Below are 144,179 nucleotides of genomic sequence, written 5' to 3' on the forward strand. Positions count from 1 at the left end.
GATCAATGCGAAAACTTAGACCAATAAACAACCTTCAAGAAAAAATAATACCAATATTTCTCCGCTGCAATACCTTAAACACACGTACTTCCACCCCTTCGTTCATTTTAAACCTTACTCCCTTCCTTAATCACACCCCATTCTGAAATTACTACTACTCGCATTCACAAAGTTTACAATTCACTTTCTTTCAGAACGTAAACCTTATCCAAATATATTTTATAAGAAACGAATGTAATCTTAGCTCTCGTTTCGTTTTTTGGTTTGGTAAAGTGATCTCTTTCAATTTTCTGTCCACAGACTCGAGATTTGACACAAGCGGTAATTACATTTGGAAAAATATTTTAATCTGTTTTCGGACAGAAATTTGGTTGTCAAAAGGTCCAAGTTAAACGATTTGACCTTTACAAATTCTACCAAACTTCTCCGCAAATTAGGGGCCTACATACTTGCCATTATAGATGAGGGTTACTTGGACATGGATCAAATTTATTTATCTAAAGTCCAAAACAAATGTTAAGAGGTAAAAATTGGGGTTAAAGGTGAAAAACATTTAACCTCTGTGATCTCTACCAAATTAGTCAGTCATTTTTTGGTCTATACATCTGAAATTTTATATAAAGTGTATTCATACATATTGCAAACTTTTTAATCGAATTTTGGCCGAAAATTTTGCTGCCAAGAGGACAGACTAAAAAGATTTCACCTTTACAGTCTCTAGCAAACCATTCAGCCAATTTTAGGTCAAAGCATTTGAAATTTTACAAAAAAGGTATTCAGACATGCAGCAAGCTTTTTAATAAGTTTTTCGGCGAACGCTTGGCTGCCAATAGATGAAAGTTGAAAGAGTTGACTTTTGCAGACTCTACAAAACTCCTCCGCCAACGTCTGGCTAAACACTTGAAATTTTATATGTAGGTTCCCTAAGTCAAACTTTTTAATATATATACATATGCATATAACGTTATAAACAGTATAAAGGGCCCACGCAAAGCCGAGCTTAACTGCTAGTATATATATATATATATATATATATATATATATATATATATATATATATATATATATATATGGTTATCTATATATATTTTAATATAATTATTCACTGACACGTGTTTCGTCGTCTACGACTCATGAGAGAGACTGACTCTAGCTTTGATTCGAAATTGGTAGCCCACGGAAATGAGCCTAAACCCCTTACCCGCGCGACCATCTCGCCCGACTGTCTGGATGTATCGCGATTTATTTAGATGTTTTTTTGTTTTTGTTTTAGCGGTACGTTTTGAATTAATTCAAATATTTACGAAAGTGGATTTTTACCTAAATGCGAGTTGGAAATAATTTTCTCTTTAACCAACTTGGTAACCCCACAATATGAGGAGCGGCATACAATTTTTTTTTTTATAAATATAATTATTTACTGACACGTGTTTCGTCGTCTACGACTTATCAGAATGGCTGAATCTAGCAAGATTCGAAATCGGGAGCCCGTGGTAATGAGCCTAAACCCCTTACCCGCGGGTGCATCTCGCTCGACTGTCTGGATGTATCGCGATTTATTCAGATGTTTTTTGTTTTTGTTTTTGCGATACGTTTTGAATTCAAATATTTACGAAAGTGGAATTTTACCTAGATTATGTGCGTATGTGTTTTAAGCTGTACTGTGGGTGGCCACGAATGATGTAACAGATATCTTCACTGACTATGAAATCGGCTGAGCTGTCTTCAAACCCAGTAATATCTATTTCATTTACTGACAACATTAAACGACTGGGAAAATATGGACACGCCTCTTTGCTCTTACTACAATAGCAACTTATTTTGGAGGAATCATTGAAAACTAGTATCTTGTTTCGGCATTAACCCATTTTATGCATGAAATCCAATTAATTGGACTTACTCGCTAGGAGATACATACATCAGTCACAGCTTTCTAAACTAATTAAGATTCAGTTTTCAAATTTTCAGATAGTTTGCACAGATTTTTATAAATTAAATCTCTTAGTATTTCGTAAACGGAAAATTGATTTGGTTATTTAGCTGTGTTCAATGTACACAACTAAGGTCCATATATTTTAGAGACATTGCCATAGTTTTCTCGAAGCATTATCTATTAGACGATACTATTTTTCTAAAAAATATGCGTTCCAAATACACTATAACCCTTTTTCAGATGACACAGTTGTAACATTTTTTGAGAAACCTACAATATGTCTGAAACGTCGTATATTAAAAATGGAGATGTGCCATGCATATCTGAAGCGTAAACATTATTTTTACTTTTATTAATAGCTAGCGGGGGGTACCTGGCTTGCCCGGGTGTTTATAGGCGTGTGTGTTAAAAAAAACGTGTGTGTTAAAAAAAAACCGTTAAAAGGAAAAAAAAAAGTTTTAGTGGGATTGAACCCCGAAGCTTCGACCCGAAGGTTGAAACGAAAGGGGGAAAAAAGCCAACCACCAAACCATCTCGACCACGAGGGCAGATGAATTGTGAAGTGTGTAAATAAAGTGTAAACAAATCCAAGATGTTTGATTGCCAAGTGGCCGCTTTTACGAAGACGTGGTAGTTTTTAGTCGCGTGCAAGCGACTCTATAAGTCACTCCGTCAGTCCGTCGGTCGGTCGGTCGGCCTGTCGGTCGCTCGGTCTGTCGGTCTGCCCGTAACACTTTTGTGCTTGGCCTTTTTGGTTAAGATCAAAGGTCTGTTGTTAATACATGCTGTTCTTAGCTTTTTAAGTTTTCTTGGCCTTCGGGACAAGATCACAGTGTAGCATCTGTTCCGGCAGATGCTGCAAGCTATGACTAGCTAGGACTAGCTATGACTAGCAAAGACCAGATGTGGGGGCAACCCCACATGCCTGACCTTTAACCAGCTCCCATTTCCCACCTCTTGGGAGCTGGTCCCCTTTTCCCCTTCCCCCTCCCTTCACCCCTCACATTAAAAATCGGCCTTGTGCCTAATTTGCTCGGTGGGGGAGCAAATAAATACCATCTGTTCCGGCAGATACTACTAGCTAGGACTAGTTATGACTAGCAAAGACCAGATGTGGGGGCAACCCCACATGCCTGACCATTAACCAGCTCCCATTTCCCACCTCTCGGGAGCTGGTCCCCTTTTTCCCTTCCCCCTCCCTTCACTCCTCACATTAAAAATCGGCCTTGTGCCTAATTTGCTCGGTGGGGGAGCAAATAAATACCATCTGTTCCGGCAGATGCTGCAAGCTATGACTAGCTAGGGCTAGCTATGACTAGCAAAGACAAGATGTGGGGGCAACCCCACATGCCTGACCTTTAATCAGCTCCCATTTCCCACCTCTCGGCAGCTGATCCCCCCTTTCCCTTCCCCCTCCCTTCACTCCTCACATTAAAAATTGGCCTTGTGCCTAATTTGCTCGGTGGGGGAGCAAATAAATACCATCTGTTCCGGCAGATACTGCAAGCAAAGACCAGATGTGGGGGCAACCCCACATACCTGACCTTTAACCAGCTCCAATTTCCGACCTCTCGGGAGCTGGTCCCCCTTTTTCCTCCCCCCTCCCCTTCACTCCTCACATTAAAAATTGGCCTTGTGCCTAATTTGCTCGGTGGGGGAGCAAATAAATACCATCTGTTCCGGCAGATACTGCAAGCTATGACTAGCTATGACTAGCAAAGACAAGATGTGGGGGCAACCCCACATGCCTGACCATTAACCAGCTCCCATTTCCCACCTCTCGGGAGCTGGTCCCCTTTTTCCCTTCCCCCTCCCTTCACTCCTCACATTAAAAATCGGCCTTGTGCCTAATTTGCTCGGTGGGGGAGCAAATAAACACCATCTGTTCCGGCAGATGCTGCAAGCTATGACTGGCTGTGACTAGCAGGGACCAGATGTGGGGGCGGCCCCACATGCCTGACCTTTAACCAGATCCCATTTCCCACCTCTCGGGAGCTGGTCCCCTTTTCCCCTTCCCCCTCCCTTCACTCCTCACATTAAAAATCGGCCTTGTGCCTAATTTGCTCGGTGGGGGAGCAAATAAATACCATCTGTTCCGGCAGATGCTGCAAGCTATGACTAGCTATGACTAGCAAAGGCCAGATGTGGGGGCAACCCCACATGCCTGACCATTAACCAGCTCCCATTTCCCACCTCTCGGGAGCTGGTCCCCTTTTTCCCTTCCCCCTCCCTTCACTCCTCACATTAAAAATCGGCCTTGTGCTTAATTTGCTCGGTGGGGGAGCAAATAAATACCATCTGTTCCGGCAGATGCTGCGAGCTATTACTAGCTATGACTAGCAAAGACCAGATGTGGGGGCAACCCCACATGCCTGACCTTTAACCAGCTCTCATTTCCCACCTCTCGAGAGCTGGTCCCCTTTTTCCCTTCCCCCTCCCTTCACTCCTCACATTAAAAATCGGCCTTGTGCCTAATTTGCTCGGTGGGGGGAACAAATAAATACCATCTGTTCTTCAGATGCTATTCTATTTCTTGTTCGCTTTAGGTGGAGGAGAAATCCTTCACGACCGAGACAATTTTTATTTTTGTACCTTTTCTCCACGTTAAAAAACGACCCTGGTGTCTAACTCTGGGGAGGCATAGTAAATAGGTTCAAAGTGTAGTATCTGTTTCGGCAGATACTGCAAGCAAAGACCATATGTGGGGGAAACCCCACATATAAGACCTTGATCAATGTAGGGGCAACCCTTCATACCAATTGTCACTATCAAGCTCCCCTACTCCCCGGGGAGTTGGCCCCTATTTCCCCTTCACTCCTCACATTAAAAATCGGCCTTGTGCCTAATTTGCTCGGTGGGGGAGCAAATAAACACAACCCTTCATACCAATTGTTACTACCCTACTCCCTAGAGAGCTGGTCCCCATTTCCCCTTCACTCCTCACATTGAAAATCGGCCTCATTCCTAATTTGCTCGGTGGGGGAGCATACCCTTTCCTTGACCTTTTAGCTAAGATCAAAGTGTAGTATCTGTTCTTACTACATGCCGTACCTGTTGTGATATAAAGTGGGGGATCACTTTTCTGCATTAATTTAATGTAAAATGATCCTCAACTTTACAACCAGTCAGTCTCAAAGCCATTCAAGTCATTCTTCCGATCCTTTAAGTTGTTTTTGAAGGATTTATTATTTTTTAAGCACTAAAGTCATTCTTAAGTTCATTCAATTCATCCTTAAGTTCATTCAATTCATTCTTAAGTTCATTAAAGTCATTCTACATCTTTACTTTTTATTTATTTAAGTCATTTCAGACCATTTTTCGGTTATTTTAGTTTATCTTTAAAAATTTCATGTCAATCCTACATTCACGCATTCATTCAGTACACGAGGGCACGCGACTAATCGCTATCGGCCTTGTTTTGTTTAATGCGGGGCAGTGTTTTGGTGTTTGTTTACTTTGTTTCAATGCGGGGCACTTTTGGCTTCCCCTAGATGATGGGATCGAACCCAGCCCCCTACTTTAAGGGGATAAAAACTGCTCTCTTTTGGACGTTCCCGGCGATCCGGCCGCGAACGATGCTTAGCTTCGAATCAGCTTCGCTTTTATTATACGGAGAAGCTGAAGTCATAATTTCAACGTTTCAAATACTGAATGAAATGTAGGATTTACTACTTTATGAAATGGTGTAGCTAATATCCGACGTGAGTTCTGTTAGTGGTCAATTTTTGTATGAAAAAAAATGACATTAATGTGGATGTTTCCACTACCCCCGTCCTGGCATAGAAAAGAAACTCTATTTATGCCCTCCCCCTGGCAATTGCAAGAACTGTGCAAAACAAATAAAAGAAAGGGTAGGCTGGTGGTGGTGGCGGGAGAAATGAAGGTACTCCTGCATAATTACATTAAATGATTATTTGGGTATATAAATATAACGTTGAATGATTTATTAAATATGTAAATATTAAGTATTTGTTTTAATATATAAATATAACGTTAAATGGGTTTTTGTAAATGTGGCAATGAAACTCTCAGAAATTCCAAATATAAAAATAAATAATGAATAATTAAGTAATCATAAGATAAGAAGTCACCCCTCCGTCTTAGTATCACCCTATAAATTACTTTAAACATAACAGAAGGAAAAATAAAACAAATCATATATGAAATGGAGTAAGCGTTTACACATTAGAAGAACGCTCGCGGCTGAGACCGATGATTGCCGGTATCGCCCGATCCATGCGTGACTGGAAATCGCGGGAAGTCGGGTCATATTCAAAGCAATAAAAAAAGGAAAAAAAGTCCGGATGCATATAAAATTCTATTTACCTGAATGCTGGTTACTAAGTGTTTATCAATGAGGCTATGGTGGAAAAGAAAATATCGTGACATTAAAACAGTTGGGTACGAAAGCAAGACGTAGACTGTGTGAGTTAGAATCTTTTGTATAACCCGGAATCGAAGGTAGGTTAGTTCGTTTCGTTTGACACAATGTTAAAAAAGGAGGAAAATGACCTAAGTAACCCTTCGAAGCGCTAAGAAAAGAAAACAAATAAAAATAAAATAAAACAAATGGCATAAGTAAACTTTAGAGTAGCCGCAATGTTCCGTTTCACCCGACGGGAAAAGGCCAGTCCCATTTTTTTTTAAGTAACTACGAACTCAAACCGGTGTTTCTTCCTAATGTCCCTTGTGAACGTATCCGCACCGGTGATAAGTGGTCGCGGGAGGAGTATGAATGTAATAGAGACAAAGGATTTTACCACTTCCATTGATTCTTACAGGTTTTGGAAGTGAACTCTCCACATAAAAAGTACAGGAATGTACGGTTATCGAGGAAGTGTAAGGCTAATAAGCCTATAGCACACCTCAGAAAATGTGCTGTAGTTTTTGCACATTACATTTGCATGAAATGTCTTGGTTTTAATCCTATTAAGGTCAAACTCAGAGGGGAAAATGACTTCATTTTATTTATATAGATAGATAGAAGATACAAGAAGAGAAGATAGTGATTTGGTATCTGTCTAAAACTGAGCTATACTATTTCTTTCTTTCATTGGCAGTGCAGTTTCAAAAAAATATGGTTAATTTCAGTGCTGAATTAATGTGGTAGTATACTATATATTTTGCTCCTCTGAAGTCCTCCTCTCATAAATCATTTGTAAGCGGCAGTGTAGCACACACACACACACACACACACACATATATATATACATACAAAGCCTGCTGTTTATAAATAAACAAGCAACTCAAGCACTGTAAAAGCAATGGGCGAGTGTCTATTTAAATTAACATTTGATGGGGTCATTTGCGAGCACCGATGCAATAGGCAGGAGGTTAGAACTGCCGACTATCAACGAGATGGATATTGGTTACATCTCTGGCTAGGGAAATCTGCCGGTAAAGCCGCGCTAATGAGCTATGATACAGCGAAACAATACTGTGTGTGGGTTACTCTTTCTCCGCTCTCTCTCTCTCTCTCTCTCTCTCTCTCTATATATATATATATATATATATATATAGAGAGAGAGAGAGATATATATATATATATAGATATATATATAGAGAGAGAGAGGGAGAGAGAGGAAGAGAGAGAGAGAGAGTAACACACATATGATTGTCTTGTGTGCGGGGCGTTTGTTCAGTTGGTAGAGTGCTTGCCTCGCATGCAAGAGGCTTGGGTTTCGAATCCTGATTTTTAATATGTCAATGGATGAGGCCAATTGAGGACGAAACTCGTATCTTGGACTTCCGGGTTGTTGACTGTCATGGATCGTTTGAACTGCGACGTTGTTTGGCTATGGAAATAATTATAGTAATATGTATATATATAGAATGTCATATATATTAGAGAAAATATTCAAACTTAATAACAATATTTTTTAAAGTAATAACATGATTAAATAAAAAAATAAAATTCAATCTTTTTCTATCAGCACCTTATGCGATTTGGCCTTTGAGAGCATATTTTTTCTCCCAACGTTTTTAGTCACTTCCTCACGGAAAGATCCACATAAAGGTTTTTTTAAATTCATGAAGGTGCTATAAAATTTGTAATCTCGAATATCGAACGACTCATGGATCTGCATCAATAGAAAGTTCCGCTGCGTCATATGCCAACAACAAAATATATGGTACAAAATCACAGTTTGTGATATTCTTTTGTCTTTATTGTTGATCAAGGATCAATTATAATATATGTTATAATCCACGCTATTGTCTAAATTAGAAAATTGGTAAACCTTAAAAAAATAGGAAATATTATTTATAAATCATGCAAATATTATTTTGGGATTTAGTTAAGTCGTAGCATGGCAACGTAAAGAGTAGGTCTGAAGTTATGTGCATTAAAAGGGTTATGCGTACATTTGACGAATTTCAGGAATTGTACAAAATTCTGTGAAGTCAACATCTACAGCTTTATATGACTATGTCGCTGGTCAGCTAATTTATTCTTCCGTTGGGTTTTAATGCTTATTTAAGAAAATATTATTTTTAACTAGCAGTTCAGCCCAGCATTGCTCGAGCCCTATGTACTGTTCATAACTTTATGTGCACATATATATATATATATATATATATATATATATATATATATATATTAAAATGTTTGACTCATATCCAGGTAACTTACATCTAAAATGTCAAGTGTTTGGTTCCAAAATTGGTGGAGGAGTTTAGTAGAGACTGTAAAGGTGAACTCTTTCAACTTTGACCTCTAAGCAGCCAAATTTTCACTCAAAAACTGAGCAAAATGCTTGCTGCATGTCTTAATACCCTTTATGTAAAATTTCAAATATTTAGACCAAATATTGGCTTAGAGGTAAAATTTCTTTCAACTTTGACCTCAGTTTTCATCCCTTAAGATGCATTGTTGCGGGTCCAAATTAAGTTAAAAAAACATAACCAGTGTCCAAGGAACCTAGATCTAAATTTTCACGTGTTTATACTCAATATGTGCGGAGAAGTTTGATAGGGTTTTCAAAGGTCACATCGTTGAACATTGACCCCTTGACAGCCAAATTTCTGGCCGAAAACCGATTTAAAATCTTTCCCAAATCTCAATACCTTTATTTCAAATCTCGAATCCGTAGACTTATAATTTATGAAGTAATTTTTTATAGGAAATGTACACACAGACAGACACACGCAGCCAATTTCACTTTTATAGGTATATAGATTGCAGGAAGCATCCTTACTGGGGAATACCGAAGAGGATTCTCACGTATTTTCTATGGAAAAACCATGTTTATCTTAGTGCTTTATATTTTTGAAGGAATACGCTAAACATTGTGTGTATTTCCCCTATTTCCCCGGCAACGAAATAAATACCCTCTTAGTGTTTATAACGTATATCTTTTGTAGTAGTGACCCGCGTGTCGAATCGTGTTCGCTTTCAATCGATTCCCAGAAATACACAGGACGTTTTTTCAATGGCGGATTTCTTCGTTTGACAAACACAGTAATTCGAAAAGTGAAAACATCCGATAGAGAAACTAAAAATATGTATATGAAGAAAGAGACAACCATTGACCGATATTCTGATTAGCTATGTCATTTTACATTTTAACCCGTCTCACTCTCATTTATTGATTTCGGTTGAACTCTGATATCTGCGTCTACTCGTTCTAGAAAGGTGAATACAATACAATTGTAGGGAAATAATGTCTGACTTTATACTTCTGTACATTCGCCGAGACAACCTTGTGACTTTCGGCTGTCAATAATTTCTAGTCTGTTTAACTATTATTATCTGTATGCTCGATTAGAAACCTTCATTTTCCTACTGCAAATTAATAACACCGTTTATCACCTGAATTGGGTGGGCAACATTAATTTTTAAAACCAAAACACATATATTTGTGAAATATAATCGTCAACGTTGTTTACAAATGAGGCTAATAGTAGTTGTATAAGTTTAATTATATGATAGCAACAGAAAAGACTTAAGCATGTTTAAAAAGCATAAAAGTTGTAATGCAAATTTGAATGAATTATTAAAATTCCCAAAGTAAAATGTATATGCCATAAACAGACAAGGCAAAGCAGATATTGTCTTTAAAGAGAGAATAATAAGACAAACCATGATTCTGCATCTCGATTTAATGTAATTTTAACCAATATTACCATTTTCCGTGACATACCGTTAGAGTTTCATGGTATACTATGTTCGAATAAGGAGATAGGTATTTCAGAAACAAGCCTACACAATTTTCGATCTGGAAATAAGCATACAAAGAAATATTTTCAGGAAACCTTAATTTTGAAATACTTTCCAGAAGCGGTGCTGTTATTATTTGGGATATTTAGCTAGAAAAAATATTGTTATAATACAACGTTTGTAAAAACTTTTATTGCTCATATTATATAATGTACATATAGCACACTTTTAGGAGAATTTTTCTAAAAACTATTGTTTCTCTTATTCTGAACATCTTGCTAGAGAGGTTATTGTTCTTATAAAGAAATTGAAAGAATCATCATCGTTAATATAAAATATTGCGTGCATTATGGCTCGTATACATGTTTTGCATTTATTTATATTGCTAAAATATATACTGAATAATCAGATTGAAGTATTTGGATGTTTTGTAGATACAGAGATGAACATACAAATATGCACACTCACGTTTATATAGATTTATTTATACAAATATGTTGATTACATGTGCAGACATAGTTCGGTAAAACAATACTTAAAAGACGATTCACTTTCTTACTCTAACCACAGTAAGATCGGCTAAAGTATTAACAAAAGGATTTAGCCAAAACATGTCTGCACATATGTATTCAAAATATGTATATAAATAAAATCTATAAATAATAGAGCTGGGATTAGTTATTAGAACTAATACGTAACCATATTAAATTTAGATAATTTAACGTGTATGAAAAACAAACAAAAAAAACAAACTTTAAAAGATTACACAGGCGGCAAATTTTTAATTTTCATTAACTGCAGATTTGGCAACTATCGGCTATTTTCACTTAAGCTTGGTTAGGTATTTTATCATGTAGTTTAAGCAATACTTACATGTCATACAGAGCGTGATATACACAGGGCTCTTTCAGTCTTTGATAGACTATGGATACTCAGGAAAGAGGTTCCTGCTAGCGAAATGTTTGTGGCAGGGGGGGGGGGCGCAATCCCCAACCACACCTCTCCTGAGTCGACATTGTAAAATTCCAGTGGAAAATGAAGAGTATGTTCAGGATGGCTGTAAACAAATGTCGAGATAAGCCGAGAGCACATACAGCGCCTAGAATTCACAAATGGCCACCCATTTAGTATCAACCAGGCTCAACATTGCTTAACTGCGGTGATCTAATTAGAACCACGATTATGCAGAACGCGATATATATATATATATATATATATATATATATATATATATATATATATATTAGGCCATATTTTGGCAATAAGTGATCTATTGCATGTGGCTCATCAGCGTGTGCACCAGACGTTACATATCATCTAAGAACATAATCTAATTAGGTTAAATCGCACGAACAAGGTGTCCAGTTTACAGGTCCCTTTTGTGAAATGATTCATTCATCAACTGTCTCTCTCAGTAAATTGATCAACATACTAATGAATCAGCTGTGCTTTTGTGAACGAAATTGATTCGTTATTTTATCGAATTTATTTTTTTGTGTGTTTTAAAAGATTATTATCAATACGAATAAAATCTTGGTCTTTATAATGTAGCAAGATGTTATATTTTTATTCATATATATATATATGTGAGTGTGTGTTTGGGTGTCTGTGTGTGTGTGTGTGCGTGCGCGTGTGTGAGTGTATACATAAATAAACATCATTTATTCATCTTACTAATAATATTTTAAAAACAAAAAAGTTTGTATTATTACATCTCAATTTCGCTCACAAAAGAATACCTGAAATTGTATGGCAATCACTTAAAAGCAGACATTCTAAATAAAAATAAATACATAAAAATGCAACAAATGGAAATCTAAAAAAGATAACTTACATTACGCCCATCTATTGTTTCTTTGCATATGTGCTATTGTTCCTATTTGCTAGTCTCCCCACGAGGGCAGAATTAGACACAAGGACTGTTATTAATATGAGGAAAGTCCGCCTACTCAATAAAGGGCACTCTAGATATGAAAAAAAGCAAAAATTGAAACAGATTTTCCTCTACTGACCAAGGAGAGAAAAGGTGAAACGTAGCACCAGAATAAATACTATACCATGTTCTTGGCCTAAAGACCAATTCTCTATTGTTATATGTTCAAATAGTTTAGTATACGTTAAAAATATAGATTTTATGCAAAACACAAACGCACACAAACCCCCCCACACACATATATATATATATATATATATATATATATATATATATATTTGTTAAAGTGAAAATGTCTGTGTATGTGTGTGTCTGTCTCTCTGTCTGTGTAAATTTCCCTACAAAATAACTCTGTCAATTTTCGGTTTACAGACTCGATATTTGCTATCCAGCGTATTGAGATTAAGGAAAATCTTTTTGCTCGGTTTTCGGACAGAATTTTGGCTGTTAAGGGGTCAAAGTTCAACAATTTAGCCCTTGAGAACTCTACCAAACTCCACCGCCAATTTTGGGTCTAAACACTTGAAATTTTAGATATAGGTTGTTCAAACATGTATTAAACGTTATAATTCCATTTGAACTCAAAACAATAAATACTAGTGGGTTGAAATTGGTGTCCAAAATTAAAAAAAAAAAAATTTGACCTCTGCGGTTTCTATCAAATTACTCAGCGAAATTTTTGGCTAAACATTTGTAATTTTACATAAAGTCTATTCAGTAGTAGGCCAAGCTTTTTACTCGGTTTTAGCCGAAAATTTGGCTGTCAAGGGATCAAAGTTCAAAAGATTTTACATTAAACTATTAAGCTAATTTTGGGTCTAAACATTTGAAATTTTACATAAAGGGTATTCAGACATGCAGCAAGCTTTTTAATCAGCTTTAGAGCGAATGTTCCGCTGCCAAGAGGTAAAGGATTAAAGGGTCGACCTTTGCCGATGCTACTAAACCACTCCGCTTGTTTTGGAACTAAACATTTCAAATTTTAGATGTATGTGAATTGGACATGGATCAACCATTTTAACTACATTCGAGCCCAAAACATTAAATGTTAAGGGGTCAAAATTGGGGTAAAAGTTTTAAAAAAATTGATCTCTGCGGTTCTTCCAAACTGTTCTATATAACAGTTTAGGAGGCCTATTATATAGAAAGGGATTAGCGTACATATGCACACTTTTAATATATACGTATGCACATAAAGTTATGAACAGTACATAGGGCCCAAGCAAAGTCGGGCTGAACTGCTAGTATATATAAACGTGAAAATGTATGTGTGGGTGTGTGTGTGCGTGTGTGTGTGTGTGTGTGTGCGTCTGTGTACCTACCACATAACTCTGTCAGTTTTCGATCTACAGACTCCAGATTTTACATAAGGAGTATTGAGATTTGGAAACATCTTTCTAATGGGTTTTCAGCTGTCAAGGGGTCAAAATTCAACAATTTGACCTTTGAAAACTCTACCAAACTCTTCCGTCAATTTTGGGTTTAAACACTTGATATTTGAAATGTAGGTTACTCGGACATGGATCAAAATGTTAAATTTGTTTGAGCTCCAACAAATAAATGTTAAGGTGTCATAGTGAGGTCAAAATTTAAAACAATATTTATCTCTGCGGTCTCTACCAAATAACTCAGCCAATTTCTGATCGAAATATTTGCATTTTACATAAATTGTATTCAGACAGATGGCAAGCTTTTTAATCGGTTTGTGGCCGAGAATTTATCTGCCAAGTTGTCAAAGTTCAAAGATTTGACTTTTGCCGTGTCTCGCAAACTATTCAGCCAGTTTGAGAGCTAAGCATCTAAAACTTATCCATAAATGACATTCAAACATGCGCCAAGCATTTAATCAGTTTTGGGGCGAAAATTTGGCTGCCAAAAAGTCAAAGTTGCAAGAGTTGCCCTTTGCAGATTCTATTAAATTCATCCGTTAATTTTGGGTCTACAGGCTTGGAATTTTAGATGTAGGTAACTTGGGCATGGTTAAAACTTCGTATTTTGATTTGAGGACAAAATAATAAATGTTAAGAGGTAAAACTTGGGGACAAAATTTTGCAATAATGACCTCTACCCTCTCTACAAAATTACATAAATGTTGGTCTAAACATTTGAAATCTTACATAAAGTGTATTCCTACGTAGGCCATATTACGAACAGTACATAGGGCCCGAACAAATCCGGATTGAACTGCTAGTATATATATATATATATATATATATATATATATATATATATATATATATATATATATATATACTAGCAGACAGATGCAACATACCTAAGGATATAATGAGGATTACCGAACGTTCCATACTTCCAACCATTTTATTGTTATATAAATCGATGAAATCGTCCTTTATTTCAATCAAATCGGCTGATGATCATTACTACTTATACTGTTGCGTTGTGTGTGTATATGAATATGTCCCAAAACGATGTACACATTGAATAGTTTGATTTTTTATTTTATCTGTATATTCATGTACGTGTCAATGCGTGTATTCACATACGTCGTATCATTTAGTTGATCGTCTAGCGTGTATATTTTATGCAACAGTTCTAACAGGAAACGATTGCCGTGGACGTATAAAAACTGTTGTAAACAAAGAGTTCTTTTTAACATGTGTAAATAACACACCACATAACTGCATTATATACGAAAATTTATTTTCATGATTCCGGCCGGCATTTTCAAAGATTACAACGTCTTTACATTTTGGCTACCTGAGGAAACGCCTTTCGCTGCGTCATGGGTGCCATAAGCTAGAATTGAAAAAATACAAACATCTAACCTCATTTTTTAGACTCTGAACCACGCTATTTCTTTTTTAATAGATAGAATCGCCCAACCCTTCAATACAAGATTCAAGCAAGCAAGGTCTAGAGATTTTATAATTATATAATATAACTATATATAAATTATACTCATATAAATGTACACATGTGCATATATATATATATATATATATATATATATTAAATTCAATTATACAAATAGCTACATATATGCATACATAGTTCTGTACCTTTCCGTTTCTGAGAAATCACGTCATCAGGCCAAGATATCGCTTGAAAAGTACGCTCAAGATACAACCAGAATTAGGTTAGGATTAAATACGTTTAAGAGATTATATTCAACGAGGAAGTACAGGGTTATAATGACCAACTTATATATACACCTGAGTGTAATGATTTTAAAAGTAAAAACTTTTGTTGTTAAAACATATAATGAGTACATATCAAAATATCCTATAGAAATTTATATAAAACGATTGACTAAAATAATAGAACCCAACATACACACACACACACACACACACACTTTGAGCGTATTTTTCTAGCGGTATCCTTGGCCTAATGACGTGATTGTCTTAAACGGGAATTTACAGAAACATGTATGCACATGTGTAGCCGTTTGTTTGTATAATTGAATTTAATATAATATGCTCCGTTAACTCATTGATTACACTTTTAGTAGAAACATGTTGTTTCACTGTATGTACTTTTAAGAAACGAAATCAAACTACAACTATATATATATATATATGTATATATATATATATATGTATATATATATATATATACAGGGTGACGCCCCCCCCCAAAAAAAATAAAAAAACAAAAGCTAAATGGAGGCCATCTAGAACATATGCTGTAGAACGGAGAAAAAAGGGCAAAGACCCTAGTGTTTTGATGTGATGTTTTGAAAATAATAAAATAGTTGTGACCAAAGTTTCATTTCATTCTGAGAAAACACTGTAAAACTGGGCCGAATTAGTGTTGGGCTCGTTTTTTTTTTGGGGGGGACAGCCTGTATATATATATATATATATATATATATATATATATATATATACAGGCTATCCCAAAAGAAGCTGAGTGATTTTAAATTTGGTTAACTTCCTCAATATTTAAGATATGCTTCCCAATTTTCATATATGGATAGATGAGCCTCTCCGTGATATTTTGTGATATAGTAAGATATCATAGTCTACTTATTCTAATTTTATTCATACAACTTAATCTAGGGTATGTTTTATTACAAGGTCTAATTTTATCTGCTCATCTCTGACGATTCTCATCACTTCTTGCCGATCGGGGGCTACCATATTTAGGGATATCACGTACAGGCCCTTGATCATGAAGTCGAGCCACCATGGCTTTTATTGCATTGGAGAATTTTTTGTGTTGAAGTTTCGTCGAAATTCTCTATGAGTTTCTGATATTGACTCATTCAACCGAAAATACGTCTCTCTGATAAATATCTGCTCCTCGTTGGTGTAACGACTCATAATGACCTAGGAAGGGTTACTCTAGATGATCTAAATTAATTGTTTTTAAATATAAAAATTAAGAAAGTTATGAATTTTTGGTAACCATCAGCTTCTTTTGGGACATCCTGTATATTCAAATATATACATATACACATATATATATATATATATATATATATATATATATATATATCTGTATATATTTGTATATATATATATATATAACTACTTAATTTACTCACATAAAATTGATATACGAAAGTATAGATTTATGCGTAAACTTTAAGTATTTACTTCAAAAGTGCTCAATACGTTGGTAGAGCTAGTTAGTAAGTTATAAAATGTATATGGCGATTAAGCTACACTGAATTTTCCGCGTTTCATCCAGTCTAGGATGCTTCAGCCTTCAGGCTTATGCTTATGGCGCGACTTATACATTTTATAACTTACTATATATATATATATATATATATATATATATATATATATATATATATATATATGTTTTGTGATGAATGAAAACAAAAACAACTCCTCAGACAATATTTTTATAATTTTACAAGAGAAATAAAACCAGTTATGTTTAATTTCTTTATTTCTTTTCAAAGCTTTGGTCGGAAATGAAGTAATTATTGCATTATTATCTGAATCTAGCACCCCGTAAAAATATCGCCGCTGGTCTTGCGTACTCAGACAAAAACATAATGGCCAATAATTAAACATTGGCAAAGTGTGAGATACATAAGCAAACTGAAATTGGGAAATAAATAGAAAGAAAGTGCAACTGGCTAGGAGATAGCAGAACAGGGAAAAAAGCATGAAACAACCTGCAAAGGAGAGAGAAAAGAAAGAGAGAGAGAGAAAGAGAGAGAGAGAGAGTGGTTGAAGAGGAAGAACATGAGAAATAAACAAAACAATGATAGTGCCATTGCATATAATGAAAAACGGAGGGCGATCGAAAGCACTTTTAAGTTGACAAGAATAAAAAAAAGAAATGCAAGAAGAAAGATTTTAAATAAATAAAATTAATTAGACAAAATTACTAGGCTAATCAAGAACATGATGTACAGTACCTTTTCGTTTTTCATCGTACAATTGTTTTTATTCTTATATGATGACATGTATTCTTCACGTTTCCTTTTTGAAAATAATATTGATGAGAAAATTCACTGTTAAAATTAGACCAAATGAAACATATATTCTAAATTCAATTGAACTCATTAGTAAAATAAACCGAAACTAACAGTATTAACTGTAAAATGACGACAGAGATAGAAAACATGCGTGTGCCAAGGTTGAATCCAGTTAATCCTACCGGAACAATTAAGGATGTTGGGTCACTATGTACATGATGCCTTTATAGAGAAAAACAAAACAAAGCAAAAATCAAAAGCATATTAACTGAAAAGATACCGGGGAAACTATGCAGACAATAACTTTCTTATTCATTGAAAATGACGTTTAACAACTTTATCAAATTAAACTATCAACTTTAAAGCTCAAAATGTAAGCATAAATTGAGTTCTTAACAACGCAATGTAATACTTAGTTATTAAGAAAAGGATACCCAGATTAAAAGGTATTAAGAAAGCAAAGAATAGCAGAAAAGGTTATCTAAGACAAATCTTTATACAGTTTTATATAGTTAGGAAGTGTTCGACTGAGCTCCAATCTATCGCCAGCCCCGGCCAATCTTTCAAAAAAACCACTCGTTTAGCCTAAATCACTATCAACAAATACCCCCACTCTTCATCAGTGTCTAAACTTACACATGGATTCCATAAACTAAGCTTCTTTCCAAGCACTATATCTCTGTGGAACTCTGTTCCAGTGGTCTGCTATTCTGCTGACTACAATATTATCGTCTTCAAGTCCAACGTAAATAAGTTCTTATTGAACAGTCTTCATAAACAATCTGATTATATCAAATTTCACTCACAAACAATTACAACGCTACAATACATACATATAATCATTTATCCTCCCGTGACCTTGATATGTGGTAAACTTAGCTTCTTTCCAAACACTATATCTCTGTGGAACTCTGTTCCGGTGGTCTGCTATTCTGCTGACTACAATATTGTCGTCTTCAAGTCGAACGTAAATAAGTTCTTATTGAACCGTCTTCATAAACAAACTGATTATATCAAATTTCGCCCACAAACAATTACAACGCTACTGTCCCAATCGCTATAATGCATACATATTATCCTTTATCTTACGGCGACCTTCATATTTGGTAAACCCTTCGTAAAATAAGGAAATGCTTGTCTATTTGTCTTTCTGCATTTGATGTTTTCTGTATGTAATTTTTACCTAACATCTAAACCAACTATATATCCCCAAACTATTTAAAACACCGAGGCATTGGCACTAACAGCATGGTCATCGTTACATTCATCTTTGCAAATTGTAACACTGGACCTTCTTTTTCTAGAAAGTTTAGCATGGGTAGATTTTTGAATAATTGTTATCAAACTCCTTGGGTTGTCAAATTTTCCCACATTTTATTATGGAACATATGGCGCCCATAATGGCGCGACTTAACAGAGTGTTCATCTCTTGAAATGTACATTAAGCCATGTATCTTTATAGCTTCTTATAAAGATACATTGATTTGTAACATGTTTAATTCATCTTTCGTTATGGCAACCTGTTTAATTCATGTTTTATTAATGAATTTTATTTGCTGTTTCCGGATTTGCAAACTAACAGGATATATAGCATCCGTAGTAAAATAATAAACTAAACTTAAGTAAAATGTACATTTTATTATAAAAATGACAAGCATTTATTCCCCACAAAACCATTGAATACAATAAAATGAACAATTTATGAATATTAGCATGACAGAACAGGTGAACTATTTTTTAATGATATGTTTTAATCAATCACCTAAGGTATTTGGTGTACAACAATCTCTACTGTATACTGGATACAAATGTTCGAAATAATAAGAAAAAAACACGCGGTACATCTTATGGACCATTCATCATAAGATGAGTTAGTTGCAGTGAATTTTGATAAAGGTAAATTTAATGAATTAAAGGCTAACTCTGTAAAACAGTCTCGTCGTAAAGATTAAGCGAGAAACTTGTGACAGGCAATGTGGACAAGAGGTCAAACGTCTTACAAAAACATGGTCCAATTATTTAAGGATATAATTACGCCATGTTATTAAGCGAGAGAAACGGAGTTTTAATTTCAATCTTGCTATGGAAGTAGTGCGGATAGGAAACAGGTCAATAATGTAGAACAATATACGGCGAATACCATTTCGATGTCTGTCCATCTGCACGCTTCTATTTCCCGTTATAATACAAAGTTAGGATATAAATTATCTTAGTTATTTACTAACTATCTCCTCACGTATATTATCTTCAATAAAACCTTGAAGAAATCAGCGAACGTTTTTATTTTGTCTTTTCTGTGTGGAAGTTTTATTTGTCTTGTTAAAAATGTAACACAATCCACAACAACATGACGACGCAGCGCCACATGAAACGTTGCGGTTATGAAAACAAGCGATAAAGAAGAAAATAAAATAATAACTTGTAAACACCCGAACGTACGTATAAAAACTGTATTTCTCTCTGCTCTATTGATCGCTCAGAGGTAAAAAAAAAAAAACATTAAATACTGACGACAACGTCATTTTTCTCACCTGATTATAAATACTGATATGAATGAGTTCAGGTGCAATCATTGACAGAGTAAGTGTCTCCTTTGAAATACTGTAACGATATAAATTCCATGTAAATGTTGTCAATAAGAATGTGTCCGTTTATTTAATGCATAAGATTTATTTCTGAGAAGATTCGCTGATTGTCAAATTTTGAGAATATTGTTATATCTTTCATAAAAAAACAACTTCTGGCACCGTAAAATATTACAAGTTTAGGTTATTTTCCTGCGTTGATTAACGACTGTGAAACATTTTTGTCGGGTCAGTATTGACCACGATTTATTTTAAACTATCGCTGAAAAACAACGTATATTATTGAAACATAAAATGAATGTTGCGCCGTTTTTAAAAGATTTGATTATTGAATTCCTGTTTCTAGATGTGATACGCTGATAGATATTTGTGTTGTATTCTCAGACAACTAGGATGATGATATGTAATTTGATATTTTATATGCAGACTGTGAATAAAGTGTGTTCTTAAAAACGTATAATTTTATGTATATAGAAACAATCTGTATAAAATATTGTTACATTGCTGTACGTGTTAGTAAGTTTCTAATCAATAATTTCCAAACAGAAAATAAACTGAACTGAATTGGCTTCTATTAGATTTTCATGAACACAATTGCGTGTGCCAACAAACCTACTTCATTGGAAGATTTAAAAAAAACAAAAAACAACTAATATGATTTCAGCTATAAATCAGTTGTCAAGTGTTTTTCGTAAAGCGGAAAATCGTATTATCATTAGTATTTCAAATAATGCAGTAAAAATTCAATAACGTCTTTAAACAAATTTATTTACTTAGTTCTAATTCTTGTTACAGATTATTTCTATCACATATACAAATAAAGTTATACCTTTTTTAAAGTGCGCATGGACTTTATGGACACCCTGTATTTTCCTCGACAAAAGTTTAAGAGAAATAGGTCACGAATCTGCATCCCTGACACCAGCTGCTCGTCATTAAGTATAAGAAATAAATCCTAGTAAAGACTTCGGTTTCAAAACATTAAACAAAAAAAAAACTGCACACGGCTGTACTTTCAGAGTATAAAACGCGCGCGAACATTTTTGTATTGAGGACAGAAATTCCAGTTTCTGTCGTTAATCGGTTACAACGATATGCCACTGATACTACTTCCACACAGAGCTATACACGAGGGTGACTGTCAAAAAGTTCAACTCTTTAGACGATATATGTGGAACTAGATCTTGTACAATTTACATGTTTAATCAAATTACTTCAACTCCTTTATAAAATCTACAAGTACCGACCCATTGAATATTTACATAATTGCACCATAAGATACGGATATGAGGATTCACTAACATTAAATGCCGACCGTTTTTGCAGGAAGAAGTCATTATTTATCAGGACTCAATGGTTACACGAGAACTAGGGTTAATGAGTGCCGATTAAAGTCTAAGATAGAACGGTGATGATTGGTGATGGTAGAACTTGGGTGAGGTTTTCTGATTAAAAGCTTAGACGTATAAGCATACACGTTGATGTGCAGAAATTAGAAGCTCACAGTATTAACACTGACATCCCTCAAGGTTCCACTCTCCCTCTCACCTTCTTTCTGATCTCCATCAATGAACTAAAAAATCAAATCATTCGTGGATATTTATGCAGACGATGCCACAATCTATGGCAACAATTCAAAGGTGATCGATGGCCAATATTTTTTAATTCTCTCTCTTCTGATCATGAGAACGTGATGCAATGGGGAAAAAGGTGTTTGGTTAATTTTAATGCATAGAAAGATATTCTTTTTTTATTGTAATCGCTCTGACACCAATCACGCCACACTTGAAATGGATAGTCCGCATCTTGGTGAAGCCCCATATCCTGACTAATATCTGGGACTGGCTTTCACTCTTGATCTGAAATGGGACACATGCATCAAATGTGTTGCCAAGATGGAAAATGCAATCCTTTCTCTGTATACGAGCCATATACGCCATGAAATGGGGTACTGTTACCACATCTGGGTTGCTCGGCGTGCCCTATCAAGCGTTGGTAGAGTTCAAAACCGTCTTCAAAACCTAGTATGCCCATTTCTCTTCCTTGTTACCTCGTTCCCACAGAAAAGTGCTTACAAATCTTTCTCTGTTCTATTGTTATGTACATAGTAAGTGATCGACTGAACTCTGATTAGTTGTCCTCCCTTGCTAAAGCTTCACAAAAATACTCGATTAGTTACAACCACTAAATACGATTCCCCCCACTCTCTATCTGTGCCTAACTCTAACCGCAGATTCCACGAACAAAGCTTCTTTCTCAGAACTGCCCGCCTGTGGAACACTGTTCTGTTGGCCTGCTTCCCAATGGAATACAACACCGTGGCCTTCAAATCCATTGCACAAAATTCTTTTTATCGGTGCTCATAAATGACGTAATGTAGTCCTATTTACACCATTAACGATTACTATAATACTACCTTATAGGCATTAACTCTTATCGTCAAGTGGCTTTTAAGCCTTAATAAGTGGTAAATCCTAAATAAAGAAAAGGATCACGGCATAATAAGAACTTATTTATATAAGATTTGAAAACGACCATATTACAAGCAGGGAGAAGCTGCAACCTAGTACTGTTTTCCACATACTGACAGTTCAAGAAAATAAATTTAATCATGGACATTTCGTTTAGTTTTAGTCACTGTTAGAGAGTAAGGAACATTATTGCACATTTGTTGTAGCTAGTCGTTAATTTGTTGCAAATGTTTTGTAGGGAAGGAGAACATAGCTTCAAGCTCACTCGAGCATTTGCCAGTAATATAACACTAGAACAGAGATAAAATTTTCTATTCCGATTATTGAAAATATCTTAGTAATAAGCTATATATTTTAAAAATTTCTGGATGACATTAAAAACCATGTAATATGTGAATACAAATGCAAGATATAATGTCATAGGGCGATGTATACTTTATAGTTTTGTTTTGCATTGAAAAAGTATTCTTTATAATTTTATCGTTAAAACTAGAGCAGAAACATTTTGTTCTAAACAAAAGCAAACGAAAATAGCATAAAAAATGTTTTTAGCATCAAAACGGAAATCATATTACTGACGACTTAGGTTGTTTTTTACTGCGGCGTTTATCCCTCTTCATATTTATCACGGATTTAAGCAACTTACACAGGAGGCACAGAAGACTGGTTAGTCTGTACTGAGATTAGGCGGATCGACCTCTAGTATTTTAGATAATAGGTACACTGGGGAAGGTTTTCACGGTATCGCGATACAGTTCTTATTAAAATAAAATTTTAACAGCTTTCCAATAATAGGGAAGTTATAATTGCAGCTTTTTTAGTCCTATGATTGGAATGATGTTAACGTCAGTAGCTTTGCTGGAATATCGGTTCTTGATAAGTCTGAGAATATCTCTACCAGATTCATGGATATTGATTAGAGTATTATCAATCTCGTTAATGAATTCAGAGGGTAGTCGGCTCTGGTCACAGAGGGGTTAGTTATATACAAAGTGTTTTCGATGAGTGTGGCTTTGTCAGTTGCTGAGGATAACACTTCATTAATGATGGTTGTGATAGAGGAAACGCGTCTGTTTATGACCGTGTTAGTTATTTGCCACAACTCATCGAACCCTGACTTTTGCTCAGCAACTTTAGACTAGATGGACTGGGCAAATGATGATCTTGCGCTTTTTATAACTCTTTTCTAGTAGTTGCTGGCTTTACTTTCAGAATATAATCTTGTGCAAAATATCACTTCATGTTTCGTGGCAGTTTATTATAACTCAGATTTCAGCACCCTGTCGAGAAGACATCATATTCGAGGAGAGGTGAGATAAAATATCTGAACTCAATTATATTTTTATAGTGCATGTACGTCGGCGAACCGAACACATGTTTTTATAAATTGTTCCTCACACTGTTTTATGTGTATGAAACTGTTTTAATAAATTAATTTTGAATTGCACTTATTTAACATATAATATAGAAATCAATTAATGCTGCAATATTTTAAGTTATACATTTATTATATTTTTTACTAGAAAACCTTTTCTTTTCCAGTTTATACAACTAGTTTTTTACTTTTTCATGTTTAAGCTTAACCATTATTTTTCATGCTCGCATTTTTTATTGTAACACACACACACACACACACACACACACACACATATATATATATATATATATATATATATATATATATTCCGTATTATTCGTTTAAGGGATATTATGGTTAGTACAATTGGTATATTTTGAAACTTATGTATAATCACAGCAAGCTGGATAATTACACTGTTTGCAACTAAATAATAAATTCTTCAAAATAAAGCGAGAATTTTTGTTCTATTGAAATTTGGAAGAATACTCCAGTTTTATTAATAAAATGAATACCTTTTTATTTACAGGTAAATTTGATAAAGATGACATCTTTATAAATGTCATGATAATATACCTCTTACGCCACAACATTGGATCTTTCGAGAATTATTAATAATCGTGGAAATAAAAAACCTCGCTATATACAATCCAAATGTTTTCTCATGCAGCTCCTTACTTCTGTACTTTTTGTCAATGCGTACATAATAATTCCATTGTTGTCTAATTTCCTTTTAATCCTGTATTTTTATACATGAAAAATAAACTTAATAAATAATAAACACTGTCTGTGTCCATCAAGCCCAACGTAGCTGAACAGTGACTTGGTTCCAATCAGTTTTGGCAAATAGCAAACAGAATCCTGACCAGAAGCTTGTGATCTATTCAAACTATCATCATGAACCTGAGGTAATCTTGTCAGCATCAGACAAAGCATAACTCTTTGCCAAGAACTTTGCAGCTAATTCTACATTTTACTATAAAGGCCGTCAACCCCCAGTATTTCTTCGTATATCTAAAAACACGCTATGTGACATACAAACCTCTATTTCAGTAAAGCAACTGGCCCTGACGGCATTCCAATTATAGTACTCAAAAAGTTTTAACCAGAACTAGCGCCCATATTTACAAGTAATTTAAGCGTTGTCTTAAGGAGAAATGCGTTCAAACACCAGGAAAATCTCATCAGTATGCCCTGCATTTAAGAATTTAGTATAGGCCAATGTCTCCTGTGCCTCATGAGAAAGTTGCTGAGATCTGTGTGAAATAGAGAAGTAATCATCCACCTCAGATAAAAATAACCTTCATAGTGACATGCAATATTGTTTCCGTTCTGCTAGATCTACAGTAGACGTGCTTACAGCTTTATCCCATAGGATTAGCGAATCTATCGACGGGGGTTTCCTCTCTAGAGCAATTACTCTTGACATATCAAAGGCCTTCGATAAGGTATGTCATAAAAGTCTATTTCACCACATCCCCAGTTATGGTATGGTTGAAAATGTTTTCTCAATCATGAAATCATTTCTCTCTGGTAGGTTCTTAAGAGTAGTGGTTGATGGGCAGAAATCAGAAGCTCTAAGTATTAATGCTGGAGTCCCTCAGAGGTCCATCCTGAGCCAAACTTTCTTCCTGACCTACATAAATGATCTTCCAAATCACATCCTTACATCATTCGTAAACATTTATGCTGACGACCCTACCATCTATTGAAGTACGTCTAAGACCGTAAACGACCCAGCTCTCTCTGATTCTCTCTCCTCTGATCTTGAGCACGTGGTACAATGGGGAAAGAGGTGGCTAGTCACTTTTAATGCATCTAACACCAAGCTTTTATATTTACATCATTAACGTTCTGATGCACATCTGGCATCAGTTGAAATGACTGGCTCTCGTCTTGGGGAGGCTTCATGTTTTGACAAGTTACTAGGCTTGACCTGTACTCCCGATCTGAAATGGAACACATATATCAAATCCATTTCCAAGGTCGCTGGAAAAATGGTGAGATCATTCTACCGCTCCACGAGAGATGACTCACTCCTTATGCAATTCTCTACCTATATAAAAGCCATATACGGCCAATGTAGGAGTACTGTTGCCATATCTGGGCTGGATCTGCTAGAAACAGCTAATCCTGCCTTGACATAGTTCAAAGTAGACTTCGTAGATTAGTGAAGGATGCCCTTTTTTCTTCCATGCAACCTTTTTCCCACAGAAGAGACGTTGCAAGTCTGCTTTATCCTTATTTTTATGGCAAATGATCATCTGAGCTTCAATCTATGCCCCCCCTTCAAACTTTCACGAAATCACTTTTCTTGCCAGAACTACTATCAATAATTTCCAACACTCTTTATATGTGCCTAAACCTAAATGTAGATTCCATGAACAAAGCTTCTTTCTTAGAACTGCGCGTTTGTGGAATTCTCTTCTGTTGGTCTGCTTTCCAGCTGACTACAATCCGATTATCTTCAAGTCCAACGTAAACAAGTTCTTGATGAACTGTCCCCCTAAGTAATCCAACTCACAAAAATTCCACTACTTATGTTTACTACGCTATAATCACATCGACTAATATATACCCATGAGCACTTATCCTTGACTGGTATCCGGACCTTGATAAGTGGTGATTACTTTGTAAAAACAAAGTTAACACTTCCTAAAAAGAAAAAAAACGTTCAGTAGATTTAACAAAGCACTGTGTAAACGAATAGGTTAGCCTATGATTTCTCTATCAAAACTAAAGTCACATATAAACAAATGAAGAACATAGTCAAAAAGTTAACTTAAGACAAAGGGAGTTTAATTGCATGTTTGAAAACATTATTTAGTAACGTTTATTTTCAACACATTAGAAAAAATAAATAAGAGTATGAAAAAAGTGTATTAAATGAGGAAAACAATTTTTTCTGTGAGTTTCGGTGTAAACATTTTTTTCAAAGTAGACTATTATTTTCTTTTAGGTTTCTTTATTTTATTTATCTGGTGGTATTTACCCCAAGGGTTCAGGCTCCCGTAGAGAATGGAAACGGATACGTCCAGTGTTATAGCCATTCGTTGTCAAGCTATGTAAGTCGCAGACGGAAATGAATATTAAAAAGGCTAAGAATAAAAATCTAGAATAAGGAAACAAATATTAAGTAAAAAAAAAGAAGAGAAAAAAGCGGAAAGCAAATATTTTTGTGCATGGTTTCTGTGCGAATTCAAAATTTGTCAACGATGCAAGATATGATTTGCATAAAACAACACAGAACGGAAACGCGTAAATGCGATAATGCTGACTGCGAGTACTGTGCAGTTTATAAACGCGGTTTTCTATACACTCACTAATTAAATTATTTTCTCATATGCATATATATATATATATATATATATATATATATATATATATATATATATATATGGAGAGAGAGAGAAAGTGTGAGAGTGAGATAGAGACCCACACACATATATTTTTTTACGTAGGCATAACCACTTATCAAGGCCAAGAGGCCACTCGAGGATAAGGATTAAAGAGTGTACAGTAGAAATTGGACAATATAGTAACCGTTAGTAATGGGAATTCGGTAAATTTGTTAACTTATATGGAACGGGTCATCAAAAACTTGTTTACGTTAGACTTGAAGACAACCATATTGTAGTCAGCTGGAAAGCAGAAAAACGGAAGACAATTCCATAGGCATGCAGTTATAAGAAAGAAGCTTTGCTCATGGAATCTACGTGTAGGTTTAGTCACAGATACCTGGCTATTACATAGATAGAGAATTGCATCAGCAGTGAGCTATCTATCGGATCAATAGAAGGATCCAACCATTTTTCCAGCGGCCTTGGCAACGGATTTAATGTATGTGTTCCATTTAAGATCGGGAGTAAAGGTCAAGCCCAGAAGCTTGTCAAAACATGAGGTCTCCCCAAGACGAGAGTCATTCATTTCAATTAATGCCATGTGGGGATCAGAGCGTTGATGATGTAAAGATTAAAGCTTGGTTTTAGATGCATTAAAAGTAACAAGCCGCCTCTTTCCCCATTGTACCACTTGCTCAAGGTCAGGGGAGAGAGAATCAGAGAGAGCTGGGTCGTTTACGGTCTTAGATGTGCTAGCATAGATAGTAGTGTCATCAGCATAGATGTCTACGACTGATGTAAGGATGTGATTTAGAAGATCATTAATATAGATCAGGAAGAGAGTTGGACGCAACATGGACCCCTGAGGGACTCCAGCATTAATACTAAGAGCCTCTGATTTTTGCCTATCAACCCCTCCTCTTATGAACGTAGCAAAGAGAAATGATTTCATAATTGAGAAGACATTTCCAGCTATACCGGAGCTGGAGATCTTGTGTAGTAAACCTTTATGCCATATTCTATCAAATACCTTTGATATGTCAAGAGTGATTGCCCTAGAAAGGTAGCCTCCGTCGAGAGATTCGCTAATCCTATGAGATATAACTGTAAGCACATATGCTGTAGATCTAGCAGGACGGAAACCATATTGTGCGTCACTAAGAAAGTTATTTTTGCTAAGATAGTTGATTACTTCTCTATTTAACACAGATTCTAGCAACGTACTCATGACGCACAGGGAACTCATTGGTCTGTACTGTGAGTGAGATGAGCGATCACCTGAATTCTTAAATACAGGACATACCGATGATATTTTCTAGGGTGACAGGAAGCAATTCTCCTTAAGACAACGTTTAAACAGTTTTGTAAGGATGGACGCAAGTTCTGGTTGAAGTCTTTTGAGTATTATAATTGGAATACTGTCAGGGCCGGTTGCTTTACTGGAATCACGTGCAGATATTTGTATATCACATAGCATGTTTTCTGATACAGGAGGAAATCTTGGAGGCTGGTAGCCTTGGTCGCAAAAGTTAGAATTAGCTGCAAAGTTCTTGACAAAGAGTTTGGCTTTGTCTGATGCTGACGAGATTACCTCAGATCAATTTATGAGAGTTGGGATAGAGCACACGCTTCTGTTCAGGATTCTGTTTGCTATTTGCCAAAACTGATGGGAATCAAGCCGTTGCTCAGCTACTTTGGACATAACAGATTGAGCATACAAGTCTCTTGTATTCTTTATTACTTTTTTACAATAGTTGCTGGCAGTGCTGAACGCGGCTTTTCTCAATACAGCTACTACGTTGGAAGCAATGGAAAGAAGTGATTTTTATGCGCAATGGCAGCAGCACTTCCGGAGAGAACCACGGCTGGCTGTTAGGTTTTTGCTGGAATATTTTCCAGGGTATGAAACGGTCTATACCTACAATTAACCATTCTGTCAGGTCTTATACTATAGAGGACACATCCTTTATAAACATGGAACGCAGATGTAGATCTGATATAAATGTGCGGAAGCTATCCCAGTCAGCCATAGAGTATCGATATACTGAACGATGGACAGGTACATCTGGGGACTTATTACATTTCATTTTTATCCGAACTGGTACAACTGAGGGGTCGGAAGATACAAGTGGAGACAGAACAGAAGTTGAACACGGTTCAGCGCAAGTAGTGGGAAAGACGTCTAGGATACTTGTATACTGGCTGTCAGTATCAGGAACACTGGTGCGTTCTTTAACAATCTGAGTGAGGTCATAGGCAATGGAGAAATCATGACAGAACCTCCGGTCTTGTTTGAGTGAGTTAACTGTACCACATTGTGAACATTGAAGTTTCCACAGACATGAATATCGGCTAAAGGATAAGCAGATAGGGCGTGGTTAATTTTCTCAGATATGCTTTTACAAATAGTAACTCCGCTGTTGTGGGGACGATAGAGAGCAAATATAAATGCAGTAGTTTGAGCTTGTGCAACCCGGAAGCACATTATAGGATAAGTTATGATCTTCTCTGGAGATGTCCCTACCACATGTAAAGCCATCTTTTATATAGGCATATATTCCATGCCCATGGCGATCTTCGGGTTCAGATTTGGAAGTTAAATTGGAGTATCCTTTAATTACGAACTCATCAAGGGAAATTTATTAGAAATAATATTTCTGGTTTAGTCTCCTGTAATTGGGTTTCAACCTCTGGAAGTTAGAACGTAGACCCCCGATGTTAGAGAAGAGACCTGGTAGTGGGGGTCTACGTTATAAGTTGGAGATCCGGGTTTAATCGTGGGTTTTTATTGAGACTTTTCATGATGGTGTTTTTGGTTTGTGGACTAGATCGACAGACATGCCTGAAGCAGAACAGAAAGAGAGAAATAGAGATGAAGAAACTTTTTTGTAGCACATGAAAAGGTAAAGCCATAATAATTACCCACTAATATGGCATCGAGAGGCCCCACCAGAAGCTACAGCATGGTCCAGAATCTATTCACCAAATAGCAATACAGCAGCCCCAGTACTTTGCACCTGCTGATAGGACAGCCTCCTTAGTGGTTAATCTAAGGTTCGGGTCCGTGACTATCAGGCGGCTAACGTCAGCTCAGATAAAACGTTTACCTCCAGCACTCTTACTAGTGACATGACTACAAAGATAGACATGGAAACAGAACATTTCCGACATACCTGCCGGCTGTTCACGCAAAATACTGCCAACCTAGAAAACAATTTTTTCTATCCCTTTGTCAGAAAAATCACTCATGAAAAATGAGGACTGAGGGACAAATAAACAGGAGCGAGAGTAAGGGGAGCTGCCAATAACGCATCCACAACGCGTTTTCTATTCTCCATTTAAAAAAATTAAGTATTGTACTTAATAAAAGTCCATTTGGTGTGTTTAAGAGGGGGTTAGGTGAAGGATTCTCCTCTCACCAACTGAAAATGAAAACAATTGCAATCTCTCCCTCTCTCTCTCTCTCTCTCTCTCTCTCTCTCTCTCTCTCTCTCTTCTCTCTCTATATATATATATATATATATATGAATATAAAAATATATTTTTAAATACGAGGGTCGTTTAAAAATTAAATACTCCTTTTAACTCAATATGTTTAAGAGATACGAAGACAGAATTAATACCATTAAAACAAGGAACCTTTTGAGCACTATAAATAAAATTTTCCTACACAATCCCCAGTACTTCCAATGCGCTTTCGTCTGCGATGGACGATGGCTGTGCATGGGATCACAGAGCACGCTTAGTCATACAAAAGTCGTTCTAAAACTCAAAGCCTTTTATCTTTAATCTCACTATGTTGAAAAGCTACATAAACGGAATAGTATCATCAAAACTCGACCTTTTGTGTGTAGGAATGCAGCTTTCTACATGGTACAAACCATTCTTACTGCAGAGATTTAATGAGACATCTTGCTTATGACACACGTCCATGATAGGGGTTGCTTTCTAAGAGTGTCACACCATCAATTCCTGCAGCAGCGATAAAACCCTCGCTGGATGTATGCATAAGTTCAGTTATCAATAGTTATCAATAATTTCTAACCTGAAGATTCCCTACACGACGAAATGTTGTAAATTATGTACAGTTTAATTGCCATGTTTTCATATATACTAAAAACAGATAGATTAAATATATTTTCTTAAAATAGTGCATGTAGACGCATGTGAATATATATATTATATATATATATATATATATATATATATATATATATATATATATATACTAGCAGTTGCTCGGGCCCTATATATTGTTCATAAGGTTATGTGACAAAAGTGTGAATATGTAAAGTAATGCCTTTCTGTAGAGTAGTCTTCCTTAACTACTGTAGAGAAAAGACAGGCAGGCGTTTTCACTTTTCTAGATATATACATAGATAGATTGAATCCAATATACAGTAATGATTTAAAAAGTATAAGAAAAGCCCCATGCCCCACCACCGAGAATCGAGTATAAAACGTTCAGCTCACGATTTATTTTGCCTCTGCTGTCAATGAGTCGGCTATGAAAACATCCTTACTGCAAGGCTAAAAATTAAAATATGAACCAATAGCTACTACTTTATGCATTCGTAATGCCGGCGTTCGACTTTCCCTGGCAAATGTATTTCTTTTTAATTTTCACAGTTTGCACTGATTTTTAAACAAAAATATAGCGTATTCATAAATATATATGGAAATAATTTTTGATTTACTCTAACCTTTTTACGGAAATATTATGCAAGTATAAATCATGTAGAATATCTGCATGAATATAATTCCACGTAAGAGTTAACTAAAGCTGATCATCCCATTAGAAAACCGAAACAACTAATAGGGAATTAATTAAAATGAATGTTTAAAAGAATATGCAAATTAGCTAGCTCTTTTGCTAGCGAATGCCTGGGTCAATGTAGGGGCAACCCTTCATACCAATTGTTAATATCCAGCTCCCCTACTCCCCGGGGAGTTGGTCCCCATTTCCCCTTTCACTCCTCAGATTAAAAATCGGCCTTGTGCCTAATTTGCTCGGTGGGGGAGCAAATAAATACCTGTTGTTCTTGCTTTCGGGCCGGGATCAAAGTGTAGTATCTGTTCTGCAGATAATTTGTACCAATCAATGGAGGTGAAACCATCTATACTGGAACAATTATTATTTTTGCTCCCAATCAGAGTGTTCCTTTCCCCTTTTTTCGGGGAGCTGGTTTAATCCCACTTTAAAAACGACATCGTGTCACATTTTGCTTCAGTGGGAAAGCAAATAAATACTAATAGAAAAGAGGGGGTTTAATATGAATATAAATACGCATAAAAGAAAAACTAATTTATATATATATATATATATATATATATATATAGATAGAGAGAGAGAGAGAGAGAGAGAGAGAGAGGGAGAGAGAGATGAAATTCTCAAAAGCACTGTATAACTGGTTGCGGTAAATAGTAGTCCTCGCCAGCGAAAATCTTTGTTATTATTATTATTATTATTATTATTATTATTATTATTATTATTATTTAAAACATTTTGTGTCCTGCTCTTTCGCGCGAGGACTATCCTTATATATATATATATATATATATATATATATATATATATATATATATATATATATATATATATTAGTCCTCGCTCGAAGGAGCAGTATGCAACATTTTTTAATAATAATAATAATAATAATAATAATAATAATAATAATAATAATAATAATAATAATAATAGAATAACAATAACAATAACAAAGACTTTCGCTTGCGAGGACTACTATTTACCGTAACCAGTTATACAGTGCTTTTCAAATGTTCATCTCTATGTTTCTCGTTATATACTGAATATTTGTTAATAACACTATGAAATATGTTTCTTATTAAATTTTAAAGATTTTATATTCTGAAAGAAGTTTTACAAATTTTAATCTAAAAATGTTATTTTATTGTTTTTTTAATAAAAATTCAGAGTTTCTCATTATTTAGTCCTGTATTACAAAGAGGGAGTTGCAAAAGATGAGTTGTGATGTTAGGATAAATATAAGCTGAAACAGAGAGAATATTCAGACCTGTAATAATACAAAGAGGGGGTTGCAAAATGAGTTGCGGTGTGAGGAGAAATACAAACTGAAACAGAGAGAATATTGAGACCTATAATAATACAAAGAGGGGATTGCAAAAATGAGTTGTGGTGTGATGAGAAATACAAACTGAAATAGAGAGAAGGCGAGTTTTAAAATATAATCTTAAAAAGATAAGATGCAAGTTAGAAAAGCATTACATCAAAGGCATTTATACATTTTACAAAGTAAGGTATAAAAATTTAATTTAAATTGAATCAAAAAGTTGCCTTGGATTTATTTTATGTAATGTACATTTTGTTTAAAAACATTATCTTTCATCTAGCAATTAATGATATAGTTATAAAATTTTCAATGATTTCTTTTAAAAGTGCAACAGAATGTACATTACATAAAATAAATCCAAAATAATTTTTTGATTAAATTTAAATTAAATTTTTATACTGTACTATTTTTAAAAGTACACTTTGAAGATAAATAAATTTAAAATTGAATCTTGTACCTTTATTTTTAAAACCTATAGTAAAAAAAAAATGTTTTATTATTTTCATGCCTTGGATGAAATGCTTTTCTAACTTGTATATATAGTTATGTATATATAATAGGACAACAAGAGTATGAAATGAGGACACAAAACTATATATTGGTAGATATAGAATGTATAATTTATTTACCAATGGCATACAGGAAAAATTTGGGGGCTAGAGGGGACTCTTTATGCCAGGACATTTCGAAGCCTAATGCTTTTCATCAGAAGAGTAGAGAAGGTCCTAGGTTGCATCGGGAAGATGCGGCGTCTAGCGTAAGGTTCATTAGGAACGAGAACATTTGCCGTCTAGGTAGCACCTATCAAAATGACCCACTCCATAGAAAATAGACTCCTCACAAAATCGTTAAAATACATTACCACGCAGCAATAATACACCCCCTATTCAACCATAATACATATACACCTTAATCTCAATACAATGTTAAAGACCATATATAATCTTATATAACATACTATATATAACAAGCTTCTCCTTATTTATTTAGAATTCAATAAAGGTTCCCCTAACTTTCTCTAATTCATCTTAATCTTTTTCGTCCCGATTGAACCTTACGCTAGACGTCGCATCTTCCCCATGCTACCTAACACCCTCTCTACTCTTCTGATGAGAACCATTAGGCTTCGAAATGTCCTGGCATAAAGAGTCCCTTCTATCCCCCAAATTTTGCCTGTATTCCATTATTCAATAAATGATCCATTCTATATCTATCAATATATAGTTTTGTGTCTGCATTTCATACTCTTGTTGTCCCATTGTATAAGCTCCAATAATTATTGTGTAGATTGGCATTATCCGGATAAGTCTCCTTTTGTGGAATTGAACTTTCTCTATTCCTTTTACATTAAGCTATTAATATATATATATATATATATATATATATATATATATATGTAAATTATCAAAACAGTGTTTTACATGGTAAACAACTGATGATCCCTAAAAAGTTAGGACTGTTGCGAATTAAAGACAGCAGGTTTATTCAGCGATTGCGGAAGTATAAATGACTTACTAATAAATAACTTTCTTACGAAGGAATAAAAGTTTTAAAACAATTAAAACCTACCCGCACAGCATCGTCCAATAGCATAAAGGTACGAAGCCTTGGCTGTCGTTTGGGCTGTCTGGTTTCGATCCTAGCTTGAGGTAATTGTTTGTCTAGTCGCGCCGATGAGCTGTGATACGGCTTAACAGTACTGTGTGTTAATGACTATATATATATATATATATATATATATATATATATATATATATATTCAGAGCGTACTTAATCTATTCATTAAGAAATGGGTGATCAGAGTAGAGTCCTGGGCCAGAAGAAACTGAACTGTTGTAATGCCAACACAAGGCACATGCATTTTTTCCACGTTGTACTCTCTAGTCCAAGAGAAGTGTCTGTGCCTATATCCGTCTATATCTGTCTATGTCCTTACGGTTATAAAGCAGTTAGAAGTCCTTTCGATTAGAGCAAAAATATCCGGGAAGTTTTCTGAAAGAAAAGATTCTAGAATTGTTCTAAAATCAGGTATATTTCTGAATGCGAACCTCAAGTAAGGAAATAATAGATTATGTTTGAGTAGATATCTAGTTTGGTCGTGTTCATTATTTATGGCGTCATTTAATTTAATTGATTCAGTTTAGAAGTTGAGCATAACGAGTGGGACCAAATATGCACATAAGTGGATATGGCATTAAAAACATTCCTTATATTATGCAAATGATCATAGAGCAGCCGTTCTAGCGCTACCTAAGAGTAAGGATATCTGTACTGCCAGTCGAAAAGAGCAGCTAGAAAAAGTCAAACATGCACCCTAAACCAGTCAGACAAAGGCAACTCGGCCGAGCGAAGAAAATAAGTTGCATGCAAGAATCTATTATTTGTTAATTTTCTGAGAGAAAGAAATTAGAAAAGGAAAAACCAGCGTTTATTGTCTCAATCAGGAAAATATGCAAAGCAATAGATGCTTATGGTTAGTCCTGAATAGAGTAATCTTCACATGGCTTATAGATAGTATGGAAGCCTAATGATAGGCAGTGCATAACCACTCTTTACGCAATTTAGGTTTACAAAGCGGATACTTTGTTCGAGTCAGCAGACATAGGAAGGTCGTTGATCAAGTAAAAAAAAAAATCCAGTGCTTCGTATGAAGTCATTAGCACAAGAACCTGACAAGAACTACGAGTTCATAAAACCAAATGTGATAACCAAGTGCGTCTAAACCAAGTATGTATGTGCATTCACATGAGTGGATTAAATTAACAGTATCTACTTAAAAAAATCGTTTATTATTTTACCAAGAAATGAACATAAAATAGGAGATAGGTTCCTCTACCATACTAATAAGAAATGGTCTCCTATGCATCAAGTAGGGCAAACTAATCTGTTTGTAGTTGTAATAGATTACATGAATAAAATATGATACAAAATACCTAAATTAATACAAAACGAAAGAAATAGTGAGATAGGTTTACACATAGATTTATACGAAATAGTTAGATAATAATTTTGGAGTCCCAATACTACCAGGCATATATAATGCAAAAGAAAAATCAACCTAACAAAATAGAAATGAAGAGAAAGCTAGGATAACACAACTTGGATAACATTGGCCTCAATATCGTAACATATAGAACTTAGTCAATAATACATGAGAATACGTTCCACTTAATCAAAGAAAAAGTACACAGCGTCTGTGTCGTCGATACATAGATGATATTTATACTAAAATATAAATGATGAGAAATCTGTTCAGTTCAATAAATTCTGAAAAGACGGCGTAGATGTCTAGCAATGTCTAAGTTTGAAATGTGTCTAATTCTAAATCTATTGTATTCGCATGTCATTAGTGATCATTAGAACTTGGTCAGAGTGGGCTGTCATGTCTTGCATTATTCAAACCGGAAAGGATGATTGGCAACGGTGTCAATTCTCCATGATAAGTACCAGCTGTGCATCGAGGACACAGACGGTGTTCAAATGTTACAATTTAAATTCTGAGACGTCAGACCAGCGTGGCAGAATACATCACGTCAAATATTTAAAAATATTTACGGTGAAGCGCTTTATCTAGTGTCGCTAATTCTAATATTTCGGAATTCAAATTCACTTTTCTCAGGAAATTGCGCCTGTTTATTCTTTTGTGGCGACGTCATTTACACTTCGACGTTAAGCCTAAATATGCTTAACCTCATTTCTGCGCAGAGCTTTCTGCGCAAACACTCAGCCGAATTAATAAAAACAAATAAGCACATTTCTCTGATTTTACAAATATGCTGTTTTCAACATGCCTTGAATCTTATAAAATGTCAGATATCCCTCAAGAATACAATTGAGTCGAACTATATAACATATTTACGATTGATGTCGCTTCAGCTCCTCTGGTAGACTTCGGGCTGGAGCCATTTCAACTCACTCAATTATAGACTATTAAATATGTCCGCATATTAAACGCTTTTAATGAAATATAATTTGTATAGACAAGTGGCGAAATTTTCATTGCGGTTTTTAAGTCGATGTAGTTCACGGCCCTTAAATTGGAGACTGCTTTCTGTGATATCTCAGCCTGATATTATACCTGCTATACTCTGTAAGAAATATCCATTGTACTATCACCTGTAATCTTGAAACGATAACAAATGCCTTGCTAAATATTACTCTCGTGATAGCTGGAAATGTTCTTTATCTAACACCAGTGTACAAGAATTCCGGTAAAATAAATGTTCCGCTCGACGTCTCAGACGACAAATATCGAAAAATTAGCTAGCAATATTAACTCCATTCACCGTCATCTGGGCAGTTTTCTACAAGGAGGGGTCGTTTTTTTTTTGTTTTTTTTTTTGCGTCGTCAATTTTGCAAGTCATTGTATTGGTTGAATTGTCTTCGTTTAATTCCAAGGTTGCGAACTTCTGGTCGCGTCATGGAGACAGTAAGAAGTCAGACTTTCTTTCACTTTCTTTTCTGCCTTCGCGTCACAGGTCTGAGCATGTTTACTACAGGGTGACCCCCCCCCAAAAAAAACAGGACATTCAATTGTTTTTCTGAGCATTTTACAGTCAACGGAGAAAAAAAGGCCAAATACCCTAGTGTTTTGATGAGGTGTTTTTTTATATAATAAACTAGTTATGACCAAAGTGTCATTTCATTCGGAAAAACACTAAGAAACGGGGCCTAATTAGAGTTGGGGCCCGTTTGTTTGGGTCACCCTGTATCATTCTTTTAACCACCTCTCTCCACCCTAGCTGCCTACAGTCTTTTCATTCCCTCCTCCTGCTACTACCATTTTTAACACCCCTCTCTCTCTCCGCATGGGCTGCCGACTATTGTTCTGTCCCCCCACGACCACTATTTTTAACACCTTTCTCAACCTGGGGTTCCTTACTACACCACGTACACACACCCGAACAACGCCGGGTAACCCCGCTACTACCAATTTTTCACTCCTCTCTCCATCTTGTCTGTTGTTTTGATTCACCCTCACTACTACCACGTTTTTTTAAACACCTCTCTCCACCCAGACTTCCTGATGTTATTTTAACACCCCCTTCCACACACACCTCTTTACACCCGGAAAACGTCGGGTGCCCCGCTAGTCTATAATATAAAGGAAAAACATTTGTGTGTTTATGTGTGTTTATATGTCTGCCGAAAACTTTCGACAAACGGTTCGGACAGGACAAAACCAGTATCATTTTGAGGATTGATCTTTCCGACGATAAATATAAAAAAATTGCACTAAAACATTAATCTCTTCACCCTCAACTGACCAGTTTTCTACAAGAAGCGTCGCTTTTTTCACACATATTTTCGTAACTAATCCACTGTTATCGATTGACTAGCCTTAATTTTGACGTTCGCCACTTCTAGTTTTGCGTCACGTTTTCTTTTTCATGTGCTTTTCCGTCTTCGCGGTACGGGTTCGAGCCTGCCTTCCTACTACCACTTTTCTTTTTGCTGAACCAATAACCTTAAGCAGACCTTCAAACACTCGGGCAACGTCATTCACCCAGGCTAGTTATAAATATAAAGTACATTCGTTAAGTGACACACTGTTGAACGAGCGAGATCGGAAACGCACCACTGTACAACTCATACTCTTTACCAATCACAGTTATGACAACAGGACGATTGCCATCAACCTCAAAATGCATCGCTTGATTGCCACGTATAACACGGGCGTGCTAGGATAATGAAAACAGAGTTTTCGGCTACAGTTATGGTCTTTAGTGTGCTTTCAAGTGAGAGACACATTATGCCACCTCTCATCTTCGAAGTCGGTTGGAAAGTCAACACTAATGTGTACCAGGATGTGTTGAAGAGTGTCATGATCCCCTCGTGCATTTAGGCAGGCCGTTGGCAGACTCTGGGTGTGGCAGCAGGACTTGATGCAGGCCCACAAGTCTAAAGATATCCAGGCCTGGTTTCAGAAAAGTGCTACGACTTTGTACCCTTCTTTCACTGGCCCTCTCCTCGTCTGAACTGGACCCGCTGGACTAATTAATTTGGTCATACGGCGAAAATATTATCACCATGGTCCCCACAACACTGAAACCGCCATTCGCCGAGTATTCGCTTAACTTTTGTGCGAAATGTATTCTCTCAGTTTCGGAACCGTATCGAGGCGGTGATTGAAGCCAAAGGCGGCTACATTGAATAGATACCAGTTCTACTAGATAATCAATTTACCCGAGTTAATTTTTTCAATAACAGTTTTAATATATAACCGAAGTGTTGTTTTCTTTAGGGCAACAACTTTATCATTCAGCCCTGTATTATTTCTCTGAATTTTTTTTTATGTCGAACGGACTCTGTATGAATTTTAAAAATATATTCTTTTCTCCAGTTAATTTTGTCATTTGTTTCTGCAACATGGAAGTGTTGCCTTATTCTCATGTGGTGGTTTTCAATTTCATGTTTTACCTCTATTTCAGCTTCTGTGTGGATGGTTAGTGGTTGTAGTTTAGGTGGCTTAGGTTTGGTATCTAGGGTTTGCAGTTCCCTGTATATTCTTTGCTTTCCTCTTGATCCCAATTACATCAACTTTTATTTAATATAGTTTATTTTATGTTTTATTCCTAGTTCTCCTAAAACCACTGGTATTTTATTGACTTTCTTTATATTCTTTATTCTTTTCAGTTCAGGGGCATCTTCCGTTTATTATTATACGTATTTTTCAGTAGTAGTAGCAGCAGTAGTATTAGTAGTAGTAGTAGTAGTGTTAGATTTAATATGATTACAAAGTTAAATTTTACATGCAATTTATTTTCTTTAAATGTTTTTAATTTACATTTGATTTTTACTTTTACTTTAACATAGTTTTTTCTTCCTCTTCACTTTCTTCTATTGTTCTCAATATAGCACTTGCTTCTAGGATGTTTTTATATTTTTCCGTCTTTCAGTTCTTACAATTAGTCTTTTTTATTTAAATGTATTCTTTTAAACGTTTATTTTTTCATTCTTCCTTTCATGTTATTAAAAAAAAATGTTCCAGATACACCGCCGCACTAAACTGGTCAACAAAACTGATATTGGATACTTATTCCGCGTCCGTTTCACTGGCGTTATTTGAACGACACTTGTTAATTGTGTCTGTGGCGCCATATTGGATGTTATCGTCTTACCCGCATATGCATTACACAGGAATTATCGAACTTGCAGGTTGTTAGGTAATACCATAGCATAGCGAATTACACTGTTCACTGCCTTCTCTATGTGCCATGAAGCAGGGCGGTTCATCTCTGCTGGTTTTGTGTCTCATCAACTGAATTATCAAGGTAGCTACTTCACATTGATCTTCGCTAACTTGAAACCTGATCTACGCAGACAAATAATATATTTGTATCCCTAATCCCTCGAGCTACCTTCGATAAAAGAAGACTGAAACATTTTATTTATTAAGAAATGTACATGAGTGTTTATAAGCAATCACTACATTGTTGCCAAACGAAAAAATGAAAACCCGAAGACGTACACATGCGCGCATGTATACACACACACACACACACACACACACATATATATATATATATATATATATATATATATATATATATATAGAGAGAGAGAGAGAGAGAGAGAGGATGGACTCTCCCGTCGATTTCGACGTATGAGCTTTGACCACAACAACTACGTTGCTCGGAAATCCAAACAGATGTTTTGTTTCATAGTGGTGAGGGCTTTGTGTAGGATCAACCACGCTTTTTTGGTACAGATGACACATACGATGACAGATATAGATTACAAATAACACAACCATGTTGACACACTGGTTCTCACCAGATCACCAAAGTAAAGCAACGTTAAGCCTGACCAGTACCAGACCGATGATCATTTGGAAAGAATAAGCGCTGTGTGTACCGCGCCGGCTCGTAGAAATTACCAGGTTGGCATCTGGGAGGCGTATTAATTCACTGGGAGAGATGAACCTCCAGTCTTCGTTAAGGCATGCATATAGGAGAAGGAAAATCTGATGTCAAAACATAATCTGTCTTGTGACACACACACACACACACACACATACACACACATATATATATATATATATATATATATATATATACTAGCAGAGTGACTCGACGTTGCACGCTATTGAATGGTGATCAACAAATGTTTCACACTGCGGTATTGTTATTGTTATCGAAATCGTTGAAATCACCCATTTTTCAATCAAATCGATTCATTGCCTGCTCTAGTTGCGGACCCATTGCGGTGTACTGGAGGGAATCTCCACTTACTCCTCGCAGTGACTTATTTTACAATATATCGTAATGTATATTGCATTGTATTGAACTTACTGCTGATTCAAAAAATATTTTATATATATTGGCTTGAATTAAAGTTTAAAATTCAAACGTTAAGTATAATACTTCAATAATAATCTTAAAAAAGACATTCATTTAAAACTCACCACTGTCATATCCTTGAAGTTACTGCTAATTTTATTTGGCTGACTTTACTGGGTGTGTGGGGATAATGGTTGTAATTGAAGTTTAAAATTCCAAAGTCATATATTATGCTTTAATTGTATGTTAAGCAGAAATTTTCATCTTAGACGCACACTTATCATATCAAAGATTATACTGTTGATTTTGGCTTTCGGCTTGTGCGGTAAAAAATAAAACCTTAAATGCACTTGTAATGTTAATCTTCTGCGTAAGGTATTAACTTTGAGCAAAATCACCTATTCATTTTTTCATTGGAGTATTAAGATTATCGATTATCGATACTCACCGAAGACATTTTAGCACAAAATATAATAGTAGATATTATATATATATATATATATATATATATATATATATATATATATATATATGTGTGTGTATAATGTCTTAAAGAATATGGATACATGTTTTATAAAGTGGTTTATGAGTTATAAGACGATAAACATATAGGGCCACTACTATAAACCTAGAACTAACTTATATATATATATATATATATATATATATACATATATATATATATATATATATATATATATATATATATATATATATATGGTATTGTTGTTTTTTCAAGCGATAAATACGGTTAATATTGGCTCCGCCTCGAAGCGCATTTTTCTTTCTTTTTATTATTTACTTAGAAAGTCGCCCTTTAATTTGTTTGGACGTATATAGCATTTTTATTTATGTATTGTTTTTAAAACACTAATCTACGCACACGCGTGTTTCGAGGTAATTACCTCACGTCAGCGTAGTTCAACTGATTCTAGGGATCGGACGTCAGACCATGTTTATATATATATTTATATATATATATATATATATATATATATATATATATATATATATATATATATATATATATGAATTTATGTGTCAGTTCAATTAAGAAAAAATCAAATTTTGAAGATATTGTTGAAATGGAAAGTTTTTTTAATCACATTTCGCCGAATTAATATTAAAAGAATAAATAAACAGCATTTATTCTAAAAATAAGTATTTGAAGAGTAATTACAATCAAATATAATCTTAAAGTTTTAAACTCTAATTAGAATTTTTATTTTTCATAGATTTTAAAAACAGTACAAAATTCTATGATATTTTACACAATTATTATCAGAATTTTCAATTTGTAAAACTAACAATTTTACATTTAATTTTTTGTTTTCTGATAGTAGATACATATTTCTGTAAATAATTATTGTCTTGCATGTTTTTGTGGTTAAGTGGTTCACGACGCGAAGTGTGTGCAATTTGAACCAGTTCTTTCCACAAAAACATCTTTATCAAACGTACAGTTTACCTTGTATCTCATTTGTTTAAAGGAAAGTTAATAAACTAAAATAACTCCTTAATAATTGTATAAAAATTGTCTAAGAAACTGATGCTATTTTGTGATTTTATAAACGCCACCCCGATGTGTTAAAAAGTAAAAACAAATAATAATATCTGACAAAAAAAAATGGAAATGCGCTTTTCTTTTTCTTACGATATAGTGGTGATATACACACACAGAGTGACACTGATATTTGCGGAATGTGTCGAACTTTGTGTTTTTAATATTTTGCATGTTATAAACTACATCGCAGCAACCACTAAAGCGAGAGACGACGACACGACAGAAGAAAAAAACAAAAAAATACACAGTAACAACGTCAGACGAGGCGATGTTGTCGAGCAGGCAAGCATTCGTGGTATCACAATTAAATAATAATCATTTGAAAATACCATACCGCCTTTTGATCAAATTCAGTGTTGTCCCTTGATTACAGTGAACGACGATCTCCGGATCTAATTCGAGTTTATGGCGAAACATATATTTTAGTACGCCAAATATTGAGATTAATTCTTCCGAAATCAAATAAATTTTCCTAAAAAATGATTCTACTATCCCTTCGATAAAAACGTTGTAGAAAACTTCTTTTTTCATTTTATTTAAACTGCATTTCATTAGTAAAAACTGTAAACCAATAACGTTTATAAAGGGATATTCATTTATTGGTTTAACATATATATATATATATATATATATATATATATATATATATATATATATATATATATATATATACTAGCAGAAGTACCCGTCGTTGACTGGGTTCAAAAACAGCTTACAGAAAATGGACTGTGATTGATGAAAGTATGATAGGTTATAAAATCGAGGGGGTTGTAAAGAGACAGGTTTTGATACTCAAAAATTTACCCTAAGCGAAATATGATGAAAGTAAAAATCATTTTCGCAAAAGTATATTTTTTTATATCAACTTTGTTTCCATTCGTAGCCAAGAGTTACCAGCAAAATGATGTTTCCTTACAAAGAGAAAATGTTATATATATAATAATATAAATATACAAGAAATAAATGTTACCATAGTCAATAAAAGTAACTTTTATGGTAGAAAAGTTCATTGTTTGTATTTTTAAGTAGTTTGTAAAAAAAATTCTGTGCATTGATAATTCTGTGTTAACAATTTAAGAGAGTTTCGTCAACGTAAAGAATATTTATAAGCATATATTAATGTTTTCCGTTATTTTTTGCTTGAAGAATATTCGATTATGGCATGTGTAGTTTATATAAACATTCATTTAAGTAGTTATCGCCCTAAATTTCGTTTTAATTTCCGCTCGCTGAAATTATTACAAGTAAAGAGCATTAAAATCTATTTCAAAACAAAACAACAGGAACTGAACTTTTATTGACTATGGTAACATTTATTTCTTGTATATTTATTTTTTCGGGTAATCATTTCTTGACTTTTCTGCTAAACACTCTTACTAAATAATATCGACGAAATATCGAAAAACTATTTTTCGATATTTCGTCGATATTAAAAAAAAAAGTTTTGAAAAATAATGACGCTTTACTTACTATAGTAAAATAATCCGAAACAGCAAAATGGGATATTAAAAAAGTAAACACTTAATTACTTTAGTTTTTTAAAGTAAAAATCGATATAAATATGAATAAGAAGAAAATTGCGCCCTTTTCAAGCAGAACAGCTTCGTTTCAGTTTTACAGTATTGAACGGTGTAGTATTGCGTCGTCGGATTCAGGGTTGTACTATTGTAATGTAAAAAACACGCAGAAAGGGCTGTAATCAACTGAATTCTTTCTAGTACACTGACAAAAAATAAAAGGTTAAACAGATATATAAATGAAAATAAAATGGTTATGTCAATGTTTTTAAAAAGACACGTAATCACGTGAGCAAGATTGTTTTCCTTCTTTTGACACCATAACAATTAACGTTCTTATTTTTTCATTATTTATCTATTTTCAAAAGAGTGCCACGTGCAAGTGGAGAAGGAATAAACGGAGTTAAACAAAATTGTGTCGAGAATTGTCTAAAATTCAGGCTTTTTTTTGGCTTTCACTTTAATAAGAACGTGAATTTATGTGGTGAATTTATTCGACACAATATGATTCAACTCAAAATAAATAAAAGCTAACGTGAATTAAGATTAAAGTTAAGGTGTTATTGTCGACCCTAATCCCTTTTAAAAAACCTTGTTAAACTTTGTGACATATTTACATGCTATGGAGGTCTGGCGAGAACGAACCTCCAATAATGTTATGATACTATATTTCTTCAAACTGAAACATAGTTATCAAAGTATACTTACGCAAATAGATATGAAAAGTCTTTATTCAAGTGTGTACTATATTTCCATGGAGTACAGGCGCGAACACAGACCCCACAATTTTATTATACCATCCCTATTTCAGTTAAAACATACTTATCAAAGTATTCTGATGTACATCTATATCAAAACCCTTGTAAACGTTTTTTATTTTCATTTGTTATTTCCATACTTTGGGGGGCAGGCGCGAACGCAGACCCCACAATTTTTATGAACCACCGTTCTGCCAGATCAAACATACCCATTCGTGATCCTCGATACATCTTCTATCATTATATGTAATCAGTTTTTTTTTAAATAGTCAACCATATAGGAGCCTATTCGTGACCACACACACACACACACACACACACACACACACCACGGACTTTCAGCTTTATATATATATATATATATATATATATATACGAAACTAGAAGAAAACTCTTTCAATCTAGCAGTATATAACTATGATAAATTAATTCATTCAAATTTTGTCGTTTTCATGTAAAATTATTTAGCCAGCAATTATTTAAATGTAAACAAATGGTAATATGTATCATTTTTATATAAAGAAACATAAAAAATTCGTTATAATTATTTGAAGAATATAATAGTTAACAATGGCGATTGTTTGTTACTGAAGAAGGAGAAGAAAAGTCAATGTATTCTTAATATTCTTAACCTTGAGAGTTATTTCCTATTTCAATAGAAAAATTAACGAGTGGATACCATCGGCATTTCCTAGTGTCTTAGGGTAAAGAAAATTACTTAAGTTACAGAAAACGTTAAATAAAGTATTATTCTATTTGTGTTGCAGACCGGTTAGGTTCCGGAAGAAAAACACAACTGTATTTGGTTGAAAGCAAAATACATTAAAAACAAACATCAACACAAGGAGGGGTTACACGTCAGTCTGACTGCCAAAAAGCATGATTTATGAATAACACCAAGCTGTGTATTCTGCATGTCTTTATAGTAAAAGGAAGAGTTTATTGTAATTAATAGAATTCTAAAAACGGGCATAATCAATGTACATCGTTAATACGATTAGTCTGAGTACGAACTTAGAAATTATATTTATTAGGTTGACGAGAATCTTCTTGCGAATTTTCAATTTTGATTTTAAATGATTGACTTTCAAATAAGTTTTCACTATAAAACGTTTACTTTATATATGGTTTAAAAAGCATTGTTCGTCCTATATAATCGTTTTAAGTACAATCGTATAAAAACAATTATGTTTTCCTTTCAGAACGTTGAATATAAGATGAAACAAAAGCAAATTCGCACAATTTTTCTTCTTTCACTTCAAGCTAGGCCGAAATGCTTTTGAAACAACTTGCGAAATCAACGAATTATTTGATACAGGAACCACTACAGAACGCACAGTACAGTGGTGGTTCAAGAAGGTTTGTGGTGGCGACAAGAATCCTGAAGACGATGAGCGTAGTAGTCGACCATCGAATGTTGACAACAGCTAATTAAGAGCCTTAGTTTAAGCCAATCCACGCACAACTGTTCGAGAAATTGTTTCTGAATAAGACGTATTGTATATGACGATTTCAAACTAACTGAGAGAGATTGGAAAGACAACTTGATAAATTGAACCACACCTAAAAGGAACGGCATTATGAAGTGTCATCTTCTCTTCTTTTACACAAGGACGACCCATTTCTCAACCGAGCTGTGACTTCTTAACGACAACTAGTGATGCTCACCGCAGTGGTTAGACGTCACTGAAGTTCCACGACACTTCCCGAAATAAGCGTTGAAAAGAAGCTCGTGCTAACTGTTTGGTCAACCAGTCTTATCCATTACAGTTTTTGAATGCAGGCGAAACCATTACGGCGGAGAAACTTCGACAACAACATCCAGCATTAGTCAACAAAAGCCCAATTCTTATCCACGACAATGCCGGACTTAACGTTGCTAATCCGACCTTGCAGTAGTTGAACGAATTATGCTACGAAGCTCTGCCTCATCCACCATACTCTCCCGATTTCTCACCTACCGATTACCACTTTTTCAAGCATCTTGACAACTTACTTCATGGGAAATACTTCGAAAAATAAGGCGACCTCAAAAACACTTTCAACGACTTTATCGCCACTGATAACTCATAGCATGGGAAATACTTCCAAAAATTAATGTTAGTAAATGTGATGTAGTTTAATTCAGATGTGCATTTGTTTCCTTATCAACTAATGAGGTGGAACACAGAAACAAATGCAAAGATACACAAGCACACACACACACACACATATATATATATATATATATATATATATATATATATAGAGAGAGAGAGAGAGAGAGAGAGAGAGAGTGAGAGAGAGAAGGAAAAAAACAAGTTATGTGTTTATCAACGTTTCGTATTTATTGCGAGACTTCTCTGGATGAATCAAATTAAGAAAACAAAACACCAGTACAAATCTTTGAAAATATTTTTTTTTGATGTAATGATATTTATGACCTTGTTCCACTTAAAAAAATCGTTGGAAATTAAAAAGAAAGGGCGCAGCGTTGTGAAAGAGCATAAGTTTTTATATAACGTCATATAGCCGTTAATATATTTTACAAGATATGATACAATTCATATTCTTTTTGAAACAAATATGTCCGTTGTAATTCCAATGTGGACGTGTAACTGAAATGAAATGCGCGTATTTTTTTATGTAATTTATTGACTGGTTGTAATAATTAATACATATAATCAGTCGATAAATTACATAACAAAAATGCACTCATTTCATTTCAGTTACACCTCCATATTTGAATTATAACGGGCATTTTGGCTCTAAAAATATTAATTGCGTCATATCTTTTCAAATATATTAACGGCTGTATGACGTTATAATAAACCTTACTCTCTTTCACAACGCCATCCCCCCGTTTTGAATTTTCAACGATTTTGATGCTAATGTAGCAACTTGTCTTAACAATATTTCAGTTATAATGCTAAGAAGTCTGCAATCGAAACTAGCACCCATTCTTGTAAAGTATTTAATTAATGCCTAAAGGAGTATTGCTTCCAACACACCGGAAACTCTCAGTAGTCTGCACAGTTTTTTTACATAATGAAGATCGATTTTCTGCATCTCACTACAGATCAATTAGCGTTCTATGTGCCATGAGTGAGTTGATTAAAAACGTGCTAAATAAAGAAGTTTTTAACCACATCGACAAAGAAACCACACAATTACACCCGATATTGTTTCTGTGCTACAAGATCTGCAGCTCATGTATTGACTGTAATTTCATATAGAACCAATGAATCTACCGGAGATAGCTTCCTCTCTAGAGCAATAGCTCTCGGCGTATACAAGGCATTTTTCAAAGTTTGGAATAATGATCTACTTCACATAAGATATCTGGAAAAAAATTTTCAACCATCGAATCATTCCTCTTTGATAAGTTTATACAAGCCGTAGTCGATGAGCGGAAGTCCGAAACTCAAAGTATAAACGCTAGTGTGTCTCAGCTCTCTTCGTTAGCTTTACTAATGTTTTCCACAATTCCATTCTAAGTGTATTCATTCACATATACGCAGGAGATACGCAGACAACACTGCCAGAATGCCAACATTTTTAAGACCAAGATTTCTTTAAGTCTCTTTCCTCCAAACTTGAACACGTGGTTTACAGAGAAAAATAATGGTTGCTTAATTTTAATACTTACAAAATCATGCTTCTATCTTTTAACTACCAACGATCTCATCCAACTTGGCTACAACTGATATAAATTGCTCTACGCTCCAAGAAACATCCTGCTTCGACAAGCTTCTAGGACTGGCCTTCTTCTGTGACCTAAAATGAGAGACATACATAAAAACTGATGATAACGTCACCGGAAACATTATCGCGTCATTCTACCGGCCCAGAAGGTAGCTCACTCCAAACGCTATCCTCTACCTGCACAAGAGCGAAATACTTCCTTAAATTGAGTACTGTTACCACAGCGCAAAACCGGTTTCGAAAACAGTAGGCGATATTCTTTACTCTTCTCGAAACCCTTTTATCCACTTCGAGGCTGTGTCTGCTCTACCGTTATTTTCATGGCAAGTGCTCGTCTGAACTTTAATATATGGTTCCCCAGCGAAACTTTCGCAAATATCACTTGTCAAGCTACAACCACTATTAACATTATCTCCCACTCGCTCTATTTTCCGAAATCTAAACACACATTCCATGAACAGAGTTTATTTCCTAGAACAGCCAGCATGTGGAACTCTATTACACTGGCCGTTTCCAAGCTGACTACAATGTAGTTGACATCAATTCCATCGTAAACAAATTCTTGCTGTACCGCCTTCTTTAATAATCAAATAATATCTAATTTCCACCAAAAGCGATCGCTAATCTGTCGTTTCCGTGACTATATAGCAGTCATTAAACTATATACCCGAATGGCCTCAGTAAGTGGTGATTTCTTTGTAGAAAAAAGCGTTATTACTCATGACTCCATGTATATTATGTTCTCCTACACTGCTTATTTACAATGGTTAATTTCGCTAACGTGATACATTTAATACTAGACATTTTTTTTGTCAACGTCTATAGGAATAATTCTTTGTTTTGTGGAGATCTAGGAAACCATGGACATATTGATCACTGTATTTTAATACAATGATTTGTCGTATATAGCGCCGCTATCTTTGGCGTAGTATTCACATTCTTTATACTAAACGGATAGACACGTACTATCAATTACCGTAAGTATTCATAAAAACAGAATGAAAATAGAATGGTTATTTTCGGTCGCTTTATGTCGAGATTATGAACCGTCTTCTTTGACTGGTTAGTGATCAATTTTCTAAAGCAAAGAACATGAGCGAATCTCTGGAAAATTATTAATCATAGACATTTTTCGAGTGTCACGTTCACTCAAGATTTATTTCAGATTTTCCGAATTTGACCTGACGTCTATAAGATATGAATAGTTTTATATTGCAAAGCATTGGTGTTGAATTCGAAGCGTGAAAGGAAAATACTTATCTTTGGCGAACGTCAGAGAACGAAGCCAGAGATTATCTATTATATAAATAACCAATCAAGCCTCCTTCCTCTTACTTTGTCTTTTAGATATAAGCTACAAAAGTGTTGACTAAACTGTATCAACATTAGTATGGAGAACGCTTTAAAGAAGTAGCATATTAACAATGTTTTTTTATGATCGTTGTTGTTGCCGTTATTATTATTATTATTATTATTATTATTATTATTATTATTATTATTATTATTATTATTATTTACTCACTAGGAGTAATCACACAAGTCATCATCAAATACTGCTTTTCAGGAATAACATGGTGTTCCCTAGAGTCTGAGTGACAACAAGTCTCCCCAGATTTCCACTCTCTTCCTCTTTCGATAACCTTTGCGCAAAATTTGCGTTATCGTAACAGCCGCTTATAATTTATTATTATTATTATTATTATTATTATTATTATTATTATTATTATTATTATTAAAAATCGATGGGAATATTCACCCAGATCATCATCAGAGATTACCTACTGGCAAACCCGACGGTGTGCCCTGGAGTATGGGTGACAAAAAGTATACCAAAATTTCTAAGACTTTTAACGTTTTTCGATAATGTTTGCAAATAAATTTTCGTTATCACAATAGCCGTTTTCTATTGACTTTTCACTGGAAATAAACATCGGTCTTCAATGAAATTTAGAAATTCATTTGAAATTTGAGTGTCAATAAGTTTCCATATGCTCTATTCCCCTTTCACAGTGATCCAATGGGGATCTGCGTAGTGCTTTCTCCTTGCTCTTTCCATGATCCTTGATTATAAAAATGTTGTGATGCCAGTTAATGCCCAAACTACATAACTTTTTTCTTAGTTCTAATACCACTACTAATAAAATCATATTAAATTATATATATATATATATATATATATATATATATATATATATATATATATATATATTCCCTAACTCTTTTCAATTGAAAATATCTGCTGTAAAATTAAACATATTAAAAGTGTAACGCCATGTAAGTATTATATTATTACTAATACTACGCATGAATTGACTATTTGGGACGCTTGACATTCGCCTAAGTTTAGAATTGATTTCAGTATGATTCAGAAAACTTTGTACCTCATCAGTCGGTTTTCACGCAATTCAGAAAGACTTAAAAAATTAAAGACCCACAAAATTTAACTCATTTACACAAAGATAACATTTCATGAAATTAAAAAAAAAATTAACAAGAATATCAGGGGGCGTAAGTGTGAGCGGCATATTGCGCTAATTGTAGTAAAATTTATTTAATGAACATAAAATAGTTGTCGCGAGTGATGCTTTGCATGTTTAAGGAATTAATTGGAAATTGTCCATGCTTTTTGCTAATACACGCACAAGCATACGCATATATGTACACTTATATAATCTGTTGTGGGGGAATAACCCTCCAAATGGACTGGTCTATCCATTATATAAACCATAGACCTTTTGATCCCATGTGTGGATTAAACACCAGAGCGACCTGCGCCTGCTCGGTGACGTTTACTACTCTTTTCAGGTGTAACCTTTTTACGTTGTTGTTCAAATAATACATTGTTTAAACTCTATTCCGTTGTTCTGTTTTCTTTGTGGCTTATTGCACGTCATAACACTGGCGACATAGGATTCGAACTACGTACTCACGTTTAAAAACAGTGTTCTAAAAAACTAAACACTGACGATATTAGATTCAGGGAACATACTAAAATCAAAACCAGTAACGACATTGAAAAAAATACTCGCGTTGAAACAGTATTCTAAAAATACTAACGACGTCGCATTCAAATGTTATCAAGCTTAAGGAAGTGTCTAACATTACATATGCAACTGAAAGGTTCACGGTAACTAAAAAAAATACGCAGATCATTACGAAAAAAAAAGAGTTGAAAAGAAAAACGTTCTTCACGACTTTCAAAGATAGCACTGTACTTTTGCAAAAAGAAAAAGGTTCGTCGCGACTTAGAAAGGTAAATTTTTATACTTTTGGAAAAAGAATTCGTCACTAGTAGTTTTCGCTGCTAAAATCGGGCGTTATTATTTTTTCTCTGGAGAAAAATATACACTTGATTTCTTTTCTTTAGACAATGAACTTTTTATATATTTATGTTTTTTTCTTTTTGTTTTATTGTCTGGAGGACGAAATAAGAAAGAATAAAACGGTTTTGTAAAATTTAGCGTACGTTTTGTAATTGCTAATGCTGACAAAGAAAAATGGACAAATTAAAAGTAGCGTTAGAACATTTGACCAAGTTGCATATCGATGCCGCAAAGCGTCAGTCACAATCCGGAAAACACTGGACTGACCGTCAAATACGATTCGAGGAACAGCGAATGAATTGCAAAAACAGTTAGCGGAATGTCAAATAAGAACCAAGGAACAACAAAATGAAGTTCAAAAACAGTTAGCCGAAAGTCGATTAGAAGTTCAAAAACAGTTAACCGAACGTCAATTACGAACGGAGGAATTGCTTACAGAAATGGTTAAGAATAATGCGAACGCGGAAAGCAATTCGGCATTTTCTCAGATACAATATGAACCGCGATAGACAATTTTAAATACGAGGAAGAGGAAAAATCGTTCGCAGCGTATTTTCGGCGTTATGAAGATTTTTTAATATGGACTGCAGCAACTGGTCTGATCAAAAGAAAACCAGACTTCTACTACGAAAATTGGAAACGGCTGAGCATGAAGAATTCGTGGATTACATCTTGCCTCGGAAAACAGCAGATTTATCTTACAGTGACACAATAAATTTGTTAACAGAACTTTTCTCGCCCAAAACGTCTCTTTTGCATAAGCGTTGGAGATGTTTAAATGTCGTAAAAGTCGATAGTAACGATTTTCCCACCTACGCAGCTGTAGTGAACAAACATTTTGATGACTTTAAGTTGTCTGAACTAACAGCAGACAATTTTAAATGTCTTGTGTTTGCGCAAGGGTAAACCTCTGGTAAAAATGCGGAAATCAGGCGCAGAGTCGTTACTAAATTAGAAAATGAACTGAACTTAACACTTCAAAAATTGACTGAGGATTGTCAAAAAGTAGAAATTATAAAATAAAGATGCAAGAAATATCGAAGCAGGCATCGCGAATATAAAAAAGTAACTAAGAAAAAACCGTCGAAATGGCACACAGACACTAACCACCGAAACTCAGAAAAACTAAAAGCACCGAACACTGGTTTCTGATGTGGTGGCCTACATTGAGTAAGAGATTACCCATTTTTCACAAAAAAAGTGCAATTTATGCAATAAGATCGGTCATAAAAGTTCGAACTGTAGGAAAATTCAGAATAGAAGCCGTGCACGTCAAACCAGAACTAAAGACGTCGTAGATGAAAATCTACGCAAATATGTAACGGTTACCATTTTCGGCTATTAAATTCCAGTTAGACAGTGGATCGGATCTTTCAATAATAAATCTCCAACCGTGAAGAATATTAAGAAAGCCGACTATGTTAAAAACTAACAGAACGGCGACGGCCGTTAATGGTACAAAAAATCATTTTGAAGGTGAATTAATTACAAACGTCACTTTACGGGTGAAAAAAAAACTAAAATTGTATGTGCTAAAAGATAGTGAGAACCTGTTCGGTTCTGACAGCATGGAGGAGTTTCGTCTCTGGGATCTTCCTATATCCACATTCTACAAGAAAATAGATACCTGCCCAGCAGAAATGGAAAAACTTATAACTTGTTTTAAAAAATAATTCACAAACGTATTTACTCCTGGCCTGGGGAGATTTACAAAAATGGCCGCAGATTTTAAGTTGAAACCTGGCACACAACCGGTGTTTCAAAAGAAACGTAATGTCCCGTTCGCTTCCCTGAACAAAATAAATCAGGAACTAGACAGATCAGAAAGAATCAGTATACTGACTAAAATTGAATATATTAAGTGGGTTGCTCTGGCAGTTTACGTAAAGAAAAGGTCCAGGGAAATTCGCGTTTGCGCCGACTTCGCGACCGGACTCAAAGGGTTCTCATAAGATTTTCACTACCCATTACCTAGTCCAGAAGAAGTGTTCACGAAATTAAATGGCGGCAAGTTTTTTTCTAAGATCGTCCTAAGCGACACTTACCTACAGATTCCGGTAAACGACACAAGCGCTAACCTCCTCTGTATTAACACTCATCGTGGTTTGTATGGATACGAAAGACTCGCGTTTGGTATCAATATGGCACCCACAATATTCCAGCAAGTAATGGATACTATGCTGTCCCGCTTGAACACCGCAATCGCATATCTTTATGATGTTATCATAGCGAGCAAAAGCAGGGAGGAACATGAAAAACATATTAGACAAGTATTCAGTCGATTACAAGATTATGGATTTAAGATCAAAGCAGATAAATGCGAGTTCTTTTTACCAACAATTAAATACCTGGGTCAAATAATCGATTACGATGGCAGACGCCCAGACACAGATAGGGCGACCGCTATTTGAAAAATGTCGGCACTTATAAACATAACTCAATGGCAGAGTTTTTTAGTTTTGGCAAATCAATTCCAGGGGTTCATCCCAAATATGCACAAATTGCGCGCACCACTTTATGAATTGCTAAAAAAGGATAAGGCTTGGGATTGGACAGAAGATTGCCAGACATCATTCCAAGAAATAAAAATAATCCTGACTTTAAAACTATTCCTAGCGCATTTCAACCCGCAATTGGACATAATAGTAGCTAGCGACGCTAGTCAATATGGTGTCGGGGCGTGCATGCTACATAGAATGATTTCGCATCACGGACTCTCTCGCCAGCGGAAAAGAATTATTCTCAGATCGAGAAAGAGGCTCTAGGAATTATATTTGAAGTTTCAAAATTCTACCAGTTCTTGTACGGAAGACATTTTTTTCTACAAATCGATCATAAGCCGTTGATATCCATTTTTGGATAAAAAACATTCAGACATTCACTGCGAACCGACCATTAAGATGTTGAACTATTCTGCTTAACGATAATATTACAATTCAATTTCTCCCCTCAAAACAACTAGCCCATGTAGACGGTCTATCGAGACTGATTCCTGCCAAAATGGAACCTCTTGAAGATTCAGTAATCGTGGCACTATGTAATAATAGTGATGTAAAAACCATAATAAACAATATTATCCGCGAACTGCCGGTCACACTTCAGGAAATTAAGTCATAATCCCTAAATGAGAATTTCATTCAAACCACGAAGCAGAAATAAGCACTGGGTGACACCAGTTCAGACATTTGTGGTTGCAACGAAATACTGTTATACGGTGAAAGGGTTGTCATCCCTCAAACCCTTCAAAAAAGAGTTTTCAGGGATTTTCACATGGGGCATTCAAAAATCAACAGAATGAAAAATTTTATTTTATTGGCCAGCTACAGACCAAGCTATTACCGACATGGTGAACAGATGCAAAGGCTGGCTGCAAAAGCACCAGCGATAACATATAAACTTTGGCCTAAGGCTGAACAACCATGGTCGAGGATTCACATCGATTATGCGGGGCCTGTGGAGGATTTTTACTACCTGATAGTTATTGAGTCTTACCCTAATTGGCCAGAGGTACTAAGATGCAAAAAACCGACCACGGCAACAACGACACATTTTTTATTGGAATTGTTTGCTCGGTTTGGGGTTGTAGACTGTCTGGTTAGCGACAACGCTACACAGTTCACCTCGACAGAGTTCAGAGATTTCTGCGAGACGTATCAAGTCAAGCATATTACGACACCCAAGTACCACGCCAGAAGCAACGGCCAGGCCGAACGCTTCGTCGATACGCTTAAAAAAAAGGCGTCCGGTACGCCGACAGAAAAGGCCCTTCAGCAATTTCTCCAGGTTTACTGAATCACGAGAAATAAAACCAGATGCGGGATTCCCAGCAGAAATCATGTTTGGACGGAAAATAAAATTCGTATTTGATAAACTGCTACCCAAACACATAGTACACAACTGAACCTCTACAATGCCAACGAAACGGTTTAACAGCGGAGATAACGTGTATTTTAGACATTTTAGAAATAACGTTTCTTTTTCGGAACAGGGCACAATCTTACGAAGAATCAGCCATGTTACATACATCATTCAGGGCCCAAAGTTCCAAAATAATAGGCACCTGAACCAAATCAGGAAACGCTTCTACGATGATCAAGAAGAACCACTGCAGGACGGCAGTGAGGTGATTGAAACTGTGTATGACTGTTTTGACATAGACCCTCTAAAAGGGATGTCAGAACAGATACACTCCGGCAGAAAAGGAAGCGCACAGACCCCTTGGTGGTCTGCCCCAAAAGGAAGAAATAATGATTTTCACAACCGCGGAAATCAGCTTGGGAGGTGGGTGTTGTGGGGGGGTCACCCTCCAAATGGACTGTTCTATCCATTATATAAACCATAAACCTTTGGATCCCAGGTGTGGATTAAACACGAGAGCGAGCCTCGTCTGCTCGGTGACGATTACTACTCTTTTAAATTTTAACCTTTTTATGTTGTTATTCTAGTAATACATTGTTTAAACTCCGTTGTTCTGTTTTCTTTGTGGCTTATTGCAAGCCATAACATAATCAGAAAATAAACATACAATATAATAAGTATATGTATAGATATATTTCTTTGTCACATAAATAAGGAAAAACATCATATAAATATAGTTTATAGAAGTTCTTAATACAATCTCATTTCGAAGCCTAATTCTTCTCCTAAGAAGCGGAAGAATATGCCTCTGTTACAGATAATTATATTTACGACATCTAACATATAATGCATTCATTTTGAAGTAGAAAAATTAAATAGAATCAAGATTAATGATAAAAATAGCAAACAAAAGGTACGTTAAAATATTTAAAATATAAAATGCAAGGGAATAATAATATAATTGGGATGTTGAAGATCAGAGGGGCAATGGCTGAGAGATTAAATAGTAGGAATAATATATGATGCATGCAGGGGGATGAAAAAGATACAGAAAGTACAAATAATAGTGAAAAGAGGGTGGGAATATTACGCACAATAACATGATAACACCTGTTTATATCATTTTTTTATAATTAAATCGATAAATAAATATATTTATACTTACACTTATTATATTTTGTTTTGGTTTTATAGTTATGTTTTGCCCTCAATTGTTGAGCCTCATATACGCCGATAATTAACTCTGTAAAGAATTTACATGGTTCTTTTTTCCTTATATATATATATATATATATATATATATCCATATATATATATACATATGTGTGTGTATTGTGTGTGTTGTATAATATATATATATATATATATATATACATATATATATTGCTTGCAAGCGGAATTATTACAGAGTCATAGGTTATTACTACCAAGTTCCATTTGGTTTTCGCCACCAGACAGTCAGTCCAATTGTTGCTTATCAGCTATACACTCAACTGCTCATCCTTCTTTGCGAGCGTTAGAACGTTAGTCAAAAACACCTATTCATCGCTTTCTTTCCTTCTCTCATACTCTCTTTCTCTCATTCTCTAAACATAAAACAGCTTAGTCAAGACACAGAGACAGACACGCTAGCAAATAAAATACGGCTGTAAATTGACTAATTTAAAAGAGGGGAAAAGGTGCATTTTAACAGGAAAGTACAAGCTACGAGGTGAAAAAAGTTTCTCAAGAAATATACCACGTACGGCAAGCCTACTTTACAGCCACATAAAACCCCACACCTTATCCAGTTAAGCAGTCATGAGAATCAACGCATATCAACTCGCATGGCGTGCGCATAAATTATCCTCGTGGACATGACTAAAAAGAAGCTACTGTAACATATTGTGTGGTAACTTTGAATGGGCATTATGAGACATGTTTCTTTCAGTTTAGATATATCAATGCGTTACGAATTTATCATAATGTAAATTAATGTTCGTATTTGAACGAAATAAATTGGAATTAAATCTATTTGAATTTGAAGCGTGTGCTCAAAGGACAAATGAAAGGAGTGTAACAAATTGATGACTCGCCACCTCGAAATTGAGAATAATTTTTCATGAGAAGAACCAATACAAAAATAGAACGCGAGAGATAGAAAGAGAAAGAGGATAGGGAAATTCATGTAAAATACAAAAAAAAAAAAAAAACGAAAAGAGGAGAGAGGAACAAAGGACTAAAGGATCGAATAATACCCAAATTATAATTCTATCTTTCAATAATTTGGAATACCGTATGACTTGATGTGTTTCTTTATCTTTTGTTTATTCTTTGCTTAACATTAGTAAGTATTTTTTAAAACTCAAACCTAATCTGCAGTCACCCCATTTAGGATAATACATCAAATTTTATTTATACTATTTATGCTCGATGTGCTTCTGATGGCGTTTATTTCACCTCTTATGACGTCATAATTTTATTTAACCAGTCATCCCATTTTTGTCCTAATAAGTTTATTCCCATCGAAATTTCTAAAAAAAAAAGAATCCTTTGAAGTAATAATATTCCTTACATATAAATCTATGTTTTTTATGCACTTTGATTGTTTTGGCATGCATCGCTTGGTTATTGAGTTAGGAAAAGCTGATCTCAAACTAGACAACACACCATTAATATCGTAATATCATGGATATACATTTTTTCACATCTTGTGAGTAACACAGGGTAGAGGCAACAATAAGCAGATGTAAAGTTTCTCTTCAAGGGGGTATCGCCTCGATCAGCGCATCTCCCAGCTCGTTAGGATGCACAGACACACACACAACAAAAATCCTGGAAACATCAACCTGAAAGAACAGTTGGAAATGACTTATATACCATACATTACGACCATGTAATCCCTACAACCAACTACCTTGAAAATACTGCTGTGAAACCTGACATAGTTATATGGTGTAAGTCAGAGAGGGTTGCAACCTTGGTTGAAGTGAGTGTCCCTAATGATGGAGGTTTGAACAGAGCTGAAAGGGGGAAACAAGCTAAATATCAAGGTTGCATGTATGATATGAAAAAAACTTGCATCTTAGAGAGATATCAATCATTTCAGTTATTATCGGTGCTACAGGGCTTGTGAAGAAGAACCCGAAGACCGACCTTACTAATATTCCTGGTGAACTAAGTGCAAAAGAGATCCAGACGATTGCACTTAAGGGGGCAACGAGGATAACTAAAACAGCTCTCGGTGTGTTTCAATAAAAAACAGGGCAATATTGGCAGCTGGTTTGGTTGCTGGTTTGCAGCGTTGCAATCTTCAAAGACAGAAAATTAAAAACAAAACAAACAAACAAATATTGTGTGTGTGTGTGTGTGTGTGTAATTAGCTAACTATGAAAACATATTTATGCCAATTCACTACACAGATACTCCTTATTTCTTCTTTATGGCGAATCGTCCAGTTTAAATGTATGAAATTTTATATTACATAATATCTTATTTACGAGGATTTAGTTAAAAAAAATAATGCGTCATATGTTTTCCATCCTAATTGAGCAAAGGGGATTGCAAATTGCATGGTTATTATGCCTGACTTGAAAGTTTCATCTCTCTGTTGCAGATGTTGATGGTGGAAAACTCTAGGAAAACGCCCTCTGTCATGGGCGGGCGTCAAAAAGAGTGATACTTCATTGAGTTCCTCCTCACAAAAATAATAACCCCATCACCATTCATCGGCGCATGGTGAATGTTTAAAAAGGCGATGCAGTTGATGTCAGTACAAATAGGTAATAGATTTGTCGCTCTTTGAATGGCGACAGATATATGAGTGACAAAGCGCGCTCCGGACGCTCATCTACAACAACACCTTTCCATCGATGGCTAAATGAGCATTGAACATGTTGGTGACTACGCAGAAACATACATTCTCGAGCACAAAAGCTAACTCGTTTTAATTGATAACTTGATAACTCTTTAGCTTTTTATATGAACCAGGAAATAGGATCTGTTACTTTTGTAACGACTCTTATATATACACGAGGTGTAAAGTTCAGTTGGCTATCCAATACAATTTGTCAAAGAAATTCAATATTGGATGTTTGGTGAAGTAAATTGAATAGACCACTCGAAGGGTTTTTTGCGCTTTTAATATCTGTCCTGGTTTTCAAGTGTCATTTAATTTAATGCATGCTATCTTGCGTTTAGCACAATTGCCTATCCAGAATGACAGTTTGAACAAGATAATTAACGATACACGATAAAAGATATACTGGGATTAACGAATAGGATTGGTTATGATTAGATTGCAACATGTCGGATTATGCATTTTCACAATTATCTGTGCCGAATTAAATAGAATCCACTTAGGATAAACACTTTTTGAGTAAGCGTTATTAGACAACAGCTTGCAGTAAAATTTAACTGTTAGATGAAAAAGATTTTCTATTTAGAGTGCATTTTATAAAAGAAGTAATTCTTTTCCTTGCTTGATCGTTCTTGTCTCATACAAATTTTTGAGAGTACAGTTATGGTCCGTGACATACCCAATAAAAAGTCAATCTCAGATTAATATGTGTTACAGACCTGTCTTTACGTAAGATTTGAAAGCTACCATGCCGTGTTTAGCGCAGTACTGGGAAAGAACTTTCTTCGTGGAATCTGCGTTTACATTTAGGCACAGATAGAGAGTGTGAAAATCATATAAAGTGGTTTTAGCTATTCGTGTGTTTTTTTTTGTGAAAATTAGGCAAATGCGACCATAAATTGGAGTTCAGATCTACACCTACCCTGAAAATAGTAGAGACAGGCTATTGACGCTTCGACTGTGGAAAAGAGATTGAAGGGAAGAAAAAAAGCTCATCACCCACTTGATTTCAAAGCCGGTTTTGAATTCTATGAATCCAGCATAGGGCGTGCCAAGCAGCTCCTATCCAGATGAAAAAGTACTCTATTGTAGCGCGCACCTGGTTCTTATACAGATAGAGGATTGCATCGGCTCTGCTATACTTACTGGAGCGGTAAAGTGATCCAACCATCTTTCCAGCAATTTTGGCAACCGATTCGATGTATTCCATTTCAGATCAAGAGTGAAAGCCAGTTCCAAAAGCTTGTTAAGACATGGGGCTTCCCCAAGACTAATACTTTGATTTCAATCATGGCGTGTTGAGGATCAGAGCGATTATGATAAAAGGAGAGAAGCTTAGTTCCCGATGCATTAAAATTAACCAATCGCCCTTTTCACCCTTGCACCACGTTTTCAAGATCAGAAGTGAGAGAATCAGAAATTCTCATTGCTGGCCTTTGAAGTATCGCCATATATTGTCGTGTTGTCTGTATAAATGTCTACAAATGACGCATGAATGTAATGAAGAATGTAATTTGAGAGATCATTGATGAACATCAGAAACAGGGTTTGGCGCCAGCTTTAATACAGGGAATTTCTGATTTCTGCCCATCAACAACTACTTTTATAAGCCTAGATGAAAGGATTGTGTATAACTGAGAGAAGATTCCCAACTATTCCATAGTTGGCAATTTTGTGCAGTAGACCTGTATGCAACACACTATCAAAAGCATTTGATATGTCAATAGCTATTGCCCCAATTACAAATCCTTCGTCGAGCGATTCAATAATCCTGTGTAATGTAACAGTAAGTACATCTGCTGAAGATCTCATAGAACAGAAACAATAATGCATGTCACTGAGCAGGTTATGTTTGCCAAGGTGGTTGACCTGACGCACAGAAGACTGATTGTCTGTACTGGGAGGGAGATGACTAGTCAATGGAATTATTTAATACAGAGCAAAATGATGAAATGTTCCAAGGTTTTGGCAAGCATTTCTCTTTAAGGCAACATCATAAGATAATATTGAGACGTAGGCTGCTGTAACACAGAATGCGTTTATCTTTTATTTTATTCAATATATCTTTATTCAGTATTTTGGACATTTCCATTTCCGGCAAACGATTATCTTTCTATATTTTTGTCTACACTTTTTCTCCTAATCTCAAAATCAACCAACTCTTGTTTCCCATCTCAATTTGACTTTTTAACATTTTTTTGCCGAAAACATTCTTTATTCTTCCTGATTCTCAAGTTTATTTCTCGCGTTACTATAGAAAACAAGCGCTATAAAAATATAGAATCCAATTAATTTTTTCAAAACAAATGTACTCATTCAAAGACATAAAACCGCCGAAGAAATATATTCTTGAAATAAATAATAATAATAAACACGTGGAAATTCTATATTTTTGTCGCATTTCTCATATAATATTGTCGTGTTAAAAAATGATTTCCTTTTTACGGACGTCCTACCTGACGCAGACTCCACAATAATATCATACTATGTTTGTTAAAACAAAATCATTTTTATATATGTATGTAATGGTTAATTTTGTAGACTATATCTTGTTAAAAAGAGTCTATTTTCCAAACGTTTATATTACTTTCGATTTTATGGATGTACGGTGCGTATGAAAGTCTGGTGTTATTCTCTAATCATGTTAGGATAGAACAGATACTACACTTTTGTTCTAGTCTGAATCTCAATAATTTTACTTTAGTTGGAGTTTCCTGTTCGATAAAACACCTATATTTTACGAAATAGAAAAAAATTAATCTATTTTATAGTTAGCGTTAAAGCGACCACAACGTTTTGAAAAGTGGCGAAGGGTAATATCGGACGATGAAACATGTATGTGTTTTTAGCTTATTATTATGTAGATAAATTCGATATTTGTAAGAACTAGAAAAATAATCAACTAATTTAATGCATAATATTGTTATTTTCAAATTATGTATTGTTGAATATTAAAGTTTTGTCGTTACGAATGGCGAGAATTACATGTTCTTGTTGTTTATTCTTCTGAATAAGAACGCAATTTAAAAGTCAATTATGAAATTTTCCTTTCTTATAAAATCACTACAAGCATTGATTCCTTAAGATGCAGCTTTTAAAATACCATCTTGTTTACATATCCTATAATGTAATACTAGAATTCCCCCCAGGAGTGGAAGATTCAATGTCTCGTGCGTTCGACACCTAAAAATACAATTGTAAATTATTGAGGACTTCTACACAGTCATGACTAAAAGAGAATAATATGCTACGCCCATAGATTAAATAACATCTTCTCTTTGGAATATCATGCAGATTCTTTAGTCCAATAGAAATATTTTCAAGTTCAACAAAGATACTCCTAAAGAAAGTCTAAGGTTACATCGACAGAAAGATAAACAGAAGATGAGAACGGTAGTCTTAAAAATACAAATAATACAAATAAGCAACCATCATCTCCAAAATTCAGGGACGTAGATGATTCAATGGTTATCCATAGCAATATGGAAAAACGTAAATGTATACCTTGCTGATATTAAATCTGATTAACAAAAACTGCTCAGCCATTTAAAGAGAACACATAACATGTAAACAGTGTAGCTATGACCTCTCATTAATTATTGTTATGAATTATAAAAATCAGAAAAGTAAAATTGATTACAAGAAATTTACGAAATTGTTACGTCATATCCCCTCTTTGAATGAAATATACAAGAAATAATGTTAGTGCGATGAGGTCTTTTCCTTTGGCATTGAAGACCCCAGAAATCCTATACGTTAGAAATTAAAATATGTAATTTAAATACTCTGCTAAAAAAGAAATAAAATTAGGCTGAGTTGCAAAACATATAAATGTGATTTATTTTTCTCCGCTGCGAAAAAAACTGAAAGTCGGTAAAAATGAAGATAATAAAGCTATAATATAAATAGAATAATATGTAAAAGCTGATCCCTACTGCCCAAGTAGACGGCTTTGTTATCATTTAATTAATTATATATCGATATATCTGTTTAAACCATTCTGGATGCAGATTTATAAGCCTTACTAATTCCGTTCTGCATCCTTACAAATTGGAAGCGGATGTTTTGTTTGTGAGAACATCATTAGAAAATTGATGTTCGGGTCCAACGGGCCCATTCTATACGACAGATTTTTTTTGTAAAAAGCCCCCCGCCTTCTTGATTTAAATCCTTAATTACGGCTTAGGCACTCTATGGTAATCCTCTAGACTAGCTCAATGTTGCTAACTTCGAGTGATCTATCGCTGAGCAGTTTTTCAATGTGATTATATCGTTGTCATCATTATTTTGTTTATATTGTCTTATGCGAATTAGCTGACCAACAACACCTGTATATATTTTCCTGACAGAAAAAAAACACATTTAAGACATTGGACATTTGCAGTCTATTCAAGAGATAAAGTCATTTTCCTTTTTATTGTGATATTTTTTCTTGAATATTATATCACGATGGACGAATACACATTAAAATTATTCACAAAGTTTACTAATTATCGTAGTATTTTAATCCGAATATTCTATTATTGACATTGCTTTCCTCGAATACCAGTTAACGAGTATACACCTGTACTGTTTATGTTTTCAGCATCATCAAATGTCATGTAAATAAATCCTTAGTGAAAATTTGTTGAAAGTACGTAATTATCAACAACCGCATAAGTAAAAACAGGAAGAAAAGCTTACGTTGTAGAAGAAACGATTTCTTTAAAACGTCAGATGATAGGAAATTTGCTGCTCTTAAATTATTATTGAATGAAGAAATTAATTACTTCAATGTTTTGAATTTTTCACACTGCTGTTCATCTAGATATATTTAAATGAAAGAAAGGCAGGGATATGTAATTTTATTTTTGCTAAGACCGTCTAAGTAAACCTTTCTCTTTAGTTAAGTAAAACAATATGTTAAAAATGTAATAATATTCTAAGCTGGAATAAAGACCGCCAGAAAATGAAAAATAGGCTAAATAAAATACAGTTGCATCAAAAACTACGGAAAAATTATCGCAAAATTTATGTCGATGTAATATTCCACATTCATCAGATGTATCTTGTTGATCTCGAAAAGCGTTCTGTCGAGCTCAGGAATCTATACGGAATTTTTTTATAGAGACCTTCTTTTAACCCTCTGGGTTTGCATACCATTGTTCCGTCATCCCTGACACCGCAAGAACCCTAAGTAATTCGCTATTGCATTTTTAGTGTCGCCCACACTGAGGATTGAGCCGTCATCTTGCACAAAAAATGTAACGTAACAGTTGAATTTAACGAAGTACTTTATTCACTACTAAACGCATTTTTTATGAAGGATCCAAATAAAACGAATTATTTATTCTTATCTCAAATTATCAGAAATGTTGTGCGAAAATCATATTAAACTTGATATTTCTTTTAAAACGTCATATTATTTGCACTTGAGTAAGAGAAAATTGTCCTGATTTTGATTATAAAGAAAAGCTAAAAATGTCGTGTCTAAAATGTAATTGTGAAAATGTACAGATGACACGATGCTCAGAAAACCTACATAAACTTAATGTAAACCTTTAAACCGATTAGCTTTTACTATTTAAAGTCTTTTTTATTTACGAAAACAATACGATAATAGAATATTATTCTGAGAGAAGCAAGTCATGCTTGTGTGGCACAATGGAAAGCGCCCATTTTGGGAGAGCTGGAGGCTTTTACATTAATTAACCATGTGCCTAACTTGATCTGGATTTGTGATGTTCAGATATGTTAAGGTGCTTGTGGTTTTGAAAATGTCCTGGTATAACTCAAGCCAAGAATGACAGTTTGTTTATAATATTTAACTTCAGCAAAACGGCATAAGACCTTAGAATTTGAAAGGTGAAACCTGAAAGAACTCATCGATACAAAAACAAAACAATGTTTAAACGTTATGTGTGAATGTTCTTCTCTCCCGCTCTCTCTCTCTCTCTCTCTCTCTCTCTCTCTCTCTCTATCTCTTACGTCCCTTATCTCTCTTTCATGAAGAAAGAGAGAATTTAATATAATTCTATTGTTTCAAAACAGTTAACGCTTGTATTCTGGGGTCGGCGGATGCGACATAGCATGCGTCTGGTTTCAACTGCTCTATATAAAAAGATGCTCCTTATTGTTAAATCTTAAATAAATTATATATATTTTATTCAAATGAAGACAAGAAGCGACCATGCCAGCCGGTTATAACCGAAGACATATCGACCCGTTGTGTTGCTGTTTCCATGTACCTATTATTTGATATTGTTTATTAGCCCAGGAAGCTGGTTGTTTTCCCAGGACGTTTCTACACCAAGTCACTCTTCTCGGGAAACGATAATATCATATTTGTCACAGAAAGTACCGATGGCAAAATTTCAGTATCTCTGTTTCTTACAACAACAAGGAAGTGACGTGGTTATCGATTGGAATTACAAGCTACGATTGCAAATCCTGTCATTCCACACTTACACTTTAACTTAAAGCCGTTGGTAATCTTTGCGCGAGATAGATATTGGCTGAAGAGAGCTTGATATGAGTATCTAAAACGGTCCTAATAATCAGGTTTTAAACCGACGGTACCGATGACTTGTCTCATCTAAAAGCTTCATGTAAACAATATATATATATATATATATATATATATATATATATATATATATATATATATATATATATATTATGTTTGTTTCAGAACATTTCGGCCTACTATTCCTCTGGCCTTCGTCTGCTGGTTAATGATTACAGTCCGCCGTTCCACTTAAGTTAACAAATTTACCGAACTTCCATTACTATCGATTACTATATTGTCCTTTTGACTACTCTACACTCTTTAACCCTTATCCTTGAGTGGCCTATCGGCCTTGATAAGTGGTGACGCCTATGTAAAAAAATATATATATAATGGTACAATCAATAAGTAATGTAGGTAATGTAGATAATATTAAAGAATAGAACCGAATTGATATAAATGGCGTCATGTTTATGAGTGTCCAAACGTTCGTTTACTGGTGGAAGATGCGAATATCAGAGTATAAGAATGTCTACGTCGCAGCCAATCAGCGGTGCCGAATTTCGGTTGGGGAGAAAATATTATCTACGAATAAGAAAATGTGTAACTTATGGTATGCGCATGTGTCGAATAACCAGTTAAAAGCGGCATATACTCAGTAGTGTAGGAATATGTAGAGATGGTACCAATGTCTTGTGAGAACAGGTTGAGCGCAGAATAGGGAGATAAAAAATAGGAACTACTTTCTGCGAAAGATGGTAATATATAGATTGCCTTGCTCCTCGGAAATAATGTAAGATTTTAATGTAATACCTACATGTGTCTATAATGTCGTTTTAAACTTACATAAGATTTGGCAGGAGTTTTCTTTTTTGTTAATTATTACGATATTCGGTCTTGCTTGGATGGGTTTATCCGTTTATATGTCTATTCCCCACAGGATTTTGTGATTCTCGTTTTCAATAAATGTTGCTGGCTTATGCTTGTATTATTATTATTATTATTATTGTAGTAGTAGTAGTAGTAGTAGTAGTAGTAGCAGTAGTAAATTCCTATCATGGCAAAATATCTTACTTGAGTTTTACTTCCAGCATCAATTGTACTTAATCTCGTATTGCTCTAACCAGTATATGAAGCTTCCAATTATGGTGATAGCTTCTAATTTAAAAATAATGCTTTTTCCTTATCTTTATCATTTACTGTATGTATTTAGGAATGTATAGATATATATGTGTATATACGAGTAAGGATGTGTGTGGAAGAGACGGAGAGAGAGAGAGAGAGAGAGAGGGAGAGAGTTATAGCCACACAAGCGAACAGAGAAACGGTAGATATCAAATAGCCCAAAATCTAAGAGGGTTCACGGGTATTTTTTTATTTTTGAACAAAAGTAGAAATAAAATTAAGTAAATAAAAATGAAAATAAAGGAAAATCCTCTTAGTTTACTCGTTTAATTACACTATATATACATATATATATGTATATGTGTGTATATATATGTATGTATAGGTGTGTGTATATATATAAATTAATGCTAGACAGAATCTGTGGTAAGCGGTTTATTGTTTTATTGTTAATGTAGCTTTATTCAATAGAATACCGACCTCTCTGTTTGTCTTAAGTCGGTTTTGCTCTGATTTTCGGAAGATGTTTTTCTCTTTATATACATATATGTGGGTGCATATATATGTATATGTATGTGTTTATGCATATATATGTGTGTATGTACATTTACATTTGTCGGCATGCGAGTGTGTATGAATAAATACATATGTAAATATGTGTGTATGTATACATACGGGTGAATGCGTATATGTACGCAAGTGTAAGTGTGGGTGTGCGTGTGTGCTTATACAGATATATATATATAATAATTTTATTTATACAAACATTAATGGCTACATATGTGCATACATGTTTCTGTAATCACCACGTTGGGGGATTACTTTCGACGGTAATTCTTGGCCTGAAGACGTAATCCCCCAACGTGGGTGATTACAGAAACATGTATACACATATGTAGCCATTAATGTTTGTATAAATAAGATTAATATACCTGTTCTGTTCACTCATTGAGCACTATTTTGGTAGACACATGTTGTTTCATTGGATGTACTTCTAGGAAACTAAACTCTACTGGCTATATATATATATATATATATATATATATATATATATATATATATATACAACTGTGAGTGTGTATGAATGTATCAGTTTAGATATGGATAGGATGCAAATAATATTAACACATCAACTTAAGAAAACAATGTCGAGGTGGCCGTATGCGTGGACGTATGAGTATGTGTGTTTGTGTGTATAAGTGAGAATGCGGGCATACATAAAATCCAAACAAACAAAGAATACTTTGCCCTTTCACCTTGTCTCATACCTAGAACCATAAATTTATGATTCCAATGAGAATTACAAGATTTGGGTCAGTGCATTCCACTTGTCTATATCAGTTCATCATTCTCTATGTGCATTTGTACGTAGTCTATAAAAGTGGGTGTGCATATCTTGTGTGTCTACAGGTATGTGTAGAAGTATGTATGGTAATGTACAGGTGTACATGGTTGTATGTTTTTATATGCGGGTGTGTACGTAGAGGTGCGCAGGTGTCCACTTCAATATTTTATGAAAAACTTGGTTTCGAATAAAGGTTACACAAGTTGCTGACCATTCAAAGTTAAAAATATTAGGGCGGTCGTATTCACATGCATCTTAACATCATTAGCTATACCCGTTCTTTTTCTGCTGCTAGCCCTGCTCGCCCTGCACTCATGTTTCTATCATTCACACAGAAAAAGACCTTAGAATCGATCGAAAATATAGTGCTTTTGAAAAAACGTTTTCGTATTTAATGAATTGTCTTAAGGCGAGTGATGAATTAAAAATTACGTTTGGTTAATTTATTGAAAAATCGATTAAAATCGTTTAAAATCATTAAAAGCACTTAAGCGTGATTTCCCTCTGATATTGAGGCTGATTGATGGTCGATTTGTTTATACGAATGAGTAGCGTTTCAATGCTTGAGAAGCGAAGATCACAATGAAAGACAATTAAAATGACAATGTTTGAACTTATATGGTCCTAAATTCGTTTTGAGGTCTCGTATACTGCAAACAAACAGTAATTATCCCTGCTGTTCAACGAAACATGTATGAAAAACAATGCTGACCCCCCAATATATATATATATATATATATATATATATATATATATAGATAGATAGATAGATAGATAGATAGATAGATAGATAATAACACGTAGTTAATAAAACATTAAAACACTTTGAAACAGAATTAACAACGTATTTAATTTTAAAAAGGCTGCACAAAATAAGTGGATAGTCCTTAATCCGCGGAGTTTTGAAGGAAAGTATTTCTTCGAAATTCCGCGGATTAAGCACTATACACTTATTTTGTGGTTCCTTTTTAAAATTAAATATGTTTTTAACTCTTTTTCAAAGTGTTTTAACATGTTTTATTAACTACTTTTTCTTATAATAATCTCTATTTCCTATTTGGTTTCATCGAGCTTTTACATCTGGTTTAGATTACTTCATAAATATCAACTCTTCAATATTTATGATATACTTTGGTTTTGCCATCTTGGATTATTTTGGTAAACTTAACTGTAATTCTTATATATATATATATATATATATATATATATATATATATATATATATTTATATATATACTAAAACCTTGATAGAAGGGAGACTAAAATTTGTTGCTATGATAACAGAAAGGGAAGACTTGATCCCGAATATTTCTCATGTTTATTGCAACTCTTTTGGTTGACAGGAAAATTCTTCTTCTTGTGGTTTTACTTTAAAATTTAGATGAACATAACTTGGCTCAAACATTTTTTGTTTTGTTCGAAGTAAGCATCGTAAGCAACACACTTTTGCCAACGCAAACAAATGTATTTATGCGAGTGACGTAGAAATCGTGCGTTTTGGTTACGATGAAGTCGCTAAAGGTGTTTTTGTTATCTCGCTCAGGTTTTGGAAGCATTTCCCACGCAATAAGTTTTCGAGATGATTGAAAAAGTGGTAAGCCGTAGGTGAGAGGTCTGGAGAGTATAGCAAATGAGGCAGAGCTTCGTAGCCCAATTCGCTCCACTTCTGCAGGGCGTGTTTATCAACGTGCGGTCGGGTATTGTTCTGGAGGAGAATTAGGGCATTCCTTATAACTAATGCTGAGCATTGTTGTCCAGGTTGTTGATGCATTTAATTCATTGGTAATAGTACTTCTCCGTCGTAATAGTTTCGTCTGCATTAAAAAAAAAAAAAACTGTAATGGATGAGACATTATCTTTTTATAGTTCAACTTGCGCTGCGGAATGTGTTGTGGAGCTTCGTCACAGTCATGTAACCACTGAGCTGACAGTCGCCAGTTGTCGTAAGGAACTAACTATTAATCTCGTCACAACTCCGTCGAGAAATGGGTAATTTTTGTTGCGTAAAAGAAGGGAAGATTACACTTCATAATCACGTTTCTTTTAGTTGTCTTTTTTATTTCTATTTATCAAGATATTTTGTTTTTCTAATCTCTTTCAAGTGGTTGGACACTGTCGTATATGTTACGTCTAATTCAGAAGCAAATTATGGAATAGATGTGCGTGGATTCGCTCTAAATTGATCGTTGTCAACAGCCGCCGATCACTCTGCTCATCATCTTCAAGACTCTCCTTGCCGCCACGAACCTTTTTAAAACTACCATTGTGCTGCACGTCCAGTAGTGGTTCCTGAGTCAAACGCTTCGTTATTTCGCTACCTGTTTAAGCACTTTTTCGCCCTAACTTTTATTGAAATGAGATAATGGTGCGAAGTTGCCTTCATTTCATCTTGTATTTAGCGTTCTGTAAAGAAAACCTATTTTTTTAAACGATTGTAATTTAACCGATTTCAACGTATAAGGTCCGCCATAACAACTAAATTGTTCGTAAATCCACACACATGATTTGTTTTTAATGGTGAATGCTATAGGTTTGTGCAGAACTAACCATACTTTTAGGTATAATTGCTAATCCCAGTCGGTGCAATAGCTGCCATAAAACAAAGCAAACAATAGATCTCAGGTTTTACATCATACTTTTTCGTTCTCCTAGATATATGTCTTAATGAAGACTGAAGCTGCATCTGCCAAAGTGCATTAAACGCGCCGCTATGTACAAGCATGGAAGTTACTACGTCCCGGCCTAGGATATACAGCGCCTGGCATTCTCAAATTGTCACCTATTCTGGGTCCATCCTTGCTTAACTTCGGTGATTTTTAGAGAGCCGGCTTGGTTACGTTATCATGCCATACACGCGCACACACGCGTTCACACACATACACACATGCATATATATATACTTACACATACATACGTATATATATATATATATATATATATAGGTTATCCCAATAAAATGTATACACTCTTTAAATTAACTTATCTTGCTACATGAATACGCTAAACCACGTCCCCAACAGATGTTTAGGAATATAGAATGCCACTTCCAGCAGAATGAAGTACATCCTCACTATCAGCATGACGTAAGATCACATCTTGATAGTCACCTGCGAAACAGATAGGTAGAACGAAGAGGAAGTATCGAATACTGTCCACGCTTACAATATTTGACCTTCTCCCCATGTATTTTTCTCTTTGTTGAGGGACGGGTGGGGGAGCGACGGCATGTTAAACAAAGTGTTCACATCACAAAACGAGTTACAATAAATAAGTTGAAAGCAACTGTTGAAATAAGATATTAACATACTAATTGAACTGATTAGGAACGTTTTCGATCCAATCAGTGAGCGTTGTCAACTGTTTATGAACCACTATAGCAAACAATTTGAACACTTTCGATAATTAGCTGGTTTCTATATTTGTTTACAGTATATATATATATATATATATATATATATATATATATATATATATATATATATATATATATGTATATATATACGCCGTGTTTCTATGAAGGTTTGATACCAAGATTTAATTTGAACCGTATGATTTAGCTTAATTTAAATTTATATATCGCTATTGCTACATGTAAAACGGTTGAATCACAGTCTCTCAAACATTGAATCACAGTCTCTCAAACATTCAGCGAAGTTAGTTATGAATAAATAATAACAACAAATCTTTACATATACCCAATTATTAAGTAATTCAACGGTCAATTTCAGTAGTAAGAATTAATAAAAAATCTATTTCACAAGCATTTTTCTATCTGTTTTATTGGCTCTTCTAATTCACTGAGAGTCGAAAAATTGTGTTAATATCTTGCATGGTTAGTATTTTCGCATCCCTTAAAACATATTTTATTAAATAGATTATGTACTCAATAACTATTGAAATTCTCATTTTACACAGGGGTACTCGTTAGATCACAAACGTAAAATGACATTAAGCCTAGTCCGCGCAAGATTGTGATTGATTTTGATGATCACGAGTGACGCTCTGTATCTTGAAGGACGATTACATCTTGCAGCATAATTATAATCGTATGACTTGTCATCTTTGTTATCTTGGATATACATATAACTTATATTGCTTGTGAATTAAAATTACCCTGGAAACTACTGTCTTTTATAAGGAATCCTGCTGAGCCAGTTCAGAATGAATGCCGCATCATACACCAGGTACATAACATATAAAACAAGGTACACATGTTTCAATAAAATACTATGACGCTTAGTAACTCTTTCGCTTGACAAGGATGTCATAAAAATAATTTACATTTAATTAAAATAGCATCTCGTACATCAATTAGTTTTAATGCATTTTCACGCAGTTAAATATTTATAACGTTACGTAATGCTGATAGAAAAGTAGATCTGCATTTATGTTCTCATTTGTATGATTGATTACGTTTGAATGACGTCAAACAATTTACCCCAACTAAGATGTTCTATCCCATTTGAAGTTACAGCAATTACTTTATTTCTGCGTTTCTTATCTGATCCGACTAAGCTGCTCACAGCTAAAAGAACAAACAAACGATTTTTATCATCTAACAGGTTCCGCACTTTTTGCTAAGCTCCCATAACTGTAGCATCAACAGAGAACTCCACCACGTATACTTGTTTCATTAAGACTTTCACGAAAAACGACAAAGTTACGAAAGATGTGAATTCGAATCAAAAACACATGTCTGGACACAAAACACTAGTGCAAAATTCCAATGTACCACTGTAAAGATCGTCGGATGTATAAATATTTCCTTCTCTAATAGCTCCTTTCTTCGAACCGCCGGTTTTATAATTCCTTTCAGGCTATCTTTTTCTCGACAGTAACATCCTGCAATCATATAAAGGCAATATGGACAAAAATCTTCCTACTCAAATCTCCACCCAGATTGCCACTTTATAACTCGAACGTTTACCATAGTAGCTCCTTCCCTAACAGTGTGAATTTAACCGTTTGATGGGGGCTGAATCAATTACATAAATACTTAAAACCTTGATTAATCCTATAGGCTGAAAATAACATGAAAATATTTACTTCAGCGTAGTTTTTCGTAAGTTCTTTAAAGAATATTTGAAGTGCTTAAAACAAACGATTTCTGCTGCACTAATTGTTTTAGCCTGATGGAGAATTTATATTATTTCGTGACTATAAGGGTCCTGCTCGATATTATGTATGGAGGAGCCCACAACGAATTGCGAGCAATCTTTCTAGAATAACAATTCTGTATACACACTTTCAGATATAACACAGTGTCGTATTTATTATCTACCATCAAATGTCCGAATATAGCGCCAAGGATGTTGGAATTATTCCTAAACAGTACTATCCAGATTATGGTGCACTTCTGTTAGATACCAAATAACGACTATTACAACGGCTGATATTAAATTTTCGAAAAAGATGCGATGTCTTTGAAAAAAATGTAATTTCTTAAGTGACAGCGATATGTTCAAAACCGTTATGTAATTTTAAGATACGAGATTACAGACGTTGCGAAAGGAAATAATAGAAAGTAAAAAAAAACGGATTTTGAAAAGTTTTGTCTTGAGCGCGATTCAAAGTATTTCAAGTAATTACCCAACAATGGACTTTAAAACAAACATTATTTGACGACACGAAACAAGATTTCTCCATATTTCTCCCCTTTTTTTGTTGTTCAATAAGTACTACGTAAAAAACATTAACTAGCCTATTTTTAATCAACGAGTTAAGGAATTGAAACAATTACTTAATCTTCAAGTAAGTAAAATAACAAATGTGTAAATTAAAAAAAAAGATAATGACGCCGGTAACCTATTTTATGTAACAAAACTAGCGAATTTATAAGTGGCATATTGCACATCATAAAATACAAAACAAAACTAAAGCTTCGACTAAAAGAGAAACACCAAGAAGAAACAAAATGTACAAATAGAATATCATTGGAAAATGGAAAGAGAAAAGGATCGACTTTATAAGAATAGAGAAAAAATTAAATATTTAAAGGATAAAACTCAAAATAACTAAAATATTTGAATACATGTTTCAGGATAATGTTTCATCAAGAGCTATTTAACGGTAAGAAAACGAAATTACGGTTGCTTCATATTATTCATAATACAGTCTGCTTGACTAAGAAAAATTAAAATATAGGACACAGTAAGGGAAATTACATTATTCAATTACGTATTGCTACAAAAACAGCGACCATTCATTTACTGAAACCGTCAAATTATTAAATGTGGGACTGTACGAATCTCACAAGTGACGTTAACCCTTACACTACTTTTGCAGCTGTATTTACTAAACACTGCAATAATTTCACGTCGTCTGGGTAAGGCACTAGAAATGTTTAGTGTATTATGTTTACGCAGGGTATACTATTAAATGCAGAGATCAGAGAAATATTCTTAATACGTTAGAAAATAACCATGACATGAAATTTTAACAATAGTTTTTTCTAATATTTAATATATATTAAGCAAATCGGACTACCCCTGTATATATATATATATATATATATATATATATATATATATATATATATATGGCGATTAAGCTACACTATTGAGCACTTTTAAAGTAAATACTTAAAGTTGATGCATAAATTTATACTTTCGTATATTTCTAATATTTAGACCCAAATTAGCTGAACAGTTTGCTAGAAAACGCAAAGATCAAATATCTTGAACTTAGATAGATTGTCAGTCAAAAGTAAAAATCGACTAAAAAGCTTGCCCTATGTCTGAATACCCTTTATGTAAAATTTCAAATGTTTAGACCAAAAATTGGCTACATAATTTATTAGAGACCGCAGAGGTCATTCTTTTCAACTTTGACCTCAATTTGGACAACTTAACATTTAATAATCTTTGCTCAAGCCACATTAAAAACAGTTTAATCTATGTCCAAGTAATTTACATAAAAAAGTCAAGTGCTCAGACCTAAAATTGGCGGAAATATTTACATTGCGGGCTCCCTAATGATTTGGTTAAAAAAATAGGCGATTTCACTGATTTCGATGACAAGAAAAGAATAAAAAAGTGGAACATTTGTCGATCCTCATTCAATTCCAGACAACTCCGAGTCTCCCTGCTTTAATTTGTTATAAAGATAAGTTTCAGATTGTTATCCATTCAATTTCTTACTATATTTTTTATGTACAATAATCTTGTTGATTTCCTTGGGCATTCTTTACAATCTTTTTCATTTATTTTGAATTGATGGCGTCCGCTTTCATAACCGTCAGATATTTATAACTATTGTACTCGATTGACAAACGTTCTCATCCACTAACATAGGCAATTCTATACCATCTCTACTATTTTAACTGGTTCTAATTGTTTATCATATACGGCATGCATTTTTATTCTTAATTCAATTGAAATGCATTCCCCAAATGTTCAGGTTTTTATCATTTTAAAAATTTCTTTCATTCTTTCTAATATAATCAATAGGGCTATGACAACAGAATATTATTTTCATTGTTTTGACTCTCGAGTATATATCCGATACAGACACCGTTAATCAATCGAGAACCATATCACTCTATATAAAAACATATAACATATAAACGGATACACAGTCGAGAGTCAAAACAATACAAAAAATATGCTGTTGTCCTAGCCCTAATAATCAAGTCGTCCATATACATGAGATATTTAACCCTTTTTTTATTCGTCTGTGAATTCTTATTCGGCATTGCAAATTCATGTGTATTATGTCGAGTGTAATCGTCAATATTATAATCAGTAGTGATGACAGAGAGTCTCTCCCCCTCTCAAAAAACTGTATATTTGTATTCTCAATTAAGCGAGATGTTTTATACAAGATCTTAAAGCCGGTGTCAATTTCTTACACTTTCAAATAGATCGTTTTGTTTAATATTTTATACATCATTAAGCATTTTATTGGAGGATTCCGTCGTAAGTTTCCTTGAAGTCGGACTATGTCATAACACTTTTCTTTTACTTTTTAACTTATTCCGGTTCTTTCAATCTATTTATAACAATGCATGTGTTCTTCCGGTATCTTTTACATTCATATATGTCACTGTAGATCCGTTCTTTGAGATGCACACTTAAGCTTTCTATGTGATTATTAGAAATGCCATCATATCCTAGTCGCTCTTTTTTTTTTGTCTTTATGTTTTGTCGTCAACTCACGTTTGTTCCTTTCGTGTGGCAACCTTCTAACATTTGTTTTTTTTAACGTTTTTATGAAATTTCATGTATATTTGAAAGAAAAATATATTTTACTACAAAATAATCACATGGGAATATTTTATGTATAACTAGTGAAAAACATTGGCTTCACACTTCTGGTAACATTATTAGTGCGTACATTACCCCAAAACCGATTGACACTTTGAGATATACCTTAGGATACTCCCACACCTATATTCAATTTGATAACGTAAATATAGTAAACTACTCCAATCAATTTAGGGAGACTTAAACTCCGCTAGGTATCATCGACAGGTTTGAAATCTTTGTCTTAAAATGTAAAAGGATCTACTTAATATTGTGCTTATAAACATGATATCTTGAAGGATAAGTGAGTGTGCAACAAAATGTAAACATTCTGCTCCAAATTAAACAAATAAAAGAAAACAGACAAAAACGGTAACCTAAATTTCCGATTATCATGTGGAATTGCTTATTTCATTTCGTTGCTTGTTCTTTCCTAATGTCAGCGTTTCGCAGGAATTTAATTAAAACAAAAAATACGAAAAGAAATTAAAAAAGAAAGGAAAAAACGCCGGGAAGTTTTCGGCTTAAATACAGGCCTTGATTTTTTTTTGGTAAGTAAACAAAAAGGAACATTTTAACATACGCCCATTCAATCAGTAGAGTTAGTAATAAAGAAACGTCCTTCAATGTTAAACGTGGCAAATAAAAATAAATACTACTGGAAACTAAAATGTGAAAAACCGACAGACATTCTGTTCAAATCTTAAACATGAAAACCCAATGGAAATGTTATTCAATTTTCCGGCATGACAGACTAATTACCAGTTAGTGACTTTTATAGAGAAGTATTGACGCATATCAAAACGCTATTTACAAAAGTTTTCATTAAAGAAAGAGCTAAAATATTAAAAAACTTGAATCGCAGATAAACAGATAGACAATTTTTTTTATTTAAATTTGTCGCTCGTCTCAAAATGTAAGCGACGTATCAGAACGAAATTGCGTCTATATTTAATTTTAGATGAGAATTGATAATTGTTAATATTATGAATATTCGGACTAACATTCTCATTTTTTAAGTTATTTTACAACGTTTCCGCCGGTGTAATCTCCTAACTTCTTCGATTATATCATGTCGAATTCCATAATCTTGCTATTGTACTGGAGAATATGGACGAAAATTTTACGGAACTTTATATTCAATCCATTTAATTTGGTAGTTTTCACTTGTTCTCTCAGTCATGGCTGAGTAGACGATTTGATTCATTTGTAATCGCCTTCTCAGTATCGTCTTCACCAAAAACTGAACCTTCAACCCCCAGAAGAATGTCAGAGTTTTTTTTTATTGAAATTTATGGTTTATCTCAAGATATAAAAAGCATAATTTTTGATTTTTAAGATGAGGATTGATAATTGGTATTATTTCGATTATTCGGATTATTTCGATTATTATTCTCATATGGAGTATCATTAGTACTTCTTTAGGTATATCTTGTCGAACACGGGCATCTTTCTATTATACTCGAGAATCTGTACGGGATTTTGAACTGACCTCTTTTTCTAATCCACGAAGAGCGCATGGTCGACATGCTAGATGTCTTAAGTAATATGCAATTGCATTCTTAATATCGCATACACTACGGATTGAATTTCCAACAAAAACGTGTCACTTAAAACTGAATTTTTACGTAATACATCAGTCGAAACCTTAGATGAGAACACTATTCTGAATCATCTAAATAATATAAGGACGATACTATTTCTAAATTATACATTACAATCACTAAACCACACGACGGACATATAAAATGTAGTTTAAAACTGAAACGTTATACATACATTGATACATCATATCATAGTGTTTGCACATTTTACGATGACAATTAATTTTTTAAACTTCAAGGTGATAGCTTGGCTGACGAATGTGTGGACGTATATATTGTCGGATGCGTCTGTTCATTGGGTATATTCAGTGATAAACGTGACAGTTAAAGCGTAAATAAACAGACGAATATAACACTTGGATGCATTTAAATTATTATTCATTAATAAACTGATCCTTAAGTGTTTATTACTTAAGCGAGACAGACTGAAGAAATTATATTTGAACGGTTGTAACAACCCGACATATGGAGAGAACTACTGAAATACGCCGATGCTTTTAAGAGAAATGCGTTGACGAAACGAACATTGCATTTCCAAGTAAATCGTCACGGGTTCTTAAATCGACTGAAACACAAGCAGAATGACTTATAAAGATATGAACACGTAGGCGCCTTCAATAAGTTTCTCTAACTTTTCTCAAACTTTTTTGCACAGGCATTTAAAATCGTCGTAGCCACTTGAAAATCCAGTATGTTATTACTATACATCTTCTGAGATGACTGGACATTTTTTATCATTTCAGAATCAATGGAACAGCTACAACATGAATTGGAATAACGCCTAATAAAATCTAGTTGTCACAAATGGTGAATTTTGAAAATGCAATATGGACATAAGGATACTTTAGTAGAACGTTATGCAATAAAATCTTGTTTTAAACTTGGCAAATTTCCCCAATAATGTATGGAATTGTTCAAACTGCTTTTAGAAAATCTTGCCTGAATCGACCATCATTTTTTGAGTGGCATAAAATAAATTCAAGGGAAGCAAGGAGTGTATGAGGGATGATGAGAGGCATAGGAGAAATCATGAATTCAGAACATCAGAGTTGATTGGCCAAATAAAGATTTTCATAGATAAGGACTATAGAGGCAATAAGTGCTCAGTTTGATGTCAGTGTGGGAACGGTACATAATTATTCGCGAGAAACTGATTATGCGAAAGTTTGTCTCAAGGGCGCTCAGAGAAGATCAGAAAGAAAGTTTTCATGACAGCAGGAAGATGGTTGAGCTGATCAATTCAGATCCCGCAGTTTTTGATGATCTGGTGACCTGTGACGAAGGCTGAATCTACTCAAGTAACCCAGAAACCAGGACACAAAGTTCCCAGTGAACGCATGCTGGCTTTCCCAGACTCAAGAAGGCCAGCCAGAGCAAATCGCCCCGGAAACCTTTGCCGATCCCTTTTTGACGGCACGAGCATGATCTACATGCACTGGGTTCCCACTGTACAGACAGTCAACAAAGGATACTATGTCGGGGTTTTAAGGAGAAACTGTCTGAGAAACTTATTTAAGGCACCTCGTAAAATGTTATTAAAAACTGACGCGTGAGAAATCGACTAACCGACCGAGACTTCTACAAAAATACAAGGACGCACAAAAATTACTAAAAAAGTTTGAAAAATTGAAATGGCTTGGCCTAAGATAAAGAAAACATACGAAAGCGGGCAACATTTGTCTAAAAATAACATTCCACGTTTTCCTCTCGTTTTTGCCTTGATATCTTTTGGTTCACTTTCTATTTCTTTCTTTTATTTTTGTTTTTTGTACAAAAGATATTATTGTGGATTTTTTTTTTCAGAAAGGTTCTTTCAATTTTGTCGTGCTTTATTTAAACCTGTTAATTTCACTTTCCTCGCGTACAAGTCAAATGAAATATTGCTTAGCACTGCATAAGGCCAGATTGTAATGAATAAAGGGAGGTAACCAAACAATTGATGAGCAGTTGTTTATCAAGAACAGAAACACGGTTTTTAATTGGGATTCTTCTGCGAACATACTCATCTATTTTTGGATTTTAAGTTTGAAACAATGCGGCTGTAAAATGTTAGTTATTTTGTTGTTGTTTTTGTTGTTGTTGTTTTTCTTCTTCCCCCTCTTTTCTTCTTTATTTAGCAGCACTAATAGCATTAAAATGTAAGCCTCTAATATGGAACAATAAAATGGTGATCCATGCTATATTTCTCTCCATAGACTTAGAGACAATAAGGCTCCTTTGTTTGGATTCTTATGAATTCAATAAAATTAAATATGACGTCATGGCAAAGCTGAATTTATCGTGTTTCAGTAAAATTTTAAGATCTAGTTTATAACTAAGTCCAAATATGTCAGTTGTTAGAATCTTAGACTAAAAGTCTCATAGGTTTTACTTGAGATTTTAAATCATTTATTTACAATTTATTATTTTCTACTGATGCATTACTTAATATTTCTGAACATAATTGAGATCTTTGTCATTTTTAAAAACTCCTTTTCAACCAGGAACAAGACCGATTTCTATTTGAACATTATGGACTGCTAGATAAAATTATGTCTAAATGAGTCTATGTAGGGAATTGAGCTGCTAGATATCTGTTTGCATTATTTTTTTTATGTCCGCATGTTAGTACAGGCAGAGTAGCACGAAACAGGAAGGGAATTCTAAGATTAACATTCTCAGGAAAAAATAACTGTTAGAGTAGGCTACTTTTTGGGGTCTGGGGAACCTAACAGTGAAGATATGAAACTTTGAAATTATCGATTTATGTCGAGGAGAGTACACATGATATAGATTCATCAGAGGACATTCTATTAAAGTACTTGTGAAACTGATACAATCTAGACAAATTTGTTAATATATTTTTATATAAAAAACATTGTGGCTGACGGACAAGCAGGAAAATCAAAATCTGTATATATTTTATAAGAGCTGTGAACTTTAAACTGATGCTCTTTTTCCATGAGCCTTTCGTTCGCTTTTGCATTTTGTTTAAAATACGAACACTCAATCGTCGAAGATGCAACAGGCATATTTTGGCGTGTCCTTAATGAAAAACGCAAACTAAAAAAAAACTTTATTTTCTTTTTAGCTATGATCAATTTTTGATCCGTTTTGTGTAAAGACTAATAAATATTGTGAGATCTGCAGACGTCTAGAGAATGGATATGTGCTCAATGTTATACCAGAATTTTAAACAATAATCTCCATAACAAGATATTACATAAACAGGAGTTATTTTCTGAAAAGGTTTTGGCTTGAACAGAAGTGTCACAAAAATATTGTTGGAGATGGGATTACACTGATTGTCCACAGAATAGAAATATGCCACAAATGTTAACAGAAATATCACTGTAGAATAGTCAGGGATTTCGTTCATTTTTCCATTACGATATATATATATATACAGTGATAATCATATTTATTGGCACGGTAAAATAAAAGTTAAATTTTGTCTAATAAATTCTAAAAAAGGGATTAAATTAAAGAAAATAACAAAGTATATTATGTATTTTTAACTGGCCTTTCCGATGCAGCAATCGGATTTTAGAAAAAATAAATAACAAAGGAAAAACAAACATAATTGCAAAAAAACCTTGTTCAAAATTATTGGCACGGCTTTGTTTTTCTTTTAGTATCAGTATAATATCAATCAATTTCCGGTTTACGTGCTTTCTGAACTTTTTTATAGCCATATTATGCTTGTTTAACGCTAATTCAGTGAATAATTTTTTTCAGATAATTTTTAGATAGCGATTTATTTAAACTATTATAAGTGACTAAATTATAATTTTCAATCGCCATGGTTAAAACTAAGGAACACAGCGAAGACGTCAGGAAGCTTGTTGTAGCATGCCATACCAATGGGGAGGGCTATGATAAGATTTCAAAGAAGCTAAACCTTCCCAAATCCACCGTTAGAGCCATAATAAACAAGTTCAAATCGCAAGGCCACGTTATGAGTTTAGAGGGTAGAGGGAGAAAAAGGATTCTTTCCCCAAGAGATGAACGGAAAATTGTTCGACAAGTAAAACAAAACCCAAGGATCTCTGTTGGGGAGATTGTTGATGAACAGAGCACCTCTGGAGTGAATGTATCTCGACATACAGTTGGTAGAGTTTTGAAGAGAGCTGGTTTAAAAGCATGTCGTCCGAGAAAGACTCCCTTATTGAAGCCTATGCACCTGAAAGCAAGGCTAGCCTTTGCAAAACGTCATATTGATAAAGATGTTGCATTCTGGAAACGTGTTCTATGGACTGACGAAACGAAAATAGAGTTATTTGGCCATAATAAAGTGTCTTATATTTACAGAAAATCTGGCGAAGCTTTCCTGCCTAAGAACACCATACCCACAGTGAAGCACGGTGGAGGCAGTTTGATGTTTTGGGGATCCTTTGCTGCCTCTGGACCAGGGCGACTTGTTAAGGTCACAGGTAGCATAAAAAAGGAAGATTATGTTAAAATATTGGGTGAAAACCTGAAAGACGCTGCTAAAGAGCTCTCACTTGGTCGTCGTTGGTGGTTCATGCAAGATAATGACCCAAAGCATTCGGCTAAACTGACTAAGAAATGGCTTGAGGACAATCATATTAATGTTTTGGAGTGGCCATCACAAAGCCCAGACCTTAATCCAATTGAAAATTTATGGAGAACATAAATTTGAGGGTAATGCAAAGGAAGCCTAAGAATCTTATTCAATTGGAGGATTATTGTCAGGAAGAGTGGGCTAAAATTACTACTGAAGAGTGCAACAACTTGGTTGTAAACTATGAAAAGCGACTGAGGAAGGTAATCAAGGCCAAAGGCTATACAATTGATTATTAAATAAATCGTGCCAATAATTTTGAACAAGGGTTTTTTGCAATTATGTTTGTTGTTCCTTTGTTATTTATTTTTCTAAAATCCGATTGCTGCATCGGAAAGGCCAGTTAAAAATACATAATATACTTTGTTATTTTCTTTAATTTAATCCCTTTTTTTAGAATTAATTAGACAAAATTTAACTTTTATTTTACCGTGCTAATAAATATGATCATCACTGTATATATATATATATATATATATATATATATATATATATATATATATATATATATATATATGCATTCACATACAATACTAGCAAATATTTCAAGGCAAGATTGAAAGTCGACCGGTTAGCGACATTCATCATTTTTTATTGTTACACTATTAGACTGCTGCTAAAACATTTTATAGTGACTGTTTATTTAAACAATTTTGTAACAGTTTTCTTTAAATAATATAACAAAATACATATTAAAATATATAGTTCCTTGTATATATATATATGCAAGAGGCTCGGGTTTCGAATCCTGAGTTTGGATGTGTCTAACTGACGAGCCCAAATGAGGGCGAAACTCGAGTCTTGGACTTTCGGTTCTTTGACTGTCATGGCTCTTGTGGGCTGCGACGTTGTTTGGCTGTGGAATTTATTATATATATATATATATATATATATATATATATATATATATATATATATATATACGGCATAATCGCGTTGACACACAGGTTCTCGACAGATCACCGAAGTTAAGCAACGTAGAACATGGTTAGTACCAGATGATAACCATTTGGGAATTCTATGCGCCGTATGTGCTCTCCGCTTATCTTGGCATTGTTTCCAGTCGTCTTGTACTTCACTTGCCACTGGTATTTAACACTGTCGTCTCAGGAGAGGTGTGGTTGATGATTGCGTACATCCTGCCACAAAAATTTCACGCGCAAGCAACCCTTCGTCGGTATCCATAGTCTGTCCAAGACTGAAGGAGCCCGTATATATATATATATATATATATATATATATATATATATATATATATATATATATATATATATATATATATATATATATATGATGAAAATGATGGAAATAGTATTCCGACAAAATAGAAAAAATAAAAAGGAACAAACCGTATTATGTGTTCATCAACGTTTCGTCTTTATTTCGAGACTTCCTTCCAGAGGAAGTCTCGAAATAAAGACGAAACGTTGATGAACACATAAAACGGTTTGTTCCTTTTTATTTTTTCTCTCTCTCTCTCTCTCTCTCTCTCTCTCTCTATATATATATATATATATATATATATTTCTATTTATATATATATATATATATATTTACGTCTAAAAAACATAAATTTGCATTTGATACTCTTGTTGATAAAAGACGCTTGAGTTTTCTACAAAATTAAATAGGAGTTTTAAGTATTTAAACATGTTAGATTTTTAAGACTTGTCCTTCAATTTGCAATGCGTGAACTGAGTTATTCAGCGTGTACAAGACTCCATGTCTTACCTTTCAAAACTCGCTGCCACTAAGTTTTATAAAATCACAAATGAAGACTGATGTCACAGACGTAATGAGAATTAAATTAAAACTTACATATGCGTTTATAGACTTATATTCTTTGACAATCGTACACTTTTCGTAGTCAATAGACAAGCGGCATTATGCTATATCTGGACGTGATGTCATTGTACCAACTCACATCAGCGTTACATATGTAACTTCTGCTTTACTGTCGTAAGAAATCCAATAAATATGTGGCTCATGTACTTCAGAAAAGAACATGATTATAACTGATATGAATCGAAATGCCAAATACTTTCAATTGTTGCATTAATAATAATTAGTAATTTGGTTTCAGATCAAATAAAAATTCAATTTTATTGTATTTTTAACCCAAACGACGTGCAGTGCTACTTTGATGTAGAAGGCTACGATCTTGGACACAAATTGCAGGGATGCTTTGTAGGTAGTTGAGCAGCAAGGATGTCTGTTTGCATTACACTTGAACTCCTGCAGGTCAATACAGTCGTGGAAGCAGGAAACCGGAAGGGAATCTTAAAGTCTTGCAGCTCTGGGAAAGGAAACTAGTAGAGTAGGAGTTCTGGCATCTGATGATCTATACTGTGTATGGGCTATATAATAAAATGCATTAGAACCAGCAATAATTAATGAATACATCTGAACGAAAGAACATTAGGTATCAAAACACTTCAAAGCAGTTAGAACAGTGTAGTTTTGAAAACATGACAATAAATACTTTATGATATACCTGATGCTATATACTTTAATGTAGAAGGATGATTTCTCATCAATATTTAAACATGTCTGATAAACAAATAAAAACCAATACTGACCAAATCAAGTAATTGTAGCAGAAACGGCATTAACAACGGTTTATTTTTTGTTATGGTTTTTGTGTCATAATATAAACCACTTGTGAATCATTAAGGATTGTGATCTTATGTTCCAACATGCAAACCGCCTTTAATTCTAGGTTTACATCTATTCTATTAGGAAAAAAATTTCCCAGATTAGCATGAATATTTTCAATTTCCTTATATGTGAATTTCCTAATCAAACTTTGTTACCCGACGTCCATGGGAATTTTTATTGGTCGCATTTGTTATATTCTTGCTATTTATATTTTGAGATATTTCAGTTTTGGATATTTTCCAAAAGTCTTAAAAACTACATTAAAATCGACAGACTTTTTAACTTCTATTATAAATGTAGTTCCTTTTCATGATCGTTAATCACTGCATATTATCAGGTACCACTATAGGAAATAAGTAATTGTTTATATATATATATATATATATATATATATATATATATATACATATATATATACATATATATACATATACTATTATTATTATTATTATTATTATTATTATTATTATTATTTACTCACTAGGAATAGTCACACATGCCATCATCCAAGATTTTGCTTGGAGAACAACTTGTGGTGTTCAGTGGAGTCTGAATGATAACGTGTCTTTACAGATATCCAGTACTGTCCATCTCTTTCGATTACCATTAAAATTAGCATTGATTTCTTGTTGGCAGCGACTATTAATCTTAACTGAAATTTAGATGGCAATAAGCCTCTTCAAGGTCCCAGTCCTATTTGCCTTTGCACTCAACCAGCGGAGGTCTGGCTACATCTTTATCTCCTCGATCATTTCATACTCTTTACCTCTCCTCACTTATTGGCTCTGATGCCAATTTATGCTGACACAAAAAAAAAAAAAAAACGGATTCGTACAATATCATTTCAGTTTTCATGATTCCATGTAATGTGCATTAGTATTTTTCATTTGTAGTCGGTTCTGTGTGTCCAATTTGGGTCTGTAGTTAATATGCGTTAGTCTTCATATTCAAGGGTTCCCTTAATATTTCTGCAGCTTTCATTATTGTCATACATCGTATCTTCTCAGCCATCAATGGGCTTCCACCAATCTGTCCCATTCTTTTTTCAAAGGTTTTTGTTATTGCTCCTACCGCTTCTACTATTACTGGTTTTAGTGTGCGGTTCTTCATCTTCCAGACATCATTGGAGCGCTCTATCGCTGCATGTACTTGCTCCGCTTCTTGGTTGTTTTGGTTTTTACTCTGTGGTCTGCTGGAAGGCAAACTCTACAATCTAGCAAGACTTTTTCTCCTTGTATACTAGTATAAAATCTGGTATTCTTGCTTGGATGGGTTTATCCGTTTTATATCCGTGTTCCATAGGATCACGTGACTTTCATTTTTTCAGTACTGCTACCGATTACTGTTGCCGGTTTGTTCTTGTACTATTTGTCTAGGTATTCAAAATGCAATCGTCTGCATAACTGCCAGTTTACTGCCTTGACCGTATCTAGTTTGATAGTCTTCTTCGGCTAGATTACTGCATTCACTTGTTATATGGCTTATTGTTTAATCTATTTGTCCCCAAACGCTGCTTTCTTGTGTGTTGTCGATCATTGTCTTAAGATGATTAGTTTTCATAGCGTTATTTTGTGCGGCTGTTATTAGGGATTCGGTTTCCCTGTTAAGGTTTTTGTAGTCATTTCCAAGTGTTTTGTTCCTCTCCTATTTTTAATCCTCACGAATCGTCCGTGTAGCTGTTTTTATTCCTATTTGCCTTCTCCTGCCTTATTCCTCGTCTTTATTTCTGTTTGTTTCTTCCGTGTCTCTTCCTGTGGCAATTGTTCTTTTGATGTTTTGCATTATGTATTTTTCTAAATCTTTTTTCTGTTATTTACACAGTCATTTATACAGACTAACCCTCTAACTCCGTCTTGCGTTTTCACATAGAGTCGGTCAGTATAATCCGTGAGGTATAGTGCATTTTGCATTGTCATGAGTTATCTGAGTCTTTGGGTCGCGATTACTTAGTTATTCTTTGGTCCAATTTATAAACGGCCCGGAGTATCCTACTAGTAATAGTGCCCACGTGTTTATTCCTTTACTTAGGTTTCTATTATGTAGTTTATTTTCGAAGAGTTTTCTTGTTCTTCTGAGGGATTTCTTTTCCAATTTTCTCTTTCATGTATGTTGCTTTGAGAGTATCTGCTTCGAGAACTCCTAAGTTTTTGAAGCTATCATATTCACTTAATGCCTTCATCTATATGTGATTGGGTAGAACCATATCTTTTGTTGATTTCACTTTTCCCCTCCCCATACTCCGCAGTGTTCAATTTTTTATACCGAATTCCATTGAGATATTCTGGCTAAAGCTTCTGTTCGTGTTTATTAGCATTTGCAGTTCTGTCGTTGTATTTGCAAATACTGTCAGGCTATCCATGTACATTATGTGGTTCAATCTTTCATCGTGTATCCGGCTTGCCATTTTCTTAGTATATTTTTCAGGGGTATCATGACTATAATAAACAGTAATGATGATAGGGAATCATCTTGGAAAACCCCTTTTTGTGTGTATTCAGTTATGTATTGGCCATAAGCTATAAGTTCAAGTCTTCATGTTCTCGTTGCATCTTCTATCAAGTTCACTACAATCCATGGTATTTTGTACATTCACAAGCATTCTATTATCCATGCTTGTGGGATAGTGTTATACGCTTTTTGATAATCTATCCATGCCATGGCTAGTTCTTTTTCTACTTTTAACATCCTTCAGGATCCTTTGGTCTATGTATAATAGGTCATGTGTTCTTTTTCCTTTCTGACAACCTTTCTTTTCCTCTGGGAATAATTTGCCATTTTGAAAGCAACGATAAATTTAATCCCTCAGTTGTGTTATAAGTATTTTCAACATTGTGTGTAAACATGTTATTGGCCGGTAGTTTCCGAGGATGTTTCCTTTTTCCGAGTTTTTTTTTTTTTTTTGCACCAGTGTGGTTCTACCTTTGCATACATCCTGGCACGTCTGTTTCGTAAATACATTTTTCAGGTTCTGAATTGGTCTATCATGTAGTGCTTTGCGTATATATAAAATGCACTTTATGCGTATATGTGTGTATGCAAGTTCGTTCCCTATAGACTCCGAAAATGCCGATTTTTTACAAAATAGTCGCACAAATGTACATTATGTGTCTATAAATGATTTACATAGGTTTGTATCGGATACGAATCGAGTATCGATAATCGAATAAAATCCGATAAAAAATAGAAAATACGATTTTGAATAAAGTTACCACCTTTCTACAGCCAAACACCAAATGTGCACAAACAGAATGGACCGGCATAGAAATCCAACAGAGCACAATTGAACCATGGTACTTAATTTTTTCATTTTAAAATTAAAGTGAAGCCACTTTATAAAATATTTAATAAAATCACCAGCAGATTCTCTACAGAGCAATGTAGACTACATTGTGTTGTGGACTAAGTAACATCGGGAAAGCATGTGGATCTTCCTCCCGGTAAAGCGCGCTAAGTCCGCAATTAGAGTAGGCAATTAATCGATTGGATTGAAAAATGTTCGATTTTACCGACTTCGATAACAAAAAAGTATTTGACGTGTAGAAAAAGTGTTGATCTTTATTCAATTATCCGCTAATTATTATTGGGTTTATGTTTTATTATACCGCGGTTTCAGTATTTTAACTGGGGCTTTTTGCGTCTTTATCGCGTCAAAGATCCACTCTGTCTCTATATTTACTAGCTCATGTCATCTCTAGAGCCTTTTATTCCCCTCAAATCCCTGCTATTTCACTACATCTTCGTTACATAGATAAGATTTTATTTGTCAATTACAGAAAACAAAAACGTTGGCATAAAGCGAGACAGTAAAAATGCAAGCGTCAACTATATTACGAACATAATAAGAAAACGAATAAAAGCAGGCGAAAAGGACGACATAAGAGACGGATAAAAACGAAAATACGTATGAAAATAAACATTTCCCATAGCACTAATGATTTCTTATATTCATGGTTAATTTACACGAGGCTGTGTTTATAAATTTTCCACGTGCCTTTCTATTAAACAATTTGCATTTGTCATATAATTACTACAACGTAACCACACGCATTGTTATTAATTATAAGTTTAGTACACTTGCAGTACACTATAATCAATACTCAAATTGATAAAATAACCAAGTAGAATAGATATATGGGGTTCGAAGTGTGTGCATCAGTTTTTGTTTATCATAATTTTTTACAGGTCAATAAAAGCGTGAGACTGCTTGTATTTTGAGGATTTTTTTCTTATTACGCATCTTTGAGCATCCCGAAATGCATGTATGAAGACTTCGTATAAAACAATCAAATAAGGTCGTGGATTTATTATTTTAACTAAAAAAATGTGATTGTTGCAAAAAGATTACGCGTTCATCTACAGAGGGGATTAAAAAGTAGACAACAGACAAGAAACATAAAGCATACAGGTGTAAATTAATAAACATCGGATAAATCATACAAAGTTATAACAACAAACAAATCTAACTGCCTGGATCGCTGGTGATCAACAACACATTAAAATTATTGAAAACTACGTAACACACAAATATGGGTGTCATAGCAGTATCTATGCCACAATAAACTTTCTCTTTCTATCTAATAAAAATATAACGCGAGTCCGGGTACTTTTGCGAATTGGAATTTATATATCAAGGTACATCCTCCCAAAATGCGCAGAGTTTGATATACTATAAAAACATGTTGGAAAATAAGTATTACAAAATGCCCCTCGCGTTGTCTAACTTCAGGGTAACGGGTCAGATGAATTTATTTCGGATATATTCTTAATTCAGCAACGGATTAAAATGTTAAAGCATTTATTCGATACCTTTTTTATTATATATACACGAAGGACGCTCCCAAAAATGCTCCATATTTTTTAATCGGCCGGAATTAATCAGGTAAAATAGCAAATTTAAACGGAGGGAATTGTAAATTGAATTGATAACTAAACTTTTGCATTCATGAACTGAAATGTTTTACTCTCTGTTGAAGATTTTGACAGTGTGAGGCTCTAAGAAAGAAGCCCTGCCATAAACTTACGATAATTGACGTCCTTCATGCAGAAAAAAAAAACTCGATTGATCAACATTTGTCAAGGCCTTTTGAGCGTTTACGAAACCGATGTAGTTATGCTAAAACAGAGGATCGATTCATCAATTTCAGTGTTGACAAAGCGTGGTTCGGACTTTTATGACCGAGATTTTAAAAGATACTAGCTGAATTGGTTTGCTAATGCTAGTGACTAGGTAAAAAAATAAATTCTGTAGCACAAGCGACCCTTCGTCTTAATGGTACAATGCACCTCTTTGTATCTTTTCAACGTTTTAGTCTTTGAGTTAAAAATGGGAAGCCTTACATTTGGAACGGCACTTTTATATATATATATAAATATATATATATATATATATATATATATATATATATATATATATATATATATATATAGGATGTCCACAAAATCTGGCTGAATTATGTAGCCAAACTTTGTGGACACCCTGTAGATTATGTAGCCAGACTTTGTGGGTACCCTGTAGATACTGCAGCTAGACTTTGTGGACACCCTGTATATATATATATATATATATATATATATATATATATATATATATATACAAATAGAGTACTGTAAAGGTGTCTTTCAAATGTTTATTTGATAAGGCATTTTATGATATCGTTTCCGGGCGATGATCCCATTGCCCAAAGGATACAACAGCCGATTAGATTGTTGGAAGTTCTTTATATTTTTTGGGAAAGGTACTAGTCTAACTGACGTGCTGTGTGTATTGCAATAGTCTATCTCATGTTGACTATGTAAGCGCCTCTCTTCGGTTGAGCACTGTAATAACTGATTTTACCCGTTGCTTTCTTAGTGGAACACAAATGTATTTTGTTTGTAAATTAACAAAGAAACCGAGCACTGTAAAAGCGGCAGTCATATAAAAATAACCGTGGGTGTTTAAGTTCGTTCCTTGTGCACTCGAAAAGGGCTGAACTGATTTTTATGAAATTCCACACGAAGGTACTCTATGTGACTGACAGCATTTTTAGATAGGTTTTATATCGGAGTGTCTTGAATAAGTATCGCTAATCAATAATCGAAATAATTCGATGAAAGAAACAAGTGATTCTGACCTTAAACAAGCACAAGTCCATTTGAGAAGCTTATTTACAATATAAGCTGAAAAGCACGATGCATAAAATCAACAGTAGGTTCTTTGATATGACGGGGACCCGTTTGACTATTTCTGTTTAAAGCACAATTGAACATGGTACTTGACGTTTTTATCTGAAACTTAAATTCTAGCCATCATCACCTCACAAGTAGTAAGGCCAGGAATATGGAATCAACAGTAGTTTCTTTTGATATATCAGGGTCGCGCTTGAAATTTATATTTTTAGTTTAGAGCAAAATTAAAGCATGATATTTGACTTTTGTATTTTAAACTTTAATTCAATTTAATTTTAAGTTTTCGACAGTGCAATGTAGACTACTATGTATTGTGAACTATAGAGACTTTTTTTTACCTTTTTTTGTGCACTGCAATAGGCTCCTAACAAGATCAGGCATAATATTCTTGTTTCCTTTATACTCCGTACACAAGACCTTTGTATTTCCTTATATCCGATTTCTTAGCCGTGTTCAATCCAGCATTATTAAGTACACCGATTTAAACTAGGGTTGCTACTTTCTTTCTCTGGTCCCATATTTATATGAGGTTTAATAGCTCCATTTTCTGGACACTTCTCTCTGGAAATTGCAAAGTTATAGCTTGTGGTACAGGACTCATTTCTATTGTTCTTTTTGGTTCGTACGAGTTTGCTTCTACAATGAATTTAGCATAGCAGCCATTATCTTTTCAGCAAGTAAACCGAGCTTTTCTCATATATTTCTGAAATATGTCACTTGGACATTTCCATTTTTCTGCTATGTATCGTGTTGGCCTATGTCTAACGAATCTTTTGAGCCATTACCGCCGCCGATAAGTTTCGTGTTTCTCTCTCATCTGTAAGACGGCCTTGTTTACAAAATCTTATGTCTATTGGCCACCAAACGTTTATCTTAGCATGGCGGCCACACACACACACACACACACACACACACACACACACACACACACACACACATATATATATATATATATGTGTGTGTGTGTGTGTTGTATTTATTTGTTTTTGTTTGCCATACATTTAGAATGCAATTATTTATAGAAAAGTGCATTTTTTATCTAAATGCGAGTTGGGAATATTTTTTTCCATTTTACTAATTTGGTACCCCCAAATGGAGAGCGGCCTATATATTGTTTGAAATAAAATAATCCCCTGACACGTGTTTAATCGTCTACGGCTCATCTGAGTCGTGAATCTAGCGTGTAAATCTCACTAGATTCAGCCAATCGAATGAGTCATAAACAACATATCAGCTTGAAATATATATAACATATAAGCTTGAAAGTTAATTCGATCCGAAGAACAATCAAATAATCTTAACATATATATTACGAAAGTGAAGTAGTCTACACTAAACTAAATAATCTTTATTAAAACATATGATTTAATTTTCGTAAATGAATATGTTGTTTCTCATTAAAGTGATGTGATATATTATTTCAGCCATAGTCACTTCTCATATAAGTCACAATAAATGTAAATAATACCTTTACCTCTTAGTTAGTAGCCTAAAACAGAACAACTTAAAATTAATAAAAAACATATTTTCAGGATTTGCACACGTTAATTACTTATTCAATTAAAAACAAGAAAATTTATGATATACTCTATATTTCGAAAATATAAGGACTTATCTCCCCTGAATAACTTACGTTCAGATCTTTTACACATATCCGATTCCAGAAATCGATAACTATATTTAAATATACGATTTATCTATATCTATATTTATCTATCTATCTATCTATCTATCTATCTAATTAAATATTATTTTACGGGCATAAAAGTATACCTATGGACACACGTGTTTCTGGCTTTATGTCATGAGTTCGATCCTAACCTGTGCTAACGATGGCTAAAAGCCAGAAACACTCGTGTCCATAGAAATACTTTTATGCACGTAAAATAATATTTAATAACATAAATACATAAATACGTCCTATAAGAAAAAGGGCAATCCATTCATATAGATATATGAATAACAATAAGAGCTAATAGCTCTAAGAAACCGCTAAGGTAGCGGAAAAAATAACATCGTTTCGGAGTTGTTAATATCGCTAAAAATGCCAACAACAAAGCTTCTCTCTCTCTCTCTCTCTCTCTCTCTCTCTCTCTCTCTCCCTCACTATATATATATGTATATATATGTATATATTATACATATATACATACACAAATAGATATTCATGTACCTATATTTATTCATTTTAATCAATTATGTAACTATCTATTTATTTTAGATCTAATAAAACAACACTGATGATTTATAAGCGAATAGTTATATTCTTATGAATATTAAAACAATTGTATATATATGCACACACACAAACATATATATATATATATATATATATATATATATATATATATATATATATATATATATATATATATAAATATTGCATATTATTACAGCGTGAGAAATTTTCCAGGTTGTCTCAGATGTTTAATTTTGAATTAAGGATTTTTCTCTGATTATATTTTCAAATGAATAATTCGTATTTTTGATTGCCGTTTTTCTTATCTTCTTTTTAAGTTTATCTTAATCTAGATAATCCTTTTAATCTTAATCACCGATCTTTCTTTTTTTAATTTGTTCTGTGGTATTATTAGTTTATTGTCTACGAAAAGCACCCGGGTAAAGCAAAGACAATATTTCCATTACTGGATTCAAACCTGCAAAATACGGTAAATACAAAACATAGGAACCCACTGGAGTAAATAAGACAAGTTTATGATTATGAACTTATTCATTCGATATATTTTTTTGGTAACACTAGCTTATTTATTGAAACCTCAATTCGCAAGATTAAAGATACGGAATGAGATCGATTCGTCGTGAAAAGATTTTGATAGCGTGATGTTTTCATAGTGATTAATCTATTGACTGAAAATTGACTGAAAATATAAGGTGTTTTGTATCTTATTTGTGATATTTCATCCAACCAAGGAATATTCTACTCGAACGCAAGGGACTATTTGGCATCAGGTTTGAGTCAGATGAGCGAAATGTCGGTTTATATTACATATAAACGTCGACATTTCCGTAAAATAATCGAACATGGTAACAGGCATCGAATTCCAAAATCTATCAGTTCGATGGAAGAAATTGATAGAGCAGAAAGCTTTCTAATCTGGAGCGACCTCTACAATGAAGGGTTATGATTTTATTGATAAACCGCTTTGCCAAGCGTATGAACATCGAGAAGGTACAAGTGCGTGCAGTTCATCAGCACTCATTCAATTAAAATACCTGTAAAATAAGCTCAGTGATGCAACATTGCGGCGATGGGACAAAGATTTGAGTTTATTGAACAGTGCGGGACCTATTAGGTTGGATACTCTTCTTTGGATCCTGTCTAAAAGCAATAGGCTAATGGTTGATTCACCAATCTAAATGTAGCAGTAATACTCATTGTATCAGCGGACGGTTGCTTTTCGAGGTACATGACACTCAAGTTTCTAGAACCATATCAGGAACCCGATTCTTTTGCAATAGTCTTTGCAATGACTTAAATCTACTTGTTCAGTTTATATTACCTGTGAACGTTAAGCCGAAACGTTTCTGAAAAGAACTCACAGGTAGGGTGTTATCGTTGCATATCCGTGATTGAGAGGGCCACTTTTAATTGTTAAAAAAAAGGGTTAGTCTTGGTGGGATTAAATATTACTATCTATTTACAGCCTGGTTCCACTTCAGACTCTAGATCGTTTTCTTATGTAATATAGTGAAGACGGTAGAGCTCCCAAGGCTCACATTCTTTATATAAAAGCACAAAAGATATCAACGGATACACATCCGAGAGTCAAAACAATAAAAAGAATATGCTGTTTTCCTAACCCTACTTGTAACTTATACACCGGAAAAGGGAATGCTGCTTTTATGCAATGGCAGCTTCAAAAGTTGTAGTGAACCATTGGTGTAAAGGGGGTTTGCTAAAATGCTTCACACCATTCAGTTGTCTCATTGACACGTTATTCAGCAAGAAGGGAAATTATATTAGTCTATGAGGTAGCTATAATGAGTTATGTAATGGTTTCCTAATCAACCTTTGTCGGAGTCCGTTGTTGTTTGAAGCAACGACTCTTTATCTTATGCATAATGTTTAATGGTATATCTACTAATATCGCTCGGCAGTCGATTTTCCCGAGTGGATAAGGCTAATTTTTTTTACACAATCCACGGGTATTGTACTTAGAAATAGGTGTAAAAGTGAAGCCTTGCTGATATTCACAATCTGAGAGGGGAATCAGAAACATGACTACCTGTGTAAAACCAATGGACTGTAGAGAAATTATTATTCTGCTGCATTTGTATAACATGAGGAGTTAAACCAATTACTATAGTGGACATGGGATTTACCGAAAACATGGACTTATGAGCTAGTCTAAGAAAGAGCTGCATCTATACTGTCAGGGATATGGCCAATTAAGGTATAGTTCTGATTCGTGTGAGAATGGTAGTTTGTAATCAACGCAGTGTTTAAAAGCTTGTCTAAAGAACATTAAAGCTGAGGATCTGATTTAATATTTTGCTCTCTAGTAAACGGGCGGGTACTATGAATATCAACTTCGCGATTATATCTGAGTCTTTTTTGTAGAGAGGGAGATATCCTGTCATGTTAAAAAGCAGAAGAATTCGTTTATTTGAAAACTATTTCGGAGAATTTTCCCCTTAGCATATAAAAAAACCCGCAGAGCCTTTCTCATTCATACTGCAGTATGTTGCAGTTCAAACAGCTGCATTCTTCCAGGTTGGTTTTCTATCTTTGAGAAAAAGTTAGTTTATTTCGAATCATCTAAGAAGCACTTAACGGGAAATGCTGTTGGGGCTGCCCAAACATTTTTTGCCGAGCAGGGTGCTTCTCCTTTGTAGCCTTTGTTCTCGAATCCCATTTTCACACCTTTTTTCGCCGTGAGAAAAGAATACATCAATAACCTGTTCATGATATTGTAACTCCATTCTCCTGCCAGTCTCACAACTATAACTCTACTTGGAAACCATTGTAACTCTGTTTTTTTTAATTACAGTTAAACAACTCTATTAATAGACCCCCTGATTCGGCAGAGTCGAGAACTCGCAATATTTTGCAAGAAACTATTTATAAGACTAATTAGCATAACTTTTCCCATATTTGTCCAATTTCCTTCTCCTTTAAACTATACATGCAACCGTTCCCTAATCATTAAGTAAATTTTCTCAGGTAGGTTAGACGTATCGAATGTAAGCAAATCATTCTGTACAATAAATCATTCTGTACAATAAATATAAAAAAAGACAGAAATGTTTATTATATGTTTCAAAGTAACATATAAAATTAAAGTAAATTAATATATTTGCTTGACGAAGCGCCATTGTGAAAAATAATACTACGACTACTATTTATAATAATGATAATGATAATAGTTATAATTACACTTCTCGCCAACACTACGTATGAGGAGATGTATACATTTGAAAACAGACTAATTACTAATACTCTCGGAACATATTTTAGAATTAGAACAGTTTCTTATAATTTCCACTACAAACAATGCGCATCGCAACTTGGTCGTAAAGAGCTATTATTTTAGATAATGTATAACACGGGAATGTTTGAAAGTTGAGTAGCTAGGTTTAGATTTCTGCATGCCAGTACATCCAAGAAGCAGGGAAATAGAGAGGAGATTAAGAAAATTTTCAAGTCTGAGTGAAGAAACTATTAATCTAAAAGGATTTCCGACATCTAGAAACCTCAACAATAAAAAGGATAGGATTTTCCTACCGATTCCATTAGTCGGAAGTATGGATGTTACGGGTACTCAAGGTCTATGAATTCATAAAAGCACATTCTATTAAAGCACTGATAAAACAGATAGGGATACCAAATCGGGCAGAGGTTGGAGCTGGGCACATAATGTGGGACATTTCAGATTATTTTAAAGCCATGTTCATCTAGGAGTAGATGCACCAGGGCAGGTGTAGCAACAATATACCATGTATGCACGAATTTTCTAGCACGGTAGAGAGATCCCATCTTATTTAAGTAATGCTCGGTATGTCTTCATCTTAGATATTCTAACTCATGTTGCCTGCGAATGTTAAGTCGAGGAGTTCGAACGATGAGCTCTTCGGTAAGGCGTTATTTTTCATGAAAATCGGACATTATAAAATGGTCGTTCTAAAAATATAACAAGTGAGGGAGAAATAAAAACTCACTACGTTATATTTTTACCATAGTGTCGCCATTTATCAAGTTCACTAGAAGATAAACGTTTGTGCGTGTGCATTAGACTACACTGCGATGATTACTAATGGCAGAAATTAAAATATAGAACGTCTCTCCGGAATGTGCTGCTGCCGTTGCGCAAAGAAATGACTTTTTCCACTGCTTCCAGCGTAATAGATGTATGGAAACTAAAGCTGCTTTCAGGACTGCCAGCAACCATTGTAAGAAAGTAATAAAGAACGAAAGAGAGGTGTATGTTCAGTACGTCGTCCAAAGTAGCTGAGCAACTGCTTGGCTTCCACTAGTTTTGGCGGATGGCAGGCAGGGTCCTGGGCGGAGGGGAGTGCTCTATCCCAGCTATCATCAATGGACCTGAGGTAATCTCATCAGCATCAGACAAAGTCAACTTTTTGCCAGGAGCTTTGCAGCTAATTTTACCCTTTGCGACCAAGGCCGCCAACCCCCAATGTTTCCACCTGTTTCAGAGAGCGTGCTATGTAATATACATATATCTGTACGTGATGTTGCCAGGCTAATCAAAAATCTTGATTCAAGTAAAGCAACCGGCCATGACGATATTCCAATTATAGTACTCAAAAAACTTCAACCAAAACAAGCACTCATACTTACAAAACTGTTTAAACGTTGTCTTAAGGAGAATTGCTTCCATCATTCTGGAAAATTTCATCAGTATGCCCTGAATTTAAGAATTCAGGTGATCGCTCATCCCCCTCTCAGTGCGGGCCGATAGGTCTCCTGTGCGTCATGAGTAAGTTGCTGGAATCTGTGTTAAATAGAGAAGTAATCAACTATCTCAGCAAAAATAACCTTCTTAGTGACACACAATATGGTCTCCGTTCTACCAGATTTACAACAGATGTGCTTACAGTTATATCTCATAGGATTAGCGAATCTCTCGATGGAGGCTACCTTTCTAGGGCAATTGCACTTGACATATCAAAGGCCTTTGATGGGGTATAGCATGAAGGTTTACTTAACAATATCTCCAGCTATGGTATAGCTGGAAATGTCTTCTCAATTATTAAATCAGTTCTTTTTGACAGGTTCATAAGAGTAGTAGTTTATGGGCAAAAATCTTACAGTATTAATGCTGGAGTCCCTGAGGGGTCCATCCTGGGCCCAACTCTTTTCCTGATCTACATTGGTGGGCTCCCAAATCACATCCTTATATAATTCGTAGACATTTATGCGTATAACACTACCATCTATGGTAGCACATCTAAGTCAGTAAACGACCAAGTTCTCTCCGATTATCTCTCCTCTGATCTTGAGCACGTATGGAGAAAGGAGTGGCTGGTTACTTTTAATGCATCTAAAACCAAGCTTCTCTCTTTACATCATCAACGTTCTGTCCCCATCTGGCATCAGTTGAAATGAATGGCTCTCGTCTTGAGGAGGCCTCAGGTTTTGACAGGCTTCTGGGCTTGGCCTTTACTCCTGATCTTAAATAGAACAGGTACATGAAATATGTTGCCAATGCCGCTGGAAAAATGGTGGTATCCTTCTATCGATCCAGTAGATATCTCACTGCTGATGCAATTCTCTATCTATATAAGAGCCAGGTACATCCAAGGATGGAATACTGTTGCCATATCTGGGCAGGAGCTGCTAGAAAAGACTTGTCCTGCCTTGATAGAGTTCAAAATGCACTTCCTGGCGTCGTAGGAGATATCCTTTTCTCTTCCCTGCAACCTCTATCTCACAGAAGAGATGTTCCGAGTCTGCTGTATCGTTATTTTGATGGAAAGTGTTCGACTGAGCTTCAATCTATGGCCCCTCCTCGCCAAACTTTTACAAGAAACACTCGTCTAGCTGAAAACAGTATCAATAATTCCACCCACTCGTTATATCTGGCCAAACCTTCTTTCTTAGAGTTGCACGCCTGTGGAATTGTCTTCCGTTTTCCTGCTTTACAGCTGACTACAATATGATTATCTTCAAGTTGAACGTAAATAAGTTCTTGATGAGCCGTTCCATATAAGTTAACACATTTACCGAATTTCCATTACTAACGATTACTATATTGTCCAATTTCTACTGTACACTCTTTAACCCTTGATAAGTGGTGATGCCTATGTAAAAAAAAATGTTTGGGTCGTAAATCTGAAAAAAAAACATGGGTACTAAATAATCTCTTTTGATAGAAAAATAACTAGCATATACATATTGAGAGACATTTTTTTCGTTTTTCTCTATGTTTCTTCAAGATACTATAGAGCAGTGTACGGTAAGTTTCCCGGAGCTAAATCTATTCCTGTTAGACTCAAACGTGTTTTTCTTAAAACTAGGAGATCTGCGCGTTGTTTCGTTTGGTAAAATTGTAACCTAATTCTATAAAAATTCTATTATCTCTACATATCTTTCTATCTTTGTCTCTCAAACCAATTCTTCTCTTTGCACATACACACAAGAAATTCTTCATGTATAATATATTCCTCGACTAACGAGTCCGCAACTTCTTTCTAAACGAGTATATAAACAATGAAAAATCGCCCCTCAATTATAATTAGTATTTTTTATTTAAATTATTGTCGTAGTAATTCTTCAAATGAACTCACCTCAAAAAGACAGGAAGTCTGTTCTGTTTGTTGGGTATGGGAAGGGAAGGAGAGGGGGAAGAAGAATCAGTAGGCGTGGTTGGCTTTGTGGGAAAACTAACCGCGAGACTAATCGCGAGAATTGCCGAGAGGAATAAAAGACCGAACTCGGATGGATAGGCAACTGGTTTTTTGCTGAAGCAGAGAAAACAGTGAGAGGAGAGAAAAGTCTCTCCTCAACGAAATTTCGGGTCAAAGTTAGAAAGAAAGTGAGGCTTAAGGCCACATCAGTTTTCAATTATGAACATTAGTCAGGTCAACATTGATCAAGAATATACAAGTATTAATGGCTGTACATCTTTATATCGAATGATGAGTTGCTTGGCTGTTTAGACAAGCGTTCAAATTTTCCATAGCGCCCCCCTCAGTCCAGATAATTAATTCGATTGAGAATTAACGACTCCTAAAACCCGTACGAAGTCCCTTCAAATGTACAGACACAATTAACCGGCTTTGGTGTAGCAATTGACTCATGTCGCACTGAGCAACTTTCCCGAAGCTCTGGACGTCATGTGTGAGGTATTTAAATACAATCGAATTTTGAAAAATGTAGCTGCAAATAAAACAAGATCAGCTAACTCTTCTATGACTGGACATATTGTAAATCTGATTTACTCCTTGACGCGAGTATCGAACTCGATAATGAGATGTAAAGAAGTCTGATTCAGCTAAGCAGCCCTTTAGGTACATTATGGTTTGTCAACACGTATCAAACTATATCGTATGACACGTGGTAAAGGATATTTCCAAGGTATAGATAAAAAAATAGGTAGCGATTTCGACCACTACGCATAATTCTCCGTGTTTTATCCCGCACTTTTTCTATTCACACATTCGCATTTGAAACAAAATGACCTAATAACGGTGGATTTCAAAGAAAACAACAGCTGATACGTGTATGTACCTTTGTGCATGCATATGTAAAAAGCGATCGAATTTGGAAAACCAGAATAAAACAAAATAAATTCTTGAACTTATTTGAATCCAGTATGTAATTAAACCATGAGCAAAATATTTTTTTCTTTTACTTAGAATGTCACAGCCTAAGAATAAGAGTTTAGAGTAAAAAGTAAGTGATGGGACAATATAATTTACGATGGGAACCTTAATAAGGCAAAATTATCTACATAGACGACGCAATAGTAATTTATTCACATCAGATTTGAAGACGACCATTTTATAGTAACCGTGTAGCAGACATACGGCATTGCATTCCATAGAGGAACAGCTATATGGAAGAAAATCTGCTCGTCAAATTTGTGTTTAGTTCTGAGGAAGAGCACGAGCAAAGTTTCATGCAGTTGTTTCACTGAGGCGAGTATTTGTTGGTAATGTTTTCTGGGGTGGGGCAATAGATTCGTGCTCATACTAACATCCGCGATAAAAGTATCGATAGAGCGAACGCAGTGTCGCAACATCTCTTTTGTGAGATAAAGGGAGGCTAAAAGGCCATCGCACACTAAATTTCCAAGTCGTTTTTTGTACACTTTAAAGTTGTACATCATTATAACAAAATCACTCGCACTTTACTACAATGCATGTAATATTGATTTGGATAGTGAACCCGATAATAATAGATAACATTAAATGACGACTCATTTTTTTTTAAATCAATTCGAACTTTATTACATATACACATACATACATTTTTTGTTTTTGTATAAGTGTAGAAACTTATATAGTGCATAACTTGTGTTTGAATAAAGAACTCAAAAACGTGCCTTACTGAACAAAGCAGTTTAGCAAATGCATGGAAATTAGAGAGAAAGAAAGCATATATTTACATAAAAACGATACTTGGAATGATAATGTATATATGCGGGCTATACCAGCTTCCACCTAAGGAAAACTTTTACAAAAATCATCAATTACATAAGCGGTGCACAGCCACATATAAATCTCTGTTATAAAAAGATAGCATACAGTATCCAACATTCTCTTATGATCACACATTTGACACTAGCCACGTTACGTGTCGCTTAACTTCGCTGATCGTACAGGAACCGATGTTATAGAACGTTTATGCCATATATTGATAAAAGATCGGGTTTTATTTAATGGGAAATCGTAAGACAATTAAAGACAAATGATTGAGGCAAAAATACAATTCCCTCAATCCAGTAAGGCTTCTACTTCACTGACCGAAAACAGAAAATATTAAGTCTATTATTCGAACAGATACCCACTCTAGTGACTAGTCAACTCTCTTTACTACGAAAGTCAATCATCATATTAGGAGAGCTCTCATGAGTTTTCTGCACATGATTTCTTAGAAACACATAGCGCTAAATAGCACTCTCTCGCTGTCTGGAAATGATGTCCAATTTAATCGTGTTTACAGATACACACCTTTGTCTGAGGTAATAGCAATAACCGATTCGTCAACAGGAAGGTTTTCTACCACCTTCTGAGAAAATATTCTCTGGAACTAACGAATACGAGGTTATTATTTTAACGAATTAACATAAAAAATACTGGATCACATTACTTGAATATAAATACAAATTATATGCATATATCTCATTATGTAAAACTTGGGTTTGAAGTATTTTAAAATGTTTACATTGAAGACATTTGTAATGGTGATATCGGCATTTTGCTTTGATGCATTTCATGTATACAGCGTGGTTCTCTTAAAACAACGGCGGATTTTTCAAACGGTAATTTATTTTTATAGCGAAAAGTATCCCAAAGTCTAGATAATAAAAATGTGGTCCGTGCAACTCGGAAAAACGATTAAGGTAAAAAAATTCAAGGAAATAAAATTTAAATTCTAATATTTACCATCTCAAATTTCGTACATACTTTGCCAGTACTATATATATATATATATATATATATATATATATATATATATATATATATATATATATAGTAATGTGTACGTAAAATTTTCATATAAATATAATAACTTACAGGAAATATTTTTAAATATGTCTATACTAGCCAGAAATGTATAGATATTTATTATTTAAATATTTGATTTGGCTTACCCAAATGCATTTACGCTTTATAGGAGTGCAAAATAATCTCTCTCTCTCTTTCTCTCTCTCTCTCTCTCTCTCTCTCTATATATATATATATATATATTTATTTATAGGGCTAGGTGTGTGTGTACCATGCTCTTGTATTTCTGAAAGTGAAACGTCCATCAGACTTGCTCACAAAATAAGTACTCGTAAGTGTTGTAACTTTATTCTTCCATACTTTTCTGAGAGTTATTCTGATAGACTATTTAAAATCTCTTAAAAAGGAGAAACAACTTATATTGCAAGATCCTTGATTAGTTTTTACAAAGTGGCGATTTACTGGCCACTTGGTTACACTAAAAAGAAATTTAAAATTTTATTCACATTGACATTTTTCATGGGTATAACGTCACCAAGTTTACAAGAATGGATGTTATTTTAATGAACAATGCTATTCGCGTCAAAAATTGTAGAGAGAATTAGCCTTCACGTATGTTATCACTTGCTATATATATATAGATACTAGCAGGAGGGTGCCCGGCATTTCCTGTGCGCTGGAAACGTTATACCCCCGCCCCAAAAACATATCAAAAAAAACTTTCTGTCAACCATAATAACCGGGAGTGCATATGCGCCCGAAAAAAATGAGCTGCCGTAATCGGGCTCGAACGTAAAACGCGGAAGATGGCAGGCAGACAAAAATTTACGGCTAAATGTTTTTGCCCATAGGTGTATGTGCTTATGACGTCATAAAGCTGCAAAATAAGCATATTAAGCATAGTTTCAGTTTAATACGCGGGCGTAACTTCTCGGTCTGGTGCAAGGACCGTGTTACTTTACAGTCTGTACTGGAAATAATTAGATTTTTTAACCGAAATAAAAGTGTTATGTTTTAAAAATAATTACTTATTACGTATTGTGGTATTAAAAGAAAAAATAGCAGTTACGATGTAAAAAGAAAATGTGACCTTCGAAATAAGAAAACAACGATAAAAATGTCAAATAAATAATACAACGTACAAAACAAAAAAATATTTAATAATTTTTTTTAATCTTGTTCAAATAAAAAAAAAAGAATGTTGAATAAATAGTTTTTATTGTTTGGTTTTAATTAAAAGATTCGTAATTAGATTCGAATTTTTCTTTCGTTTAAATAAAAATGTAACTCTTAGTTAATTTAAACCTCTGATAACACATCGAAATAATGAAATTAGTTAAGTTTCAATATTATTCTCCGCTGAAATGACAAAACAACTATGTTTAAATGCAAAACAAAACGACCACAAGTAGGTGTAAGCGAACCTCGAAACTAATAGGCATGAGGCAACATTTTAATCCAATAGCGCTGACTGAGAAATCACGTTGGCAATTCCTTTAGTTAAACAAGTTAAAGCATAATGCTTGACGCATGCGCAGTTGTTGAAATCATTATGAAAGTGACGTTTTTAACCACCCCTTTATTGAAAACTCCACTTTTATACAAAATAATTTACTATTTCTTCCAATTCTTACATATTATGCATTTGAGGCATTGCTTTTGCAAATGGTATAGGTTTTGATTTGGTCGGATTCGAATGACAAAGGTTTTCAGTAGACATAAAAACACATACACACACTACCATCAACCAGCTTGCCATGCCCGTAATAACATACAGTTTTGGTATCGCCGACTGGGTACAAAAATACACCAACCGGCTAGATGTAAAGACACGGAAGCTACTAACGCTTCACAAAAGAATAGATAGAAATCAGTGTCTACCAAGACAGTATTTGCTCAGAGAAGAAGGAATGGGGGTTTCAGAGATTAACCACCAACATAGGGCAACTATAGTGAGCACAGGCCAGTATCTGAGAAGCTCCCAGAACCACATCCTCTCAACAGTATACGAACACCTTGAGACAAGAGCCAGCAGAACAACATCAATCACCTAGCTTACCAAGCATTTGGTCAAGGCTGTCTCACAGATAAGGATGGAAAACCAAACAAGCCTGCCATAGAAATAGACAGAAGGAGCTGGTAGAAATATACCGAGACCTTCCAAAGTATGAGCCTTGAAGAATGGGACCAACATCAGCGTGCAAGTATTTTCTGGGGGAACTCTCTCGGGAATACATAGACAAAGAAGGTTCCTTGGAATGCCTTAAGAGGGGAGCCCTCCACCACGATTAGGAAAGGGTTATAATGGCTGCTCAAGATCAGGGATTGATAATTAATGCATTGAAGAAGATGCCAAAAATCAGGTACTACCACATAGAATTGGAAAGTGTGAGTCAACTGGTATCAAGTTACAAGGTTCCTTTGAGGGACGGCTACTACACAGCGAGACATGATGGAGTATCTAAGTACCTCTACTGGGCCATCTGTAAAAATATAAACATTTAGTGTAGCAGCAAGTCCTGGGAACATAAGCCTGAAAGAACAGACGGAAATGATTTATATACCATATATTATAACCATGTAATCCCTACAGCCACTTACCTTAAAAACCGTGCGGTCAAACCTGAGATAGTTATACGGAATAAGTCAGAGAGAATGGCAATCTTGGTTGAAGTAAGTTCCCCTATTGATGAAGGTCTGAACTAAGCTAAAAGGGAGAAAGAGACCAAATATCAAGGTGTCATGTATGATATGAAAACAAACTGGGATCTTATGCAGATATAAATCATACCAGTTATTATAGATGCCACAGAGCTTATGAAAAATAATCTGACGTCCTATCTAACTAATATTCCTGTTGAACCAAGTGCACTTAAGGGAACAGTGAGGATACCAAAAAGAACTCTTGGTTGGTTTCAATAAAAATCAGGGAATGTTGGCAGCTCGTTTGGCTGCCCCATAACCAGGATTACAACCTTAAAAAAAAGAAAACAAACAAAAAAGCTAACACACAGTCATTTGTTTTATATAATAGACGAGCATGGATACTCGGATTTACCCGGGTGGACATGAAGTTCGGTTTGGACATAGCTGCTGTACTAAGGATATTGAGCACTTTCATCGATATCTCCACAAAACAGAATAACAAACACTTCACCAGATATTTTGGTAGAAAATGATTTGAGGAGAAGTACCTTTTGTTGCACTGAAACCGCCGCCCCTTAATAACTGAATCGAAACAACTTTCCTTTCAGTCAAAATAGCATCAAGTCCCCGCACAATCGAGAAAAATAAGCTGCAGCAGCTAGGCTCGAATCAGAAACGCGAAAGATGAAAAGATAGAGGGAAAATTACTGGCTAACGTGGTTGCTGCTTATGACGTTATGACGCTGGAAAATAAGTTTTTTTTTAACAGTCTCAGTTTTATACGCGCGCATAACTTGAGAAAATCGCGACGGAAAACTTGAACTCCTCCTTTCGAAAAATTCTCCAGTTTACCACAACAGTATAAATCTTTCGTCATGGTTTTAGCGTATTATTTGTCCGAAACATTTCTTTTTCAGTTGGTATCGATTCAACCCAGTCCGATACGGCTGTGGAAAGTTTGCAATCACACACACACACACACACACACACACACACACACACACACACACACACACACACACACACACTTACAGACAGACGACTTTACTTTTTATGATAGTCTAGCATAGATACCCTGTGTTGCCTAAGTGGACATAAAGCTCAGTTTGGACACATCTGTTATACTAATAGCATTGAGCACACACGCAATTTTCAAAAAGAAAAGAAGATAATCGCTCAAAAAAAGAGAAACAATTTCCCCACCAGATATTTCGGCAGAAAAGGATTTGAAGAGAAGCTTTGCATTTGTTGACCGTGCACTGGAACACCCCTAACAAACAAATTTATTAAAATAACTTCTGTTTCAATCAAAATAGCAGCGAGTGCCTGTGCGACCGAAACAAAATGAGCCACTGCAACTGGGTTCGAAGCTGAAATGTGAAAGAGGAAAAAAATAACCCTGGTAAACGTACGGATGTCAACAGTTTTAGCAGACAAAGAAACACAGACACTGGTACTCAGATAACTTTTCTTTATATCATAGATAAGCCTGGATACCCGGTATTGCCGGGGTTGACATGAAGTTCGATTTGGACACAGCTGCTACGCTAATAGTACTTAGCATCCCCACAACAATTGCAAAATTAAAAGAACGGAATCGCTAAAAAAACAAACACACAAAAAACAATATGAGGACCCTCCCCACCAGATATTTCAACAGAAGGGTACGAAAATAAGCACTTTTTGTCGCCCGCGTTCTGAAACAGCCGCTCCCTTAAAAGGTAAGCAAATGAATCAAAATAACTTTTCTTTCAATCAAAATAACATGGAGTACTTGTGAGACCGAAAAAAAAAATGAGCCACAGAAGCTGGATTCGAACCTGAAACACGAAAGAGGAAAAGAAGAGAAAAATGACTGACAAGCTCGCAAGTTGTTAAAGCCACGACTGATTATGACATCATAATGCTACAAAATAACGTTTTAAACAATATTTCAGCTTGGTACACCTGTGTGATTTGCGAAAGTGCGACGCAAAATTTTAACCCCTTTCAAAAAAATGGTCAAGTAACCAACCATAGAATTAATGGTATGTTTTTGTTTTTTTTTAATTTTAACATATTATTAGCCCGATGCATTGCTCTTCCAGATGGTACCGCTTTCGACGCGATCGGATTTGGCTGACGAAAGTTTTTAGTAGACATAAAAATACATACATGCACACAGACGATTTTCCTTTATATAATTGACGAGCATATATACCCGTCGTTGCTAGAGTGGACATGAAAATCGGTTTGGACACAACTGACATACAATGAGAATTGAGCACTTCCATCGATATCCTCAAAACAATTTAAAAAAAAAGAACGGAATCGTCCGAAAAAGGAAGAACAACTTCCCCACCAGATATTTCGGCAGAAATGATACGAAGAAAAATAGCCATTCTTCGGATATTGAGCACTTTTTGTTGCTCGTGCGCTTGAACTCCGCTAAAAAAAAAAATATATATATATTTTTTTAAATCCAAATAACAGCGAATGCCCGTGCGACCGCAAAAAATAATAATAAATAAATAAATAAAAATGAGCCGGGGCGGGTAGGCTCGAATCTGAAACGGGAAATAGGAAAAGACAGAGAAAAAAAGTTACTAACTAAACTGTTTGCTGTTACGACCACGATGCTTATGATGTCATGACGCTGCAAAATAACGTGCTCAAACATAATTCTAGTTTGATTCGCGTGCTTGACATGCAAACATCGAGACGCAAAAAGTAACTTCCATTCGAAAAAATTGTACAGTTACATACACGATTCTACTTTTCACATATTATTCATCCGAGACACTATTCTGTAAGGTGGTACCGATTGGATGCGGCTGACGAAAGTTTTTTGTAGACATACAAACACACAAACACACGTAAAACTTTCCCTTATTTACTAAGTGATTAAAGAAATATCCATATACTGATTAAAGATTTTTTTCTTGTGGGTTACTGTTACCAATGCACAGCTGCCATTCTTGAAGATGAGAGAGCACTATGATGATCAGAAATGGTGCAAATTGGGTAGGGGTGTATTGTATAAGAGGTAGCTCCATAAGAATTTGTTTGAATTAAACTTTAAAACGACCAGATTATAGTTAGCATCCCATGGTATGTTGTTCCGCAAACATATATTTCATACGAAAAACATCTGAATAGAATGTTCGTTTAGTTTTTAGGTACACTAAAATTGTTGACAGTTTTAGATGGATTAAGTTTGAATAATTTATAGTGACTACCATTGATTGAAGCTCAGTCATCTACCATAAAGTGATAGAAAAGGAGAGATTGTCTCGCAACGTCTTATCTAGGAAATAAGAAAAAGTAGGGAGGCGAAAATATCCTCGACCATTAAAGTAAGCCAGTAATTTAATTTCTCATGTATAATTTACTATTAGTATTTCTAATGACCTACATAAACAATATATATAGTTAACTATTCTTAACTATAATTTTATTTTCTAATAAATTTCAGACGGCTTAGTAAGTCTGAGGTGGTCGACTGACATATTATTTGCTTTCTTGCGTTCTTTAACTACTTGAACTGATTTCCCGCGAGAAATGGTAAATGTTTTAATCGCTATGAGCTAAATGTCACGATGTGAACATACACATTTATAAATATGAAAAGGTAGTTTGCTTGAAGAATTGTTAGTAAAGCAATACGTAAGTGTATCAGAAAGCTGTTAACCATCTAGATTCCAGGATATTGAAGTGACATGGCGTATGAAGAAAATCAAGCGAAAGAAGGTCGTATTTAGAATATCAAGCTTTGTACATCTACTTATTTTCCAAAATTGTTTTACATGCAAATCAGTAAATATTAATTTACTGTTGAACATAATCGAACGATAAACGTATGAAAAAAGTATGCCTTAAAAACAGAACAAGAAATACGAAATAGATTGCATTGATTTTAATATTTTCAAATTTAAACGAAAGTCTTTTTTTTCCTGAAGCGAACATACTTCAGGATTTTTTGAGAATAGATACAGGTAATGTTATGTAGCTAGCTCATAATATTTTAATAATTACTTCAATACTACTATTTTAACATTTACTTGCCTGGCTCTCTCTCTCTCTCTCTCACTCTCTTTCTTTTAACCTCTTATATTCTTAACTTTTGTTGTCCAGTTAAAACTTCTAGCAAAACGTTTGATTTCGCTCTCATGCAGACCACAGATATTTCACCTTGAAATATTTATTTGCAGAAAATATCAACAAATTACATTACAACCAAATTAGGTACATAGCCATTATAATTGTGGGGACAAGTAGTCGTAAAATTTTTTGGAATGACATGGGTAGTGAAAAAAGACAAAACCAAAATCGTTAGTAAAACACTCACACCATATTTTTAATTATAAACCGTTCAGGTGTTATGTTTGTTTGTATTTTTCTTCCAAAAGTTAAAACAAGCAAATCGCCCACTAAATAGAAATGAGATTTACATGGGGAAAATGGGAATGGAATTGGGATTAAGAGAATGTGCCTTGTTTTATCAGATATATTCAGTTTGAGAAAGGTCGTGGATGAAAATAAAAGTATCAAGTAAGCATCTGGGTGATTTATATTTGCAAAGTGTAAACATTAATTCAATAAGCTAAATTACTTAACTTCTCCAGAACTTCTTAGAACGATATGACAAGAAACTGCGTAAACATTGCGCATAGAGGAAATACACACACTTGTATCTAAGCATAAGGGCAATATAAGAATAATATAAAAGTATGAAAATAATATAAAAGTATATGAATGATGTAAAAGTATAAGAATAATATAAAAGTATGAGAATAATATAAAAGTATAAGAATAATATCAAAGTATAAGAATAATATAAAAGTATAAGAATAATATAAAAGTATAAGAATAATATGAAAGTATAAGAATAATATAAAAGTATAAGAATAATATAAAAGTATAAGTATAATATAAAAGTATAAGAATAATATAAAAGTATGAGAATAATATAAAAGTATAAGAATAATATAAAAGTATGAGAATAATATAAAAGTATAAGAATAATATAAAAGTATAAGAATAATATAAAAGTATGAGAATAATATAAAAGTATAAGAATAATATAAAAGTATCAGAATAATATAAAAGTATAAGAATAATATAAAAGTATAAGAATAATATAAAAGTATAAGAATAATATAAAAGTATAGGAATAATATAAAAGTATAAGAATAATATAAAAGTATAAGAATCATATAAAAGTATAAGAATAATATAAAAGTATGAGAAGAATATAAAAGTATAAGAATAATATAAAAGTATGAGAATAATATAAAAGTATAAGAATAATATAAAAGTATAAGAATAATATAAAAGTATTAGAATAATATAAAAGTATGAGAATAATATAAAAGTATGAGAATAATATAAAAGTATAAGAATAATATAAAAGTATAAGAATAATATAAAAGTATAAGAATAATATAAAAGTATCAGAATAATATAAAAGTATAAGAATAATATAAAAGTATGAGAATAATATAAAAGTATAAGAATAATATAAAAGTATAAGAATAATATAAAAGTATGAGAATAATATAAAAGTATAAGAATAATATAAAAGTATAAGAATCATATAAAAGTATAAGAACAATGTAAAAGTATAAGAATAATGTAAAAGTATGAGAATAATATAAAAGTATGAGAATAATATAAAAGTATAAGAATAATATAAACGTATAAGAATAATGTAAAAGTATAAGAATAATATAAAAGTATAAGAATAATATGAAAGTATAAGAATAATATAAAAGTATAAGAATAATATAAAAGTATCAGAATAATGTAAAAGTATAAGAATAATATAAAAGTATAAGAATAATATAAAAGTATAAGAATAATATGAAAGTATGAGAATAATATAAAAGTATAAGAATAATATAAAAGTATAAGAATAATGTAAAAGTATAAGAATAATATAAAAGTATAAGAATAATATGAAAGTATAAGAATAATATAAAAGTATAAGAATAATATAAAAGTATCAGAAAAATGTAAAAGTACAAGAATAATGTAAAAGTATAAGAATAATATAAAAGTATAAGAATAATATAAAAGTATGAGAATAATATAAAAGTATAAGAATAATATAAAAGTATAAGAATAATACAAAAGTATAAGAATAATATAAAAGTATAAAAATAATGTAAAACTATGAGAATAATATGAAAGTATAAGAATAATAAAAAAGTATAAGAATAATATAAAAGTATCAGAATAATATAAAAGTATAAGAATAATATAAAAGTATAATCATAATGTAAAAGTATAATAATAATATAAAAGTTTAAGAATAATATAAAAGTATAAGAATAATATAAAAGTATGAGAATAATATAAAAGTATCAGAATAATGTAAAAGTATCAGAATAATATAAAAGTATAAGAATAATATAAAAGTATAAGAATAATATAAAAGTATCAGAATAATATAAAAGTATAAGGATGACTCAGATGGTTTGTTTGATACTTTTTTATTGCCTTGTCTATAATTGATAAAATAATTATGATTATTATTATTTTATTTAATTAATCTGACAAAGTTTTATCTTACTTTGACTCTCAACATATAACTATGTATATAATATATACTATGCTTTTTTAAATTTATCTAATAGTATTATTAAAACTCCCATACACTTGTTAGAAAAATATAGAAATTATGATTTGAATCCAGCATAGAACATATATGAAAGCAGCAAAAAAAATCTAAGCAAAATTCATTAATAAATTAATATAGGGAATGATTCTGTATTAAATTTAAAAATATAAAGAATATAATGCTGTATGTGTAAACATCCGCGAATTTTCATGAATATATAAAAAAAAAATAATACGCTTAATTCAGTGTAAAATGCTATGTTAAATATTGTCAGAGTTATTCTGTATGGTTATCAAGTATTCTGAAGAATAATTAAAATATTGTTAATAGTATGAGTTAAGTCCTGGTGACCTAGCATTTTGACAATCCTTTATTCTTCGAATTCAATAATGACGTAAAGTAGAAATTAATATTTTATTATTTTAGAAATCTAATATAGTATGTATGGATGAGTATTATGTTAGAAATGAAATATGAAGTGATTGTGTAAAATAAGATTTAAGGAATGTCCACGCAAGAGTGGGGATAGTGAGAAGACCTAATTTATAGAGAGTGTAACTATTTGCTACCCCGTTTGTGAGAATACGTATTTTGAAAAGAGATCTTTTGTTCGGAATAAATATAATCTTAAACGGGGATGTAATGTACGCATAGTTTCGCAGAACATGCTTGGGACTATGGAAGATTTGTTTAGGAAGTATTCTTTTCTCATTTAAAATCGACATCATGTTATTATATAGATACATGTATAAGCGTTACACATATAAATACATATATTCACACACATACACACACATATACATATATAGTAAGTTATGAAGAGATATATGGCAAATAATCTACACATTATATTCCGCGTTTCATTCCCGTGAGAATCTGTCAGGCTACCTATGTATTGAGCATTTTGAAGTAAATACTGAAAATTTACGCATAAAATTATATCTTCGTACAATAATTTATGTGATTAGATGCATACGCAAACACACACACACGCCCACCCACATATATGTATATAGATGAAGAAACACACACACACCACACACACACACACACACACACATATATATATATATGTGTGTGTGGGTGTGTGTGGGTGTGTGTGTGTGTGTGTGTATGAATGCCATGACAGATTTGAACCGATTAATTAGAACATTTTATAAACAAGTCATTTCATGGCGTTGTACATAAACAAATAGCAAACACCTATAAATGAAGAAAAAAGGTTTCTCGTGTTAATTTCACTCTACCGGTAGTACAATGTCAACTATAAACAACAGTTCTATACTGCTGAGGAAGGTTCCCAGTATCATGCCGAAGGACATTCCTTTGTATGATACGTCAATTTATTAATAATGTTATTTACTCTTGGTCACCTTAAATAAAGTATATTGCTACTTGCACGTAAGAATTATCATTTCGGACCATACATACAAGTGACTATGTAAGACTATGCGCGGGATATATGTTTACATTACATTTAAACTTCTGCAGTACAGCTAGAGGAGCAAGCAGCATCAGTCCGGTGTAAGAACAAATTAGATTTTTTTCCGGCACAAGAGACCTGTACAATGAACAAATGAGATGTCGGGTGTGTCCAGGCTATGTGCATCGAGATGGTAGAGGTGCAATGAATTCATCAGAGCACATTCTACTAAAATATTTGTAAAGAAGCACAAGATATACAACATTGGTTGATAGTGAGGAACCTATTAAATTCGGGACTATTTTGATACCCTTTTTAAGAGGGAGAGAAGAGTGGTTGATGCATCACACCGGATACGCTAACGATGCACAACGTATGGGCGAATGGTGGCTTTGTAGAAATTCATCTACAAAAGCAGAGATTTTTTAGTAAGATACGATTTCAAATTTATATTATTCGGATTATTTTTAATTTCTTTTTCATTTTAGTTGTTTCTCATACACGTTCCAGCCAATGTAACCCCTGAAATTTTTCAAATGTGTTTTCTCAAACACGGGAGTCTTTATGTCATACTCGACAATACTTGCAGAATTTTGTAACAAAGCCATTTATTTAATCCACAAACGTAACTTGCTCATATTTAGTGAGTTTTGACAGATTAAAGCGTGCACTCATTTGAAGCATCACATGTATTGATGATTGAACCTTCAGTCACGACAAGCGTTCTATTAGAAAAGATTATCACTCAGCACTTATAACTGTCTCGCCACGAGCGCTTTGCGGCTAAAGACAGTAGACTGTGTAATCTTTATAAGCCATATTACATATGGACATGCAAATATGCCGAAATAGAGTCTGGTGGCTAATATTAAATCTACACATCAACATTTTCACTGTACTTTTAAAATTCTAGAATGTTGTAATAATTTTTTAAACTTGATTTCAATAAATAAAAAGTAACTGTGGAATTTCTTTCGGCCACCGCGATTTTATATTATTATGAAAAACTAACTTACTTTATTTTCTTATACACAATAAAATTAACTACTGCGCACTTACAATTTCTTAGTTGAATCTTTTATATCATTTGAGTTGCTGTTTCCTGAGTTTCGGTTTTTGTTATCGCGAATAAACTCTTTTGTGTGCCAATTAATTTCTAAATAATATATACGTAAATGAGGTAAATAAAATGTTAACGTAGCATAAAAAAGAATATGTTTAGTGAAATTCTCTGACCTATTGATCTTATATTACATTTGTAAAAATGCTTTTTTGAACGCGAGTTAAATGATGGACAAAAATTCTATTAATAGAGTTTGATCATGGGCCGTACGAGCAAAGTGACAATTTGAAGATACTCGAGATTTGGCCTCCAGTATTCTTGATCTTATCCTGCTACTGGATCAGACTAGTTGGGCCGATTAGATTATAACCGACATCGCAAACCAGATCTCTTTAAACACCCCTAGATTAATCCTTCATATTCAAATGGTCTCCATCGTTCTGAAAGACGAACGGTTTTATTGAGGTACATACGATTAACTATTGCGAATCTAGCAAGAGTCGCCAAATCACAAGAGAAGTTAAAATTTCTGTTTCAAAACATCGATAACTGCTGTGATCTCAACTATGACCGGAAAATGAAATCCAATTTTTTCATCTTTTTATTAAAGTAAAGTCTTTTTGAATATATTTTAATATATTTTATGAACAACTATAACTTTCACGAAAAAAAAATGTTTATTGGCTTCATTTTCTACTACTCCTATTTTCTTATACATGTTTGCAGAACATGCCTGATCGGTTTGTAGCTTTCAATAATTGTTCTATGTTTCTATACGCCACGATTGTTTCAAACCAGGCTACTAGTCATACGTTATCTCCTTCTTTAGATCCTTGTAGAAAATGGATTCAATTCAATACATTCTAAAGTTCCGTAATTTGACTCAAAATATTGGAAAGTACATTGACATTGTCATCTGTCAATAGTTTTTTTTATTAGTTCTTTCCCTTGTTTATTATTTCATTACAAACGCATAACATTTCATATGCATTAGTAGGACTATTTTATCCATTTTAGTTCTTTTGTTTCTGTCTTTTTTTTTGCTCAGCATACACCTCCAAACACCCGGGCAACGCCGGCCACCCATGCTAGTATATCTATAAAAGTGAACGTGTGTGTGTCTCTCTGTGTGTCTGTGAACATCTCCCTACGCAATAACTCTGTCATTTTCCAGGCTACAGACTCGAAATTTGATATACAGTGTACTGAGATTTGGAAAAAATTTTCTGATCGGTTTTCAACCAGAAATTCTGTTGTTAAGGGGTCAAAGTTCAACGAATTGACTTTTGAGAACTCTACTAAACTTCTAAACACTTGAAATTTTAGATATAGGTTCCTTGGACATGGGTCTTACTTAATAACTTGATTTGAGCCCAAAACAATAAATGTTAAGGGGTTATAATAGGGGTCAAAGTTAAAAAAATTGACCGTTTTTTATCTTTTTTTTCTCGACGTACACCTTCAAACATCCGGGCAACGCTGGGCTGAAATCCTAGTATATATATATATATATATATATATATATATATATATATATATATATATATATATATATATATATATATATATATATGCATATTCTTCTTGTTGTTGCCCGGAAAGTTCACTAAGAAAGACTCGGACATGAATATGGTTTAAAAAATTATCTCTAATTACAATAAAGATGCATAGTAGTAAATCAGTGTTGTAATATTTAGTGTCAATACTACGAGAGGAATCAGAGGATAAACCTTTCCATCTATTTATAACGTTCTGGAAGGATGTATAATGCGTAACTACAATACATTCTTACAATTTTTTTGCACCGTAAAAAAGAATGTGAATACTTTTCGATACGGGTTGATTGCCAGTGGGTCAGTCTATTTTCTCTTTCTATCCGACTTTGTTAAAAGTCTAAAATGATATCGATCGGCTGCTTCTTATGTGTCGCTAGTTTCATCCAGTTGACGTTTTTTTTTTTTTACTAGTTTTAGTTGCGTTTAGGAGTATGTCTTCGACTTTGCATGACATGAACCATACGTACAGTCTTTTACAATTAAGTTTAAAGCCTGAATTTCTTCAGTAATATACCTGATTATTTTCTAGATGATATTCCGATTTTGTTGCCCAAGTTCTGCCAATTGGCTATTTTTAGGTTTATACTAAAAAATGAAATGTTTGAAGATGTTATAGACCAACTTTGTATTTGTCAATTAAACTTGCGGCTGAAGTTGAAATTGTTTTATGCTTTTTTCCTAAAAAGTCATCAATGTTTGTTTGCATTTAAAAAATAACTTTCTTATAATCCTTCCCTGTTTGTAACGCTTTTATTTTCTTCTCACTTTTTAATTGTTTTCGTTAAAGTTGCGTTAGTTCTAGGCGTTGTTTTGAGTTAATTTTAACGCCATCCTTTATTTGCTGTATGTTCAGCCGTCCTCGTAAATGATCTGACCAGGCCAAATTCTTTCTATAAATGCCTATTACGCAGCTGCCCCAAATGCTTACAATACACACATTAACCCTTATCCTTTACTGCCCTCCAGACCTTGATATGTGGTAATCGCTTTGTAAAAAAAAAAAAAAAATCCCCAAAAGACTGTAACTTAGAACTTATTGTCACTCAAAAGTTTTTTTTATGTTGCATCACGTGCCCAGATACGTATTAAAAGCTAAATAGCCTGTATAGATTCCCGTGTTCGAGTAGATGCGCTTTAACAATGTCGTAGAGTATATCGGCCAAACATTTGTTTAAATAGCACCGAACATAAAAATAGCAGTTTGAATATTCAACATAGTACAATATTCTTAAAATATGTGATGACATCTTCGATTATATTCATTCGCCTGTCAAGGCTGATCTCTAGAACGACAACCACCTTGTATAGAACAATAAACATTATATCACAATTTTCTATATTAATATTATGGTGTCCAAGATTGCAGAATATTGTATACAACTCAATTTTACAGTGTTAAGTATCTTAACTATAAAATGTACTTTTAAAACTACATTCTCGCTACTTATCATATACTCTCTTTATTTCTGGGTATAAAATTCGTGAAGTTGAACTTTTATTTTGCATGATATCTTGCAGAATACAATTGAAATGAAATATAAATTTGTTCTGTGTTCAAATATTGTTGATCAATATTTTAAGTCTTGTTGACTATGCATATCTTAAATTTTGAATGAGTTTCATTTGATATTATACATCATAGCAAAGAAAAGAGTTTTGACATCTTTAAAATACTACTGTAAATATTAAGTTCATTTTTAAAGGGAATCACAAACTATCAAGAAGAGGAGTCCACTCGAGGATAAGGGTTGATGAGTGTAAGGTGGTCAGCAAGACAGCCTAATTACAAGTAGTTTTGGACATGGGGTGGACATTTTTGATTTTCTTTTTTTTTAATGAAATGGTGTCAACAAGAACTTATTTACGTTAGACTTGAAAATGGTATAGAGTTACAAGGTAGAGCAGTTCTAGAAAAAACTTCTATTCGTGAATTGTGCAATTAGATTTACGCACAGGTAGAACGTGAAAGAAATTGTTGACAGTGGTTGTAGTTAGACGAATGTTAGTTGCGAATGTTTTACAGGGAAAGGACAATAAATTACAACCTAGTTTTCCACTTATCATGAAAATAACGATAAAGCAGATAAAGACTAACAACTTATATGAAAAAAAGGTTGCAAGAATTAGAAAAGAATATCATCTACTTTATGTCAAAACCTATTGTGAACTTATCAGTTGGTTTTCAAATTGAAAATATTCTTCGTAAGAGAATACATTGTAATAAAATTAGTACTGAATTTATTTAAAATTTTGTTTTGAAATTAGCTACAAACCCCACAACACATTTTTATTATTTTATGTTGATAACCAACAAGTGGATAATTCTTGTTTAGCACACTTGTTATTTGTAACTAGAAACCCAAAATGGCGGAGATTAAAAAAAAATAATGTATCGCAATTTTTTAGATGATGATTGCCAATTTAGATTAATTGGATTATTTTACCTTCCTTTACAATCTTAAATGGTATTCTTATTTGACCTATGTTAAGAAACTTTATGTTAAACTCGAGATTTCGTACTAACTTTTAAAAATAATTTCTATTTCATACACTTCGTAGCGTGTAAAGTAGATAAAAGTGCCCAGTCAAACGAGTTCTGATGGTTTACTGATGAATCAATCCTTACGACGGATTAGGAAGAAATAGAGATAGAAAATAGAAATCGAATAAATATTAGAGTTGATGTTTCCAAATTGCTTAAGTTTATGGTCTTCGCTTGAGTGGAAAATGTGTTAATAGGTGAGCGATGCTGATTTTTTTATGTTTTTACACATACCGGAGATTGAAATTTTAAATCATTTGGCGTAGACTTTAATATATCGTGTATAATTAGTTTCAATTTTCAAGTAATTTTAATGGTATATTAATACACGTATCTCCATATGCACGCACACACGCATATGCGAAGTGGTGGTGTCTTTATTATTAAGGTTATGAGCAGACAGGCAATTTTGAATCGAGTGCGTTCCATATGAACACTCTTACTTAGGGATGTATGTCACATTCACCGGATCCCATTTATAATACCCGATGTTTTTCTAGAAAGAATTCTTACTTAGAGGATTTCGAGGAAACAAATGCAAACAATTATCTTCTGATTTCTAAATGAATGATACACAACACACACATGTATATCAAGTTACAAATAAGACTTACATTAAACTGTGATTTAATGTCAATTTTACAGAAAATAACACTGGCATAAAGTTAAAATCACTATTAAATATCGAGTAATATCGAGTTTCATCTCACCTCGGAAATCTAATTTTATATGAATATATCCGATTAATATAAATGTGTTACTTTTATATTATCATATGCACATGTGTGTATAGCGCACACACACACACACACACACACACACACACACACACACATATATATATATATATATATATATATATATATATATATATATATATACCGCTTTTTACCTTCTTAGTTACACATGTTTCTGCTACCGGAATCGAATTAATGATCCGATAATTTCGTAAGACCGTAAATATGTCAACTTATATTTTGCTTTACAACAGTATTAAGCACTTTTTTTAGGTTATTTATCACTTACTATTATTATTATTATTATTACTATTATTATTATTATTAATATTATTATTATTATTATTATATATCTATATATCTATAAAAGTAAAAGTGCCTGTCGGCCTGTCTGTGTGTGTATCGGTGTATCTCTGTGTCTGTGTGTGTACATTTCCCTACGCAATAACTCTGTCAATTTTAAGTCTATAGACTCGAAATTTGATATACAGAGTAATGAGATTTGGGAAAATCGACGTGATCGGTGCTCGGCCAGAAATTTGGCGATTAAGGGGTCAAAGGTCAACGATTTGACCTTTGAGATCTCTACCAAACTCCTCTGACAATTTTTGGTCTAAACACTTGACATTTTAGGTATATGTTACTTGGACATGGATCTAACTTAATAACTGAATTTGAGCCAAAAACAACAAAAAAATTAAGGGGTGATAATAGGGGTCAAAGTTAAAAAAAAATTGATCACTTTCTTTTGCTCAACATACATCTCGAAATAACCGGGCAACGCCGAGCACCCATGCTAGTATATCTATAAAAGTCAATTATTAGTCTACAGACTTGAGATTTCATAGACAGGGTACTAAGATTTTGGAAAACCTATATGATCGGTTTTCGGCCAGAAATTAGGCTGTTAAAGTTCAAAGTTCAACGATTTGTCTTTTGATAACTCTACGAAACTCCTCCGACAATTTTGGGTTCAAACACTCACTATTGCGTCACTATGACGTCATCATTAGCGAAAATATTATATCAATCCCAGCAATGACGCGTTGGCACTACCCAAATTATTTAGCAGTCACAGGTCTGACGTGCTAACCTCTCGTAATTTCATCAGTCACTTATATTTTATCGTATTCATCAGCTTTATTTGAAATGATCTCTTGCCTCTTTAATGGAGGACGCATTTCATTATGTCACGAAAATGCTTTTATTGCACTCACCTGCTATCTCTTTAGCTATCTCTGTACATCTAGAGAGGGTGCAGCATAAGCCACCCTAAAATATTTTAATGTTTTTTTTTTCAATCCGTTTATTTTGATTGAGGCGACATTATTTTTCATACATAAATAAATCCAAATTCACATCGAACCTTTACACTACGCAATTAAGCGAGAATTAATAAAGTACGCTCACTTCCGAAAATAAATGATATTTTATATTAAAATGGCGAAGTTACTGTTGCACTGCGCAGTGACTTTAATCCCGACTACTATATATATATATATATATATATATATATATATATATGTATATATATATATATATATATATATATATCTTTATTCGATTGGCAAAATTTTAGAATAATTATAAAGAAGTGAACCATCGCGTAAATTCAATCAACTAAAAAAAATGGAAACCGGTCCACAACTCACATGTCGCCAGATTAGAAGCACCCTCTGACTTTCACCTCCTCCCAGCCATGAAGTTGTTTTTGAAAGTAAAGCGTTTCCCAGATGATGCAGCCTTGATTTCTTAAGTCACGTCGTGGTTGGAGGACCAACCTGGGTTGTTCTTCAAAAACGGTATCCAGAGCTGCATTAAACGATGGGAGAAATGCATAACTCTGGCTGGTTCCTATGTAGAGAAAGACTAATAACTGTGCCAAGATTCGTTGCTCTACTAATATGGGAAGTGGGTCAGGGGCATTACTTATTGCACGCCCCTCGAAAGCTGCTCATTTACAGAGATTTGATTCAACCTCAATGATATGAGGCATAACATAATAACCATCGTCGACTGAAACGCGCAAATGTATGTTTACGAGCAAACTTGGAATCCTTACGGAGCTTTTTTCCAAGCACTGAATTGATATCACCACCTACGAAGAAATTCACTTGACGTTTATCGCTTTAACCTCCTATAAATAGTTAAGAGGTTATGACTCAAATCCACAATTTCTTAATCTGTCCTCGTTGCATATGTTCGAAGTGGCATCAACGGTGACGTAATGTATATATTTTTTTTACAATTGTTTTTTTTTCATGAGTTTGAGATATAATCAGTGGACAGCAGTATATATTACGATTATTATGTATCTACAATTTTATCCAAAAGCGTACTGCTATCAACTAGTATTAAACAGTTACATTTTTACGTATATGTGATAATTATATATATATTTTTTTCGAAAAATGAAATGTTAGATATGTCGCATATGTAATTATTTACCTTTCACCGTTATATATAAAAAAAAGGACGGCATTCATGGTTCGGATTTTTATCTTCGGACTCCAAAAACTGACAGCGATTAGACAATTCCTTTAGTTGCATGTTTCATATTGCTTGCTGCGTAATAGTGTCTCTTTGCAGTTCTTAGAGGTCTATCCTCCGAGGCTTTGAATCTCTCTTTAAGAAGAGATTAGTTTATTGCTAATCGCCTGATGCGCCCTGTCAAGTATGCTGACTTTTTGAATCATGCTTTTCGACCCTATTGTTGCAGTTGTTGCGTTGGGAGAGAACTAAATACTCGACCGTAGATTGTAAATTCCTAAGCTATTTGTGGAAAAAGAGAAAGAATAGAAAATCTAGATTATTTTAATAAATGGCTATAAAAATCTTCTTTTTTGCGAGATAATCATAAACTTGTGATTAAAAGATTTTAAAATGGAATGTTATTTCTCTGACATACGAAATGCACATACTTTTTGTGTTATCGAATTATGACAAAAAAAACAGCTACAATACTATTTTCTTGCTTAATTGCTACAAAGGAGTATAAGTAAATGTATTAGTAAAGTAAAATGACCTAAAATAGAAATATAAAATTTACTCCTTACTATATAATAGCAACGCGTAGATAGAAAAAGAAGAAACAACAACTTCATTGCACTGTGATATTTTACAACTGATCGCGTGAGTTGTAATAAAAAATAATTAGTAAATAATTTATGATTAACGTAAGAGTGAATGATGAATCAGAAAGAACATAAAAGTTAAGTACTGTTTCTATAAGAAAACAATTTAGAAAGGAAACGGCAAAAAAGCTTGCCAAAACAATCAGTATATTATACAGCATATGTCACGTTACACCTGTGCAATTGAAAGCAGGTATTACTTTGTCTTACAATGCCAAACGCATAGCTGTTGAGGGAGGTGTTTACTCTTTCTTTCCTATAAATATGACAGAGGAGAAAGAGTCAAATTATTTCATATAAGCATAAAACCAATCGCGAAGGAGAAACGTGCGTTTGCATCTGTCTCCCTAAACAATATGTATATAAAGGTATGCGTATTTTTTCTTACAAGGATAAAGGCATAGCTGTTGAGCGAACGTGTGCATCTCTAATTTAATAAAATTCAATATATATGATCAGATTTCGAACTAGATTATTTTTATTAAAACTATGCGCCAGCACTCAGGAAAGAACCAATGTCAAACACCAGTTCTCATGGTAATGAGTTAAAACTAAATTGGAAATTTGAGAACTCTGCACCCGATTTAGGTCAACGACTAAAAATGTTTGAAAATAAATTTACGATCATTTATCTTGCCATTGAATGTACATCAACACTGTTAGAAAAATGTTTTCCCGCCATTAACACTGTTAGAAAAATGTTTTCCCGCCATTTCTGTATGAGTCCATCAGCGTGTAAATTCCAGTTATCGAGAAAGAAAGGAAATCTTGGGCACTGCTGATTATATGATTATATGCTAGCGAATACCAGGAAAAGGCGTTAAATCTCGTTACCCATATGTAAGTATAATTGTATCAGCACAGATAATGAGCATGTTTTCAGAGAATGAATTTGATTTTACGGAGTCATGGGTTTTAACCGCAGTGTACACGTACAGTACTGAGGCATGACGATGTTTACCGACAAAACTTAAAATTATACTGAGCAAAACAAAGTGAATGGGTAAACGAGAGAAGTTAAAAAAAAATGATATCATGAGGCAATGTAATTAGACTGGCGATTTAGTTGTTTGTTGATGGTTTTGTTTGCATTCGTTAGCTTTATATTCTCCTATTAGGAATTATCCTTAAAACGATATTATGTACTTGAAGGAGTAACTATGTCAACGGTTTCAACTTCCTTAAGTACACGTGCTCATGTGGATTCAAACACACACATATTATCCAAGTAAACATTCTGTAGAAGCAATGCATGTGATAGAAGAATAACTGATAGTTTGTGAGCCAAAATATTGGAATAGAGAACATCTGACAGGAGCTCAGAGTGGCCGATATCAATCTGTCATAATTCCAAACGATATTAAAATTTTATAGCAAAGCCTTAAGGAAACTTTCAGAAAATCAACATGCTGAAACAGATAATGTCAAGAATTGTAAATGTCAACTGAATAAAAGGAATAAATAGTAAAATCGTCAACATCATGAATTTTGGGATATAGTTTTTTGTCATTGTTTCAATATATTGCTCCGTAATTACATTGAGCTTCTTAAATAAGGATTGGTATACATTATAAGCAAATATATTTCTACAGAAGTATATATATATATATATATATATATATATATATATATATATATATATGTACTAGCATTTCAGCCCAGTGTTGACCGGGTGTTTGGATGTGTATGTTGAGCAGAAAAAAAGTGGTAGTAGGAAGGCAGGCTCGAACCCGTACCGCAAAGTAGGAAAAGAACGGAGTAAAACCTAACGTTTATGCTATTACGACCACCGCCAAACCAGAAGGATATTTTTTTTAAAAGTAAGGCTAGACAATCTAAAGGAGAGGATAACTTTAAAAATATCGGCGAAAAAAGTGACCCACCCCTGTAGAAAAGTGCCTAGTTGAAGGTGAAGATAATCATGTTTTTAGCCAATTTTTCGATATTCGTCGTATGAAAGGTCGAACTTTAAAACGATACTGATCTCAGTAAAATCCGTCGCCTATATTGAAAGTTTAAGGCACACATGCAAACATACATACATACATACATACATACATACATTTATATATCGGTAACTAAACATTTTCGACCCAAACTGATGAAAAAGCTTGCCCTATCTCTGAAAACCTTTCTGTAAAATTTCAAATATTTAGACCAGAAATTGTCTAAGTAATTTGGAAGAGACCGCAGAGGTTAATTTTTTTTAACTTTGCCCCCTATTATGACCCCTTAAATTTATTATTTAGGGCTTAGATCAAGTTATTAAGTTAGATCCATGTCCAAGGAACCTATATCTAAGATTTCAAGTGCGTAGACCCAAAATTGTCGGAGAAGTTTGGTAGAGTTCTCAAAGGTCAAATCGTGGCACTTTGACCCCTTAATCACCAAATTTCTGGCCAAAAACATATCACGTCGGTTTTCCAAAATCTCAGTACTCTGTATATCAAATTTCGAGTCTGTGGACTTAAAATTGACAGAGTTATTGCCTAGGGAAATGTACACAGACACCCACACATACACACAGGCACAAACACAGACACGTTCACTCCTATATATATATATATATATATATATATATATATATATATATATATATATATATATGTATATATAGATATAGATAGATAGATAGATAGATAGAAAAACAAAAATATATAGGTATATATAAATATATATGGAAACAATTTTGTGTTTACTGCACACTTTTTACACAAATATTATGCAAGTATAAATCCTGTAGAATATTTGCATGAATAAAATTACACGTAATAGTTGACTAAAGATGATCATTCCATAAGAAAACCCAAAAAACTAATAGGGAATTAATTAAAATGAATGTTTAAAAGAATATGAAAATTAACTAGATCTTTTGCTAGTGGATGCAATTCTACGACCCGTATATAAGAAAATTGTATTTTCTTTTTAAATAAATAGAAAAGAAGGGTTTTAATATGAATATCAATACACACAAAAGAGACACGAATTTATAGAAGTATATATATATATATATATATATATATATATATATATATATATATAAAACTTGAAAGATAGTAAATTGTTACATTACTAATCAAGTTTTCATAGGAGGAAACATAAAATAAAATTTATATTACGCTCGTATTGATAATTTCACAATTATTAATATCTCACATTTACTATTTATATAACTCTAGGTAATTACACCTATTGAGCTTATCATAACTGCAATACCCGAGCACAGCATCTTTGAAAATATTTTCTTGAGGCTTTGCTCATTAAAACCCTGTCTATTACATTTTATAAAATTTCAAGTGTATAGACCCAAAATTGGCGGAGGATTTTGGTAGAGTCTGCAAAGGTCAATTTTTCAACTTTGACCGTTTGGCAGTAAATCTCTCGCTTTAAAACTAAGTAAAAAGATTGCTGCATGTCTAAATATAATTTATCTAAAATATCAAATGTTTAGACCCAAAATTGGCTAAATAGTTTGCTGGAGATCGCAAGAGTCAAATCTTTTGTATTTGGATGCCTTGGCAGCCAAATTTCCGGCCAATAATCGATGAAAAATCTTGCTCTATGTCTGAATACACTTTATTAAAACTTTAAAATGTTAAGACCAGAAATTGTCTACAAGGTCTAAATTTTGTTCACTTTGACCGCAATTTTGACCCCTTAATATTTATTCTTTTGGGCTCTAATCTAATTACAAATTTGATTCATGTCTAAAATTTCAAGTGCTTAGACCTAAAATTGGTGGAAGAGTTTTGTAGAGTTTTCAAGGGTCAAATCGTTGAACTTTCACCCCTTGACAGCCACATTTCTGGCTGAAAACCGATTTGCTCGCAAAGGGTAGAATTAGCTGCAAAATTCTTGGTTTTGTCTGAGGCTTATAAGATTACCGCAGGTCCATTGATGATAATTGCGATGGAACACACAATTCTGATAAGGATTCTGTTTGTTATTTACCAAAACTGGTGAGAATCAAGCCGCTGCTCAGCTACTCTGGACTTGACGGACTGAGCATACAAATCTCTCGCGGTTTTTATTACTTTTCTACAGTGATTGCAGGCAGTCCTGAAAGCAGCCTTAATCTCAGTACCTCTATTACGTTGTAAGCAATGAAAAAGTGATTTCTGTGTGTAATGGAGAGGACCACAGCTGGCTGTTAGGTTTTTGCTGGAACTGTTTTCGAGCGTATCAAACGGTCTATACCAACATTTAACCATTCTGTCAGGTCTGATACTGTAGAGGGCACATCCTTTTTAAACATTGACAGCAGAGATAGCTCTGATATAAATATATGGAAGATATCCCAGTCACCCATAGAGTATCGATATATTGTAAGATGAGGAGGTACATCTAAGAACTTATTACATTTAATTTTTGTCTTAACTGATACAACAGAGTGGTCGAAAGATCCCAGTGGGGACAGAATGTAAGATGAACATAGTTCAGAGCAAGTTGTAAGAAAAAGGTCTAGGAGACTTGCATATTGGTCGTCAGTGTCAGGCACACGGGTGGGTTCGTAAACAATCGAAGCAATGGAGAAACCGTGATAGAACTTCCCTTCATCATCGATCATGTTTAAGTGGGCTAACCATTCCACATTTTAAACATTTATATATATATATATATAACAATATATATATATATATATATATATATATATATATATATATATATATATATATATATATATATATATATATATATATGGTTGTGAACGGGTTTCAGAAAATTTATTTGTAAGAAAATTGCGTTAAAATAACTTAAACGTAATACGGAGAAGAACGACGTAAAAAAAACAAGAAGTGCTAACAATTTGGATAATTAAAGCGTGAAAAAAAATGGGACGCTGAAAACGTAAACAGTAAAACAATACGTTGTCAACAGGTCAAAGATGATTTATTTGTAAGAAAATTGCGAACGTATACTTGTAATACAGAATAGTTGAAAAACATCCCCACTCTTCCCATGTTAAATAATAAGGTTTAAATGATAACGTTAATAATTCAGTGCGCAGGTCAAATTCTGCAAAAGTCGCGATTTGTGTTTATTTGTTTACGCTGCTATAGGTTTAAGTCTATATACGCAACCGGTAGTCGGAAACCGGGTGTTGGGTTACAAGTTAATTTGAGTTTTATAATTATATAGATTGGAACAAGACAGACATTTTTCTCTAGCTATATTACTATAAAAATATTTATATATACATATATATGTGTGTGTGCGTATATATATATATACATATATATGCATATGTGTGTGCGTATATATATGTGTGTATTTATATATATAAAGTATACATATATAAAGCATATATATATATATATATATATATATATATATATAGGTATATATACGTGGCGTTTGTGCTTGTGAGTATATATGTAGCGCTGTGGTGGCCCATATAGATGTAATGAGTATGTATACGTTTTTATATACATGTCACAGTCAACTATATGGCGTGTGTATATAACTGTTTTCCTCTATGACCGTCTAGCGTTGTGATCACCTAATTGAAAGTTGGCTGTGGCTGTGTCTGTATGTACATTAAATTATTGTTTATAACGCGGCAAGCTAATACATAAATACTTTTAAAATACAAAAAGACGAAGAATACTTTTCTAACATGTGGAAAAATCCGAACATCGGAACACATCTGTCCATTTTTGATCTCATTTGATTAAAAGCTGCAATGGAAACTCTTCCACAGAAAATGACAGACCTCGAGTTATATTTTATTCAGCAAGCTTTATTTCCGATGTTTTTCTCAATTGGGAAGCTGGCACTTGTCCTAGACTAAGGCATTTTCATCCCCTCTACTGGAAACCATCACAGTCCGACTCGAGCCGGATCTTCTGACGTCAGCACCCTCTCACTTCAAAATCTCTAACTGCCAAATTATCATATCTTTTCACAAAAATCCAACTAAAATCTACGTCATTTTATATATGTACTATCAAAAGTACCCGTCGTTGATTGGGTTCAAAACCAGCCCACAGAAAATGGACTCTGATTTATTAAAGTATGATAGGTTATGAAAAGGAAGGGTTGTAGAGAGATAGCTTCGAATTCGGGGGTATCAGAACCAAAGCAAAATATGATGAAAGTAAAAATAAAATAGATAAAACCCATAATTTATTATACCATACATGTTCACACTGCAACACTTATCACAATATTCTGTGGATCTATATTAAAAAACCTTGTTAAATGTTGTGGCATATTTCCATTCTATGGAGGTCAGGCGCGAACAAACACCCCATAATTTTATTGTACCATATTTCTTCAAACTGATACATAATTATCAAAGTATACTTACGCAGATAGATATGAAAAGTCTTTATTAAAGTGTGTGCCTATTTCCATTCTATAGAGGCCAGGCACGAACGCAGACCCCACAATTTTATTATACCATCCCTATTAAAGTTAAAACATACTTATCAAAGCATTCCAATGTACATCTATATCAAAACACTTGTAAACGTTTTTTTTTATTTTTTATTTTTTTATTTCCATACTTTGTGGACCAGCCGCGAACGTGGACCCCACAATTTTTATGAACCACCTATTCCTGTATCTCTATACATCTTCTATCATTATATGTAATCAGTTTTTTTTAAATAGTCAAACATATAGGAGCCTATTCGTGACCACACACACACACACACACACACACACACACACACAAACACATCCAGCTTTATATTATATTATATTATATTATATATATATGCATATATATATATATATTACTAGATTAAATAAATACCTACAGACACTAGTTTTTCGTCCTTTCAGGAATCTTCAGTGCAGGGTAGCACGATTAACTACTTAATTTACTCACATATAATTAATATACAAAGTATAGATTTATACGTAAATTTTAAGTATTTACTTCAAAAGTGTTCAATACGTAGGTACAACTAGTTAGTAATTTATAAAATGTATATGGCGATTAAGCTACACTGAATATTCCGCGTTTCATCCACTCTAGGATTCTTCAGGCTTATGCGCATAAGCCTGAAGAATCCTAGAGTGGATGAAACGATGAAATATTCAGTGTAGCTTAATCGCCATATACATTTTGTAAATTACTACATACAGAGTGTCCCAAAAGTCACACATCATCTAGGTTTTTATAAAAAATAAATATAATATCTATTTACTTGCTCATTAGCTCAACAGATGGACAATTCTAGTACACATTTGAGATGTTCCCGAAGACAAAAATGCCAAGAGGGACAGATCTGGTGAGCGGAGTAGCCACTCCACAAAGATCAGTATATGGTGTGCAACTTCTGAGACACCCTGTATATATATATATATATATATATATATATATATATATATATATATATATATATATATATATATATATATATATATATAAATCTATGTAAGCATGCCCAGCCTCTAGACTCTAGAAATACATCTATTTTAATTTATTATTTATATTCTACATTCTTTACATCTTAACATAAATAACTTTCTCTGTAAAATTTCGCTATGATAAAATTCTATTTTTACACATTCTACTACGGTCATAAAAATGGACTATTATAATTTGTTTTCGGTGTTTTCCGGTAGACTAACAATTTAACATATGTCGTACCCAGAGAAAACTCCTATTTTACTAAAAACTTGCGGATCTACGAAATTGGGAAGAATAGTATTAAAACTACAGAACTTTAGTGCAGAAGAATTTATATTTTACATAGTCACCATTATGCTCAATGTACTTTTGCTAGCGATGAATGATGGTTGTGCATGGGCGCACGGAGCGAGCTTTGTCATACGAGGATTGTTCCCAAATGTAAAACCTCTTATTTTTACACTGAAAACGTTTAAGTATTATTAAGACTGGAGTAATAACATTAAAGCAGCCGATATTTTGTGCTCGGGATTTATTATATTAGATAGATATTATAATTTTCAAAGTACTTTTGTTAGGGACTCAAATAAAAATCTCTGCTTTTTGACGTACGCCCATGGATAAGGTTAGAGTTTCAAATCGTTAATATCAGGAACGGAGATATTAAACTCTTGGAGAAAATACTGCATGAGTTCACTTACAATAACAATACTATTTGCAATTCTCTACGGACCGTTCGGGCGTAAAAATAGGAGGCATTACTTAGGAAGGCGCGTTGTAATTAAATAACCTGCCACGATATTATAGATGTATGCGTTTTGCATGTACGAAGAAAGCAGATTGTTAGTTTAATAGATAGAAATTTTACAGTTTGCTTACACATACATTTCTATAATGTGCACACATAGTGCATAGGGAATGAGCATGTTGAAAACTGAAAATGTTATGCAGTGTTGTATAACAAGTCCTACGCAACAAACTAAACTAGAACTAATTTAAGAACATTCAAATTATATACAGCAAAAATATGTTTAGTGTTTCCGGTTTGGAAATTTGACTTCCTAAATTTGCGTAAGGTCGCTTAACATTCTATAGAGTATAAATGTTGGCAAGCTAAACGCCATAAAAGAATGTAGCCAGTATCCTAGTGCTGGTGCTTTAAATGCCTCTCTATGAATCCGTTTTGAAATATTTTCCTACAGAATAATAAAGTGTATTAAATTATACTGAAATCTCAAATATGTTGATAGAGAATATTTTTTTTATATTGTGGCCGCCATTAGAGCAAAGTGAACATTAAATAGGAGCAAATTGAACAATCCATGCGTTTATAGTATCGTCCTAAATATTGAATGTTAGTTTAATCGTATAATCGACAATGTTCGTGGATTGGGGTGCTGTTATATCATATAAAACTAAGAATTTATCAGTAACGGAATATACTGAAATAGTTATGTCGAATTGTGTTCCAAACACTTTTAATTCATTTGATTATGTATCACTAAAATGAATGCAAAACTACTTTGTTGAGTAGCCATCCAACACAACACAGACAGTATTCTTTATTGTTTCGGTAATGACTCTCTATTTATACAAATAAAAAACAACATTTCAAAAAAAACATGTGAAAAGACGACAAAAAAAGAATGATTATTTTATTTCTACAAAATCACAAGAGATAAAACACAGACACGATTAACATTTGATTTAATCATTTATAACAACTGAATAATTTTGAATTGAGATCGAGGGAGAGAGAGAGAAAGAGAGAGAAAGAGAGAGAGAGAGAGAGCGAAGTAAAGAGGCGACAGATGATCTTAATTTTTCATCTGTTTTGTAAGCATGAGAGAAAAACACCATTGACTTCTCATGAAATATTTTTGACGTTTGAATTCAATTAATTTCACCAGCATGAAAACAAAAACACCGGAACATATGAATTACCGACGTATGCATTACAGACAGACGATTGTTATCCATGTATTCGCTTCATCTGATCATTTGATAAAACCGTAATTAAAATATATACACAAAGTGAACTAAAAAATATACTACACTTAATCTGGTATCAGTTTTGTAAATAAAAACAAAACTCCGAAGAAGATTTATTTCCTTCCGTGAAAGCAAAAAAAACAGATTTTGTTAATGTTTTTTTTTTTCTGAAAGAAGGTGTAAAAGATGTAATGTAATTCGAAAAACAACATCATCATCGTCGTCGTCATAACGTTTCACTCCATGTCGACATCCATTGTGCTGATTGTTTCGTGTTTTGGCAACCATCGGTCGAATGTGACCCACTCTATCCCGTGAAGTTCAGAGCCTGTTGGGAGGTCCTTTCATTGCCGGGAGAGTCCGTCTGTTACTGTTTTTGACTCATTTTTTTAATTCCACCCACGCAGGCGGAAGAACGCTGATGTTCTTCGTCTGATGTCCGTGTCCATGCTAAAGTCATAACGAGATGGTAATCGCTGCAGCACCTCTTGGTGTCCAAATTAAAAATGGCGGTTGTCATTGTTTTACTTGGCGTGCACTGCTATCGCTATCGCCTCTCAACGGATTCCCGGTGGAGCAATTTCAGACAGCTGTAGACTAATGGCAGGTTTGTCGATTTCAGGTTGTCATTAATCGTCATGCATGCGTCGGTCAGCTGAACGTTAATATTTTCAGCGTAAGCAGAACCAGTCCATCGTGCTGCCTTGTATTCTACGGTCGAGTAGCACAGCGCTAAATCTCACAGGCCCTCTGTCTGTGCCTCGGCTCCCCAAGAGCTGTTATCCAGAATCGACAGTTTCATTCGGAGCCTCCCAACGTCTTTCCTGTATGACAGTGTCCTGTCGAGTGTCACGCTGAGATAAGTTAAGCATGCAGTGTTTTTCGGGCCCTTAGCTCCTCAGGTGATGTTGAGCCTCCATTTGGGCTAGGTGGTTCTTAAAATGAAATGACCCCACCTTAGTTTAAGCTGGTTCAAAATACGCTATCATCATTTATGTATGTCGGTATATTAAACATGAATAAATAAATAATAACAGCGTATTATTAAAATTACTACGGTTCTATACTTGAGTGTAATTTTCACAACGTTTCGGTCGATGTATCCAGCAAGTTATTTTTAGATCTACCTTATCGATATAGAGGATCTTTCTATCGAACACAGCAATTTGTACGGAACATCGAAGTAACCTATAATTATCTTCACAGGTGTAGTATTCTCTCCGTATGTCAGCCATGGCTGAGAAATCTCAAGTAATTCGCAATTTTATTTTTAGTATCATCTGCATTGAATATTGAAACTTTCAACGTACAAGTATATGTCATTAGAACTGGATTTTAATTCATAAATCATGCCCACGAGGCCTTTGGAAAGTTTATGAGGATAATACGCAAGAGGAGAATAGTAGTTATTTATTTATTATTTCATTGGATGATATATATCTATAATTTTAACATAAGGATATTTGACAATAACAACCGATTCGAAACCTTGAAAAATATAGAAAAATATTTCGAAAAAAAGAAAACACCAGAATATTTTAATTTCGTTTCCTATTAAAACTAAGATAATAAACTGTTGTTTCCATGAGACAAGTTCTATATATTTTAAGCACATACAATATATTCATAATGTACTCTTCCAGTTCCTATAAAGGACTTGAGAATATGTTTCTGGCCGTTAGAACTGAAGGGGAAAGTCGCATTGACGTAAAACGAAACTCTTTATTTAGTATATCTGCCTTTTCCCTGTTTTATATATTCTGCTTCCACTAATTATTGAGTTGCATATTTCTTCTAGACCATTTAGTGGCCACATCCTATTCTAAAGCTAGGGTAATAATTGTTATTTTCTTAAGCTTTTTATATATAATTTAATCATACACAATCAATATAAAATTAATGGTTGAATCCCCGCCCTGGAACGGGTAGTTGTGCTACTATTTTTATATGCTCACCTGGGGTTAAACTTGCGTATTCTCCTGAAAATTCTCTTGTCAGTCATCCAATATGTGCAGCAATTCTACGAAGGCACAGCAGTATCCGCACAATAATCTTGGCATCGGTCCATCCATTTCCATGACACATTGCCAATTCTTTAACAACTATTCCCGCAGCTACAATGAAGAATTTTCTAACATCACCTAAACGATTCATTCTGATTATTTTACTTTTCATTTCAGGACATAATTTTATGAAGACAGAATTGTCGTCATTAACAGTCGTCTGAACAGAATATGTTTGGAATTAGGCGTATCAAATCAACCCGAAAGTCAGATATACTTTGTTGATATATCTATCGAAGTGAGAGCAACGATGTGCACGTGTTTCATTCATCATTCACGTTGGTGCACAATTGTCGCGATATATAGATTAACGTTTCTATTCTAAGTGTATTATAGCACACTAATTATGTAAGACGCTGAAACAAAAATTTGTTGTGTATGACAACGTTTCTTATGTCACATCGAGCCTTATCTACCAGGTCGACAAGACAGTTCTTGCAGTTTTAAACTTTTTAATTCAGATAAACCTATCTCAACTCAAACAAAAATATTTTTATCGAAATAAGCAACATCAAAATTAATACAAATTTGCCAACGCAAAAAATGTGTATTTATGTCAATAACGTAAAAATCTTGCATTCTGATGGCGATGAAGTCAATGAAGGAGTTTTTGATATCACTTAGGTTCCCTACGCATTTTTCGCCCAGAAAGTTATGGAGTGCTTGGAAAAGTATTAGTCGGTTGGGGAGAAGTCTGGAGAGTATGGAGAATGGGGCAGAGTTTTGTAGCTCAATTCGTTCGACTTCTGTAAAGTCGGTTTACCAAGGTGCGGTCGGGCATTGTCTTGGAGGAGAATAGGGCCTTTTCTGTTGTTTAATGCTGAGTGTTGTTGTCGAAATTTATGATGCATTTGTTGACATTACTTCTTAGTCAGCATCACCTATTTTTTGTACAACTCTGGCTTCGGAATGTGTCATGGATCTTCGTCAGTGTCTAAGCACTGGGCTGAGCGTAGCCGATTGTTATAAAGAATTAACTTTTCATCGCAAATCACAACCCGGCCAAGTAACGGGTTGTTCTTGGTGCCTAAAAGAAGGGAAGATAAACTTCAAAACGGCTTTTCTTTTGCTTACCATTCAATTTGCTATGCAATCATTTATCGTTTTTGTCTTTCCAATCTCTCTGAAGTGGTTGAAAATCGTCGTATACGTTACGTCTAATTCAGAAGGATATTCTGTAACAGTTATGTGTGGCTTGGCATCGACTAATGCTCTTAACTGATCATTGTAAACATCCGATGGCCAACCACTACACTCATCATTTTCAAGACTCTCCTAGTTGGCACGAAACCTCTTAAACCACTACTGCGCTGTGCGTTCAGTAGTAGGTACTGTACATAATGCTTCTTTTATATAGTGAGCTGTTTCAGCAGCTTTTCGGCCTAGCTTTAATTGAAATAAGAAAATTTGTAGAAATTTCCACTTTCTTTATCTTGTATTCAACATTTTGAAAAAAAATGCATAATTTTTTTAAATGATTGTAATTACAACGATTCGGTGGAAGAGAATACGCTCTTTAAAATTATATATAAAGCAAAGGTATTATAAGGGAAACTTATTTGAAAATATATCAATTTAAATAAAAATGAAAAATCCCGCAAGAACTTTTTTCAACCTAATATTATCGTACCATCCTCCAAAAAAGCATAAAAAGATGAGTGTAACGGTTTCAAACAATAATGAAAAGCTATATTTTTTTCATTTAGATCCACTTAAAGTATCACCCCCTCCCAAAATACAATAATAGAAGCCAAGCAGATTCAAACCATATTGAAACGTTATTTACATAGTTTGGTTTCACCAAAAGTATTAACACTCTTTCAAAAAACAATAATAAAAAGAAGCCAGTCGGAATTAAACCATATCGAAACATTACTTTAGTTTAGTTACACTACAATAATATCCGCCTTAAAAATCACAATAAAAATTAAGATAATAGCTCTAAACAAGATGTGAACATTATTTTTAAGCTAAGTTCCACTAAAAGTATTATTCTTCTTAAGAAAGAAAAAACAACAATATAAAACGAAGCATAAAATATTAAACCCATATTACAACATAATTTTTTAGTTTAGTTACATCAAAATTACTTCTCGCCCCCAAAAAGCAATAATAGAAAACGAAGCATAACAGGTTTAAACCATATTGAAACATTATCTTTTTCGTTTAGTTAAACTAAAAGAATTATCCAACTTTATAAAAGAAAAAAAAGCAATAAAGAAAGAACCATCAGAAAGTCAAACCATATTGAAACATTATTTATTTTTGTTTAATTACACATTCTATAAGTGCGTTTCATTGACACTTTGTATGATTTCAATAATATATGGCTCTCATCACATATACTATCTAGTAATGAAATATTCTGGCCGTCAACTTGCCCCTAACCATACAGACCGGTTTTAAGTCCGGTGAAGAGACGCGACCAATGATTCTTGCTTTACTCGAGATAATATTCGCTATTTCTTATGCTTGCGGGCCGTCTTATAACACATTTTCTGCGACAAACAGCCCAACAAACGCTTTGTTTATGCCAGGCACAAGGAGAGTTCTGTCTAATCTTTCAATGTGCACAGTCCTTGACTTAATTTCTTTCTAAGATGAGATTACATTTTCGTAATCACTTGAGGAAGAGGTTATCAGAGAATGCTGACAGGGTTGCTCATACATTATTTACACCAGATCGAGCCTGTCCAAGTGCAGTGTCTTTTTAAAATCAAACCCGACCTTGTGTCTAACCTCCTAAGTAGAAAATAAGTGTCCTCATAGCAAAAAAAAAATGATACATCTCTATGAAATTCGACAGTTTACCATCTCACATGACGAACAATAACTTTATCAATCGTTAGTCCCACACTAATCGCTTTGTTCTTTATATTTCTTGCCATCTGTCTTCCACACACTGACATACACTTCTTCTCTCTCTGTTTATGTAATTATCTCTTTCTTTCTGATTTATACATATTTAGTTTACAAATAACATGCTTATTTTCATAGTTTCTTTCTTAGTTTTATGTGATACAAAATACAAACACAAATACAAATCTAATACAATATCATTACAAAGTAAGTAATATAGAATAACAAGTGATTTTTGTAATACGTAATATTTATTATATATCCTGGCTAATTAAACCAGTGATTTTAATCTATATATATATATATATATATATATATATATATATATATATATATATATGGGGGTGCGTGTGTGTGTGTTTTAATCCATTTAGTGTATTTTAAGTCGTAAAATATACGTTTAGTATAAAATACGAAAGAATTTACTAAATTCATTCGAATTTATATATAAAATATTAGCGTTCGTGTGTTTGTGTGTGTGTGTTTGTGTGTGTGTGTTTGTTTGTGTGTGTGTGTGTCTTTACAACTGTCTTACAGCCCACGCTAGTGTACAACTGTCTTACAGCCCACGCTAGTGAACCGATCATAACCAAACCTGGCATGATGATCGTATCCCATCTAGGGATTAGGCATGCTATTTTTCAAAGTTATAGTCAAAGGTCACGGTCATAGTGAATGTATATATACTCTACTACATATGTGTATGTATATATACTCTACTACATATGTGTATGTATATATACTCTACTACAGTCCACACAACTGACCCGATCATAACCAAGCCTGATATGATGATGGTTTTCGAGCTAGGGATGGTAAACACTATTTTCATGGTCAGTGGTAAGTTAAACTCGGAGCAAAACGCGGGAATTTTTAATAGTATGTTATATTTTTTTTATTTGGTATTATACAATTCTCATTTATTTTTTGTAAGTAGTAAATATAAATAAAATTAATTACTTATTATTAAATAGAAGAGCCTGTGATTTTTCAATGAGGTAAATTTTTAAATAGGTATTTTACTTAAATTTAGAATCTCGACCTTTAAAATATCACACACGATTTCTTTCCTAAAGGTGCTTGGGAAATTAAGACCATAGGATAGTTAACAGAACACACAGACAATGAACACACATTAGGAGATAGACATGTAGAAGGCGCTATTTCTCTTTTTCTCTAATATAAAATCCGTCTGCATAGAAACTAAGAATAAAACTAAAATGTAAAATATATTCATCCGCTTAAATCGTTTAATGATACAGTACATCCATGCGACTCGATGCAACAGAACATCTCATACACGTAGAAAACTCTATCCCCCATATTTTTCAATGGCTATAAGCAGCAGTCATCGCATATTGCCTCCATCTTTTTTTTACATGGTGGTCACCACTTATCAAGGTCCGAAGGCAACTCAAGGATAAGGGTTATTGCGTGTACAGTAATCAATGAGATAGTACTGTAGTAATCATTAGTATTGGAGGTTTTGATAGAGTGTCTTACTTAAGGGGGCGGTTTGTCAGGACTTTGTTTATGTTGGACTTGAAGACTTGGTAGAAAATAGAAAATCCAAAACATATTCTCGTTTTATGAAGATAACTCTGATCATATTCTCTTTAAAAAAAACGCTAGTAATATTCTCTTTTTGAAATAGAACATTCTGATCATATTCTCTTAAAAAAACCGCTAGTAATATTCTCTTTTTGAAATAGAAAACTCTGATCATATTCTCTTAAAAAAACGCTAGTAATATTCCCTTTTTGAAATAGAAAACTCTGATCATATTCTCTTAAAAAAACCGCTAGTAATATTCTCTCTTTGAAATAGAACATTCTGATCTCTTTAAAAAACGCTAGTAATATTCTCTTTTTGAAATAGAAAACTCTGATCATATTTTCTTTTATCAATAAAAAATTGATCATATTCACTTTTATAAATAGAAAAAATTGATCATAGTCTATTTTATGAATAAAATACCCTAATCATATTTTCTCTTATAAATAAAAAAAAAACTTTGATCATATTCTCTTTAAAAAAAAAAAAACCCTGATCATATGTTCTTTTATAAATAGAAAATCTAATCATATTCTCGCTTATAAAAAAAACTTTTATCATATTCTCCTTTTAAAAAGTAAACTCTGATCATAATCTATCATAAATAGAAAAGTATGATAATATTTTCTCCTGGAAATCAATAAGAAAACGCTGATCATATTATCATTATCAAAAACGCTCTGATCATATTCTCATTTTTTAAAGAGAAAACTCTAAGACATAATGACTATATTTACCAACTACATAAACGCCTTATATAGCAGAAAGAAAATTATAATTTATTTAGAATTTATGAAAAATAGAGATATGATTGTGTGCTGTAGGGGACTAGGATATATAAATACCCCAATCCCGTTACAAAAGAATAATGAAACGAATGGGAATTGAAGGAAACAAAGACTCAATTAATGGATAAGATAAACGTCGTTTATTTGCTGTTGAAAGAAATGAACATTTTAGCTATAACATGTCCGCGCGTATGTAACCAATGTTCGTTGCAGGACTGGTGTTGTAGCAAGAAAAGGAAATGTGTTTTCATCTCAAGTTCGGGTCACTATTTTTTGTTCGCGCGTGGGAAGAGAAATAAATGTTGTAGGAAAATTGAGAATGGTAGTCCAGCGTGTGTATGCATTGATAAGGAATGAACTTTTGTAGGTTTGTATAATTAAACAAAGAGTGAATGCTCGTAAGCGTACTTATCTTTTCGGACGACGGGGTTGGTAAGTGGGTGGCGGGTCGTGCTACTTAGGTGATATGTGTCCAGGCTTTTAACTTGAAAGCGGCGACTACTTTCATCAACGACTAGCAGCGCGGCGTCTTCGCCTCCTGTGTTTTTCTCCTTTTTTTTCTTTGGTTTGTGTGAAATAGGCATTGTTAGAATTGAAGGCGTCTTGGCCCATAACGTGAGAGCGGAGTTGGCTTCAGTTCACTGGTGCCTTATTTCTTCTTCTTCTTCTTCTTCTTCTTCTTCATCATCATCTCTTTAGGTCGGGTGGGAGAATCTCTAGCAGTATCAGAATTTTTGTAGGAATTTTTGACACCCCTAACACGAAACTGTGAATACAATATAAAAATCCCGTAATTTCTCTGTTAAAAGTGGGTTATTTATTTTCTTTATGGATTATACTTCCAAAATAAACTATTACAGTTGTTTTAAAAGTAATAAAAATATTTTTTTTTTAAAACAGTAATGAATTTTCCGAACTCAATATTTTTCAATTTTTAAACTCAATATTTTAAAATTTTTAAATTTTAAAAATCTATCAAAATTTTTCTAGTGATTCTATTTTTACGATATTTTCAGGGTCAATGTGAAATTTTATGTTCTTTCCAATAAACCGAATATAATATTTTAGACAAACGTTTTTTCTTAAATTCACGCCCCCCCAAGTGTCACCCATTTTCAACTTTCTCTTAAAAAGTAAATAATTAATTTATGTCGTAGAGTTTTATATATCACAAATTGAAGAGAAAAGGTCAATAAATAATATATTCAAATTTAAAACAAAAAAAAATCGCTTTTTTAGAAATTTACCTGTAAAGTCCGAAGTTTAAAACCTTATTTTATAAGAACACATTGTTTCTTTTTGTCTTTTTTTTTTTAATGAAACCTTGGTCCTTGCTCCTTCAATTGAAAAAAAAATAGGGCTTGAATTACATTTTTCGAGGAGTTATAAGCTTAGAAAGATAGGGGGTCGAATAATTCACGCCTCTCATTTTGAAATGTCTATTAAAAAGTAAATAATTAATTTATGTCGTGGAGTTTTATATATCACAAATTGAAGAGAAAAGGTCAATAAATAATATATTCAAATTTAAAACAAAAAAACAAATCGCTTTTTTAGAAATTTACCTGTAAAGTCCGAAGTTTAAAACCTTTTTTAAAAAAAAAACACATTGTTTTTTTTTTGTTTTTTTTTAAATAAAACCTTGGTCCTTGTTCCTTTAATTGAAAAAAAAAATTAGGGCTTGAATTACATTTTTCGAGGAGTTATAAGCTTGGAAAGATGGGGTGGAATTATTCACTATTTTCACGAAATTTCTGACACTGCTAGAGAATCTCCCCGTGCGTTCACTGACGCAGCTGGGCGAATCTCTGTTTCCTTTTCCTTTCTTCTTCATTTCTTTAGGTCGGGTGGAAGAATGTCCGTGCGTTCACTGACGCAGCTGGGCGAACCTCCCTTTCTTTTCTTTCTGGTCCCCTCATTTTATAGTCGTAAACCGGCTCCCAGCGGCTGTGATATTTTAGGCCTTTATTTTCGGCGCGGAGCTTTGCCATTGGTTGATAATTCTTTTATGCTTATCTTATTTTTCTTTTTCCAAACGGAAGCGATGCGTGGAGCCATGTGCAAACGACGATTTTTTATTTTGTCTCTTATGCTGGAGACGTTAGCATCCGGTTGGCATGTTCCCACAGTGCAAAGTAAATTAATTATTGTTAAGGTAATGCTATAAGAATCGTATGATAATACGAATTAACTAAGCTCAGATAACCGGAAAAGGGATGCAATTTGGATTGCGAAGTTTTTAACTAAATAAAAGTTTTAGTTCGAAACTTCCGAAATGTTAAAACAAAATTTATCTCGGAAAGGTCAGAGCTTAAAAGACAGAAACGTGCATAAAACACCCCGATTCAGGATAGCAATAGAATTCGTGTTACAAAGTTAAATCACAAGCAGATATTTGAGAAAGAGTTGACTCGGGTGTAATAATAACAATGAGATAATCTATACATTAAACGATTATAACGTGTTATCTGATAATATTGTACCTCTAATCTAATATACTCCAAACATTGATGTTATTATTTTTCGTTCGTTTTAAATTAATCAGATTTTGTGAAGCCCAAAAAAAAAAAAACGACAATGTTCTTCTACAACGACCACACACGACAATATAAATAAATATTTCAATAGACACGGAACGTAAAGGATAAAACATCTTTTTATAAAATGACCGGGCCCGGCATTAAAAAAACATATCAATTCTACTAGGAGTAATTATTACAGGAGACGGTCATTTTGGTAAACCTATGTGTATATTATTGCCAAACTGTCACGAAAAACACTCGGTTAGCTGAAACCACTATCAATAATTATCCTCCACTCTTTATCAATGCTTAAGCCTAAACGTGGATGCAATGAACAAAGCGTCTTTTTATAACTGCACAGTTGAGGAACTCTGTTCCGTTTGTCTACTTTCCAGCTGATTTCAATATGGTCGTCTTCAAGTCCAATGTAAACAAGTTCTTGATGAGCCGTTCCCCTTAAGTAATCCAAATTACCAAATTTTCACTACTAACGATTCTTATGATATTGTACAATTGACTACCGTGCACTCATAAACCCTTATCGTCGAGTGGCCTCCGGGCCTTGATAAGTTGTGATTTTTGTAAAAAAAAAGAATAAATTTATCCTCCAGTGGCATTCAGACCTTGATAAGTGATGACTACTTTCTAAAAAACATTGTTTATTGCTCAAAACAGACACCACGGATTTACACACCCTTTACACAAATGGCTTCAGTATTTAAGATTTGTGAATTTTTTCATCGATCAAATAACAAAAAGAACACACTGATCAAAGCTGCATTGGCTTGTAGAGTGAAATATTAGACGCCGATATTAAAATGCGAAAAAAAAATGGAGTAAAAAAACAAAAAAAATCAACCGAATTATTTATTGTATCTAGGTCGCAAGTAGAATCTGCAAATATGTGGCACTTATAGAGAGCGACATAGGGGCGAGGCGAGCCTGTAAATAGATACGTATTAAGCTAAAACGGTATTACGATAAAGATCTTTCTTCGCTTCTTACGTTATTATTTGTTATTTGTTGATGTTCTGTCTTCTTCCTGTATATATCTCCCTTTATATTTATTTCACCCATTTTCCTTTTCCTTTTTTTATTGCTTCTTGCTTAACGTGATACGATGATTTATTCCTTCTTTTCTTACTAATTCATTGTCTTCCTTCTTCATCTCGCGTACCTTCCGTCTTTTTTGTCCCCATAAAAAAAAAAAACTGTGCCATTTGCCCACACCCCGACACCCGATCTACGCGAATTGTTTCGTACGGGTACATCTACCGATATATTTCATTGCCTTCACCTTGACATACCGGGACAGATCCACCTTGTTCTTAACCTACTGTGAATCCCTCCACCCGAACCACTTGCGATACAACAAACCTTTTCATTAG

This window comes from Euprymna scolopes, chromosome 5 (genome assembly GCF_053919585.1).
Source record: "Euprymna scolopes isolate OS-2025 chromosome 5, ASM5391958v1, whole genome shotgun sequence".
Classification (NCBI taxonomy): domain Eukaryota; kingdom Metazoa; phylum Mollusca; class Cephalopoda; order Sepiida; family Sepiolidae; genus Euprymna; species Euprymna scolopes.